Raw genomic sequence first — 144,179 nt, 5'->3', positions numbered from 1 at the left:
CTCAGAAAGTTAGAAGGCTATATAGGTCATAATAAAATGCAACTTGTCGAAACACATTGCAAGAAAAGGATAGCAATATAATGATGAGTTGTAATACGCCATCTATTGATCAAACCAATGAAGCTGTGGAGCTTTCATTTTTTTCCTATGGATATTCAATTTTCCAGTCGTTTAAGCTTAATCTGTGGCGCTTGGGTATTTTTTATGTTAATTCATTTTTTCAACGGGTAATTAATTTGCTCAACATGTTTCAGCTGTGTTAATATGTGATTTAATTATGCAAAGGAAGCATTTAAACGTGTGTGTTTAAGTTGGTTTGTTGTTAAACATCGTTGTGTAATATGTGTATTTGGGTGTTTGTTTACTTGCGAATGGACGCTGGTCAGCGCATAGTTAATAGACTGATAATATTGCTGAAGTTGAAGAGCAGTGATGTAAGTGAATGAATTCAATCAATCGAGGAGTTAAAATCCTGTTCATCATATTGACCTTAACCAATCCTTGACCAATCTTTTCCTCAACCGTAGAGTTGGCAACCACATTTACACACGTAAGTTGGCAACCGTCATACCCGGGTATTCCACATGTTTTGATTTAAAAAAAATTAACGATTTTCATAGGTAAACAATGCTTTCTATATTTTAATGCTGTAAGCAAGTAATGCCGACCACATATTCTCTTCTATTTCATTTATTCATTAAGTTTTTTTCATTTTATTATAAAAATAACAGTCAAATTGAAATTTGGAATCGCTTGAATTTGACTCGAAAATAAGCACAATACGAAAAGAGGAAGAAGAGAAACGTCATTCTCCATACAAAATGTATGGAATACCCGGGTATGCTGGTTGCCAACTTACGTGGTAAAGTTTAAAAAAAATCAAAATAAATACTTACAGGCTGTTTAAAATTACAACTTATGCACCAAAACATCATAAATTAAAAGTTGGGAGGCTACCGAAAATTTCAGGTCAATAAAAGCAATGAATCAAAAGTTATTGCAGTTCGAAGTTGAAAAAATACCCGGGTATCCGGTTGCCAACTTAAAGGTTAATTGAAGAAGGGAGTTTGAGTGAAGTGATTGTGATTGTACAGTAAGTTGTGATACCTTTCGTGTAATTTATGAATATTAAGGATTTTTTTAGCAGTACTTTTTTTTATTTATACATAAACTTAATTTCTTCACAATTCATTACATTGGTTCTGGTAGCTTGATTCCATTATTCGCACCTTAACTCAATATTAGCTATTTCCTTTCTTGTGCTATGCCATTTTGAAATTAACTAATATGGGATGATTATGGAGGATGATCCAACCTGTGAGAAAAATTGAAAAAAAACCCTGGTACCTGTTTATTTTTATATTATTTTTAAACTTCCTTCTTACGTAACTAACGAATTATTCTATGTTTCTTAGGTATTTAACTATTCTCTAATTAATCCTTCTACTAACTTATTTTATTTACGTCTGAAGTAGTTCATTGGGTTTCCCTTAGTCTTAGTTGTCTGTCATTATATTTAGCCATAGTATTTTTATGTATTCAAACAAACTTGGTAAATTTGCTAGTCTGTGTACATCTGTTGTTCTATGCCAAGGTGGTAAATTAAGGATCCGTTTTAGACATTTGTTCTGAAATATTTGCAGCTTCTTTATATGAGAATTAGCACAGTTTCCCCACATTGGGGATGCGTACACAATAATTGGTCTAATGATTGTTTTGTAGAGTAAAAACTGGTTCTTTCTGCTAAGTTTTGATTTTCTGTTTATAAAACAGTACAATACTTTCATTACCTTTTCACCACTTATTTGTTTTTGCTCAGTGTGGTACTTGAAAGTTAGCCTTTTATGTTTATGTTCATGTTTATGTTTATGTTTATTTGTCTATCGATGGACAATAATGCCCTCTCGAACCATTTTAGCAATGTTTTACAATTAGTTCTTTACAGTGGATTACAATGACATAGAACATAAAAGTGTGCACTATGGAACCAAATTTAACACAGAAACACGATCATTAAGCTCAGTTGGCGAAATCCTCGGCTCAAAAGCGTCGCTGATTGCGTTGAAAGCACGGCACATCAGTAGGAACGGGTCAGAGGAGCCAAATTGCGTTCTACGGTCGTCGAGGGCCAACATTGCCCGAGTCCGGAGCGGCCTGGCCGGAACGTACAGATTGATGGCTATCAAGATTTATACCTAGCTACTTTACATTGTTGCTCCATGCAATTTTTTAAGTTATTTATTTTTAGGTTTGTGTCGCTGACGACAATTTAGGCTTAAAAACAAAGCGTTGCTAGGTCAATAAATGCTGACTAGCTACGTTATGCAACGCGCCAGCGATGCGCGCTGGTTTAACGATTATATGGAAAAATAGGCTAAGAAGAATAGACTAAGAAGAATATGCTGATCGACGACGGTCAGCATTTTTAGAGTATAAAATCAATTGAATGAATTAATGAAGCCATTATTTGCCAAGAGCCAGTTGGTGCGTTTATTATTGTGCTTAAGTCGGCGTGTACTGTGCCTGTCTTAAGCTGCTGCTCCGAAAGACACTTTCGTGTGCGCGACAGTTTGTATTAGGTTTTTTCCTGGCACTTGTGAAACGGGTAAAGTAAATAGCCTCTGTCTTATTTTCATTTAGTTTTAGTTTCCATTTACAGCAATAACCAACGTATTTTTTAATGCCATGATTCAAGTTTTGTAATATAGTCCTAGGGTAACGGGCTGAGGATGATATAGCAAAATCGTCAGCAAAAGCAAAACGGTTTGCTGATTTCATTGAGGGAATAACCGATATGAAAATGTTGACCAAAAAAGGTTACAAAACGCTACCCTGTGGTAAACCGGCAGGTGGGGTGTATGGCTCTGAGTATGTTGATTTCACTTGAATTATACACTTTCGGTTTGACAGAAAGGATTCAATCAAGAGAATATCTTTGGGAGGAAATTTTAATTGAATAAGCTTATAAATTAGACCCTGGTGCCACACGGTGTCGTAGGCTTTTTCTAGATCGAGAAGTCTAATCCTGTTGATTTCTTTAGGCATCGTTGCACTTTTACTGTTTTTGTTAATCGGTTCAATTGATCTGTTGTTGAAAGACCTTTTTGGAATCCAAATTGATATGGTGGAATGATGTTATTGTTTTGAACATGTGTTAAGATGCGTTTACCTATAAGTTTTTCATAAATTTTTGATAAGCCGCTTAGTAAGCTAATTGGCATATAGTTTGCTGGATTACTAGGATCTTTGTTGGGTTTTTTAAATGGGACTATTTTTGCAGTTTTCCAGGAAAATAGTTTAATTTGTAGCAGCAATTAAATATAAATGATAGGTAGATAATTGCCTTCTTGTTTTAAACAGCGGTTGTTGAATTTGTCACAACCGGTAGATTTTTTGTTTTTAGTTTTGATTATGGTTTGAATTTGTTTGGGCTTGCAAAATAAAGTTGGGTCTGTATTTGGTACCAAGAGTTGCCGGGCTTTAAATCATGCACTGTTTGGTTCACTTGATTTTCTATTGAACTTTTTTGTGAAAGGGTGATGTTATGTGTCGTGATTTAAGGTTCTTTTTGACATCTTTTTATTTAAAATACGTTCTTTCTAATTAAAAGGGTTCTTTAAATTATATTTAGCTTGTTCTTGCTTTACGTCTGTCTTCGACTTCTCTAAACACAAGACTGACTCGTTTCCTTCTTTTGACGTTTCTTCATTTTCCTTGCCTGACGTTTCCTACGTTTGGGTTTTATTTCGCCCTGATATTGCTATCTCTCTCTGCTTCTCCATTTCCATCTCCTTCTGATTCGCCCGCTATTTGAAATCTCTGTTACGTCGCAAAGCCGGTTACGTTCTTCTATGTGAAATTAATTACTTTCTTGATGTTTTTAGTACAAGTTTTACGTTCTCTCTTCTTTTGCTCCTCCTATGCTATTTCCATTCTCTACATTATGTATATGTATAAGCAAATTGGAGCTATAAGCATTATAGCTCTATGCAATATTCCAGGAAAATTCATTATTTGTGGAGACTTTAACGCGCGACACCAGCTGTGGAATTGTGTAAAGTCAAATAGGATGGGAAAAACCCTTTTTGAAGAAGTACAAAAAGGCAATTCCGTGTCCATATTGCTGAAAATTTCTACACTGTATTGGGCCTGTTTTGTGTGAGTAGTATTCAAAATACACTCTATGATGATTTACGTAGCGCACCTGTTTTAGTTCGCCTAACGTAATTGAGCCCTTGGCAAAATGTAACAAATACATCGCCTGGTCATCGTATCGTTGTTTACGTATTGGTAGCTTTTTCACTGTGGTGGGGTTGATTTTGCATTCTCCTAGAGCTGGGAGTAAATCGTCTATCGGCATTTCAGGCAGGCCAAAAATGACCACTTTTGTTGTGAGTTCTTTTGGTAGTTGGTGCGTGAAGAAGTTGATTTTGTTGTTCTTGAACGATTCTACCACTAATTTGAAATCGTTCTTATCTAATACGCTAACGTTTATACCTTTTGTAGAGGTGTTTGGCTAGTAGTGCACTACACCTGTAGCGACGATCAGTCGATGGATGTTTCCTACTGTCGTACCTGTCACTATGATCGGAGGTACGCGATGTTTTTTGTGCTTGGTTGTAGTGGTTGTACATGCGATGACGGGGCCTCTTCGTCTTCACTTAGGATGTCGTATGAGTTGTTGAGCGACACCTGAGGTGCGTACTCTGGTTTTGCACGCTGACCCATACTATGAAAACGGGACAGCGAGTACGTGGAGCCTCCACGACGAGCAACGTTTCTCTTTCGCGGGGCCATCTCGGGTGGCCGAGCGCCTAGGCGTTTGCGTAATTTAACTGGAATGTTTCTCTTTTGGTGTTTTTCTCTCTCAGAAGATAAACTGTATCGCACTATTACCGAAAATGTCCGAACAGATCGGAGGCTGAGAGTGATCTGATATTAAGGAATTAAAAATATATAGATGCACACAAACAAAACAAACCCTGTTGTTTATTTCATCGATGACGCTTGGTTGAAAATAAATCGCAAAAGAAAAATAATCCTGGCATAAGGAAGCACAAATTCTTGATTTTGTTTGAAAGTTATCTTACGTTTTGATACAAGTTAGCATATTTTTATTAACTTCATGTTTTTCGAATGAGAATGTTTGAAATTTGCCATGAATAATTGTGTTTCATGTTATGAGAACGTACTCTGATAACCGTTTTTTTTCAATATCCTCCTCGAAACGCAATGTCACCTTTGTATTGAACTGTCATTTATCAACAGCACGGATAAACGGATATCCGGATTAAAGGTACCCGGATAAACGGCGCTCCACTGTATATCTATACAGCAATTATCCGCAGTACACGATACTCGATATACGCGAATTCGCAGTACGCGATTGCTCTAAATTTGACAGCTCGATGTGTTTTTTGCAAATATTTTAATACTTTGAAATATTTTATGCTCTTTTTGGATTTCTTTAATGTTATTTTTGCATTTTGCATTGAATTGGTGAAAAAGATACCTGTTTTACAACAAAAAACTTTAATGCAAAACTCTGTGGCGATATTTTTCAACCCTCGAACTGGTAGTGTAAACTATTTTTCCATACAAATCCGCTATACGCGAAAACTCGAGATACAGTCTTTCCCCGAGTTACGCGTCACTCGAGTTACGCGAATTCGAGTTACGCGAGTTTTGAAATTTTGACACTTCGCTGAGTTTATGATGCACACTTTAATTGTCAAATCAAACTTCACTTGTCATTTGCATAATTTCATATCGTCATTTCACTCCATTCAAAACAAATCAGAATCATTTTCAGCGAGTAAAGATGTCGTCTATTCGAAAAAATACCGTAAAAAGAAAGAAAAATGTGATAACTTTTGCTGAGAAGCTCGAGATAGTGAAGTTATTCGAGAGTGGGAAAGGTTTCACTGCCATCGCCAGTGCTACAAATCGTCCCGAGTCGACAATAAGGACCATTGTGAAAACAAAGGAGCGTTTCCTGGAATCCGTGAAAAACAATGGGCTGATGCAGGGTACAATCGTAACGCCGTATCGTGATGAAACGATATTGAAAATGGAGAGTTTATTGTTAATTTGGATAGAGGATCTAACAGCTAAAAAAATCCCTTATGTTTAAAAAGTATAAAAGAGAAGGCTGTATCGTTATATCACGATATTAAACGTAAATCCAATAAGGAGAATATTGAAGAACAATCATTCAAAGCAAGCAATGGGTGGTTTTCACGATTTAAAAAACGAACCAATTTACGAAACGTAAAAATTCATGGAGAAGCGTCTAGTGCTGATGATGACGCCGCTAGCTATTTCCCTGATGTTTTTGCCAAAATTGTTGAAGAAAATTCTTATATTCCAGAACAAATTTTTAACGTGGACGAGACCGCGCTTTTCTGGAAAAAAAATGCCGACCCGAAGCTATATTTCTAAAGAAATGGATACAATGCCAGGTTATAAGGTAGCTAAAGATAGAATAACTATAATGATTGGTGGTAATTTAGCAGGTGATTTAAAGTTAAAGCCACTAGCCGTTTATCGGTCGCAAAGGCCACGAGCTTTTAAAAGCATAAATATTAACAATCTGCCGGTCTATTGGAAATCTAATACAAAAGGATGGGTTACTCGCTGTATTTTCGTTGAATGGTTCAATGAATGTTTTGTGCCAGAAGTGAAACAGTACTGCGAAAAAAAGGAAATATCATTTAAAGTGCTATTGTTGCTTGACAATGCTCCTGGCCATCCGATTGAACTAAACAACATGCATCCAAATGTAGAAATTTTATTTTTGCCTCCGAGAACAACGTCATTGTTGCAGCCAATGGATCAAGGTGTTTTAGCTGCTTTAAAATCCCATTACCTTCGACATACGTTCGAACAAGCATTAAAAACCGTAGAAACTGGGTCTAAGACGCTTAGTCAGTTTTGGAAAGCTTTTAACATTTTGAATGCGATAAATAATGTTGCAGCATCTTGGAAAGAAGTGAAACAAGCGACAATGCAAGCGGCATGGAAAAAGATTTACCCTCATTTTTTTGTTAGCAATGAACCACCAGACAGTAGTCAGGAACCTATATCAACTGTGTTAAGTGAATGTGTTTCCTTGGCACACTTTCTTGAAATAGAAGTTAACTATGAGGAAATGGAGGAGCTCGTTAATTGTGCGGGAGAGCCTTTATCTAATGAAGAACTTATTAAAATGCAATCCCTAGAAATACTCGAAGAGTACTTAGAGGACGATAGTGAGGGCATGGAAGAGGAAAACAAATGTTTCTCAACAAAAGGTTTAGCTGAAGCATTCAGCAATTTGGAATTGGCATTATCAACCATCGAAGCGATGGACAGTGATGAGGAAAGATTTGCAAGAGTGAGCAACAGTGTACGCGAAAATATGAAAATTTATCTACAAATTTGGGAAGACAAAAAAAAATCTACAAAACAATTAACGATGGACAACTTTCTTATTACTTTGTAAATAAAAAATATGAATAATGAATTTGTGATCGAATAAAATTCGAATGTGATCGAATAAAATGGACTAAATAAATTGGAGGACTTAAATTTGTGTGTCATTTTTCATGTTTTTTTAACAGTGATATTAAATACACACAAGTGGGTTGGCAGGCCTTGACCGTCATCGGTTGTTGAGCCAAAGAAGAAGAGATATTAAATATTCGATCTCCTAATACTAGGTATAAACCATCCCAAATAGCCAGCTCGTACTTTATAGCTGATTTAGGGCTGTTTAACGAAAAATCGTTCCGATGTCGTACTTTGTGGCTGATTAACAGATAGACGGTACTTTGCGGAACTATGGAGCTTTTTAACAGGCACATGGTACTTTTTGGAACTTTGCGGCTGATTAGCACTATGTGTAGGGTTCATGGTGGAACTTGAAGGCTTGTTAAGAGTGTGTATCGAACTTGGTGGAACTTTATAGCTTTTTAATGCATGGCATCGGTACAATGTGGATCTTGTCAAAGTGTCAAAGAGAGACGCCGTCAATCATCTCATTGCTGCTGTACAAGTTAGATAAGTTAATTAAAGAATGAATATTGAGTGAAGTGATTGTGAATTATCAGTAAATTGTGTAAAATTTTGTGTAATTCATCAATACAAAAGTTTTAAAAATATACATATGTGTTCAAACGAAACAAATCTTGTTGTTTATTTCATCGATGACGCTTGCTTAAAAATAAAACACACAGAAAAATAATCCCTGCCATCGTGGCATAAGGAAGCTGCTTAGGCGCTGTTTGAAAGACCCACATAGAACTTTGATGCTGTTTATCTACTGCAAAAGGCGAATTAGAGCAGCGATCTTTAGCGAGCCAAAATGAGCTGCTTAAGTAATTCTGGCTATTTGGGGTGTCAAGCAGAACTCGACTTACGCGAAAATCCGAGTTACGCGAATGTCTCCGGAACGCATTCTTCGCGTAACTCGGGGAAAGACTGTACGCTATTGCGCTCGGTCCCGTACGATAGCGTATATCCTTTAAGTTGGCAACCGGATACCTGGGTATTTTTTTCAACTTCGAACTGCAATAACTTTTGATTCATTGCATTTATTGACCTGAAATTTTCCGTAGCCTCCCAACTTTTAATTTATGATGTTTTGGTGCATAAGATGTAATTTTAAACAGCCTGTAAGTATTTTATTTTGATTTTTTTTAAACTTTACCACGTAAGTTGGCAACCAGCATACCCGGGTATTCCATACATTTTGTATGGAGAATGACGTTTCTCTTCTTCCTCTTTTCGTATAGTGCTTATTTTTGAGTCAAATTCAAGCGATTCCAAATTTCAATTTGACCGTTATTTTTATAATAAAATTGCTTTAAATAAATTTTTATGATATTGCGGCTGCTGCCTGTAAACAAATATCGACGGCTGTTGTCAAACTGAATCTCAAAATTTCAATATGCCAAACGCTAAGAAGACTTCTTCTTCTTCTTCTTTGGCTCAACAACCGATGCCGGTCAAGGCCTGCCAACCCACTTGTGGGGTTGGCTTTCAGTGACTTATTGATTCCCCCCTATAGCAGGATAGTCAGTCCTACGTTTGGCGTCACGGTCTATTTGGGGCTTGAACCCATGACGGGCATGCTGTTAAGTCGTACGAGTTAACGACTGTACCATGATACGCTAAGAAGACACCTCCTCTATATTCCACCTAGGTATAAACGACAAAAGACGAAGAAGCACGGTTTATGTGGTCCTTAATTGAGATAGACGTAAACGCTCCCTGAATGTAGCCTGAGTTATGTCGAAGTCGAAAAAATCAGCGAATGAGTTAAAGCTTCTGGACATGGACGCTATAGGTTTATTTTTTCCGTAACGCGTGTTGCCTCGATCGAGTTAGAGAAATACACGATGCCGGGCTGCTACTCAGGGTACGTGGATATTGATTTGCTCTAGGATTCGCGGTGCGTTTATCGTTCGGTTCAGAACTCCTGCTACGAACAGAGCCTGAGCATTTATCCTGCGGTTGCTTAACGTCTCAAGACCTAGTAGTAGACAACGCGATTCGTAGGGTGGCAACCGAGAGCGGTCATTCCAGAGTAACATCCGAAGAGCGTAACGAGATAGCTTTCTTTGGACTGATTCTATCCAAATAGCCAGCTCGTACTTTATAGCTGATTTAGGGCTGTTTAACGAAAAATCGTTCCGATGTCGTACTTTGTGGCCGATTAAGAGATAGACGGTACTTTGCGGAACTATGGAGCTTTTTAACAGGCACATGGTACTCTTTGGAACTTTGCGGCTGATTAGCACTATGTGTAGGGTTCATGATGGAACTTGAAGGCTTGTTAAGAAAGGGTACTGAACTTGGTGGAGCTTTATAGCTTTTTAATGCATGACATCGGTTCAAGGTGGCTCTTGTCAAAGTGTCAAAAACGGACGCAGGCAATAATCTCATTGCTGCTGCACAAGTCAGATTCGTTAATTGAAGAATGAATATTGAGTGAAGTGATTGTGAATCATCAGTAAATTGTGTAAAATTTTTGGAATTCATCAATACAAAAGATTTAAAAATATACATTTGTGTTTAAACGAAACAAATCATGTTGATTATTTCATCGATGACGCTTGCTTGAAAATAAAACACAAAGAAAAATAATCCCTGGCATCGTGGCATAAGGAAGCTGCTTAGGCGCTGTTTGAAAAACCCACATAGAACTTTGATGCTGTTTATCTACTGCAAAAGGCGAATTAGAGCAGCGATCTTTAGCGTGCCAAAATGAGCTGCTTAAGCAATTTTGGCTATTTGGGTTGCTGCTGCACAAGTTAGATTCGTTAATTGAAGAATGAATATTGAGTGAAGTGATTGTGAATTATCATTAAATTGTGTAAAATTTGGGTGATTCATCAATATAAAGGATTTAAAAATATATATTTGTGTTTAAACGAAACAAATCTTGTTGTTTATTTCATCGATGACGCTTGCTTGAAAATAAAACACAAAGAAAAATAATCCCTGGCATCGTGGCATAAGGAAGCTGCTTAGGCGCTGTTTGAAAGACCCACATAGAACTTTGATGCTGTTTATCTACTGCAAAAGGCGAATTAGAGCAGCGATCTTTAGCGTGCCAAAATGAGCTGCTTAAGCAATTTTGGCTATTTGGGTTGCTGCTGCACAAGTTAGATTCGTTAATTGAAGAATGAATATTGAGTGAAGTGATTGTGAATTATCATTAAATTGTGTAAAATTTGGGTGATTCATCAATACAAAGGATTTAAAAATATATATTTGTGTTTAAACGAAACAAATCTTGTTGTTTATTTCATCGATGACGCTTGCTTGAAAATAAAACACAAAGAAAAATAATCCCTGGCATCGTGGCATAAGGAAGCTGCTTAGGCGCTGTTTGAAAAACCCACATAGAACTTTGATGCTGTTTATCTACTGCAAAAGGCGAATTAGAGCAGCGATCTTTAGCGTGCCAAAATGAGCTGCTTAAGCAATTCTGGCTACAGTAGAACGTCGATTATCCGGGCAGCTCGGGACCGGACGGTTGCCGGTTAATCGATTTGCACGGATAATGGTCCAAGAAATGTCAAATTTATATAAAAATTATAAAATCCACTAGTTTTATGATAAATTCACCTTGAATCAATCGATTAATCGTTAGTAGAATATTATTTTAATCAATAACTATAAGTTTAACAGCTGTTCATGAACAAAAATGAATTTCGAAAATTCCACTAGACACTACAAAGCTGCACAACAAACTGGTTGCCCACTTGACTATGGCTGCAAATGTTCGCCGTACGTTTGAACAGCTGTCACATTTATGCGCACGGTTAAGCCGCCCGCCGGTTAACCCGCCCCCGGATAATCTATCCCGGATTCTACTGTATTTGGGCGTGATTGTCGGGGGTTTGTGAGTTTTTCACGTTACATAGGAGAAACGTAACATGCCTTGAGACATCCCCACGCAACATTTTTATTATAGTTTTGTTATCCACGCGACCGACCAGAGTCAATTTTTAAATAAAAATATTTAAAACTGCGATGATAATAAATGTTTCATGTTTTAAGATTAACCAATATCAAGGAAATTAAATTCTGAAGTACTAGTCCCAAATAATCAAATCGTCCTTAACCCACTGTTAAACCACTTCAAACCCTCGTGGGTTTGTGGTGGTCGATTCAGTCGTTAACCCACCAAATTTTAGAACAATCGAAGCTGCCAGTTCCGATCCGATGTATTTATCTTGCCAGCCCTTAACCCACCTTTTCCAAAAATGCTTTGAAGAAAAGTTTGGTCAAGGGTTGGCTTAGGTCAATATGCTGGACAGGATTTTAACTCCTCGGTTGATTAAATTCATTCACTTACATCACTGCACTTCAACTTCAGCAATATTATTAGTCTATTAACTATGCACTGACCAGCGAAATGGAAGAGTTCATTCGCAAGTAAACAAACACACATGTACACATATTACACATGAATGTTTTACAATAAACCAACTTAAACACACATGTTTTATTGCTTCCTTTGCACAATCAAATAACATTTTAACACAGGTGAAACATGTTGAGCAAATAAATTGCCCGTGCATAAAAACATTGAAGTGGCTGCTTCTGTGGCCGTGTGGCTTAACCAAGGATAATGTATTTAGAAGGTTGATTTTTATCGCTTTTGCTGGGCGACATTGTGGGGGACATCTGTCACTCTCTGCATACAAATTTCATTACCCCGCACCAGCCCTCCCCGATTTTTATACCGGAGCCCCCGGAAGAGAAATGTCAAGTCGAGAAATGTCATTTTGCTCTGAACAACTTCACCTTGTCATTTATAACACCTTGGGCTTAACCCACTGTTACGAACAGAGTTGAGCGGCACTGACAGTGTGGGATGGCTAGAGCTATGCCATAGGTTTGAGAGATCGGAAGCGTGAAATATTAGCGAAGGATAATCGGCCAAAACGATAGAAAAAGGTTTGATGGAAACGGAATGGCGGTAAACCGAAAGATTGTAAATAGGAGCGAATGCTATACGAACGTTTTTTTCGGATCGAATCTCTGGGTAAATAGATTTCAATTTTGGCGCTCGCCTCAAGCTGCCTAAAATAAGTCTAAGGCTTGCAGAAGTTTGAACAACATCCGAAAGCAGTTATAACACCCACAAAACTGATAGTTTTTTAGCTTTGTTTTATGGAACTGGATTTTTAGTACAAGAAATTGGTGGCGTTTTCGGTATCTTGGTTATATGGGGTATCATACTTAGTTTATGAAAAAATAGCCAATAAAAGTTCTAAAAACTCTTGAAGCTTTCAATTGGAGTAACATCACCGACAAACCGACATGACACTGGCGTTACAAAAGTGTCCCACACGAAAGTACTGTCATTTACCAGTGAGGCGAACACTTCTGTCGAAGTAAGCTCTGTTCACTGCTGCCTCGATGTAAAACAACTTTTCTAAATACAAATGGCAAAGGAAGTGTGAGGCAAGATTTTGTGAGAATTATTGGACAAAACACCCAGGAAAATCATTTTATAAGTTTCCAAATCAATGCAAAAGATGTGAGAAGTACATAAAACAATACGAATTGGAATTTGCGAAGAAAAACAAAAAGGGGTTTTAGCAGTTTCCTCTCTGTGTCAGTGTAGTAAGCGAATCATTATAGAGATGGCGCTAGTGTTTAACGTATTTTCATTTGAAATAAGGAGACAACTTTGGAAGCTCATTTTGTTCGAAGTGTCACGTCGGTTTGTCGGTGGTAACATATCCAAAAGTAGAAAATTAAACAATATTTAAAATATATTTAATTAAGTTAAATATATTACATGTATTTATTGTCTATGAAATCTATGTTTCTGGACAATTTAAATCATAATTATATTTAGTTTAAAGGCTATTATAAGGGTGATGAATTAGGTTAATAGATAATTTTTTACAATAATTATAATTTCAATATAATAGTTTTACCAATATACCAAGACTAAGAAATGTATAAGTATTTTAATATTTAAATTGTTTTTAAAGTAATTATTGATATTGCTATAACATTAATGAATATCAAAAATAGTAAATTAACAGTCAAACAATTTGTTTTATTATAATGAATTATCAATTAATCTAAACCTTATGAACGATTGCTGAACATTCATAAGGTTTGGATTATTAAGCATTATTATCTATAAATTTGCTTATCTATGACGGTTAAAAAAGGCGTTCAAATAATGCTGCTTGGGTTTGAGATAAACAGGCGTTACGCGTAACGCTAGCGTAACGTAGAGGGCTGAGCCTAACTTTTACCTTCGACAATTTTTCGCGGGTCGTTCGAACTTTCAAGCTGCTCGGCTATGTTCATCGGGAGGTTTGTTTGACAGTTCGACCGACTCAGTTGGTTCCGCGGGTACTTTTTAATACAAGATGCTTGTGTCAAAAAGCCATGTTCCGCGCTGGGTTTTCTCACTTCACCATTAAATGATTTGAAGTTGGCAGCGTTTGCACCAATGAACTCTTACAGTGCCTGAAATCAGATCATTAATTCGTGTGGGATCATTTTTCATCTGTGAAACTGAGCACGAGTGGCAACTAGAATAGTTTTCTGAGATTTAATCAACTTATTTCCAGATTCTGAAAATTTGTTCCGCTGTTGTGAAACTTCCTTTGGCTGTGTCGAGTCGAAGAAAAATTATTAAATAGCAACGAGATAATCCAGTAAACCTCAAAATGTCAGTGATTGGAATTGATTTTGGAAATGATTCATCTTATGTGGCGGTCGCCAAAGCAGGAGGCATCGAGACCATCGCCAACGACTACAGTTTGCGGGCCACACCGTAAGTATCCAGATATGCCCTCCAAACAGCTTTACGTTTTCTTCGCTAATGGATCATGCAATATATGCGGCATGCTACACGCGGTACATGAAAGTGTGTTTGTGTGACATGTATCTTATTCACGCATCATATGCGAATGCAGCGGAAGATTATGTAAAGTTCAAATGTAATTTCATTTGTTTAATAGCAATGTACAAACCATCCGTTGTAAATTTTCGGGAAAACAAATTTGTTTAGCAAAAATAGTTTCTCGAACAGTTTGACAGCACTCTAGCGCTGTACACAACATAACCTCAATACTTTCGAGAATGTTCTCATGCTTGTATCGATTTCTAGTCCTTTCTGGAGAATCTGGATCTGGATCACCTAACATCTAACATCTGTTAACACAAAACTTACCGTTACCACCGACATTTTTCTCTGTCCCATGGACATGCAGTACCTAACATTAAATGGAATCAAATTATTTTACAAAATCGCTCAAGTTAATGGGCAATCAGAGGAGTATTCAAATGCTTGCACATTTGAACTCCACAGCTTTAAAACACTCTTTTCACTCTTATGTGTTCGTCATACCCAAAGAATTTGAAAACGTAAATCGTCGGTATTTTTGCAAGGATTGTTCAATCATCATGCAGGTTGCACTTTTTTTTTGTCGCATAAAGCTGAAAGGTAAACGAGCTCTAAAAATTGATAGAGTGAGTAGAAAATGTACATTTAAAAATAGCTACGAATAGCTTTACTAACATCTAGTTTAATTGTAAAAATATAATTCCTGCAATACTTGCGTGGCGTGGATTATGTAGAATGTATGATGATTATTTCTCATTCCCCAATGAAGAATGAAATGGGATAAAATATTTCTTAGTGCGTGTCCTTATGTCGTCAAAAAGACGTAAACCAAACTATGTGTGTAAAGAGTATTGTTTTGTGTGAAGCCTTGTTGTCAATGCTATAGCAAGTTCAGCCCTTACAAGGAGTGGAGTTTGCTCGGTGGAATCACTATGTCTTCATTGATATTTTTTATTCTAGAAACGAACACTTACATTCGTGTTCGAAAAATAACAAATAAAAATTTATGTATAATCGACGCAAAACCGACTATGGCAGATACAACCAAAACAATAAAAAATCCAATTAATTTATTATTTATTTAATAAAATATTAGTATTTACAAACATCACTTGTTTTCTTTTGTTTTGACCATGTTCTTTTATTTTTTTATTATATGTAATAACAAAATATGGATATATATATATATATATATATATATATATATATTATATATATATATATATATATATATATATATATATATATATATATATATATATATATATATATATATATATATATATATATATATATTATATATATATATATATATATATATATATATATATATATATATATATATATATATATATATCCCCAACAAAATGCCTTTAAATTATCAGTCCAATATGTGTATTGATACATGTCCTTATTATGCTCTCCGTTTTAGATCTGGTTTTGCACGAGGGTCCATAATTTGTTCGATATGTTAGTGTATTTGTTGGGTTCTAATTTCAGTTTTTTTTTTTGTGAAAACAACATTTCCTAACTGCTACGTCCTCGTTGTTTTAGTGATAGCAGTATCTAGGTTTTTTTAAAAATTTTTTAAGTACTAGACAGAAGATGAGAAAATATTGAAACATAAAAGAACAGCAGTAAAGACCAAACAAAATCTAGCAAAAAAAAGTAAAAAAAAATGTCTAAGAGAAATACAATTTGAAAAATAAGATAAAGAAAACATAAGCTAAAGCTGTGATAATGGTGTTAAAAAAATACTCTCACACACAATCTAAATTCATAGATCCCGTCTATTACAGTCATGGCTCTAATTGTGGAATAACCTGCCAAAGGAAGGAAGGAAGAAAAAGATTTAATATATTTAGACTAACAAAACATCTGCTTTGCCTGTTGAGTGGGCTATTGTAAAATACTAAACATAAACAATAACTTTTCTGATAGATTATTAGTTTGAATGTAGCATCCTCTTTTCGCATGGTGGTTCACCGAAACACGGTAGGGTAACTGTATCAGTTTTCGGCAGATTAGTGCAGCAGTTTCACAAAAACAGCTCATAAACCTACATTGTTTTTATTATTTTTCCTGAAAGTGATTTTTATTGGGTTGCTAAACTATCGCAATATGTTACATTATTTCTTATTTGCCTTTTCAAAGCCATTTTTTTAGAAATATTCGTAAAAATTCAATCATTGTTTTCTCCTATTTTGGCAGTTCCTATGTTCAGCAACGCGAATACAGGTCATAAAATGTTTTAATCAATGGAAATAGATAGAAAAAAATGTTAATAACACATTTGACATTCTTATTTTCATCAGATTGGTGTTATAAACCACTTGATATATTAATTTTATCTTATTTATTTTGGTCATATTTTGACAGTTTTATGGATGTCAGTTACACAGAATGCAGCCATTGAAGAAAAGTGTCAGCCTGATCGTTATATAGTACGGCACCGACTGGCTCACAAATATGTAATTATTTTTCTCAAATAGTGATTGCGAATGTTTTTTTCAGTTAGAGAAAGTCCCATGGCCCCGCGGCCCATGGGTACGACAGTTGCAAATCTGCGGGCAGATCATAGACTCCGTTCGCCGAAAACCGTTTGCTGCGACACTCTATCTCCACACATTTCACAGTCGCTTTGGGTCGAAATGCGGGTCAATCTCTTCAATGAGAATTCTGTTCGTTCCCTTTTATATATGACGAGCAATACTTTCATTAGTTTTTGTCAACGTGAATATCTCAAAGTTGACGGTCCCTTGAAGATTCAACTTAGGAAGAATGTATATAATAAAACCAACAACTTATGTGGCGTTGATTCACTGATTAGAGCTGTACACGCTTTATGAAGTGAGCGAAGTTGTATCGAAACGAAATCCATGCTGATATCGGTGCAGTTATAATTGGATACCAATTGAAAAGAAAAATATAAACTAAGTTATATATTGAGATATATGACTCTATGAACTACCGTGGGAAGATAGTTGGTAATATTCTCAGGATGGGTAGGGTAACAAATCATCCATAACGTAACCATACATGTCTGCTTGTTCCCGTTTTATAGATTACAGTATGTGACCGATAACTGAGATGTAAACAAACTCCAGTTAGCGAACAATATTCGCTAACTAGAGTGACGTTACTATGGATTGATTGATTTCATTGGCGTTAACTTCAACAAACATATCACTCTTTTTTCATTTATGTTGATATCTTCTTTTGGCACAACAACGGCTGCCGGTCAAGGCCTGCCTGTACCCGCTAGTGAAGGCTTTCAGTGACTTTTGGTTACCGTAGCAGGATAGTCAATCCTACGTATGGGGGCGCGGTCTATTTGGGGCTTAAACCCATGACGAGCATGTTGTTAAGTCGTTCGAGTTGACGACTGTACCACCAGACCGGCCTATTATGTTGATATAAACCAGGGGTCTCCAAACTACGGCCCGCGAGGACTGGGTGAAGGTTAAATTAAATAGCTTTCTGAACTGTTTTTTTCTGAAAGATTCAATAAAAGAAAGCTGAAAAAATTTGACATATTTCATTAGTATTTTCTTATTATAACGAGATTTTAACTTCCACTCATTCTAAATATAGCGTCAAAATGGCCCTCAACAAGGTTGATTGTGAAGCAATGCGGCCCGCGAACTGAAAAGTTTGGAGACCCCTGATATAAACTATAGTATTTCGTGTATTGGCGTAATAGGAAACGTATCCAAAAAACCCCGCATTTGTGGAAAATACACATTTGCGATAAAATATTCGTCATGTGAGATTCCGGTTTCATGTTTTGACATTTAAGTTTTTTTTTAACTGAGAACCATTTCAGTTAGCGTATCTCCTGTTAAAAAGCACTCCAGTTGAAACACAATCCAGTTAGTGGTCACCTACTGTATATATAATAAAGAATACATATATAATATTATTACGTCTATGTCATACTTATGACATAAAGTTTGATCCACTTCCAGGAATTAAGAAAATAAGGATTATACGGATTAATCCTTGATTGCATTTTATTTTCCCTTTATAGATCGTTCGTGGCATTCGCAGGACGCAATCGTGTACTTGGTGTTGCTGCCAAAAATCAACAAGTCACTAACATGAACAATACTATTGGCAACTTTAAGCAGTTGCTTGGACGTAAATTCGACGATCCTCGTGCGCAGGAAGAACTTCGTTCATTACCGTACCATACGGAGGCTTTACAAGATGGTGGTATCGGAATAAGAGTCAACTATTTGGATGAAGAACACGTATTTAGTCCGGAGCAAATCACGGCAATGTTATTTACCAAGTTAAAGGAAGACGCATTTAAAGAGCTTAAGACTCAAATCAACGACTGTGTAATCACCGTACCATCTTATTTCACAAATGCTCAACGTCAAGCCCTTCTTGATGCGGCCAACATATCCGGGCTTAATGTATTGCGACTTATGAATGAAACTACGGCCACTGCTTTAAGCTATGGTTTCTACAAACAAGATTTGCCAACTCCAGAGGAAAAGCCGCGCAATGTTATCTTCGTCGATTGTGGTCATGCCTCGTTACAAATTTCAGCGTGTGCTTTTCATAAGGGCAACCTCAAAATGTTGGCCAGCTGTTCTGATTCTGTCGGGGGACGTGATTTCGATTTAGTCCTCGCAACTCATTTTAATAAGGAGTTTCAGACTAAGTACAAGATTGATGCTTCATCAAAGAAAAGGTATGTTCATAGTTTATGATTATTTTAAAATTGTATGGCATGATAAACAACTATGTTTGCTCCGTTTTTTAGAGCTTTTCTACGTTTGATGGCGGAAGTTGAAAAACTAAAGAAAAATATGTCAGCTAACAGCACAAAGCTTCCGTTAAACATCGAATGTTTTATGAATGAGATAGATGTCCATTCTTCAATGCAGCGTTCTGAAATGGAAGAACTTTCGAGTCATTTGTTCCAGCGAATCGAGACAACAATGCGTAAGTTACTGCTTGATTCTAAGCTTGCATTAGAAGAAATCCATTCGGTGGAAATCGTTGGTGGAAGCAGTCGCATTCCCGCCATAAAGCATTTAATCGAACAAATTTTTGGCAAGCCTGCTAGCACTACTCTTAATCAAGACGAAGCTGTGTCGCGTGGTGCAGCCTTGCAGTGTGCTATCCTTTCACCTGCAGTTCGTGTTCGTGAATTTAGTTGCACGGATGTTCAGGCCTATCCAGTCTTGATATCCTGGACCGATACCGATGGCCCTCATGAAATGAAGGTGTTTGAGCAATATCATGCGGCTCCATTTTGTAGATTGTTGACCGTTCATCGCAAGGAACCAATGACGATTAAGGTGCATTATGAGCCGAATAGCGTTCCCTATCCAGATCCGTTTATTGGCACATACCATGTGAAGGGTATTAAGCCCGACGCAAATGGTGAAGCACAAGAAGTGAAAGTAAAGGTTCGCATTAATAATAATGGCATTATTACGGTGTCAAGTGCAACAATGTACGAACGCAAGGAAAGTGAAGAACCGACGTCACCTACACCAACCAGTAATGGAGATCAACAGAAGACAGGTGATGCTAATCAATCGTCACCGCAAGGGGATGAATCTGGCAAGGTTGGAGAACCAATGGACATACAAGAGGTGAGTCGGTATAACAAATAAAAAAGGCTATTTTTTAGGTATCCACTATCAATTCAATTAATGATAATATTCATTTGATATTCGGCCATATTTCTAGTTGATATACTGGCAATACATTTTTTTTTAATGAAGAAGTAGCTTAGTTCATCTTACTAACAAGAAAACAATATTGCAACGAAAAATTCTTCATTCGGTCTCGATATGAGCATAGTAAATATGCTTTACAAATCGTTATGGTTGTTGCTAATTTTTTTATATATTTTGTTTGTTTTGTTTTTTTTGTCGTAATTTTTGTGTTTATTTTGATTTTGTGTTTGTGTGTGTTTCTGTAATGAAATGAAGGACTATTAATGACTTTTTTGAACTTTAATACTCATTGTATTAAAGGAATAATCTCTTATCCACGCTTGTCTTTTCTGCTGGGAAGTACGATTTAATGCGATGTCAAAATAGAGCTCTGATTGTTTCTTTTCTTAAGATCCAAAGATGTTGCCTCATATTTTCCATTTCTTTATTTAATCCGTAGATTCTAAAGATTCTTCTGACCAAATCTGATTCTTCACTCATGCTGTCTGTTCTCTCGTTTCTCTCTTTTTCTCTTTGCCACTGTTTGGCTATTTTATGCTTTTATCCTGGCAATTTACCACGTTCTTGTAGGGTAGCGATGATGAGCATCCTAAAAAAGACTCGAAACCCAACGATAGTAGTGGAGAGGGTTGGACGCAACGTGTCACCAGATGGTTCACATCGGTATGTGCTACCCTGATATGTTTCTATTCTAGCTATCAAAAGAAAACGACAATGGCGTTTCATAGCAGAAACACACACTTAATGTATATGAGATTGTCATTTAAAATTTATCTACCAAGCATTTACCAAAAATAGTTTTTCTTTGTTCAGTCGAGTTTTGAGGCTTTAATACCTTCTTATTATTATCTGCTCTCAAAGCTTTAACAGCTTCAGCCGTTATTTGTTACGTCTACTTTGTATATGATATTATGAAATATGGCGGTCACATGATCTATACAACCTGAAAATTCCTCTGATGTGCTGCTTAAGGAATGCTCTGTATTTTTTCTTTTGTAATGTTGAAAATTTGGCCGGTTTCGCGGTATCGTTATCAACTCGTAAGACTTCACAACATGCCAAGCATTGAGCATTTGAACCCAAACCTCGAATGTACCATGTCCCTATACGTAGGACCGACTATCCTGCGATGGTAATAAATAAATCATTTAACGATTGTTGTCCCAAAGAATACGGGAAGGTGGGAAGTTAACGTTATGTTTGCTTTATCTTTTATCTTATGTAATAGTTATATCCATTCAGAATTTAATTTTTTAAGCTTTTTGAACTATAAATATAGTGCTTTTTGTTGTAATAATGCTTGACGCATAATAGTATAAATTTTATTTGTATGAATTGTGGAAATATGTATGTGCGTATTTCCGTATCTAGAGGAAATACTTAAAACAAATTAAAACGCTTTATGTATCGAATTTGCCTTTAAGACAGCGTTTTTTACGGAAATTATTTGTTTTGTTAGCAATTTTGTTTGTATGGTTTCAATAATGTTGCCTGTGTAATACATGGTTTAAGTCACATAATTATTCACCACCTCCAAGATGTTTTTCAACAGCTGTTAAATGGTGCATTTGCCTCAAAATAAAATTTCAGTTATTACACATGATTTTCATGTTTCAACCCTTTTTGGGATCGGTCCCGTGGTACAGTCGTCAACTCGAGCGACTCTATAACATGCCTGCCATGGGTTCAAACCTGAAATGGACCATCCCCCTGTTGCAAGGATTGATTATCCGGCTGCGTGGTAATGAATTAAGTCACGAAAGCTTGTATGTACTTCGGTCGGCATTTCCGCGTAGTTATGCCAAATAGAAGAAGGAAGAAACACATAAACTTTGGGATAAGCCAAGCCCCCTTTGATAGCTGCTCGAAAACTGCTGTACAATGCTGACAATGCATTCAGCTGACAGGCTGAAATTTCAACCTACGATCTAACAAACGTAAAAGGGGCTCACTCATAGATTTACTATACTTAAGTTTTACTATAGAAATTCCGGTCATACGAATGGAACCAGGGGAACCAGTCCGTATAATTCTTTTAGGCCATCCGCAAGGACAGAAGAGGCGTGGTAGGCCAAAAATGAGAAATCAAAATGTCGTAGAATTTTGGCTGGTAACACTTTAATTCATCTAGCGAGCAGCTATCTATGTGAGTATAATATACAGGTGGGCTTATCCCAAGGAGTATGAATTTAGAAGGCTGATTTTTATCGCTTCTGCTTCTGAATGAAGATTTTAAGAGTGTTTTGAGTATTCGTCAAGCCTCCAGAAAGCTCGTTTGAGCAAAAGTTTTCACTCGTTCTGTTAAAAAGTGATGTTCAAATTTGGTTATAAAAAAATGCTATGAGACACCTGGACTACATACACTTTGATTCCAGATTCCACCACGTGATCTCTTTAATGCACCTTGGGATAAATGTAAACAACACCGTGTTTTCGAGCAGGCACTCGAATCTAATTATAGCTTTGAGGCTAGAATAATCTAGACTGAAAATTGCAGGCTAGTTTTTTGTGTGGTTTTGTATGGAGTGTTTACATGATTTCAGCCTCCAACTGTCAAACTCCATACAAAAAACTAACTAGAATCGTGAAGGCCCCCAATGTTGGTGACAATGTTTGTCAAACAAACCTATTCCAAACGAATAGAAATTCTAAGGTCAAATATGCGACCTTAGCGGTAGAGAAAAATTAAAAAAATGATGATTTTCTATTATGATCCTAACAGAAATAGAGAAATTACTAACAAGTTTGTATAATACCAATTTGGTTTCGGTTAGTGTCGAGTGGTTTTGTTTGTGTTTGTGTTTAGAAGACTGATTTTTATCGCTTCTACTTCTGAATGAAGATTTTAACCGTAGTGCCTATGACCAAAAAAATACACGTTGTTCTACGACTGCCTACCCGGGTACAACCATACATTTTATGTGGGTGATTGCAGTTTCGCAGATTAAAACCCTAATTTATTTTGATCTGCTCGTCGATTTTGCATGAAAATTTTTTAAACTCTGTTGTTACTGATAAAGATGAAGGTTAGCGAAAATGATGTAGGCTCGATGTTGTTGCTTTGAACTCTGTAACTTGACTAAATTTATTCAGGAAAAGCCCGTTTTTTTATTCAGGAGTAACGGTTCAAAAAGGCCGTATTGCTTAAGGAAAAACCCGCTTTTAGAATGCGGAAATTTAGGAATTCGAGCTGTCGGACGCGGATTTGCCCGCCATGCAATTGACAGCGATTTGCGAGGGCGCGTGAGGGCTCGCACGCCATACACATTCACAGCCCCAGAGCCCTTGCATTAAAGAGCTTGCGAGCCTAGGCAGTTTTTTCGCCCCTCCCGGCATGCAATTGACAGCGATTTGCGAGGGTGCCCCGTCAAACATAGCGAGGATTGCGAATGGTATCATCTGCTCGAAATCTTATGTTATTTACATAATCTTTGATTTTTATTCATGGATTATTTTTTTGCGATAGTATTTGTTGAAAAGATCACTATTTCAATGTTTGTGGATTTTTCAAAAAAAAAATGTCGAAATTCAGGTGTTTAGTATGCTACAATTTACACAGTTATATCTATTCTCAGGGTGCTATAATAACTGCTGAAACTAGGAGTGAAGAAACTACCAAGGCTCGCAAGCTCTTTAATGCGAGGGTTCTGGGAATGTGTACTTGTATGGCGTGCGAGCTCTCGCGCGCCCTCGCAAACCGCTGTCAATTACATGGCGGGGCGCGAGGGCTCGCACGCCATACAAGTTCACAGCCCCAGAGCCCTCGCATTAAAGAGCTTGCGAGCCTAGGCAGTTTTTTCGCCCAGTTTCAGCTGTTATAAATATAGCAATACGAATCCAGTCCATCCGAACAGGACCATACTTTTTACTATGTGAGATTGTATTTGAGCGGATTGTTGAGCATGTAATTTTTATTCTACAATTTTATGTATGTATACAACATTGCAAAATGACACTTGTAATAAAGTTCCGTTATGTTGTTAGGTTACGACTGAGATATATTATTATTTTTTAAATCAACTCATTCTTTTTCGGTTTGCCGAATAACTTGTGGTCATGCCGGCCTATACAGGCTTTAGAGACTTCTTAGGTATCACGCATCTGGATAATCAATCAAGGCAGTCCATAAAAGGTTTGAAACCACGGCGAGTATGTTGTCAAGTCGTAGCGAGTTGATGGCTCAATAACATGCCTATCATGGGTTCATGTCTAGAATGGACCATCCTCTCGTAGCAAGAGATTACTATACGGGTACAAGGTACTGAATAAGTCTCTAGAGGCAGGCATGCCGCATAGGACGTAACACCAAATAGAAGAAGAATTACATAAAGCGATAATTTTAGTACTAAGTGTTCATAATATAATAACGTTGAAGAATGAGAATTCATTAGGCAAAAACCTCTTTGCTAAGCAGTTTTTTATAATATATTATGAACTTTTTTTAATAAAACCACATTGCAGAAATTTTGGCCGAAAAGTTAATTAAATATTCATTGAAAGTAATATTAAATTACTACAAACTCAATAATAGCAAAAATATTATTTATTAGACAGTGATTACAGTGATACCTACCTGACAGCATAACGCAACTTTATGTCAAGTTTATTTTTAAAATAATATTTAGGCCGAAAATTATAACCCCAAGGCCAGAAGATGTGAAATATACAGCGAAATGAACTATTTGACTGGTGAGGGTTGGGGGAGAGATACAATATCCGCTTTCGAAAATCACTTATAAAGAATATCTTATTAAGCGGAACATTCTTAAATATGAAGAAATGATGAACTGTTGACTGAAAATAAACATAATACTTGATAGTGGAGTTTTTAATGGATTTAGTTGCGATTTTTTACACGTTATTTGTTTACATTGCACCTCAGCTGGTTGCTGTGATGCGTTATCTGACATATTTCAGCTGTCAAATAGTTCATTTCGCTTTATATTTCACCTCGTCTGGCCTTGCGGTAAGGTTAACAATCCCCAATGTTTTATATTCCCATACAAAGTGTTTGACTTACTCGTGTAGGTTGTCATATACATAACATATTTTTAATGAGTAAAAATAAATAGAAAAACAAAAAATTAAATTCCAGAAAAAATATGTATAGTCAAACAACGAGAAGATGCAGCATCGATAAAAATGTCATGCAAATGCGACGATCAGATCAAAAGATATTAGCTTTTGAATCCGCTAAACTGCCATCTCCCATACAAAATGTATGGTCTTACCCGCGTAGGCGGATTTGGATGTAAAGGGTACAAATCGAAAAAATATTCAAAAACTTTTTGAAGTTTTTTTTTGTCGAAGTAGTGTGTAGTGTAAAACATATTTCTCAAGGCATTCTATGAATTTCAAGTCTTACGACTTTTCTATTAACAGATATTAGGAAAGCGCTAGTTTTGTGTGTGGTTTTGTATGGAGTGTTGATGTGATTTTAGACTCCTACTGTCAAACTCCATATAAAATAGCTGACTAGAATCGTGAAAATGCCTCAGTATTGGTAAAACCAGGACGACGTTACCGATATGTTTTGATTCTCTGAGGAAAAGTTAATGTATATTCAAGTGTTATGAATTAAATAACATCTGCATAAACTGTAACAAAACTTAATTAATTAATTTATTTATTTATAGAATGTAAACCAACACAGAAATAAATCAATTTTCTTCGTTAGTAATAAATTTAATGTAATTTTTTTTTCTAATTCACCTATTTACAGGATAAAAAGAAAAAAGTTACGACTAAACAAGTTGAATTAACAATTGATTCTAATACACACGGATTTGTGCATACAGAGCTGTGTAAACATTTTGAAGAAGAGGTTAGTATTGTTCCTTTTTTGACAGTTGTATTGAATTCAAATATTTTGTAACCTCTCGTTTCACAAAACAGAGCAGAACCAAAATATTTCAGATATTGTTCGAATCAATCTTGTTCTAATTTATAATCGAACATTAAATTAACGGTTTGTTAAATTTTAAAATTATATTTTCAGATGAAAATGATTGCAAATGACCGTCAGGAAAAAGAACGTATTGATGCCCGTAACGCCCTTGAGGAGCAGGTGTATGAAATTCGTGATAAAATTCAAGAAGATGGCGCATTGCACGATTACATCGATCCGCAAGACGCGTCGGCAATTTGTCGGGAATTAGAAGAAACTGAGAATTGGCTCTATGAGGAAGGCGAGTCTTGTGAAAAAGGTGTATATAAAGAACGTCTTGAAAAGATGCGTGCTAAGATCGACCCGGTTCGAAACCGTTGTGAAGAGTTCAATGGCCAAGAACAGGCATTTACAGACCTAGGACATGCTGTTCAACAAACTTTAAAAGCAGTCGAGCAATATCGTGCAAAAGAACCAAAGTATGAACATCTTACCGAAACTGAAATGATAAATATTACTGAGGCTGCACAAAAAGCACAGAAATGGTACGAAGAGGCGCGATCGAAATTGGTGGGTGCTCGCAAAACCGAGGATCCACCGGTGAAACTTGCTGACATTCGCCATGAAACGGTAACCCTAACTACGTGCACGAACTCCGTTTTGAACCGACCTAAACCGAAACCCCCGACCCCACCTGCAGATCAAAACCAGCAAAATGGTTCTTCTGCAACCGGTGCAGCCAGCCAAGATACACAAACGCCAGGGCATGATAATCAAGATTCTAATACACCGAAACAAACCACAGAAGATTCTATGGATGTGGAGTAAACTCACCACCTCATTTGATAGCGTTTAACCAACCCTTAGCACATTTAAAATGCTAGCATGAATTAACTTACGTTTTTATGTTAGTAGGCTATTGTTTCTTTTAACACCTGTGTGAATGATTTAGTGGTCACATTGTTTTTTTTCCGAAGGAATAGTGCGAGAACATACCGTATATTCTTCAAGCTCATTACCATCAGAACATTGCACTATTAGCTTTAGTTGAAATACTTCAGAATTATCAGGACTCATTCAGGAAATGTATTAAAAATACTAGCACCCAACATAGGATTACTTGCATATAAATGAGAATGAGTGCTAGAAACCGAAAATCCCATACAAACAGCTGTTTACTATTACTGTGCAAATATTACTACTTTGAACCGTTCCAGTTCGAATCAGAGCAAATCTATAATTTGTCATTGGATATTTTGAATTTAGCATTTACAACAAGCTTTGAGAGTTCAAGTGAAATGTACTTGATACTTAAATGTGGTAAGCAAAGCTAACATAAATAACTACCAGTGTACTTTCGAAGTTTGACAACAAGCCGACAATTTTTCCTCATTTGTGTTTGTAGGTGAATGGCTTCCTATAACATTTAGCTGATTGGAAAAATATGACCTTATTTACAACTTTTCTTTGTGTATTCGAACGAGCATAATAAAGTACTAAATTCAACTCAGAATGAAAATGAAAGAAATTTTAAATATCCTATTGCAGGGTGAAGGGTGTAATATATCCTGAGCTTGCGGAAGGATTACGGTACTAAGAGTTAAACTCATGACTGCAGCAGGATGCTTTATTATTGCTGCAAACTTTTTCAATGCGTCAAACCGCCTGTCCTACACCAGCGATCGGTTAAGTGTGGCTCTTTGATTTCGAAATGGTGGCTCCTAGCCGTTTATATATTTCATAGAAATTTCACTTTTTTTACTCTTCACTTGGAACTCTGCGAACATTTTTGAAAAATTTGTCTCGTTCTGTCTCAAAGTTTGCCGACCCCTGATCTAGACGAATATTTGTGTTCAGAAAGTATCCCGCAACGATAGATGGTTTCGTTTAATCAAGTACCGCCGTCGTGCCGCAGTCATGGGAGTGACTCACTCTGAATCGTAAAATTGTCTCACTTTTGGGATAAATTGCAAAACTTTGTACCACAATTGAAACCATGTATCGTGTAGATGGTGTTCTCGCTCGACCGAATATTACCAGTTCAAGTTAGGCTTGCAATTAATAGCGGTGTCCTAGAGTCGTCGATGGAAAGAAAAATGATCGTACAAGCAAACCATTGCATTGCTGCTATGCTAAAAAAAATAGTTAAATGTTATTTTTAATTCTCTTGGAATGGAATTGCGCGGAAATAAGAATAGAAGCAGTAGGGAAACTGAGTAATAACCTTTTTTATGTGTTAATGATGATTTTACCATTTTCAATCGCTGTTAAATTGGACATGGTTGTAAACTGGCTTTGTGGAACTCTAAAGTAATGGAAAAAGTATATGAAGGGAAATAAATTTTGAATTAAACACTAAATTGTCTAATAGTATTGCGTTTAAAATAGATCTTGCCGTCCCTTCGGTTTTTGCGAAAGGTAGAGGTTCAATAGGTGCATCTGTTTTGGTAGGCAAAAGCGTGTTTAAGGCTACCTGGGACCCTAAGCGGGAAGGCATCATCCATCAAATACGTAACTCAAAATTTGCATTTTTTACCCCTTCTCCCCTATTGTAACCAACTATAACGTTGGAAGAATCCCCCCTAAAAAATAACGTAACACACATTGACCCCTCCTAATAGATTGTTTTATTTAACAAAATAAAGATTTTTGTCAATTTTTCCCCCTTTTTTACTTCATTGAGGTACATTCTTCTTTCTTCTTTGGCACAACAACCGTTGTCGGTCAAGGCCTGCCTCCCTGTACCCACTGGTGAAGTGAGCTTGGCTTTCTTTGACTTATTGTTACCATAGCAGGATAGTCAGTCCTACGTATGGTGGGGGCACGGTCTCTTCGGAGGTTGAACTGATAACGGGCATGTTGTTACACCTGTTTCCATCTACGTTCGAATCTCGTGCCATTTGCATCGAATCGCAAACCGCTTTGCTTCAAACCGCATGCCACTACGATCGAATGCGTGCAACCATGGTTGAATCGCGTTCCACTACGGTCGAATCGTGTGGCACTACGATTGAATCGTGTGCCGCTACCATTAGATTTCTGAATGGTAGAGCATAGTAAACTGTTTGTTACCATCTGTTTGAATAATTACCATCAGTATTTTACAAACGAATTGCCATCGGCGAAGAAAGCGGCCTTCAAATGTAAACACTAGGCTTACTATACTTTACCTCTCAGGAATCCAATGTTAGCGGCTAACGTTTCGATCGTAGTGGCACATGATTCGACCGCAGCGGAACGCGATTCAACCGTGGTTGCACGCATTCGATCGTAGTGGCATGCGGTTTGAAGCAAAGCGGTTTGCGATTCGATGCAAATGGCACGAGATTTTTTTTTCCAACCATCGATGCACGCATTCGATCGTAGTGGCATGTGATTCTAAGCAGGCGGTTTGCAATTCGATTGTAGCTGGAAACAGGTGTAAAACAATAAAAATTATACTATATTTTACAAAAAGAAAAGTTGTGCCATACAGCAATCAAGTTTAAAAAAGTACTGTTTGTAATGTACTTGCATCAACCATCATCAGAAGCGTATTTTATCCCGCCATCTTCCTGGTCCTCCATAAATATGTCCATCTTCTAGAAAGAATTGCCTTTAGACATTGATGGTCAAATTGATCATTGTATTTAATATAACATGTGTTCAATAGCTCAACTAAATAAGTTCGAATGTTCACAAAACAAGTGTTTGTCCAAGAGTGCCATTAATTTAATTGCCAGAGTGCCAATTATATCCATTAATTCAGGCATGTCAAACTGGCGGCCCGCGAGAATATTTTGAGAATTGCTTAAAGCACTGCACATAAAGCACTCCAATTAGCAAACACATCCAGTTAGCGGTCACCTACTGTTTCCTTATTGCTATCCGATTGCCCATTTTTCCTTGCCACACGAGTTATCCTTAGAGTTGTTCCATTTCGCATATTTCGAAATCAACATCTAAGATACATATTTTCGCCACAGGTCTTTTCACATTATCAGATTGAGCTGAACGTTGACTACTCAAACTATGCTTTCTTTCCCTGGGTGCACTTCCTTCACTCTTGCTAACGGCCATTTCGATGGTGCACCAGTACAGGCGGTCCCCGAGATACACGGTACGTCTTATACGCGGATTCGTAGATAAGCGGTTTTCTAAATTTGACAGTTCTTTGAGCAAATTGTACTGATTTGACACATCAATTGTAAATTGCCAAATAATTTCCCTATTGATCGAATATGAAATACCATTTCAAAAGGTTTAAAACTGTTCAATTGAGTAGAATCATATCAAATAATTCATAAAGTGACTAAAACCGCCCCCTACTTGCAAAATTACACGAAAATTAGTGATATTTTAGCTGGAAATCACGAGAATCGACTTACGCGGAAATTCGAGGTACGCGGTATTTTGCGGCCGTTTTCGGTCCCCATTAACCGTGTATCTCGGGGACCGCCTGTACCAGTACCAGTACCAGTAGCTGGCATCGCAAAAGAATTGGTTTAAAATTAACAGTCGTTAAAAATTAACCAAAGTTGTTAAAAATTGCTAGAATTTAGCATCGCGAACGCATTGAGTTCATTTGTTAATTTTAACGACTGGTCCTATGCCGCCGTTAAACAAACGACTGTCAAGAGCGTACCCGCTGCGCAAATTCGAGCAGTTTCCAGCGCAGGAAATGTACCAAAATCTGCGCTGGCCAGCGCAGATTTGGCCTAGTCTCCCGCGCTGGACTTCAGCGATTCCTGCGCTGGGTCGAGCAAGTTTAGCACCATCTGTTGGCGAAACGGACGAACTATTTATGGCGGTGGAGCAAAAAAAAAACGGTCAAAAAAATTTAAAAATATTGGCGCCCATTTTCTCGTCCGCTTCTTCTCCCTCCCTCACCCTCCTCCTGGTTTGCCTTACTTGCGCTTCTACCTGTGCCTTCCGCCGCCAGCTGATTTGGTGTTTGTGGTGTATGCGTTGATTCATATATATGTGCATTGCGGTTGTGTATTGTAATTGGTGGGTGTTAGCATTTATTAATTTGTGTGTGACCTTGAGACGCTGTGGGAGAAGCTGGTTTGGGATTTAAAGTGTTATCGGTGTATTGATGGTTTATTTTATTTCGTGCCGCTGCTGATGAGACCATTCGATGCCCGTGCCGGTCGAGGGTGACGAAGCCTATTTAAAACAAGCGTAGGAGAACGTCTAACACTAATCTAATATTTTTTTTTATTTGAACATGTTTGATGCTTCAACGACCTTCTAAGCATCATGTAGTCATTCTAAGTCATCTGGCCAGCGCAGATTTTGGTACATTTCCTGCGCTGGAAACTGCTCGAATTTGCGCAGCGGGTACGCTCTTGACAGTCGTTTGTTTAACGGCGGCATAGGACCAGTCGTTAAAATTAACAAATGAACTCAATGCGTTCGCGATGCTAAATTCTAGCAATGTATATGTATATGTATAGTGGCTATAAATTTTTTTTTTAATGTGCCGAAATCTGTCTCGAGTTTTTGGGTCTCGTTACACACACACACACAGCGCGGGGAAAGTGACCGTTCACTCTATCATGTCGCGATCCCCCACCCCGCCCGGCGCTAGGGATGAGGATGCGCTACAAGAAACCTGAACCAGCCGTTCTACCGAGAAGGTAGCCGTAATCGATCATGCGTGGAGGGGGGGAGGGGTGGTCTAGTGGGGGGGGGGGGGGGGGGGAGTGCGTGCTTGCGCGACTTCGGGGGTGCGTGCTCGCGAGCGCGCTTTCGTGGGTGCGTGCTGGCGTGCGCGCTTTCATGCTCGCGGGCGCGCGTACGTGCGTGTGTGTGTGCGTGCGTGCGTGCTGGCGTGCGCGCGTTCATGCATGTGTGCGCGTGTGTGTGTGTGTGTGCGAGTTTGCGCGCGCGTATTTGTGTGTGAGTTTGCGCGCGCGTGTTTGTGTGTTTGTGTGAGTGCGTGCGTTTGGAAACCTCAAAACTATTTGATTCTGATGCGTACATTTTCATCCGCTGCGGTTACAAAGTCCATGCATTTTCGATCTCGCTACCTGAGAGACAACACTATTAAATTTAAATTATGTATTAAAAAGACACACGATCTAAGCAAACGTGCGTGTGATATATTGCACATTTATTTCTAATTCAGCTAGCGGACCCAAGTGGAAAGAACATTTTGAATTGAATTCATACAAAAGAGGATTCTGGATTTGTTTATTATGGTGCGCGTATGGTGCTGCACATGTCCGTCCAGAATCTGGTGGCTTGTTGGCTTAGAGTCGGTATCATGACGCCGATTGACCGGCATTGCCTTGGAATGGGTTCGGATCGGTAGGTTCATGTTTTAGTCAAGTGCATTCCGTGCATTTGTCGCGCCACAGCGGTAGACCCGGCAGCACCAAAGTCAAAACAAAAACCTTCCCCGAGAGTGGACTGCTATGCTAAGTTCTTCTTCTTATTATTATTATAATTATTATTATTATTGGCGTAATGGCCTACGCGATCATGTCGGCCTTTTCAGGACTTGAGTACCGCGTAGCCGGATAGTCACCCCTTGCTACGGCGGACGGTTCATACGCGGTTAGAACCCACGACGGGCATGCAGATGTGCGGAATGATGGCGGTGCCGCGGGACCGCTCCTATCCAGCGTGCAACTTGCATACTGCCACACTGTCTCCTGCTCGATGCATACGCTGCAGGCAGGGGGAAGGATGCACCTCCACGATAAAAAAACACGGCCATGAACCAGCGGCAGACCTAACGATAGGCGGACTAGGCGGTCGCCGAAGATCTCTAGTCTGTAGTATGCCGTATGTCTACAAGTGGACAGATTATTAGCGACAAGGACCCCCGGAAAGATGGTCTTTAGGGCTCCGTGGCTGGAGAAAACCATTTGCACCTCCCCTCCCCCCATGGCGACTACAATTTTAGGGCCTGTGACCGATGATCGTAGGGGTCCCATGGCCACCCCCCTTCCCGCCGGCAATTTAAGAATACTGTTCAATCTCCCAACAGCTGAGTGCCACTACCCCCTCCTCCCTGTCATCAGTTACCATTGACAGGGGCCTCAGTTCGTCTTTCCGCCTTTCATGAACACCTTCCTTTCTTTGACCGATGGATCATAACATTTCGGAAAAAACACATTTGGCGACAGTTTTGCTCACACACGCACGCTCATACCCTTGCGCAGACGGCTCAGCATATCTGTGTAATCTACAACATACGAAAGCAAAAGCTTAGTGTAACAAAGTTATGCTTAATGCTTAACTCGTTCAGATCGATGGCAGGCCCCACTGCCTGCCAGTGAACTTTCCAGCCTGCGTTCTAGGTGCTGGTGGAAAGGAAAGTTGATGAAAATCAGCGCCGGGATGAACGTGTTAATGCGAATTAGGATTCAGCGCGTTTCACAGCAAACCCTCCAGCGTTAGCTAGCGATTCCTTAGTCATTTTTACATTGCAGCAATTGAACTTATTGCGCTTTTTTTGGTTTGATTTGTGAAAATGCAACTTCATCGCTGCAATGTTTGTTAACGGCATTTTTAGGCGCCCCAACAGCTCGCGAGCATTGACCACACGCGAGAAAGAGATGGCGCTATGGAGGGAAAAAGCACGGACGACGGCTGACAGCGATTGGCCGTCTGACGCACCAACACATCTAAACCTTCGACAGCGCGTTCAGGCGAGGGGTACGAGGCGGAGCCAGGGACGGGTAGCTCGACGAGCTGCTTGACAAATTTGCCGTTGGAGGGACAAAGATGGCATTATAAAATTTTCCGAACGGCATGATTTCTTCCGTCGCTTTGCGCAGCGGGAGGGTGTTCGAATAAGAGTGCCCGATATTTTGAATTGACAGTTGACGTCAGCTCCGGACTGTGGTGAGGCTATAACGTGGTCGCCACAGAGTTCATGCAAGTTTAACATATCCAAAAAGCAGGAACTGGATGTATTCGAAGAAATATGTGGCACATAATGTCTTATAGCTGAAGATGAATCTGGCCTTACTGCGGTAGAAAGCGACCACTCTAACGCAGGTTGATTGAAGTCGCCCAGAAGGATAAGATGATCATTCGATTTCATTTGCATGTATGCATCACTGATGAAAGCAGAAAGGGATTCCAAATAGTTGCGGTCGCTGCTCAAATACGGTGGCACATAAACAATCCGCACATAAAGACGAAATTTAGAAAAAGAAACACGTATACATAAAGCTTCAAGCGTGGGTTGATTAATGTTAAGTGCCACAGAAGGATATCGAACGGAACATGCAAGTAGCACACCACCCCCACGCGAACGTTCATTGTTTAAACTGCTTCGATCGCAGCGGTATATGTTGTAGGCATCACTATCAAGGACCATGTTGGATGGAATCGATTTATTTAACCAGGTTTCAGTAAGGGCAAGCATTTCAAACCCTGATTCATTCGCAGAAAGGCGCAATTCATTGTATTTGGTGCGAAGGCCTCGAACATTTTGGTAATATATCACGAATGGGTCTATTAATTGTGAGCTATCCGTTTGGCAAACGGGCTGATCTGTGGTGAGCGGTTCTTGTTGCTGAGATTGGATTGTGATTGAAGCCCCACCCCCGGTGATAACTGAGGCGGTGTGGGAGGAAACTCCAGTTGAATAGCCTCTAGGATCTCGGTCATCTGGGATGGTGATAGAATCCCGCGCTGTGGGGGTGGCGATCGATGTTCCAAAAAATGATCCGGATGAGTGGTAGTTTTTGGCACAGCTGAAGAGCAATTTTCACTATTTGTACGATGCGAAATAAGCTCAGAAGGGTCAAATCGAGCCCTTTCATGTACACGTTGCTTTGGTAGGCCCCGAGCAACAAACTCCCGAACAGTAAGTGAAACTGGCCAAATAGTAGACTGCAGCGCAAGCTCCTTAAGAGATTTAGGAACACTCACTTTGAACGATATGAAGGACATCGAGTCCAGGTTCACACCCTTTTTCGTGAGACGGTAAACATTAATATCGTCCGTTGGTAGCACAGCTTTAAGCCACACACGCATATCATCAGCGGAGACATGCGATTTGATGTTCGTGAAGTATAACCATACTTTCTCGGCTATGCCCGTGTTGGTGGTGTTTTGGTTCAAAACAGGATCAGAAGATGCTTGTGTATTTGTTCAGTAGTTTCCAGCACTAACATCACTAGTCGGCTTAGTACGATGATTGTAGTGGTTACAGTTGTCAGAATCTTCCACAGTGTTGGTATCGTTCGCAGCTTGGATATCAGCAGTGAGCTCCGTTGAGTTAGTAAATGTACGGCGAGCGGAAGCTGTTTTAGTCGTTCTGGATGTATTTGTGGCATTGAGCGACGATACATTAGTGGATGTGTGCGTTCGCGATGCGTTGCTAACAGACGGCTTAGCTAATATGGGTGCTAGCGCTCGCTTATCAACGAGAGCGAGGATCTCAGGAAGCAAATCGCTCTTGATAGCCGATCTAAGATAAGAGAGAGAGATGAGTCAATTGTGGTGAGAATATCTGCTTTCACCAATTCGAGTAGGGCTGCTATCTCACTTGTGAGAAGTGAATTTGTGCCATTGCGAAACTCGTGACATGTTTTGCACTACCACAATAACTGATTATTACGCCCAAGCTCACGAGTAGAATCACGGGACAACCCCGTGCAATGGGTGTGATGCTTGGAACCACAAACATCGGCACAGGACACCGAATTAGCACTATCGGTGGGTGCATTGCAGGTTGAGCACTGCATAACGATGACTCAGCACAAACTGATGAGTGACAGGAGCAGAAACGAAGCCAAACACTTTCTCGGCAAAAATGTTGAATTAACAGAAGAACTCCAGTGCAACTTATATTAATCGAAGGCACGCACTAGCCAGTACGAACAACTCAGCAGCACCACTGTTGCAAATGTTGAAATTCCAGAAATAACACGGCAAAACAGCATAAAAAATCAGGAGCACCAGGAAGGCACATCCACTCAGTTTGACAGTCAATCTATCTCTGAGCCGTACCAAGCCGTTTACATCTACGTACGTTGCTAGTACTGATAATGATGATTTACCAGGTACTTGTCGACCTGGTAAATCATCATTATCAGTACTAGCAACTACTAGCAAGTAGCAAGTACTAGCAACGTACTGAAAACACAGGCAATATATGCTACGACTCGACATAGCGTAGTGTATGATTAAAAACGTCCAAGGAGTGCTTCACTAAACTTGTGCTCCGCTTTGGTTGATTCATCGCCTTCTTACATCGTTGCTAATGCGATTGCCAATGTTGCCCGTTATTCTTCAGTAGTGATTGATACTGTTTGCGGTGGCTGTGCCCAAGCGCCACAGATTAAGATTAAACGACTGAAAATCAAATATCCATAGAAAAAAAAAACAAAAGCTTCATAGCTTCATTGGTTTGCTCAATAGATGGCATATTACAACTCATCATTATATTGCTGTCCTTTTTATGCAATGTGTTTCGGTACAGTTTCATCTAACCCTATACTATACTATACTATACTATACTAACCCTATGACCTATACCGCCTTATAATTTTCTGAGCAAAAATCTATATCAACCAGACGACCGGTCAAATGCGTGGGTATCAACACCAACGACCATTACTCAAATCTCACTTGTTTCAGTGCTAGTGGTTCCCATTGGAGTTCAGTATTGTTATGTGTTGTGTCCGCACAAAACAAACATAGTACACGGTGGGTACCCAAGCGACATTATCGCGCGACATTTTACAATTTTGTATGAGAAAAAACGGGCTCAAAACATTCTCAAATCGTGCTCATTAGCAGCACTAAAGAGCACGTGTCTGCAACGGTGCGACAGCGTGTATCATACATGTAGTTTCTGTATGCTACATTATTGTTCAATTTCTTTCATTCTCTCCCCTATCCCAAAACAAACACAGACTCTCTTTCATTTTCCCATTCCACACATTCGCTCTTTATTTTACCTCTTTACCTCTACCCACACATACACTTTTCAATACTCACATTTCACACTGCCGAAAACCCGTTGCGGGATACACACGTACCCGTCTTGCCTGCCTTCTCTCCTCGTTCTTCCTTTCATCCAGCGTTGTCTTCGTCGAATGGTGTGCACGCGTTAAAAATTCATCCCGCTTGCCTCCTCCTCGCTGTTCCCAGATGCTGCGCTAGCGTGCTGGATAATCGTCCCTACCTTCCTGCCGCCTCTCCTCTACCAGGCGCTAGCACGTTGGAGGATCGTTCCTGCCTTCCTGTCGCTTCTCCTTCGTCCGGCGCTAACGCGTTGAATGATCATTCCTACCTCTCCTGTCCTTTTGTTTTTGGCACTGCTGGTGAAAGAGGGAAATATTATCTATTTTGAAAACCGCTGTTCCATTTAAAGCGAAGCATAATACTTACCAACCAATTAATTATTTCTATCGTGGTCCGTGCTCACTTCCGTTTGTGCGTGTGTTACGATTTGCTATAGAAAACGAAATTGAATTGATATCACCAATTATTAATACCATTCAGTTTGGTACAGATTGATATAATCCTTTATTAAAAGCTGTACTTACCAAATAGTTTTTTCCGTACTGGTTTCACGAGAGAAAAAACGAGCATGCATCGACGCGTCCTTCTGCTTACAAACTTGATTTTACAATACCACTTTTTCATATGAACGCGAAGCAGCACCTTCCTCTGGTGGCTATAAAGGTATTCCCCGATATACGCCATACTCGATATACGCGATTTAGCTGTACGCTTTTTGTCTAAATTTGAAAGTTCTTTGAGCAAATTGTACTAATTTGACACATCGAATATCAAATTCAAAATAAATTCCCTTTTGGTCGAATATTAAAAACCATTTCAAAAGGTGTACAATTGTAATATTCAGTTTAAATCATATCAAATAACTAATTTAGTGGCTAGAACCTACCACTTCATGCAAAATTATATGAAAATTAGCTATAATTTGACTGAAAACTCGACATTTGTTAATATTCGACATACGCTATTGCCTCCGGTCCGCATTAAGGCCCGTGTCTGTGCTCCATCGGATGCGATTTTATCGGAAGGCCTGTCAAAATTTTATATGGGATTTGACAGATAACGTCGGACGTGCGATTTCGTCGTACGACGGAATCAAAAAATTTTGATTTCGTCGGACGCCGCATCCGATTTTATCGGTCAAACTAAATGTGTGGTGTTTTGTAGGAACAATCTCAACTTAATTTTTCATAATCGTTATATTATTAAAATCATCCAAATCATCGCAATATTATACGAAAAAGCGTTTGACAGCACGTGCGATAAAATCGCATGCGATGGAGCACAGACACGGGCCTAATAGCGTATATCGGGGAGTACCTGTACAATGATACAAAGAGCGGACGAGAGAAGAACGCTTGCGTGAACGCTTGGTGTAGCAAGCGAAATTGGACAGTCCCAGAAAAGCGAGACACAAGAGTTTCTCTCGAACGATGGAAAGAAGAACCATATGAAACATGAGGATGGTTGGTGTGACACAGCCAAGTTGCGAGCAAAAAGTGACCATCACCCAGAAGAGCAAGACAGAGTGAAAAATTTTCTGAATGTTAGAATGAGAAAAATGATAGATACACATAAAAATCGCGCGATAATGCCGGTTGGGTACGTTGTACGGCACAAACAGAATATATATTTAACAACTAATCTTTGGTATGGGTAATACAATAAACGCACGCAATGCGGGGAGAGGACGACTGGTCCTTCTCGCGCCGCGATCCTCACTGAGGACGTCACCGTATGACAGCCCTGCTGTCAACAGCAAGGTGTATGGATATTAGGAGGTGAAGTGCCAAGGTGTATGGATATTAGGAGGTGAAGTGCTTCAGAGTAAATTGGCATTTCACGACTTGACATAACAATACTGAGTGCTCCGGTATTAAAATCGGGAAGGGCTGGAGGGAGGTATAGAAAATTGTATGCGATTTGACATAACAATACTCAACGATGGCGCCCGGCAAACGCGCTAATAATTCACCTTCTAAATAAACACACCTTGGTCAACAGTGAGCCCTCAGGATGAGGCAGCGGTCTGTCCACAACATTATGGGATCTGCATATTTAGGTTAGTGTAGTGTAACGCATGCTTTAGTTTACCACGCAAACAATGAGACCCCAAATTTTGAGTGATTCAGGCCGAGGGGTATGAGGAAGCTTGAGGAAGCATGGAGAAACGCGCTGCGATGAGAGCTCCACGCAAACAATGAGACCCCAAATTTTGAGTGATTCAGGCCGAGGGGTATGAGGAAGCTTGAGGAAGCAAGGAGAAACGCGCTGCGATGAGAGTTAGCATTCCATGCAAACAATGAGACCCCAAATTTTGAGCGACTCAGGCCGAGGGGTATGAGGAAGCTTGAGAAAGCAAGGAGAAACGCGCTGCGATGAGAGTTCGCATTCTGTTTTACACGCGCGCTTCACTAACACCAATACAAATACCGTGCTTTGACGAGCCGTCTGTGAATGTGTGTATCTTCTTTCAGCGAGCTCAACATCTTGGAGCTGCTCGTCACATCGTGTTGTCTCGCTTACACTACAGCATCGAACCATCGCTCTGTATGTCCCCCTCCTTCGCGTACAAAACCACCAGTACAGCGCCACGCTTTGCCGGAGATGGTTGTGTGCGTTTTGTTTTAAGTCCCGCGCGCAGTGTTTGTGCGCTGATGCGCATTTCACTCAATTCTTGGTAAGTGTTTTATTTATTTATTTATTTATTTATTAATTTATTTCATATTTATAACCTATATTTATAAATCTCTTACCTGAGACATGGCCCTCCGCTCTAACGTACCGTGAGTTCCGTGACTACCGGACCAATAATATTAACACTAATGCTCTCGCAGCCGCCGATACAAATTCGATGCTTCAACCTACACTCGATCACCCTGTCACTCTCACTACAGACACTTATCATAATCCTCTCCCACGGTGTGGATTGAGCACTCCGATACCAACTGCCAATACAGATCCGCCCGCACAGCCTGTTGCGACTTCATATGATATGACCACCACAGATTCTGCTTTGTTTACAAACGAACCACATCAAGACCTTAATGAGCGAATGCTTGTTACCACCACACCTAACAGGTCACCTCCCGAATGCTTGGCCACTCCTTAAAAAGACCGCGTCGCGTAGACGATAAACGGACTGATGAATCTGCTGACGCTGGCCCGTCGGACGAATAGCAATCAAGCATTGCATCCGGCATCTACTACCATATCTACTACCAAAATGTACGTGGTCTACGAACGAAAACTACAAATCTTCGCCTGGCGCTATCAGAATCAGATTATGATTTTATCATTCTCACCGAGACTTGGCTTACTCAGTTCATACCTTCTTCGCTCCTCACTGAGAATCATTATCATATCTGCAGTTGCGATAGGAATCTTTCCAAGAGTGCCCTCTTACGCGGTGGGGGTGTTTTAATTGCATGTTCCTCTTCAATACCGACATGTGAAATCGCATCGCCTAATACCATACTGAAACAACTTTGGATCAAAACATTGCTGCCAGGTGTCTCTGTTTACATCGGCGTTGTTTACATTCCGCCTAGTCATGCGAATGGCCCCGCAGTGATGAACGCTTTACATGATAGTGTACGTGAAATTTCAAGCCGCATTAAACAGAGCGATTTATTATACGTCTTCAATAAACCTGATATCAGATGGGAGCTGACTAATACATCAGAAGCCACCGATTGCTCTCCATGTTATTCTGTCATGCATTATGCACCTTTATGCAATTCCGTGGCTAATACCGATTTCGTTGATGGGTTGTATAGTACCGGATTATTTCAGTTGAGTGGTATTGCAAATCAATCTGGGCGTCAATTGGATCTGGTCTTCGCAAACCTTGCCGCTACCAATATTTTGTGATTGTTGTATAAGCAAACATTAAATGTGACGTAGACGCAATTTCTCCTTGAACGTGGAAGTAGACATACTAAAATCGAACAAATCTAACACTTCATTGAACTCGAGGGACATACGTATAATAGGGTGTCCCTGGCTATGGTTGTTTTGGGTACGCGGTACACGGAGATGGATATTAGCTCTAAGAATCCGACAGGGAGCGAACAAATTGATGCTGACTAGTAATGCCGGGGGATCGATCTCTACGTTAAGGAGCCAGAATATAAAAAGATATTGGGCGTTTTTGCGTCGAGAGCAGAGTGGTTCAAGTCCAAGAAGCAGACACCGCTGATGGTAGGAGGGCCGAGCATGGTGGGATTGCCATGGAAGGAGTCGAACCGCGTACCTGGTGATTCTCCGTTGTATGGCTTCGAGGCGATTGATGTCACCAACGCCAAGCGGGCACCAGATCGGGCAGCAGTACTCCAGGCACAACCTTAGGCCGTAAATACACGGACCGGAATTTCGCGGCCGCGGACCGGAATTTCAGCCAGAACGGAACCACTGCGTTTGTTGGATTTATTCCTTTTATTAAGCTTAACTCAACAGGTTATGAGCCCAGTTAGAGGCTAATTGCGTAATTTCTGCTGAATAATCTCTTGACCAGTCAGAGTCGAGTACGTGTGTGAAAATTACGAGTGAATTCGGTCGCGCTTCCGAATAGAAATCCACAGTGCTAAGCAGCTACGAGAAGTACCGATTACATAATGGTGGACAGCAAGATGTCGTTCCCGAAACTAAACGCAACAAATTGGAGCACTTGGAAAGTGCGTATAGAAAACTTGCTACAGCGTGATGATCTATGGGAGATTGTGGTGAAGCAACCGGAGGCTAAGAACATAGCTGATGATGGTTGGATGTCCGACAATAGGCACGCCAAGGCAACTATCATCTTATCGCTGGAAGACAATCAGCTCCCATTAGTGAAAAACAAGGAAACGACACATGACGTTTTCAATGCTCTCAAGAAACATCACGAGAAAAATACGCGATCGGTAAAAGTTTGACTACTGAAGAAACTTTGCGCGTTGAACCTGGCAGAGCATGATGATGTTGAACATCATTTGTTCAAAATCGACGAATTATTCGATCGCCTGAGTGCAGCTGGAACGGCTCTAGGAGCGACAAAGCACATAGCTCAGTAGAAAATAATCGACACGGGGAGGACGGTGTCATTTTTGTAAGAAGCCCGGCCATCTCATGGCAAATTGCAAAAAGAGACAAAACCAAAGTAAGAACAATGGCAACGCGAAGACCGTATTGAGCGATGTTCCTGGAACAGCGTTTGTTGTTAACGGTGGGTGCAGCAACGCTTGGATTATCGACAGCGGTGCCAGTGCTCATATGTGCAACGACAAAGCCATTTTCACCGAATTGAATGAATTTGCTGGAGGTTTTATAACGCTCGCAAATGGTGAAAAAACAAGGGTTCTAGGAGAAGGAAAAGCGGTTATTTCTGTGATTGATGGTAATCAAGAGAAGCGGCACATTACGTTCAGTGACCTGAAATATGTGCCCGAATTAGAGGCAAATCTAATCTCAGTAGATCGCCTGGCGAAGAAAAATATGAGTGCGATATTCGACTGCGAAGGGTGTAAAATTATCGACATGCATGGAACCATCATGGCAAGTGGCGTATGGTACAATGGTCAGTACTATCTACAATTAGCGGAGTCGTCCATGAGAGCAGCCAGTGACCAACATCAGCATTGTCAGCATCAGTTGCACCGGCGTCTGGGACACCGCGATTGGGCAGCCATCGAGAGAATCAACAAGGAGCAACTAGGCACCGGGATGAAGATCATCGATTGCGGAGTGAAACTGGTGTGCGAGTGCTGCCTTCAGGGGAAATCTACCCGAGCTCCCTTCCCAGCTGTAACCGACCGGAAGTCGACGAAGGTGTTGGACATCGTGCACACAGACGTATGTGGTCCGATGGAAACACTAACACCGAGTGGCAACAGGTATGTAATGCATATAGTCGATGATTTTAGCAGATTTACCGTAACTTGTTTACTGCAGAAGAAATCAGATGCCACGGAGAAAATAATCGAATACGTAGAGTGGGTAGGAAATATTTTCGGCAGAAAACCTCGTTTTATTCGTTCTGATGGTGGAGGGGAATTCGACAACACAAGGTTGCGAAAATTTTACGTTGATAATGGAATCAAGCCTCAGTTCACAACACCCTATTCCCCTCAATCCAACGGCATGGCAGAACGAAAGAATCGATCGATCACCGAGATGGCTACTTGTATGCTGATCGATTCGGGTATGGATAAACGTTTTTGGGGTGAGGCGATGCTAACGGCAACATACATGCAGAACATAATTAGAAGTAGCAAAATGTTTCATGAACCCTCTCTGTTTAAAATCACTTTACTGTTGTCTTGTTCGTCCTTTGATTGAGTACGCTTCAGTTGCTTGGTTTCCGGAGCAAGTTACTAGAATTGAGAGGCTTGAGAGGATCCAGCGAAAATTTACCCGGGTAGCTATTAAGCGGCTTCCGTGGAGACATAACGACGTGCTACCAGCTTATCATACGAGGTGTCAGTTGTTAGGGCTTGAAACTTTGGAAAAGAGAAGAATATCTCAAAGGAATTTTTATGTTTAAACTATTAACAGGAAGAATCGATGCACCTCTATTGCTAAGTCATGTAAATTTCTATGTCCGTACTAGACCTTTAAGAACTCGACAATTTTTAATAACTGACTTTCGTTATCGTCTTTTCTGTGCTAGGGATCCGTTGTTATTAATGTCCAAGAACTTTAATTTATTTTAAAATTTTGTAGACCTGTCCTTTAGTGTACCGAAATGTACTAGCGTCATTCGAGATTGTATTACGTCTAATTTTAGAAACACATAGTTTTTAAGACATAAGTTTTAATTGTGTATGTAGGCCATGGAGGCTCGATACTTAAAATAAATAAACTCATAGAACTGCTTACCATCTAGATCCGTTAACAAAACACCGTATGAGCTATGGTGGAATCGTAAGCCGGACTTAAGACACATACGCATTTTTGGTAGTGACGCTTATGTTCATTTGCCGAAAGTGAAACAAAATAAATTAGACGATAGAGCTATAAAGCTAAAACTAGTTGGATACTCCTCAGAGCATAAAGCTTGTAGATTTGTGAATCCTGAAACTGACGACATAACAATAAGTCGAGACGCCCGGTTCATCGAACATGAAAATAGAAACAGCTTTGTAGAAGTTTCATTAGTTCCACGTTCTCAAAAGATGCAAGCGATGACAATGACGAAACGGTAATCGCACAGATAAGCGAAGGGGCATCAGGAGAGGAGGAGATCCAAAACACAGAAACTACAGAAACAGATGAAAATGCCCGCCCAGAAAGAGTAACAAGACCGCCTCCGTACCTAGAAGATTATGTTTTAGAGTACGCAGCTGGCGTAGCTTCGTGTGCTCGTGAAGAACTTTTAAATGTAGAAGAGACCATGAAAAAAGCAGAGTGGCGTGAAGCCATGGCGTCCGAAATGCAATCACATCATAAGATTGGCACATGGGAATTGGTACCCCTCCCTAAGAGACGTAAAGCCATTGGTTCAAGATGGGTATTTAAAATCAAAAGAAATGAGCAAGATGAAATAGTTAAGTACAAAGCTCGTGTTGTAGCACAAGGTTATACGCAACGATTTGGCATTGATTATAGTGACGTGTATGCTCCAGTGACAAATCACTCGACATTTCGAACTTTTCTCACTGTTGCTTGTAAACGAAAAATGACAGTACGCCATCTGGACGTGAAAACGGCATACTTGAATGGAACACTAGGCGAAGAAATTTACATGCGTCAACCACCTGGTTTCACAGTAAACGGGCAGGAGGAGCTAGTTTGTCGGCTTAAACGGAGCATTTATGGATTACACCAATCAGCTCGTTGTTGGTATCGAAAATTAAACGACGTGTTAGCCAAACTAGCATTCAGAGCTTCTTCGGCAGATCAATGCATGTATGTAAAGTCTACAAATAATAATTCGATCTTCTTGCTTGTGTACGTAGACGATATGCTCATAGCCACATCAACAGAAGAAGAATCCTTACTGATTCATAAAGATCTCAGTCGAGAATTTGAGATAGCCTGTTTAGGTGAAATAAAGCATTTTCTAGGCATGGAAGTGCAGCGAGATGGAGGATGCTATAAGCTGAGATTGAAGCTATTTATCGAAAAATTATTGGAAGCCCATGGAATGAAAGATGCGAAATGTTCGAAATCGCCTATGGATCAGGGCTATTTGAAACAACAGTGTGATAAATCGGAACTGCTTGAAAATGTAACAGCATACCGTAGTCTGGTAGGAGGTTTACTGTATCTTGCTTTGACAGCTAGATCAGACATCGCCGCCGTTACAGCCATCCTCGGGAGAAAGTTTGCCGCACCTACCCAAACTGATTGGAATGCAGCTAAACGAGTACTGCGTTTCTTGAAAGGAACTAAAGATAATTATCTGCGACTTGGTGGTGCTGAAAATGAAGGGCTGTGTGGATATTCTGATTCTGATTGGGCTGGAGACACCGAGAGCCGGCGCTCAACGTCGGGATTCGTGTTCATGTACTGCGGAGGAGCTATATCTTGGGCCAGCCGTAGACAAACGTGTGTCACCCTATCATCTGTGGAGGCCGAGTACGTGGCATTGTCACAAGCATGCCAGGAGACGATTTGGTTGCGAAAACTGCTTCGAGATTTTGGAGAAAGCACATCAAATCCTACAGTCATCAAAGAAGACAACCAAGGGTGTTTGGCTTTCGTGAAGACAGAAAGAACTTATCGCAGATCCAAACACATCGACACGAAAGAACGTTTCGTGCAGGAGTTGTGCGAAAGGAACGAGATCACCCTGGAATATTGTCCAACCGAGGTAATGATAGCCGACATCATGACCAAACCGTTAGGACCGCAAAAGCACGAGTTCTTTAGCTAACTGCTCAATATCGAGTAGTTGTACGATGGAGTCGTCGATGAGGAGGAGTGTTGGAGTTTGCACCGACGCCTAATCTGACAGTAGTGTGAACACCTTACAGTTCATATTAACCTTTGCGTTCACACCTTTCTTTATTTTGTTACCTTGTTTTGTACCACGTAAATATCTTGATCAGACAATAAATGAACTTTGTAGTTGAGCTTGGACCGTCAGCCAGAACGGAACCACTGCGTTTGTTGGGTTTATTCCTTTTATTAAGCTTAACTTAATAGTTACTCCCTTGAGGCACTCCGGAGGAGCTGGTGAAGGAGTGAGAACGATGAGATCCTATGCTTATATAGTACGAATGACCAGTTAAGTATGAACGCAGCCAGATGATGTGCCAGTCGAGGAAACCGAGTTTTTTTAGCTTCGAGAGTAGAATATCATGAGAGATACTATCGAACACAGCCCTGAAGTCGATATATACTGCATCAACTTGAGTACCACGATCCATGTTGTCGAAGCAGAAACCAACAAATTCAGCAAGATTGCAAGATGCTGACCAGGGCTCATATAGTTTGGAACTGCTGTGAGTAGCGGATTGTATAGAATTAGCTCAAACACCTTTGCACAAGCGCTTAGGGAAAAAATGCCACGATAATTGCAAGCATGAAGTCGACTGCCCTTCTTATGGATAGGAACCATTCGCGCGTGTTTCCAGGACGCAGGATACATGCCACGCATAAGGGAATCATTAAATATTTTGGCAAGAATGGGTGCGAGTGATTGACGGCAGTGCTTCAAAATGTATGCGGGAATATTGTCAGGTCCAGATGATGTAGATGGTTTTATATCGCTGAGTGTGCGCGCAACTAATGCTTCATCAATTGTGGGTATAATAAAGTCGATAGCATCCGATGGAGTGTTGCGAGTGGCCTCTGCTAGTGTGTTAGGATTGTGAACAGGAAGGGTGAATGCATCAGCGAAACGATTGGCGAAAGTGTTGCAAATATCGGATGTATCGATTCTAGTTTGGCCATTGTAGCTCATTGACGGAGGGATACTAATTATATTGCGACGTTTGTTCCAGAATCTCCAGAACCGTGTCGGCTTTGAAAACAGCTGCCTTACAGTACGGCGAATGAAGGAGCGGTAGAGCACACGATTTTGTCGACGATAATTGTTCAGTGCATCGAAAAAAATTTTCCTATGCAGCGATGATCTCGTTCTACTGTAATCCGCGTAGGCTTTACATTTTTTTTCAACCGTCTTAAAGATGCATTAGACCAATCGGGGCCAGACTTTCGTTGAGCAACAGGAACGCAGGAATTAATCGCTGAGCGCATAAAAACGCTAAATAAATCAGTGGCTTCGACGATATTGGCAAAGTTGGAGCAGTCAAAATTGCGGTCAAACGACACAATAAGAGAATTCATACGTTCCATATTCGTCTTGAAGAAATTTATATTGACTGTACGGCGAGTGTGACTGTTGGTGGTGTGGGATAATTGTGCGGGATAATAAATCATCATACCCAATGAAGGACGATGAAAGTCCTCACTGAGAAGTGGAATACAGGCGGTCCCCGAGATACACGGTACCTCTTATACGCGGATTCGGAGATACGCGGTTTCCAAATTTGACAGTTCTTTGAGCAAATTGTACTGATTTGACACATCCATTGTGAAATACCAAATAATTTCCGTATTGATCGAATGTGAAATACCATTTCAAAAGGTTTAAAACTGTTGAATTGAGTAGAAACATATCAAATAATTAATTTGGTGGCTTAAACCACCCCCTATTTGCAAAATTGCACGAAAATTAGTGATATTTTGGCTGTAAATCACGAGATTCGACATACGCGGAAATTCGAGATACGCGGTATTTTGCGGCCGTTTTCGGTCCCCATTAACCGTGTATCTCGGGGACCGCCTGTACTACAGTGTGTTACGTATGGGAGGGAGTTCTTTAGAGCCGAAGTACCATTCACAGAGTACAGAGGTGTGATTGAGTCGCACAAAATATTGGTTGCGGCTAGGTTTGCGAAGACCAGATCCAATTGACGCCCAGATTGATTTGCAATACCACTCAACTGAAATAATCCGGTACTATGCAACCCATCAACGAAATCGGTATTAGCCACGGAATTGCATAAAGGTACATAATGCATGACAGAATAACATGGAGAGCAATCGGTGGCTTCTGATGTATTAGTCAGCTCCCATCTGATATCAGGTTTATTGAAGACGTATAATAAATCGCTCTGTTTAATGCGGCTTGAAATTTCACGTACACTATCATGTAAAGCGTTCATCACTGCGGGGCCATTCGCATGACTAGGCGGAATGTAAACAACGCCGATGTAAACAGAGACACCTGGCAGCAATGTTTTGATCCAAAGTTGTTTCAGTATGGTATTAGGCGATGCGATTTCACATGTCGGTATTGAAGAGGAACATGCAATTAAAACACCCCCACCGCGTGAGAGGGCACTCTTGGAAAGATTCCTATCGCAACTGCAGATATGATAATGATTGTCAGTGAGGAGCGAAGAAGGTATGGACTGAATAAGCCAAGTCTCGGTGAGAATGATAAAATCATAATCTGATTCTGATAGCGCCAGGCGAAGAATTGTAGTTTTCGTTCGTAGACCACGTACATTTTGGTAGTAGATAGAGAGACTAGGATGAGCTGAGCGAGGTGCATTGCCGGAAGCAATGCTTGATTGCTATTCGTCCGATGGGCCAGCGTCAGCAGATTCATCAGTCCGTTTATCGTCTACGCGACGCGGTCTTTTTAAGGAGTGGCCAAGCATTCGGGAGGTGACCTGGTAGGTGTGGTGGTAACAAGCATTCGCTCATTAAGGTCTTGATGTGGTTCGTTTGTAAACAAAGCTGAATCTGTAGTGGTCATGGCAGGAGAGGAAATCGTAACAGGCTGTGCGAGCGTATCTGTTGTAGTGGTTGGTATCGGGGCACTCCATCCAGAATGTGAGAGAGGATTATGATAAGTGTCGGTAGCGAGAGTAACGTTTTGATCAAGCATCGAATTTGTATCAGTTGATGCACAGCTATATAACACTAATAATTATTGGTCCGATAGTCACGGAACTCTCGGTAGGTAAGAGCAGAGTGCCATGTCTCAGGTGAGAGAGCCTTGTGGCGTAGAGTGGCTGGTATGCCCACCTTAAATGAGAATGTACAAGTGTCGGCACCAAGTTTCGTCAGACGGTGTACAAACACATCCCGCTTATCGAGTGCTAGACGTTCTTGCACCATGAGAGAAATCTGCTCAGTGGTAACCGATGGGGAAAAACGCGCAAAGAATAGCCACATTCGCGTATCAGTGTGTGGGATGGTGTCTAGTGTATCAGAATCGAGCGGCGATCCCGATCCTCTGAGTAGCGGTGTTTGCGGGTTGTTAAGTGGTGGCATATTGGTGAAGGATGACGGTTCGTTCGCACTAACACTAAGTGAAGCGGCTAATGATGGATACTGTTGTAGTGTGGGTGTAATAGTACCAGGGATATTTTTGACCACTGAATTAAACAATTCAGGGTGAGACGACGCTGGATTGTGATGAATGGGCCATTGATACGGTAAATCGGTTGCGGTATGCGTCGAACGCAAGCAGGAACGGATCTCCTCCTTTAAAACTTCCAGAAGCTCTAACTTAATAGCCGTGGTATGCTGTGACAGCTCGCTACAGAAAGAAAGTCCACTGCATGAGAAATGAAACTCAGAGTTGCACCAACCCTGACACTTCACAACGTGATCAGCAGCTACGATGTCATTGGCGCAGGCGGAACAGATACCGGCCATTGTTTGTGGTACAGTGAATGTTGAAGCGATGTTTTGATTGTAGGCCAGGAATCGTTCCCAGGTGATTGTAGGTGGGTGATCTGATTGTAACCAGGTTCTTGGATCCACTGCGCAAGCAAACAGGTTGTGCAGGAAATGTGTTTTCACTGAATAATATTGAAAACTTTCCGGAGCGCAAAGAATCTTCGACCAGACACAAGGCGTTTGACGTTTCGATTCGTCTATCTCTTAATCACCCACAAAGTACGACATCAGAACGATTTTTCGTTAAAAAGCCTCAAAATCAGCTATACAGTACGAGCTGGCTATTTGGATAGCATCAGTCCAAAGAAAGCTATCTCGTTACGCTCTTCGGATGTTACTCTGGAATGACCGCTCTCGGTTGCCACCCTACGAATCGTGTTGTCTACTACTAGGACTTGAGACGTTAAGCAACCGCAGGATAAATGCTCAGGCTCTGTTCGTAGCAGGAGTTCTGAACCGAACGATAAACGCACCGCGAATCCTAGAGCAAATCAATATCCACGTACCCTGAGTAGCAGCCCGGCATCGTGTATTTCTCTCACTCGATCGAGGCAACACGCGTTACGGAAAAAATAACCCTATAGCGTCCATGTCTAGAAGCTTTAACTCATCCGCTGATTTCTTCGACTTCGACATAACTCAGGCTACATTCAGGGAGCGTTTACGTCTATCTCAATTAAGGACCACATAAACCGTGCTTCTTCGTCTTTTGTCGTTTTTACCTAGGTGGAATATAGAGGAGGTGTCTTCTTAGCGTTTGGCATATTGAAGTTTTGAGATTCAGTTTGACAACAGCCGTCGATATTTGTTTACAGGCAGCAGCCGCAATATCACGTTGAAAATGCCGATTTATTAAGTGTGGATGCAAAATACATGTTTTTAGTTTGACAACTGCCGTTAATCTTGGTTTTGTGTTTTTTTCTTAAGCCTTGATGGTCAAATGTTCCGTATGACGACACCTCCTTTCTACCCACTTTGGTTTTTACATATATAGATGTACAGTGGAGCGCTGTTTATCCGGGTACCTTTAATCCGGATATCCGTTTATCCGTGCTGTTGATAAATGACAGTTCAATACAAAGGTGACATTGCGTTCCGAGGAGGATATTGGAAAAAACGGTTATCAGAGTACGTTCTCATAACATGAAACACAATTATTCATGGCAAATTTCAAACATTCTCATTCGAAAAACATGAAGTTAATAAAAATTTGCTAACTTGTATCAAAACGTAAGATAACTTTCAAACAAAATCAAGAATTTGTGCTTCCTTATGCCAGGGATATTTTTCTTTTGCGATTTATTTTCAAGCAAGCGTCATCGATGAAATAAACAACAGGGTTTGTTTTGTTTGTGTGCATCTATATATTTTTAATTCCTTAATATCAGATCACTCTCAGCCTCCGACCTGTTCGGACATTTTCGGTAATAGTGCGATACAGTTTATCTTCTGAGAGAGAAAAAAACCAAAAGAGAAACATTCCAGTTAAATTACGCAAACGCCTAGGCGCTCGGCCACCCGAGATGGCCCCGCGAAAGAGAAACGTCGCTCGTCGTGGAGGCTCCACGTACTCGCTGTCCCGTTTTCATAGTATGAGTCAGCGTGCAAAACCAGAGTACGCACCTCAGGTGTCGCTCAACAACTCATACGACATCCTAAGTGAAGACGAAGAGGCCCCGTCATCGCATGTACAACCACTACAACCAAGCACGAAAAAACATCGCGTACCTCCGATCATAGTGACAGGTACGACAGTAGGAAACGTCCATCGACTGATCGTCGCTACAGGTGTAGTGCACTACTACCCAAACACCTCTACAAAAGGTATAAACGTTAGCGTATTAGATAATAACGATTTCAAATTAGTGGTAGAATCGTTCAAGAACAACAAAATCAACTTCTTCACGCACCAACTACCAGAAGAACTCACAACAAAAGTGGTCATTTTTGGCCTGCCTGAAATGCCGATAGACGATTTACTCCCAGCTCTAGGAGAATGCAAAATCAACCTCACCTCAGTGAAGAAGCTACCAATACGTAAACAACGATACGATGACCAGGCGATGTATTTGTTACATTTTGCCAAGGGCTCAATTACGTTAGGCGAACTAAAACAGGTGCGCTACGTAAATCATCATAGAGTGTATTTTGAATACTACTCACACAAAACAGGCCCAATACAGTGTAGAAATTTTCAGCAATATGGACACGGAATTGCCTTTTTGTACTTCTTCAAAAAGGGTTTTTCCCATCCTATTTGACTTTATACAATTCCACAGCTGGTGTCGCGCGTTAAAGTCTCCACAAATAATGAATTTTCCTGGAATATTGCATAGAGCTATAATGCTTATAGCTCCAATTTGCTTATACATATACATAACATCACCCATTCACAAAAAAGTTCAATAGAAAATCAAGTGAACCAAACAGTGCATGCTTTTCAAGCCCGGTAACTCTTGGTACCAAATACAGACCCAACTTTATTTTGCAAGCCCAAACAAATTCAAACCATAATCAAAACTAAAAACAAAAAAATCTACCGGTTGTGACAAAATCAACAACCGCTGTTTAAAACAAGAAGGCAATTATCTACCTATCATTTATATTTAATTGCTGCTACAAATTAAACTATTTTCCTGGAAAACTGCAAAAATAGTCCCATTTAAAAAACCCAACAAAGATCCTAGTAATCCAGCAAACTATATGCCAATTAGCTTACTAAGCGGCTTATCAAAAATTTATGAAAAACTTATAGGTAAACGCATCTTAACACATGTTCAAAACAATAACATCATTCCACCATATCAATTTGGATTCCAAAAAGGTCTTTCAACAACAGATCAATTGAACCGATTAACAAAAACAGTAAAAGTGCAACGATGCCTAAAGAAATCAACAGGATTAGACTTCTCGATCTAGAAAAAGCCTACGACACCGTGTGGCACCAGGGTCTAATTTATAAGCTTATTCAATTAAAATTTCCTCCCAAAGATATTCTCTTGATTGAATCCTTTCTGTCAAACCGAAAGTGTATAATTCAAGTGAAATCAACATACTCAGAGCCATACACCCCATCTGCCGGTTTACCACAGGGCAGCGTTTTGTAACCTTTTTTGGTCAACATTTTCATATCGGTTATTCCCTCAATGAAATCAGCAAAACGTTTTGCTTTTGCTGACGATTTTGCTATATCATCCTCAGCCCGTTACCCTAGGACTATATTACAAAACTTGAATCATGGCATTAAAAAATACGTTGGTTATTGCTGTAAATGGAAACTAAAACTAAATGAAAATAAGACAGAGGCTATTTACTTTACCCGTTTCACAAGTGCCAGGAAAAAACCTAATACAAACTGTCGCGCACACGAAAGTGTCTTTCGGAGCAGCAGCTTAAGACAGGCACAGTACACGCCGACATAAGCACAATAATAAACGCACCAACTGGCTCTTGGCAAATAATGACTTCATTAATTTATTCAATTTATTTTATACTCTAAAAATGCTGACCGTCGTCGATCAGCATATTCTTCTTAGTCTATTCTTCTTAGCCTATTTTTACATATAATCGTTAAACCAGCGCGCATCGCTGGCGCGTTGCACAACGTAGCTAGTCAGCATTTATTGACCTAGCAACACTTTGTTTTTTAAGCCTAAATTGTCGTCAGCGACATCCCTCCCCCCGTAAATCCTCGTAGGGGAGTTACAATTCTAGGTTTAAAGTGGGTGGCCTGCATGGAGGAGGACCAATATTTTGTTTTAGATGTTTCTTGATTAACATCGCGGAAACCAAGATGACCGTAATAGAAACACTTAGTATGGTTATCGAGAAAAATACATAGTTACTGGTTACCGATTCTACTTCGTTAGACTTATCTTCTTTTGATATGCTTAAATTTAACATGGGTTTAAAATATGCTCTAACTTGCTCAGATTTCATTAGCATCGTCGGTTGTATTTCGAACTTGCTCGTCAAAATGCTACAGTCTAGTGACAAGGTTATGATTCCGATTGAGCAGCTTGGTGTAGTGAGTGTTTTATTACATTTTAGTATTATCTTATCAGGGTTGGTAGAGAAGAATAGAATACTGTTTGGATTTGTAAGTTGTATAAATTCAGTGACTTCTGACCCTATTTCCTTTGAACTACATCTGGTACCACTTTCTGTGTGTAGTAATGCTGATGCTATGCAGTCTGGTTCTCGTTGTATTATTTTCTCAGAAGATATGTAGTGCGTTTCGTTCAGTTTAACAATTTCCTTCGGGTATAAGTAACTAGTTTCGTTGATGACTATTGTATTTTCGTGTATGTCTAAAATCGTATGATTGGCAAAGTTTGGAATGGCTATGACTTTAAACATCTCGTAATTTTCTATTGATACAATTATGTTTTTGATAGAAAAGGCTATTTCACCCTTTTCTATCCTCCTATTAGTTATTTCCGAGTATTCTAAAACGTTATAATGACTTGCCATCTTTCTTCGTATAGTTTGTTTTAACATCTCTTCGTCCTCTAAATATAATTGGTTTGAATCTATTTCGTGATACTTATTTATTATGTCTTGTACTAGAGCGGTTGTAAGCATGATCGTTTTTTGTATGTACTTTGTTAGAACTTCATTTTTGTTATGCTTAAATTTTTTGCTGAGAACATCTATACCATCATAGAGTTTGTCTATTCGGTGACGTAAATTTTCTGTTAACTCATTGTGTTTTTTATTTGTTTGGGTCAAACGTTCGGACACATGTGTTATTTTTGTATCCTCTGCTGCTCTGAAGGCTTCTAATTGCTCGTCTATGTCGTCTCCCTCGAACATGAAATCTTTTAATATACCAAATATTCCCCGGGAGCGTTTTGTCCTTTTGTGACTTATTCCTTGAATTAGTTGAATTGCATGGTTGCATTCGCGCTGAAGTGTAACTTTTAGATCTGAGAGTACGGAGTCCGTACTATTAACGGACTTCAATACTGTGGTTAAGTGTTTTTTCAACGTTTGTAACGTACCCGTATCATTTGCCAGACGTGTCCCCATATGGAATGTCGTTTTCCATGCTCCTTTTTTCAATAGGAGTGTCCCAATATGATCAAAGTATATTCCTGGTTCAGGGATAGGTACGATCGATAAGCATTCGACTCTAAACAGAGCGGCTATGTATATTGTCATTTTAAGGATGAGCTCCATGTTACGGGCCTAATTTTGAGCTTTTTGGCATTTGACATGCTAGTTCTTCTGCTTTAGCTTTTATAACGTTAAGATTTGTTTCCTTTCTTTTTCCTCAATTTGGAAATGTTTGATCTCGTTTTACCTCAAGTACTGCTAGTTTTACAGTTGGCCTATTAACTACATTATTACCTACTTTGATTCGTGCTGAACGAGTTTGTCCGTCTACGCCAGTTACCAGCTCGCAGATTCGGCATTTAAACCACTTTCCTTTCCTTTGTTCATCGGGAAACGTGACAATATCGCCTATTTGTAATGGTTTAGCCGGTTGAGTCCACTTTTCTCGTATAGAGAGCTTTGGGAGACACTCAGCTATCCACCGTCGCCAATATTGTTGTGTGATTGCCTGGGCCCTTTTCCAATCGGACCGTACCAATTCTGTTTTGGTGATATCTGAGATATTCGGCTCCGCCTCCCCGGAACAACCTAGCAAGAAATGAGCTGGAGTTAGGGGCTCGTCATCTTATTGTTCTAGTGTTAAGTGAGTCAATAGTCGATAATTTGTTAGGAACTCTATCTCAGTTAGTATTGATCTGAGAACGTGTTCTTTATAACTCTCAGCCATGGGAAGCAGACTCTCGATTTCTCCAACCAGCCGCTCCCACGCACCTCCAAAATTAGGGGCGCCTGGTGGGTTAAAGATCCATTCTATGCCTTCTGAGGCACATCGATATCTCATTTGTTTCATCTCATTGTCGGCTCCGACAAAGTTGGTCCCATTATCGCTGTATAGGAAAGATACCTTTCCTCTTCTGTATTGCATATTTTTTAAGCAAACAATAAAGGTGCTTGCCGTTAGATCAATGGCTATTTCTATATGGACTGCTATTGTGGTTAAACACGTAAATATTACGCCTCACCTTATTTCTGACCGTCTGCCTATCGAACGAATAGGGGGCCGAAATAATCTACTCCACAATGCGTAAATGGTTTTTTAAACACTGCTGTTCTACATGTTGGCAGTGGTGCTATTATTGGTGGGATTGGTTTAGCTCGTGCGTTTTTGCAGTATTGACATTTGTTTATTACGTGCTTAAGACTGCTTCTGAGATCTATCACCCAGAATTTTTGACGAACTGCAGCCATCACTGATTTGCTCTTCTGGTGATAGTACCTCTCATGGTAATGCTGTAGGATAAGGTTTGTAATGTGATGCCCTTTTGGTAGGACAATAGGGCTACGTGCGTTAAATTGAAGAAATTTAACGTGTTCAAGTCTTTCTCTAGAACGCGTGATCCCTTCTTGGTCCAACATAGGGCACAGGCACCTAACTTTACTGCTGCCATTAACCGGGTTCTTCAATGAGAGTTGTACCATCTCCGTTTAAAAGCTTTCCCTTTGAGCCTTTTTTATTAAGTAGCGCTCAGCTAGGTCAAGGGTAGCTTTACCGATTGCTGTCAAAAATGACAGGGATTTAGCCTTACTTTTTAAGCAATCCAAATACTTTAGTGCGTACGCTACCGATCGTTTTAGACGGTGCCAGTTGGAACACCATTCGACGGAAATGGTGTCATAATCTATTCTTTCCACTGTTCTCGAAGTGTTTACCCTTTTCCGGTCTTCAAATGTGTCCGGAATGTTTGGTGTTAGTGTTTTTATTTCTAAATTTTTGAGAAAGTCAGGACCATTTAACCATATTGACTTTTTCTTACAAGTTTTTGTAGCTTCGTCAGCAGGGTTTTTTGCAGATGCTACCCAGTTCCACTGCTTCGGAGAGTTAAACTCCAAAATTTATCCGATTCTCAGAGCTACGAACTGATTATATGCTTGAGGCTCTGAGTGAGGCCAAGCTAGAACTGTTTTTGAATCGGTCCAAAAGAATTCCGTTTGAACCTTTAACCGCAATTCCCTCTTGATTGCTTCGTTTAGGCGAGTGCCTAGCACTGCCCCTTGCAATTCAAGCCTAGGGATCGACAGTGGTTTGGTAAGAGCGACTCTTGATTTTGCGGCCACGATACTTATGTCGATGCCTAAGTCGTGGACTGTCCTAAGATACGTAACTGCGGCAAATGCCTTTTCTGACGCGTCTACGAAAGTATGGAGCTCCCTGATCTTTACATTGTTTCCAATTGAAAATCATCTAGGTATGGATATTATTATTATTATTATTATTATTATTATTATTATTATTATTATTATTATTATTATTATTATTATTATTATTATATTATTATTATTATTATTATTATTATTATTATATTATTATTATTATTATTATTATTATTATTATTATTATATTATTATTATTATTATTATTATTATTATTATTATTATTATTATTATTATTATTATTATTATTATTATTATTATTATTATTATTATTATTATTATTATTATTATTATTATTATTATATTATTATTATTATTATTATATTATTATTATTATTATTATTATTATTATTATTATTATTATTATTATTATTATTATTATTATTATTATTATTATTATTATTATTATTATTATTATTATTATTATTATTATTATGATTATTATTATTATTATTACTATTATTATCTGCCTTTTTAAACTTGTAGACGAAGACGTCAGACTCTTTGTCCCAAATCAATCCTAACACTTTGTCGAAGTTTTTATTTTTCTCCTCTATGCCAAGTATCCTTTTCTCGGATAGCCTGTTGGTTGGGATGCTTTTCTCCACTTCTTTTGAGTTGGAAAAAAAAATCTCATAAAGAATTTAGCATCATCATGTATCTTACACACCTTCGAGATAGTATTCACGGCTGTATCAATATCTGGATAACTATCTAGGTAGTCATCTGCGTAGTGGTTTTCAACAATCGCTTTTACTGCCTGGGGATAAATATTTTTGTAACGCAGAGCGTTCTCGTTCTTCACAAACTGGGCACAAGTTGGTGAGCAAGTTGCCCCAAACGTCATCACTTGCATAACGTAAACTTGAGGAACGTCAGAAAGCGATTCTCGAAATAGAAATCTTTGAGCGTCTTGATCTTCCCGTCTCACCTTTACCTGGTGATACATTTCCTTGATATCTCCTGAACAGCCTATTTTGTGTTCCCTGAAGCGGACTAGCACTCCGAACAGGGACGCAGTAAGATCTGGGCCGGAAAGAAGTTGAGAATTAAGGGATATATTTTGATTTTTTGCAGCCGCGTCGAATACTAAACGTGGTTTGGGAATGGGTTTATTATAGTTTATCACGGAAAAGTGGGGAATATAGTTTATTTTCCCGTTCAATTGCAGCAGTTCCATTGGTGTTGCCTTACGTGCATATCCCTTTTCAACGTATGCGTTTATTTCTTTATGATACCATGATTTTAATTTTGGATCCCTTTCCATTGCCTTCTCTTGACTTTTTAAGCGCGTAAGCGCTTGTCCGTAACTATCTGGCAATTTAGGATTGTCGGTTTTCCATACTAAACCAATTTCGTATCCGTCACCAGTGTTTTTAAGCGTGTCTTTCATAATCTTTAACGCTCTTTTGTCTTCTTCAGAGGCACGGGTTGGAGTAGGTTTAACTCCAAATTCCTCGGTAGAAAAGAAACCACGCAAGATTTGCATCATGTTCTTGTTTTCTTCTTCGTACGTCTCTGTCATCACAAATGAGTTCTCTGTGACATTTGGCGTATTCGTACCCCCAAAAATGACCCTCGTCGAAGCCTCGTTTCATGGGCAATTGGTTCGTTTGGTCTACCTTCTCGATTTTTTGCACCATGGCAAAGATACGAATGAGGAAGGCCTAGTAGCACGGTAGGCCTTGCATCTGCATAGCTAGAGATACTAATGCCTTTCAAATGTTTAAAATTTCTTTGCAAACACGGAGCATCTATGGTTTGAACGGGAAGGTTAAGTTCCCTTACACTTCTGAGACCTTTTACTTGGAATTTTCTTTTATTAGCTCCCTCTACTGTTATGGGAACTATCCTACTTTCTGTCTCTTTTTGAATGCTTCCGTCCGTCCAGGAGAGAGTTAGCGGTCTTTTTGGTCCGTGAACGTTTAGTTCTTTTCGGACACTTTCCAAAATGAGGCTAGTTGAAGAGCCAGGATCCATGAATGCATAAGTTTCGAGTTTTCTATCATTATGGTGCAAAGTGATGGGCACGATCTGATAGAACAGATTATTCTTTTCCTGATGACAATTTATTTTGTTTGTAGGTTGCCCTTGTACCTGATTTCTTTTATGCAACATACTATGATGCCTTTTGCCGCAACCGTACACACTACATTGTGGCGACAGTTTTGGGCGTTATGGTTGCTGTACTTGTAGCAATTGGTGCAAACTCTATGCCGAATAAAAAGAGATAATTTTTCATCGGGCGTCTTACCGTTCAATTGTCGGCAACGAGTGGTTTCATGAGGAAATCCACAAATTAGACATATCGTTTCCTTTTCTGGCCCTTCATGACGATGCTGTATGTTTTGACGATTCGACCTTTCTTGTTTGGCTACTCCTTCGTTCACGGCCAGTATAATAGCCAGTTCTTCAGAGGGTTTCAGCCATTCTGCTAGGTCTTCTAGCGTAAAATTCTTATTATCTTGTTTCCTACTTATTGTATGTTTCAACCAGTCGTTCCGAAGTTCGGTTGAAAACCTTGATGTCAAATCGTTTAGCAGCCTCTGGTCATTCAAAAAACTTTCTTGCTTCAACAACACCATGTTGTCAATGAGATTGCGCAAAGCGTTGGAAAATTCTAAAAATGCTGAGGGATTATCTGCCGTTATGTGCTTTACTACTAGTAATTCTACCACTAAAGACTTGTAAATGCTTTCAGCATTTCAGATGCTTTCTCAGCTGTCAAATCGGCATAGTCAGACGTGTTTACGTATAGCTCCGTGATTAATTTTCCGTATTTCGGTTATTTTAACAAACAATCAGTTTTCTCTAAGTAAAAAATTGTGTAGTGGGCTTGCCCACAACGTATTATACATACTTTTAGCATTTGTGCTGGTTCTACTTCAGTTGCTCGTCGGTCGCATCACCCGCGTAGTGCGTCTATTAACCGGTCAAGGCATCGACCTGTGGATTCCTTTTCAAAATGGAGCATACTTGCAACTCTTGCGCAGCCGAGATCACCGAAGACCTGATTAGCTGTTATATTTGCAACTCACCGTTCCACATCCGCTGTTCGCGCATTCCTGAGAATGCACTGAAGCTAACCAACAAATACCAACAACTCCACTGGTGCTGCCTGGCGTGCAACAATGTGATTATTAATCCTCGCACTAAATACATCAAACAAGCTTTGGCCCAGTCGAGCATACAAACAACAATGGATGCCGTCGCCTATAGTCTCAAATCTGCACTTGAACCTCTAGCAAAAGAAATTCGTACTGGTCTATCGCAGCTTAATGAATCGCAGAAGAGAACACCACTGAGCAGTCACCCTCCTGCCAAATTGCGCAGAGTTTTACCAGCGAGAAATATTCTCCGAGTTGGTCAGTGCTACAAACACTTCACCTGCTATCTCGCTTGTCGCCAAAAGAACAACAAACATCAATAATAACAATATCAACAATAACATAGCCGTACCGTCACTTGCTGAGCACAACAATATTAACATCACAAATAACATCACTTCTCGCCAGCCAATTGCTATTTATGGCACGGATAACGATTCTCCAAACCTTCCAACCGTTCAAAACCGCTTTGTACCCAAAATGTGGCTTCATTTAGCTAACATTGCTCCTGGCACTTCCTGTGAACAAGTCGTGGAATCTGTGAAACGACGGCTGGCCACAACCGACGTCATTGCATTTAGCTTGATGGGCAAAAATTTCGACACTACTTTGGCTAGACCGATGTCGTTTAAGGTTCGCATCCCGGCTCACCTTCGTGAAACTGCGTTATCGTCCTCGGTATGGCCTTCTAATCTACGTGTACGTGAATTTATACTACGTGATAACCGTCCAGCCTCATCCCATACTTTGGCTTGTCTCACACCGATGAATGCACATGAAACCCCACTTCAAAGCAACAATGCAGTGCCTATCGATAATATTCCGAAACCGGCAGAGCAAACCATCAATGAAAAGCCAAATAGTTCATCACCTAGTAATTTACAACCAATAGTGCGCGATATGGAGCATTCACCTATCCCAGCTGATCGTACGGCTCAAAACAATGACGTTCATCACGAACACAGCTCATGAAGCTCACGCACACAAGAAGCATCAGCCAGTTGCTATTCGCACACTAACACTTCATGTAATGACCACGCACGCACTAACACAGCAACTCACTTGAAAATGTTTTCAGTTCGCGATATTAAAAACATTTCACATGCCAAACCGACTGACACTGCTTTGAAACCATGTGATATACATTTTCACTACCAAAATGTTAGAGGACTACGTACCAAACTCACAGAATTCGGATTGAACACATTGGACGCTAAATATCAGATAATAATACTCACCGAAACCTGGCTTGACAATTCAATTCCATCATCGCTACTGTTTGACCCGGGCTATTCGGTGTATAGATGAGATCGTAGCTTGTCTAATAGTATGCATATTTGTAGTGGTGGCGCACTGATCGCATGCTCATCCTTATTGAACACCCGTGAACTCACTCTACCTCGTAACTCACTTGAGCAAGTGTGGGTTACTGTTCGCCTATCTTCTTGCACGATATTCATCGGGACTGTTTACATTCCTCCTAATCGAGCTAACGACACAGATACTCTTACATCTGTGATTGAAAGTGTAAGTGCAATAGTAAACCATGCAAAAACTAATGATCTAATATTTTTGTTTGGAGATTTTAATTTTTCGGCAGTATCGTGGTCACTATCACAACAAACATTTGGTCACTCATCATCGTTCGCGCACTATGTGGCAAATTCATCATCTTCGGTCAGATCCCGGTTTTTGGATGAAATTAACGCTAGCGATCTTTATCAAATAAGCTGTATCAAAAACTCGCTTAACCGGCAGCTCGACTTAGTATTCGCAAATTTTATTGCCGCAACTTACTGCATCGATTTGCACCCCTGCCCAACACCACTAGTCTCTCCTGACCTGTACCATCCAGCCATCGATTTAACGGTTCGAATTCCAAGCACAATGCCTAACCCTACACTGACTCAAGCAAGTAGACCTAGGATGAATTTTTATAAAACCAATTTTACTCGGCTTGATGAGCTCATAACTAATTTTAATAGCCAGTTCAGAATTAGCCAGTTTAATTCTGTTGATGAAGCTTTATCGATATTTATACGCTTTCTTTTATCCTCGTTTGATTCGTGTGTACCAATTATCACACCAAAGAGCGGCCCTGCTCGGTCTGACCGCCGCCTAAAAAAACTTAAAAGAGCTAAGGAAGCTGCATTAAAAAAATATACGAAGTACCGATCACCTGTTAACAAAAGCATATTAAATGAAACAACTCGCTTGTACCGTTGTTACAATAAAATACGCTACGGTGGCTACTTGTCTCGGTTGGAGAAGAATTTCATCAAAAGGCCCAAAGCTCTCTGGAGTTTTCGTAAGAAACACAATAGTACAAATGTGACACCTAAATTGATTTTCCACAATGACCGAGCTGGTTCAACTGCTTCAGACATTTGTGATATATTTGCGTGTAGATTCGAGGTAGCATACACAATCTCAACTACGGACGACAATATTATCACCAACGCTTTAATTAATACTCCTAATGATGTCATCGACCTTAATTTAACTAATATATCGCAAGAATCTGTTCTAAATGTGCTCAAAGCAGTCAAGCCTAAAGCTAGTCCTGGCCCAGATGGTATTCCTGCCATCATTCTCAGCCGATGCTGTGAGTCCATTGCGCCGATCTTCACCAAAAATTTTAATTTTTCACTGCAACAAGGAGAATTCCCCTCTATTTGGAAGAGTTCATGGATTGTCCCCATATTTAAAAAAGGTGACAAGGAAGATGCAGCCAACTATAGAGGCATAACATCACTCAGTGCTGGAGCCAAAGTTTTTGAGAAAGTGATCCAAACAAGTTTACTCACGGCTTCATATTACTATATTAGCCCTCAACAACACGGTTTCGTTCCAAAGCGGTCGACGATTACTAACCTTGTTGACTTTACATCACAATGTCTCCGTAACATGGATAGCAGGATGCAAACAGTTTATATGGATTTAAAGGCTGCTTTTGATAGCATCGATCACAACATCCTTTTAGCCAAGATGAATAAGTTGGGACTTGGGCGAAATTTAATATGCTGGTTAGAATCGTACCTTGTCAATCGTATGCTGTATCTTTCTCACGGTGCCATTCAAGATCTTTCATTGCATCATCTGGTGTGCCACAAGGTAGCAACCTGGGTCCACTACTGTTCGTACTGTTCATCAACGACCTTTCGTATGTAGTACCAGCAGCGAATCATTTAATGTATGCAGATGACATTAAAATCTACATGACGATAAAAAATGACACAGACCAATCCGAGCTACAACAATACCTTCTCGATTTTCACCGATTTCAATAGTGCAATAGAAACCGCCTGAGCCTCTGCATTGAAAAATGCCGAGTCATTTCATTCACACGAGCACGAGAAATTAAGAACACCAGCTACACAGTTAACGGTTTACCAATAGAACGCACTAATGCTATGAAGGATCTCGGAGTCATACTTGATTCAAAGCTGTCATTTGACCAGCAAACAGACGAGGTGATTACCCGAGGTAATCAATTGCTTGGCATGTTGTTTCGGATAACAAGAGATTTCAAAGACCCAGTCTGCATCAAAGCGTTATACTGTGGTATTATCCGCCCGGTACTCGAATACGCCTGTGTCGTCTGGAAGCCCTCAACCCAAAGACTTTGTGAGAGAATGGAATCGATACAGCGTCGCTTATCCCGATACGCAACACGCTTGTTACCTTGGCCACCTGGCAGTCAGTTACCACCTTATGAAACGCGACTTCTGCTCCTTGGACTGCAACCACTCCACATCCGACGCCGTACCGCACAACAACTATTTGTGGCTGGTTTACTGCAAAGTAACATCGACTGTCCTTCCCTACTCCAGCAGTTAAACTTTTACGCGCCTGCTGTTCAGCTTCGCTCTCGTCCGTTACTTGCCCTGAACCGTAGTCGAACTGGATATGGATCTAGAGACCCCCTTAACTCCATGATTAGGGTGTTTAACGAAGTTCGTCATTTGTTTGATTTTGGAACCTCAGTGCAATCCTTTAAAAACTGCCTTAGAAGCGAATTATTAAGATGATCTTACTACTTATTTTAATCTAATATTAGACTTAAGAACATTCACACGGATCCATTGTTATCCATTGAACGAGTAATAAACAAATTAAATTAAATTAAAATTAAATTTCCAAACATTTTGTCGAGCCTGTTTAATACAAGCAGAACGTTTTCTGGGTTAAGCATTAACCCGCTAACCGCACGAAGTGCTTCGCCTTTCAGATGCTTTTGCAGCCTATTCATGTTTTCTAAATTTGAAAACTTACAAGCTCGGGAAGTTTCTTCGTAGGCTTGTTTAAATTGAGGCCAGCATTTATAGCTTCCATCGAAATCTGGAAGCTTTGAAAGTGTTACTTTCGAGTCCTTAGAATACAACGATTGAACCATTTTGTCTAAACTCTGAGTTAACAGTTTTACGTCTAAACTTGTCATTGGTTTTTCATTGACATCTTCTGATTTTTTGTTTTGTATCTCTTCTTGTAGCCGTTTTAGCTCTGCTTCTATTCGTACTTTTTCTTTTTCTTTTTCTTCTTCATTTGTCATTTTTTCTTTCAGCAGTTTTTGCGTTTGCATTAGTGCTGACCTATATTCCTGCCGTTCAACTTCCCTATCTTTACATTTTTTGTATAGGAAATCTTTAACAGGTGATTTTATATCTAAGCATGACAAGTGAAACCACCTGTCGCAATCAATTCGGATTCTTTTTAAAATCATATTCCATCTTGAACTCACCGTGGTTCAGATCCGCTTCAGCAGGGTCAACTCCTATTCGGCTGGTCAGGGACGGCTGGATCGGGAGTGATGTCTTCACTGCTGCTTGTCGGTCTTCTCAGGATCAAATACGACGTCTTCTGTATTACGTGCCGGTTGCCCTCAAACCGAGGACGATGGTTGCCTCAACCGGAACGATGTTTTCTTAGCGGTGGGTCGGCGGTCATACACACGACGGTCATACACACGATGGATACACTCGTCACAACTAATTTCATCAATTTGCTCTTCCTACGTTGCACTGCGTCGGATGCCTTATGCAATATTTAGCTCGCGGCACACGTGTTTCGCTATGCAGACTTTTATAATCACGTTTCGTCGGAGTTAACGTCCAATACTTGCGACGCACGCGTTTTACGATTACTGTGTTTCCAACTGGCGCTAAACTGACGGTTTCATGTTGCGTTGCGAGAACGGATGCACTTTTCGAAGCTCGCGGCGTACACGTATTGGTCACCTTTTCACTAGCTCAGCATTTGCCTTATACGTTGGCAGTATCGAGTTCACTTTCGATTGCGTCACTTCACTAGCGGTAATGACCGCGTTCTATTCACTATTGTGTCGTTGCACTTACAGTTCTTTTGCACTCACTTACCGCCGAGGCGCTTCTCGGGTTTTGCTTCGTCGAGCTCTCGGCGTACACGTATTGGTCACCTTTTCACTAGCTCAGCATTTGCCTTATACGTTGGCAGTATCGAGTTCACTTTCGATTGCGTCACTTCACTAGCGGTAATGACCGCGTTCTATTCACAGTTGTGTCGTTGCACTTACAGTTCTTTTGCCCTCACTCACCACCGAGGTACTTCTCGGCAACTGGTGCGTGGCCCTTCTTCCTGGGCTGGCTGTCGTAGATCGGCTACGCCGGATCGTCGTCCGTCGCCGTTGTTTCACTATCACAACCCTGCTTGGGTTGCTGTGGGGTCTATTTACGCCTCTACGGGCTTGTTACTACTTCGGGTTTTTATTTCCCGATTTCTTTGACTACTTGCCGAACCGTTGGTTGATGCGTCCTCTCTGGAGCCACCATTTGTCGCGCACACGAAAGTGTCTTTCGGAGCAGCTTAAGACAGGCACAGTACACGCCGACTTAAGCACAATAATAAACGCACCAACTGGCTCTTGGCAAATAATGGCTTCATTAATTTATTCAATTGATTTTATACTCTAAAAATGCTGACCGTCGTCGATCAGCATATTCTTCTTAGTCTATTCTTCTTAGCCTATTTTTACATATAATCGTTAAACCAGCGCGCATCGCTGGCGCGTTGCATAACGTAGCTAGTCAGCATTTATTGACCTAGCAACGCTTTGTTTTTTAAGCCTAAATTGTCGTCAGCGACACAAACCTAAAAATAAATAACTTAAAAAATTGCATGGAGCAACAATGTAAAGTAGCTAGGTATAAATCTTGATAAAAGGCCAACTTTCAAGTACCACGCTGAGCAAAAATAAATAAGTGGTGAAAAAGCAATGAAAGTATTGTACTGTTTTATAAACAGAAACTTAAAACTTAAAACAGAAAGAAACAGTTTTTACTCTACAAAACAATCATTAGACCAATTATTGTGTACGCATCCCCAATGTGGGGAAACTGTGCTAATTCTCGTAGAAAAAAGCTGCAAATATTTCAGAACAAATGTCTAAAACGGATCCCTAATTTACCACCTTGGCATAGAACAACAGATGTACACAGACTAGCAAATTCACCAAGTTTGTTTGAATACATAAAAAATACAATGGCTAAATATAATGACAGACAACTAAGACTAAGGGAAACCCAATGAACTACTTCAGACGTAAATAAAATAAGTTAGTATAAGGATTAATTAGAGAATAGTTAAATACCTAAGAAACATAGAATAATTCGTTAGTTACGTAAGAAGGAAGTTTAAAAATAATATAAAAATAAACAGGTACCAGGGTTTTTTCAATTTTCTCAATGGTTGGATCATTCTCCATAATCATCCCATATTAGTTAATTTCAAAATGGCATAGCACAAGAAAGGAAATAGCTAATATTGAGTTAAGGTGCGAATAATGGAATCAAGCTACCAGAACCAATGTAATGAATTGTGAAGAAAATTAAGTTTATGTATAAATAAAAAAACTACTGCTAAAAAAAATCCTTAATATTCATAAATTACACGAAAGGTATCACAACTTACTGTACAATCACAATCACTTCACTCAAACTCCCTTCTTCAATTAACCTTTAAGTTGGCAACCGGATACCCGGGTATTTTGTCAACTTCGAACTACAATAACTTTTGATTCATTGCTTTTATTGACCTGAAATTTTCGGTAGCCTCCCAACTTTTAATTTATGATGTTTTGGTGCATAAGTTGTAATTTTAAACAGGCTGTAAGTATTGTATTTTGATTTTTTTTAAACTTTACCACGTAAGTTGGCAACCAGCATACCCGGGTATTCCATACATTTTGTATGGAGATTGACGTTTCTCTTCTTTCTTTTTTCGTATTTTGCTTATTTTCGAGTCAAATTCAAGCGATTCCAAGTTTAAATTTGACCGTTGTTTTTATAATAAAATGAAAAAAACTTAATGAATAAATGAAATAGAAAGAATATATGATCGGCATTACTTGCTTACAGCATTGAAATATAGAAAGCATTGTTTACCTATAAAAATCGTTAATTTTTTCAAATCAAAACATGTGGAATACCCGGGTATGCCGGTTGCCAACTTACGTGTGTAAATCTGGTTGCCAACTCTACCCGCACAACAAAATCGAGCAGTTTTTGAGCTCGCTTTCTAGCTCGCTTTCCGCCGAAACCGATCGAGAAAGCGAGCAGAAATGTCCGAACAACCGATCGAAGCTCTTTTGATCGGTTGAAGCGTTTACGGTATTTCGAGAGAGCGCGCTGTATGTGTATGTCTCTTTTTGACAAAAAAGCTCCGGTACGCGACCATGTTGGTTCAAAAATGATTATGGTCGCAAAATAGTTCACACCCACGTTTTCTTTCTCCCCTCCTTCCCCTCTTCACCATCCTTTTACCTTTTATTGGTTCTTGCTCTCTAGCTACATTGAGCGAGACACTGAGTTTTCGATCGCTTTGCGCAGCGGGCGCACAACAAAATCGAGCAGTTTTTGAGCTCGCTTTCTAGCTCGCTTTCCGCCGAAACCGATCGAGAAAGCGAGCAGAAACGTCCGAAGAATCGATCGAAGCTCTTGATCTATCGAAGCGTTTACGGTCGTTCGAGAGAGCGCGCAGTATGTGTTTATCTCTTTTTGACAAAAAAGCTCCGGTACGCGACCGTGTTGGCGCAAAAATGATAATGGCCGAAAAATTGTTCACACCCACGTTCTCTTTCTCCCCTCCTTCCCCTCTTCACCATCCTTTTACCTTTTATTGGTTCTTGCTCTCTAGCTACATTGAGCGAGACACTGAGTTTTCGATCGCTTTGCGCAGCGGGTACGGTTAACTTCGGTTATGCTTTCGTTCTTTTTTCAAGTTCCATCATGAACCATACACATCAGGCTAAACAGCCGCATAATTCCAAATAGTACCAAGTGCTAGTTAAAAAGCGCCATAGTTCTGCAAAGTACTTCTTATCTCTGAATCAGCCACAAAGTACGACATCGGAACAATTTTTTTTGTTAAACAGCCTCAAAACAGCTATAGAGTTCAAGCTGGTTATTTGGGACTATCCGTGTTATTCGCATATCCGGGCGAGGTCAAGTCCCAGATAACCGGAGCGCCGTTTCTATATTAGATCACCCGTTTAAACCACATGAGTTTGATGGGTTAACTTTTAAACAAATAAACAAATAAAATAAATAAACAAATAATTAAGGGTTTGAATTTTGGCTACCCTGTTGGCTACAAACGTTTCCCAATTTTGATGAGAACCGCTTATCCAGGACCATACCGTCATCGAATCGGTCCAGATAAAACATGGTGCTTTCTGCCACTTTTCTCTGCTTATAAACTGGTATAAACGACTCGCCAAAAACGCACCGCATTGCTCTAATCGTAATATGGTAAGTTTATTCTCCTATGGTATCACCTTCGAATTCGATATTCGACTTGTGCACGGCACTCCCGGATAATAGTTGCCTACTCTACGCAGATGATGCTAAAATCTATCGTGAAATCCGTGAGGCCGAGGACCATCTTCAACTTCAAGCCACTTTGACTGAATTTGTCTCCTGGTGCAAGCGTAACGCACAAAGCGTCTGTATCGATAAATGCGCCATAATCTCATTCAGCCGTTCAAGAGCTCCAGCGCTGTTTATTTATACGCTTGATGGTCAGAACCTCGAAAGAGTGAACTGTGTAAAGGATCTAGGAGTCCTCCTAGATGCTAAACTCTCCTTCGAAGAACAGATAGACCAAGTAGTCGCTAGTGGCAATCGACTACTTGGCTTGGTCATAAACATGACGCGCGAGCTTCGTGATCCTATGTGTTTCAAGACACTGTACTGCGCACTTAACAGACCACTGCTGGAATATGCTAGCATTGTTTGGTGGCCAGCATCTACTCGGGCACTTGCGCGGCTAGAGTCCATCCAACGGAAGGCAACGCGCTTCGCCCTTCGTGATTATCCGCGTCGTCTCGACTATAGGACTAGGTGTTTGCTGCTTGGGATCCCGTCTCTTGCCGAACGTGTTGAGCACGCCAGACTGGCATTTATCACGGGAATCTTAAACGGAACCATCGACTGTCCCGAGCTGTTTTCAAGGATTCACCTCTATGTTCCTGCCAGAATACTCCGTCGCCGACCAATGCTGGCAGTCGCTGAAATCCGAACAACATTTGGCTCTCGCAACCCCCTTCTTTGTACAGTATCGGACAGAAAGATAGGACCCTTGTTTTTTCAACGCAGCATGCACCCGTTGGGCCAGGTTTATGTGTGGTTTGTATGTGTTTGTGTGTGCATGTGTGTGTGTGTGCATGTGTGTGTGTATGTATGTTTGAATGTGTATTGGTGTGTGTGTTTGTTTCACAAGTATGTCGTTTCGGATAGATTTGTTAGTAGTTTTTTTGTGTTTTGGGTTAGGTTTTTGATGTAATAAGCAGGACCACCGCCCTCGCGATCAGTGTTTTTTTCGATATATTAACAATTTTACGGTCTTCTTTCGCCGTGGTCTTTTGAGGACGTCTGGTTGACTTGCGCGTTTCGGTTGTCCAAGCGCGTTTTGGTTGTCTAAGCACGTTTCGGTTGTCCGAAGCGCGTTTGCCACAAAAGTGCGCGATCGTTCCATTATGAACTCGATCGTTTTGCGCTTAATGCCAGCAGCAGCCTGTCGCTTTATCTTATGGTGCTGATAATCGGTACAATGTTTACCTCGACCCATTGTAATAAAAATTGCTTGCTTGGACCGTCAAGAACGCGCTGGTTAAAAAGTTGGACACGGCTGATCCCGTGCTCAGCCTGCGTTCTGCTTCTACACGTGATGCATCACATCGTTGTCGAGCAGCAAAAAAGCGTATGGATAAAAACTATCTATGAGTAAGCGAATGAGCGTCAACCCATTTAAATCGAGAACAGAATACTGCCGCGCTCATGAAACAAAACGCCCATTGAAAAGAACAACTGCGCGCAAGCTCAATGCACGCACAAAGTTTCCTATGCACACACCAGCTTCAACGCAGAGATGCACGCTGGCCTTTCAATGTCGTGCACTGGAGAAACACCTGTGAGGGAATGCCGAGGTCATTGCTATTGTTCGCGTTTCCATTTCGCACCGCTGTCGCAATCACATTCATGAAACAGCACACCTGCGTTCTCGTCCGAAGAACATTCGCTGCTATCGATGCAAACTTTAGGTTTTATCCAAGTGTGAACGCACGCTGTTTCACATGATAACACACATAATCAGAATGTTTTCAACGCAATATGAAACCATGTCCAGCTACGTTTCTTCAGACAAAAACCCGCGCACTCGCACACACACACACACACACACACACACACACACACACACACACACACACACACACACACACACACCACACACACACACACACACACACACACACACACACACACACACACACACACACACACACACACACACACACACACACACACACACACACACACACACACACACAAACACACACACACACACACACACACACACACACACACACACACAAACACACACACACAAACACACACACACACAAACACACAAGTAACGTGGTCAAACAAGTGCACGGTGCGATGAAAAACCAGGGTCCTATCTTTCTGTCCGATACTGTATGTGCCGTCTATTAAATTAAGCTGACGATATTTATGAGCCTGGAATGACGATAACGGAACTAACTTCACTTTTATGTGTTCGGAATACGTTCAACAATAACAATATATAAATGTTCTGTTCGTTATCTAATGTGTATTGTAAACAAATTTTTACTCGAGAGGGCTTCATAGTCCATCGATTAATAAACTAAACTAAACTAAACTAATGGGGGTCTTCACGATTCTAGTTAGTTTTTTGTATGGAGTTTGACAGTTGGAGGCTGAAATCATGTAAACACTCCATACAAAACCACCCGCACAACAAAATCGAGCAGTTTTTGAGCTCGCTTTCTAGCTCGCTTTCCGCCGAAACCGATCGAGGAAGCGAGCAGAAACATCCGAAGAACCGATCGAAGCTCTTGATCTATTGAAGCGTTTACGGTCGTTCGAGAGAGCACGCTGTATGTGTTTGTCTCTTTCTGACAAAAAAAGCTCCGGTACGCGACCATGTTGGTTCAAAAATGATTATGGTCGCAAAATAGTTCACACCCACGTTTTCTTTCTCCCCTCCTTCCCCTCTTCACCATCCTTTTACCTTTTATTGGTTCTTGCTCTCTAGCTACATTGAGCGAGACGCTGAGTTTTCGATCGCTTTGCGCAGCGGGCACACAAAAAACTAGCTTCCCGCTGCGCAAAGCGACGGAAGGCGTTATGGCGTTCTGAGAATTTTATCATGCCTTCCTTTTCTCTCCAACGGCAAATTTGTCAAGCAGCTCGTCGAGCTACCCGTCCCTGGCTCCGCTTCGTACCCCTCGACTGAGCGCGCTGTGACAGCTATCGATGTGTTGGTGCGTCAGACGGCCAATCGCTGTCAGCCATCGTCCGTGCTCTTTCCCTCCCTAGCGCTATCTCATTCTCGCATGTGGTCAATGCTCGCGAGCTGTTGTGGCGCCTAAAAATGCCGTTAACAAACATCCCGCACAACAAAATCGAGCAGTTTTTGAGCTCGCTTTCTAGCTCGCTTTCTGCCGAAACCGATCGAGAAAGCGAGCAGAAATGTCCGAAGAACCGATCGAAGCTCTTGATCGGTTCAAGCGTTTACGGTATTTCGAGAGAGCGTGCTGTATGTGTATGTCTCTTTTTGACAAAAAAGTTCCGGTACGCGACCGTGATGGCGCAAAAATGATAATGGCCGAAAAATAGGTCACACCCTCGTTCTCTTTCTTCTCTCTTTTCCCTTTCACCTCGCTTTATCGTTATTGGTTTTTGCTCTCTAGCTACATTGAGCGAGTGGCTGTCAAGTTTTCGATCGCTTTGCGCAGCGGGGTCTCTTTTTGACAAAAAAGTTCCGGTACGCGACCGTGATGGCGCAAAAATGATAATGGCCGAAAAATAGGTCACACCCTCGTTCTCTTTCTTCTCTCTTTTCCCTTTCACCTCGCTTTATCGTTATTGGTTTTTGCTCTCTAGCTACATTGAGCGAGTGGCTGTCAAGTTTTCGATCGCTTTGCGCAGCGGGGTCTCTTTTTGACAAAAAAGTTCCGGTACGCGACCGTGATGGCGCAAAAATGATAATGGCCGAAAAATAGGTCACACCCTCGTTCTCTTTCTTCTCTCTTTTCCCTTTCACCTCGCTTTATCGTTATTGGTTTTTGCTCTCTAGCTACATTGAGCGAGTGGCTGTCAAGTTTTCGATCGCTTTGCGCAGCGGGGTCTCTTTTTGACAAAAAAGTTCCGGTACGCGACCGTGATGGCGCAAAAATGATAATGGGCGAAAAATAGGTCACACCCTCGTTCTCTTTCTTCTCTCTTTTCCCTTTCACCTCGCTTTATCGTTATTGGTTTTTGCTCTCTAGCTACATTGAGCGAGTGGCTGTCAAGTTTTCGATCGCTTTGCGCAGCGGGGTGTTTGTCTCTTTTTGACAAAAAAGCTCCGGTACGCGACCGTGTTGGCGAAAAATGATAATGGGCGAAAAATAGTTCACACCCACGTTCTCTTTCTTCTCTCTTTTCCCTTTCACCTCGCTTTATCATTATTGGTTTTTGCTCTTTGGCTATATTGAGCGAGTGGCTGACAAGTTTTCGATCGCTTTGCGCAGCGGGATTGCGGCGATGAAGTTACATTTTCACAAATCAAACCAAAAAATCGCAATGAGTTCAAACACTGCAATATAAAAATGACTACGGAATCGCTAGTTTACGCAGGAGGGTTTGCTGTGCAACGCGCAGAATCCTAATCCGCATTAACACGTTCAGTCCGGCGCTGATTTTCATGAGCTTACCGTTCCGCCGGCATCTAGAACGCAAGCTGATTGTGGAACCGGTATACTGGAAAGTTCACTGGCAGTCCCTGGGGCCTGCCATCGTGCTGAACGTGTTAAGCAGTAAGCATAGCACTAAGATTTTACTTTCGCCTGTTGTGGATTACATAGATATGCTAAGCATCCTGCGCATGGTTGTGAGTGTGCGTGTGTATGCAAAACTGTCGCCGAATGTATGCTCTTCCGGAATGTTATGATCCATAGGTCAAAGAAAGGAAGGTGTTCATGAAAGGCGGAAAGACGAATTAAGGCCCCTGTAAATGGTAACTGATGACCGGGAGGAGGGGGTACTGGCACACAGCTGTTGGGAGATAGATTGAACATTATACTTAAATTGCAGGCGGATGGAAGGGGGGTGGCCATGGAACCCCAACGATCATCGGTCACAGGCCCTAAAATTGTTGCCGGCATGAGGGGTGGGGTGGGGTGGGGGGGTGGGTGAGTGCAGATGGTTCTCCAGCCACGGGGCACCAACGACCATCTTTCCGGGGGCCCTTGTCGCTAATACTCTGTCCACTTGTAGACATACGACATACTACAGACTAGAAATCTTCGTCGACCGCCTAGTCCGCCTACCGTTAGGTCCACCGCTGGTTCATGACGGTGTTTTTTTTATCGTGGAGGTGCATCCTTCCCTCTGCCTGCAGCGTATGCATCGAGCAGGAGACAGTGTGGCAGTATGCAAGTTACCCGCTGTTAAGGAGCGGTCGCGCGGCAACGCCATCATTCCGCACATCTGCATGCCCGTCTTGGGTTCTAACCGCGTATGAACCGTCAGCCGTAGCAAGAGGTGACTATCCGGCTACGTGGTACTCAAGTCCTGAAAAGGCCGGCATGATCGCGTTGGCTACTACGCCAATAATAATAATAATAATAATAAGAAGAAGAACTTAGCATAGCAGTCCACACTCGGGTAAGAGTTTGTCTTGACTTTGTTGCTGCCGGGCTCAGTGGCGGGTCAAGCCTCTCCGAGGCCCTAGGCGTTTTGGTAGACGGGGCCCCTTCACCAAATCCATTGCGGTAGGGGGGGGGGGATGGTGTACGAATCATACACTACAAATTTATAAGTTTGCTACAGTTACAGTTTTTACTGAAAGCTATTGAGTAATACATCGTACTGAATATCAGTAAAACAAATTACTGAAAATTTAGCTATTTATTCTGCCAAAACGACATGTCTGAGTTTCAAAGGAAAATATACTGCGATGCCCACTTGCTCGTGATGAACAAAAATTTGATTTGGTAACCGCTTACAGACACCCCGATAAATTTTAGGTGCGTATTCGGCTTGCGGGATTAACGTTTTGGTTGAGAAAAATCTTCACACCACTTTGCTGTTCTTGCTGAAATTTCATGATTACCGTGAGTGCATACCAAATCAACAAACTTGTTTCGACAAAATACAGTTCACATCTGTATAAAACTTTATGAAACAGAGATGAACATGAGCAGAAATGACTGCCACCCTGCGCATCAATAAAAACCTCAATATCAATACTTTTTTTGCCAATTTTGAATTGATATCAATGACTAAACAATCAGTAATATCAGAAAGGCTTTGTGGTATGTTAAAATTTTGAGTACTGTGGATACTGTTTCGAAGCGGACTTTCGACACTTGATTGTCTAGGCGATCATAAAAACCTGTAGGACGTTAGAGTTTAGAAGGCTTACCTTGGGTAGGAGGACATAAGTAAACTCCTCAAATGAGAAGTCGATAGATGATGGATGGGCTTAGTCCTATCCTGACAATCCGAACAAATCTGACCTGCCATGATCGTTGTTGTTGGTTTTATCTATACTCAAAAGAAGTTAAAGGTCGGAAAGTTATCGTTTTCGCTAAGCTAGTTACGTTTGTCTTTTATGAACAAGAACGATGGTTCTAAACGATATTTTCTTTCCTACTTTACAGTTTCCATCTCGTGTTTCATAATACGGACGATTTGATTTAAAATCGTCATCGTGAGCATAACATGAAGTTACAATGAATACTGAAGTACCGTCTTTCTTCGAATTACGGCCACTTCATTTTCAATCGGTCAGAGCGATAACTTCTTGCACGCGGGAAAAACAATATTTTCATTCGAAAGTAACTGGAAATACCTTGTATTGCAGTATGTTTGTCTCAAGTAATCCACGGACCACAGGTTGGAGACCACTGCTTTAGATCAGCGGCTTTCTGAATGATCGAGCGGTGAGGGCCAGGAGAATCCATTTGTTTTACACATACATTATTATATTATTACAGTTAATACACAAAATGATATGATATTTATGTTATTAAACAATGCGATTGGTTATTGGTTTTCTTACATTATTATATCATCCAAGCAAGTTTCAAATTCATTTTATTAAATTACAATAACCAAAATTGATTGTAAAGATTCTTCAATTAAGAGTCTGCAGCATAGTGTGCAAAAGTCATAAAAAGTTCAAAACAATTAAGCAAAATCGCAATATCGCTTCTTAATGTACCCTTCCTTCCATGTTTCAAATTGTTTTCTAGGATATATCTGAAGATGGTACAAAATAGTTAACAGCTGAAAAATTATCGAGACAAACGTACAATCGTTCAGTAATATTATGAGGCCACGGACAAGTAAGACCAGGTCAGACAAATTGATAGCGCATTTCTTTAAAATAAAGCTCCTAGAAAATCGTTGCATCCTTAAAAAGCAAAAGCGTGCAACCATTGTTCTCGTAAAATCAACAGTCAGGTTTTTATGGAATCATTCGTTTCTATTTTCTAATTTCTCGTCAAATTTGACCATATTGATTGGTCCGACAATCCATGTTATGGTGATCAAATTTGGAATAGTTCAACGATATGAATTGTCATATTAAAATATGTTCAGTTAATTTTTAATAAATAGGATCTTCCTATCATTCCGCTTTCCGTCGAAATCGCTTTCCGTCGACCCTTCCAAATTTGACCCAAACCCTTCAACAGCTTGCCTTTCCACCATCACTTCGTCCAGTCCACAATTTTGACTGGGCCCCAAAGGTTAGCCGGGGCACGAGTTCTTAGTTTTTGCGCGATAACATAGACACAGGCCAAATTAAAAAACTCACACATCGACATCGGAATCGATTCTTGAATGAAAACTCAACAGATAAAAAGAGCGTGCTTGGTGTCAGCCAATTTTTCTTGCTTATTTCTACGGCTACGAACCGTTGTGTTGAGATCGGTTTCGGAGCCTTTTAATGTCGTATGTGCATGTAGTTTGCGTGAGGCATCTCTTGTGACGGATTTCGCTTTACCCAACTCGCGCGTAACGTTCATGGAATGCATCCAACGCTTTGGGCCAACGATGATGAAATGATATTGTTTTGAGCTGTGGGCATGTATCGCAGCGTTCTACGCTTCCAACTAAGGTGCACATGTTAAACAAAAATATTGCATATGTTAAAAAGGCAAATGTTTTCTGCTTCTGATAAGTAAAATAAATATGCTTCTGATAGGCCTGGTAGTAATAGTAAATCTGATAGTAAACATAACCCTCGGGGGGAAAATGGGGGTATATTGGGTTGACTACATCAAATGGAAGGGGCCCCTCAATCGACGGAATCATCAACGGGGCCCCCAAATGGCCGAGGCAATGGAGATTGTTCTTCGTATTATGGCTGTATGTAGATGCATCTGTAACGGTTTTTGGTCTTATTGTATTCGCAAAAATTGAAATACAGGCAGTCCCCGAGATACACGGTACCTCTTATACGCGGATTCGGAGATACGCGGTTTTCCAAATTTGACAGTTCTTTGAGCAAATTGTACTGATTTGACACATCCATTGTGAAATACCAAATAATTTCCGTATTAAATGAATGTAAAATACTATTTTAAAAGGTTTACAATTGTTCAATTCAGTAGAAACATATCAAATAATTAATTTGGTGGCGAAAACCACCCCGTACTTGCAAAATTGCACGAAAATTAGTGATATTTTGGCTGGAAATCCCGAGATTCGACTTACGCGGAAATTCGAGATACGCGGTATTTTGCGGTCGTTTTCGGTCCCCATTAACCGTGTATCTCGGGGACCGCCTGTAGTCGATAAAAACCATATATAAATGAACATGGTCCATAGGTTCCTTGAGTATTTTTATACCTTTTCCCCCTTCCTTCTAACTGAAACCTTTCCCATTTCCCCTTCTCTTCGGTCCACAAACTTGATGTGTTCGATTAGGGCCAAGAATGAAAATTTTAGTTTTTGCATTAAAAGACACACACAATCCACTATCCCAGGCCAGGAATGTGAATACCATTTTTCGTGTGAAACAGCCGTCTGCTTTTGACACAAAATCGCCAAGCGGTAACAGGGGCCCCGTATACAAGAACAGGACGGTTCATCCCAGCCAAGAGTGCACACAATGACATCGATTTAACCATTTCTCGAATGAAACCTCAACCCACTGAAGCACCGTTGACCAAACGACCTTCCTAGACTTTTTAAAGCAACGCGAGCTTGGTGTCAATTTTTCCTGCTAATTTCTCCGGCTACGAGCCGGTGTATTGAAATTTTGTTTAGGGGCCTTTAAATTTTTGTCTGTGTATGATTTGTGATTGTGGCTGTTTCAAGGGGTTTTCTATGTGGTTTAACGCAACGCTGTTCTGCGTTCCGTGCATTGGATTTTAGCAGCAAGTGTCTCCGCGTTTTTTTGGTGAGCTCGTGCACGGACCATCCACACTAAGACACCAAATGGACGGGGCCCCTTATTGATGGGGCCCCTTATAGACGGGGCCCCTTATTGATGGGGCCTCCTTACCGACGGGGCCCTTACCGACGGGGCCCCTTCATCGAAGAGTTCACATAATCGTTGATGCCCCGTAAACCACCTTTGAGTTTTGGCTTCAGTATAGCTGTAACGGTTTTTTTATTTTGTCTTCTCACAAAAAGTTGTATGTAAATAGTGATAAAACATCATTTTAATATTAACATGGCCCAGTTCCTTTTTGGACATATAAATACCACCCCTTCCCGATTTCCCCTATTTGTCAGTTGACCACAAAAGTTGAGTAGGGGAAGTCGGGGTTGGTTCGACACCTTGCCGTTTTTGTATTTATAGAACTTTTTGAAGACAAAAAACTTATAAATATTATTTATGTCAACTGTTTCGAATATTTGAGTCACATTTCACTGATCAGAAACCTGTCAATTGTCAAAAAACAACAAAATAAACACATGGTGGTTCTGATTGACAGCCGATGTAAGTTTTTACTTCTGGGACTTAAGGCATTGTGGCGTTATTTCAACAAAATTATAGTTTCCGTATTAATAGTATTGTTTTATAACAATTTTTATATTAAACTATATAATATAAAATGTCACTAAAACTTGTGCGGCCAATGGGGGTAAATTCGACACCCCACTTGGTAGTAGTGTAATGCTTATTTATAGCATGTTAACTTTTTTATATCGTAATTTGAAAGTGCATGTATTTTATACAGATGTCCCTTAACGATGTACGACAAACGTAACAATCAAGCTGAACAAACACGCAATTATAAATACCGTAGAAGCTTTAAAATTCAAGATGTCAACAAACCTAGGAAGTTATAATTATGGAATTTAGCTTTTATTCTCTCACAGAACGTTTGCCAAACTCGGACTCAAAACATGTACTTTGTATATGGTTTAGGCTTATGAAAATTAATATTGTTATGGCTTTGACCGTATTTTAGACTGAATTTAGGCCGGGTAGGCTTAACTGAAGAAAAACATAGTCGCTGGTTTGGAATCACATTGACCGATGTTCGCCTTTTGGCTTTCGAGTTGGCAGAGAAAAATAAAATTGAACAATTTTCGATTTTATAAATAAAGAAAAAGATTACTGGAAGATAGCTGCCAGGTTAATTTTTAAAGGAATCTTAACCAATCATTCCGTAAACCAGATGCTATCGCCGCAGCTTCTACTATATCGAGTATGGTCCGATGCTATTTGTAATGAAAATTTTGTTCTTGCTTGTAACTTCATTTTTTTCGTGTATTTCAATAATGTTTTGTGTCAATTTTTCATAAAATTGGTACGAAATACTTTGTTGAACTTCAATGAAAACTAAAAGCCATCAGAGTTTGTTATTTTAAAAGCTAAAACCAATGTGTCGAAATCACCCCCAAGGTGTCGATTTTACCCCATCATGGTGTCGAACTTACCCGCACTGCAGTCGTGACGTAACAAAAAACACACTTTTTTATTTTTATCAAAATGTTATCAAAATCAATCCAGGAACCTTAGTTTCTCTTGAGATGGTGCATAATACATCAAAAAAGCTTTTTCGATGTCTACTAGTAAGTTTACATTGGCAAAAGCATTGTAATCAGGGGAAAACCTTAAGGTGTCGAAACTACCCCCAGTTCCCCTAGGACCCCGCGTGAAAATTTAAGGTTTTTCGTTAAAAGCAGGCACGCTCCACGATCTCAGGCTTGAGATGTGAATACCATTTTTCGCGTGAAAACAGCTGTCTGTTTTCGGCACACATCTGCAAAACAAGTATAGGGGCCTCAGACAAGCGCAGGCACGTTTCATCCCAGCCAAATTGAAAAGCGCACACATCGATATCGATGAAATCGTTTCTCGAATGAAACCTCTACCCATTGGAGCACCGTTGCTTGCTTGATGTTTGTCAATTTTTCCTGCTAATTTTACCGCCTACGAGCCGGTGTATTGATATTGTGTTTCGGGGCCTTTAAATTTTTGTTTGGGTGTGTTGTATGCTTGTGTTGTGTAACGGGTTTTCGGTGGTAGTTAAACGCAGCGTTCTGTGCATTCCATTTTAGCAGCAAGTTGCTCTGCGTGGTTTTGGGTTTGGGTGCTCGTGCACAGGCCACCCACACCAGCAAAAATTGATGGTTTCTCGCTCTGTCCAATACTTTGCGACAACGATGATGAGGTATTGATTTGAGCTGTGCGCGCGTGTCGCAGCGTTCTTCGCTTGCGACTTTGATGCAAGTATTGGTAGATTTCTTAGATCATTTAATGTGCTGCTTTGAGTAGTATGGGGCCCCGGTATTCCGGTTCGGGGCCCTCGACAAAATACAGTGAGTGAAGCGATGGGAAAAATGCATTAATTAAAAATGAGTCTTTTTGAAATAGATGGTAAAAGTCCCTTCAAGGGGGGGGGGGGGGAGAATCGATACGAAGCCGAACATCCACAATGACGGGGCCCCCTAGATCGCCGGGGCCCCTGGCGGCCGCCCAGTCCGCCCACCGTTTAACGCGCCACTGGCCGGGCTATCGCTGTGACGAGACAAATACACGGAATGCACTCGACCAAAACATGAACCTACCGATCCGAACCCATTCCAAGGCATTGCCGGTCAATCGGCGTCATGATAACTACTCCAAACCAACAAGCCACCAGATTCTGGACGGACAGGTGCAGCACCATATGCGCGAAAGAAATTTGCTACATATCACATGCACGTTTGCTTCGATCGTGTGCCTTTTTAACACCCCAACAGCAAAACCGATGGCAAAGATCGTGGTGCCAATCCGATAGTTGTGTTGTCTCTCAGGTAGCGAAATCGAAAATGCATGGACTTTGTAGCCGCAGCGGATGAAAATGTACGCATCAGAATCAAATAGTTTTGGGGTTTCCACACGCACGCACACACACACAAAAACACACACACACGCACGCGAGCACGCACGCACAAACACACACACGCACACATGCACGTACGCGTGTACGCGGGCAGGCACCCGCGAAAGCGCAAACGCAAGCACGCACCCACGAAAGCGCGAACGCAAGCACGCACTCCCCCACCCCACCAGACCATCCCCCCCCCCTCCCCGCATGATCGATTACGGCTACCGTATCGGTAGAACGGCTGGTTCAGCTTTCTTGTATCGCATCCTCATCCAAAGCGCCGGGCGGGGTGGGGGATCGCGGCATGATAGAGTGAACGGTCACTTTCCCCACGCTGTGTGCGTGTGTCGAGACCCAAAAACAGGAGACAGATTTCGGCACATTAAAAAAAAAATTATAACCACTATACACTGTGCTACATGATGCATAGAAGGTAGTTGAAGCATCAAACATGTTCAAATTAAAAATATTAGATTAGTGTTAGACGTTCTCCTACGCTTGTTTTAAATAGGCTTCTTCACCCTCGACCGGCACGGGCATCGAATGGTCTCATCAGCAGCGGTACGAAATAAAATAAACCATCAATACACCGATAACACTTTAAATCCCAAACCAGCTTCTCCCACAGCGTCTCAAGGTCACACACAAATTAATAAATGCTAACACCCACCAATTACAATACACAACCGCAATGCACATATATGAATCAACGCATACACCACAACACCCAATCAGCTGGCGGCGGAAGGCACGGGCAGAAGCGCAAGTAAGGCAAGGCAGGGTGAGGGAGGGAGAAGAAGCGGACGAGAAAATCGGCGCCAATAATCTTAAATTTTTGACCGTTTTTTTGCTCCACCGCCATAAATAGTTCGTCCATTTCGCCAACAGATGGCGCTAACCCGGCGCAGGCCTGCGCAGGAATCGCTGAAATCCAGCGCGGGAGACCAGCCAAAATCTGCGCTGGCCAGCGCAGATTTGGCCTGGTCTCCCGCGCTGGATTTCAGCGATTCCTGCGCTGGGTCGAGCAAGTTTAGCGCCATCTGTTGGCGAAATGGACGAACTATTTATGGCGGCGGAGCAAAAAAAAAAACGGTCAAAAAAATTTAAAAATATTGGCGCCCATTTTCTCGTCCGCTTCTTCTCCCTCCCTCACCCTGCCTTGCCTTACTTATACTTTCGGCGCTTCTACCCTTGCTTTCCGCTGCCAGCTGATGGGGTGTTGTGGTGTATGCGTTGATTCATATATGTGCATTGCGGTTGTGTATTGTTATTGGTGGGTGTTAGCATTTATTAATTTGTGTGTGACCTTGAGACGCTGTGGGAGAAGCTGGTTTGGGATTTAAAGTGTTATCGGTGTATTGATGGTTTATTTTATTTCGTGCCGCTGCTGATGAGACCATTCGATGCCCGTGCCGGTCGAGGGTGAAGAAGCCTATTTAAAACAAGCGTAGGAGAACGTCTAACACTAATCTAATATTTTTTTTAATTTGATCATGTTTGATGCTTCAACGACCTTCTAAGCATCATGTAGCACAGTGTATAGTGGCAATATATATATTTTTTTAATGTGCCGAAATCTGTCTCGAGTTTTTGGGTCTCACACACACACGCACACACACAGCGCGGGGAAAGCAACCGTCCGCTCTACCATGCCGCGATCCCCCACCCCACCCGGTGCTTTGGATGATGATGCGCTACAAGATAGCTGAACCAGCCTTTCTTCCGATAAGGTAGCCGTACTCGCTCGTGCGGGAGAGGGGGGGGGGGGGCGGATTGGTGGTGGGTGCGCGCTCGCCTGCGCGCTTTCGTGGGTGCGTGCTTGCGTTCGCGCTTTCGTGGGTGTGCGCTCGCATGCGCGCGTACGTGCAAGTGTGCGTGCATGCGTGTGTGTGTTTGCGTGTGTGTGTGTGTGTGCGTGCGTGTGGAAACCCCAAAACGGTTTGATTCTGATGCGTACATTGTCATCCACTGCGGCAACAAAGTCCGTGCATTTTTTATCTCGCTACCTGAGAGACAACACAATTCTGCTAGCGGATGCAAGTTGAAACAAAACTTGAATTGAATTCATACAAAAGAGGATTCTGGATTTGTTTATTACGGTGCGCGTATGGTGCTGCACCTGTCCGTCCAGAATCTGGCGGCTTGTTGGCTGGGCAAGCCGGTATCATGACGCCGAGCGACCGGCACTGCCTTGGAATGGGTTCGGCTCGGGAGGTTAATGTCCTTTGGTCGAGTGCATTCCGTGCATTTGTCGCGTCACATCGGTAGCCCGGCAGCATCAAAGACAAGCCAAACTCTTCCCCGGGCGTGGAATGTTATGCTAATTTCTTCTTATTATTATTATTATTGTTGGCGTAATAGCCAGCGCGATCATGCCGGCCATTTTAGGACTTGAGTACCACGTAGCCGGTTTATCAGCCCTTGCTACGGCGGACGGTTCATACGTGGTTAGAACCCGCGACGGGCATGCTGTTACGATGTGCGGAATGGTGGCGGTGCCGCGGGACAGCTCCTATCTTGCGGGCAACTTGCATACTGTCACACTGTCTCCTACCCGATGCATACGCTGCAGGCATAGGGAAGGATGCACCTCCACAATAAAAAAAACACCGTCATGAACGAGCGGCGGATCTAACGGTAGGCGGACTAGGCGGTCGCCGAAGATCTCTAGTCTGTAGTATGCCGTATGTCTACAAGTGGACAGAGGCCTCGTAAAAAAATAAAACAACAACAACAAGTGGACAGAATATTAGCGATAAAGGCCCCTGGAAAGATGGTCCTGAGGCTGGAGAAACATTTCCCCCCCCCCCCTCCCCCATGCCGACAACAATTTTAGGGCCTGTGATGATCGTAGGGGTCCCATTCCCTCCCCCCCCCGCGCCAGCGATTTAAGTATACTGTTATATCTCCCAACAGCTGTACCCCCTCCAGTACCCCCTCCTCCCGGTCATCAGTTACCATTTACAGCGACCGTCTTTCCGCCTAGGGCACCCGATTCCCCTACTCCGTCACTGTCATGAACACCTTCCTTTCTTTGACCGGTCGATCATAACATTCCGGAAGAGCATACATTCGGCGACAGTTTTGCATACACACACACACTCACACCCATGCGCAGGCGGCTTGGTATATCTGTGTAATCTACACCATACGAAAGCAAATGCTTAGTGTAATAAAATTATGCTTTATGTTTAGCACGTTCAGTTCGATGGCAGGCCCCAGGGACTGCCAGTGAACTTTCCAGTATGCCGATTTTACAATCAGCTTGCGTTCTAGATGCCGGCGGAACGGAATGTTGATGAAAAACAGCGCCAGGCTGAACGTGCTAATGCGAATTAGGGTTCTGCCCGTTGCACAGCAAACCCTCCAGTGTGAGCTAGCGATTCCTTGGTCATTTTTACATTGCAGCGATTGAACTCATTGCGCTTTTTTGGTTTGATTTGTGAAAATGCAACTTCTTCGCTGCAATGTTTAGTAACGGCTTTTTAAGCGCCACAGCAACTCATGAGCATTGGCCACAAGCGAGAAAGAGATAGCGCTATGGAGGGAAAAAGCACGGACGACGGCTGACAGCGATTGGCTGTCTGACGCACCAACACATCTAAACCTTCGACAGCGCGTTCAGGCGAGGGGTATGAGGCGGAGCCAGGGACGGGTAGCTCGACTGGCTGCTTGACAAATTTGCCGTTGGAGGGAAAAAGAAGGCATGATAAAATTCTCCGAACGCCATCATTTCTTGCGTCGCTTTGCGCAGCGGGTAAGTGAGTATAATATACAGGTGGGCTTATCCCAAGGAGTATGAATTTAGAAGGCTGATTTTTATCGCTTTATCGCTGATAAAGGTCAGAAGGCTTGCCGAAACCGATCGAGAAAGCGAGCAGAAATGTCCGAAAAACCGATCGAAGCTCTTGATCGATTGAAGCGTTTACGGTATTTCGAGAGAGCGCGCTGTATGTGTATGTCTCTTTTTGACAAAAAAGCTCCGTTACGCGACCGTGTTGGCGCAAAAATGATAATGGCTGAAAAATAGTTCACACCCACGTTCTCTTTCTTCTCTCTTTTCCCTTTCACCTCGCTTTATCGTTATTGGTTTTTGCTCTCTAGCTACATTGAGCGAGTGGCTGACAAGTTTTCGATCGCTTTTCGCAGCGGGTAATCTAGACTGAAAATTGCATGCTAGTTTTTTTGTGTGGTTTTGTATGGAGTGTTTACATGATTTCAGCTTCCTGTCAAAACTGTCAAACTCCATACAAAAAACTAACTAGAATCGTGAAGGCCCCCATTGTTTGATTCTGACGCATGCGGTTGCAACTGTCACCCGCTGCGGGTGTCAAATTCCATACATGTACAGAAAACGCACGCACGCCCGCATCAGCGATTACCGCTGCTTAACTGGAGTGATTCTCAGCTAACACGTTGAGCGCTATGGCGGTCCCTAGGGACCGCCAGTGAACTTTCCCCTGTGTCGGCGGAGGTCCGCTCGGACCGCCAGAGCCATTTTGATACGAGAGTATTTTCTCAGGGACCGACAGTGCATATTCTTCATAAGAACATCGTCGGCCTGTATTTTAATGACATTTTTTATTTTCCTGTATGATCTAAAATGAAACATAAATGCAGTTTAAATTGATTTTCTAATGAATTTATTAAAACAATTCAAACACAATTGTGGTTTTTTGACCGATAGATTAAATTTGGAACTCTACATAAACACAAAATCACTATGATGTGATCAAAATTGCTCTGGCCACATCAGTAAGTTGTGATTTTAGCCAAAGGTATCAAGACATCGCTTTGGAGATTTGATTGTTTCATTTCTGTTTACGTTATTTTTCCGCGAGTTATAGCATTTGCTGCTAATTTTGTGCCTGAGCGGGATAAATTCAGGCTTGGCTTGTTCATCTCCGACACCGAACGTGTTGCAGTAGAGTTCGATACAGTGCAGCAGTTGATCGAGGATGGAGCAGCACCCGAAGCGCGCGAAATGGAGAGCCATTTTCGCGCTACGACTGAGGACGCCTTAATGGCCGCGAGGGCCAGCCTACAAGCGTTGTTGCGGCCATCGCATAATGCTATTTCCGCCTCATCGACCATTGCTACATCTGGAGTGAGGCTGCCAACCATTTCTCTTCCAGAATTTGACGGCAATGAGATGCAATGGGCGACATTTCGAGATACTTTTGAAGTACTAATCCACAGCAACGAAGAGGTGCTAACTATCCAAAAGTTCCATTATCTTCGAGCTGCGCTCAAGGGTGAAGATGCAAAGTTGCTGGAATCGATTCCGTTGTGTGCATCTAATTACAACATTGCCTGGAAATCGTTTGTGGACAGATACGCCAATGAGTATCTACAAAAGAAGCGTCATCTACAGGCAATGTTCAACATCGGCAAAGTGACCAAGGAATCGAACGCATCATTGCACAGGTTGGTTGACGATTTTGATCGTCACGTTAAGATGCTGCATCAGCTTGGCGAACCAACAGCACAATGGAGCATCGTGCTAGAATATGTGTTGATAGATCGCACACACACTTCGATCTACGCCAGATGAGTGTCGTCGGTGGCGATCTACGGGACCATCAGGTTGGCCCATAACACACAGTGTTACGACGGCGAACGGATCTGTGGGCCACGCGAAGGATGCGGCCTTGTTAGTCAAACCCGCTCGGGTAACAGCGATCTTCTCAACCGTTCGACACCAGTAATCAACCTTCCCGCTAGTTGCTCTCTCAAGTAATTTGAGGAGCCTATGCCGCAGAAGGGGGTGAAGAGGGATGAGAGATTTCTTTCTGATCCGAATATGCAAAATTAAAAAAGCCGAAGTTTCTTAGAGTTGCAAAATCCGAATGGTTCTTTATTCGAAGTGTAGTCCCTTTTATACCCCCGGAAGCCCATACATTTTTTAGGGTGTTAGTGTATCCTTTCCGAGGATAATTATTACATAAGTGTACGTACGCGTGAGTGCCGTGTGTTAGTGTTTGTGACGCATGTTTATTCCGCTTTTACACGTAGCGTATTCCTTTTCTAGTTTAAGGTGATCGCGCACCATGCGAAATTACAGTTTGAAACTTTTTGAATAATCGCACGCGTAACATCCTCCTCCTCGTAATTTACCGCGGTCAATTACCCAAAAGAAAAAAAAAGACGGGTGACGATTCTTCATTCGCGATCTGAATTGTCCGCAAGCAATCTGGTTATCCAGTCGCCAGCTGTGATGATCCGCTTGGTTGACGGGGCCTCCCTCAAAGTCACGTCATCTTCCAGCACCCGCTTGGTCGTCTTGGATGGCGGTTGCTTCACGACGAGTAGATGCTCCTTGGGCTTCACGTCCACTACTGCTACCTTGACGGCCGGTCGCTTCAGGATTCCGGTAGCCGTCTTCACGGACACGACGCGAACTTGCCCATCCGCAGCTGGGTGCACTTCCAGCACCTTGCCCTTCAGCCATTGTCCCGCGGGTGCGTTGTCGTTCGTGAGCACCACTACATCGCCCACCTTCACTGGTTCTGCCTTGTTGGTCCACTTGTTCCGCTTGATGAGTGTAGGCAGATACTCCTTCTTCCAGCGATCCCAGAAAACCTTGGCGTTATGCTGGGCCACTTTAAACTGCTGCCTGGATACATAGGATGTGTCCAGACTGTCCGGCGGCAGGCTCTCAACGCCTCGTCCAATAAGGAAGTGGAACGGCGTTAGAAACTCGTCTTCCTCGTTAGACAATGGTATGTGCGTCAATGGCCGCGAATTGATCATAGCCTCTATCTCTATTAACGCCGCTCGCAACGTTTCCGGGTAGGGGTGTCGCGTCTTCCACTCAGTCGCCATGTGGTGTAGCGCTTTCTTCACTATTTGAATAAGCCGCTCCCACGATCCTCCGAAGTGGGGAGCGGACGGCGGATTGAATTTCCATTCAATCTGGTGTCTCAGGGCGGCTTCTCTTCCCATTCTCTCTCCGATCTCTTCCACCAACTTCTTCATCAGCCTATCCGCGCCTATGAAGTTGGTCCCGTTGTCGCTGTATAAGTGGGTGATCTTGCCTCGTCGGTTCGTGAAATTCTTCAGGCATATTAAGAAGCTATCGACGTCCAACTTCTCGGCCAGTTCGATGTGTACGGCCCGCGTGCTCATGCAAGTGAATATTGCCCCCCATCGTTTCTCGATGGACCGCTTCACGGTAACGTCGAGGGGCCCAAAATAATCCACTCCCGAGTGTAGGAATGGCGGATTGTGAGGGTGTGTCCTGAAAGATGGCAGGGGTGCCATCAAAGGGGTTTGCGGGGTAGCGGTGTTGAGGATACATCTCTGGCAGCAACCTTTAACAGCTTTCAAAACGTTCCGCAGCTGCACGATCCAGTAGGTTTGTCGCAAGGTACCGATTACGACATTGTCGGCCTGATGATGATACTTCTCGTGGTAGTTCCGCACGAGAAGCTTCACGATGCGCGGTTTTTGCGGCAGAAGTATTGGTGAGCGCGCGCTTTTTGGTAGCGCCGTTGCGTTCTCTAAACGGCTTCGCGACCTCAGGAGATTGTGGTGATCTAAATAAGGCAACAATGTTTTGATACTGCTCTTGCTGGATATTTCCTGCCCCCTCGTTAGGGCCTCCATTTCATCCGGGAACCCTTCCCATTGCGCCTTGCGTAACAAGGCGTATTTGGCGTGTTCTACGTCCTCGCGTCCAATCATCTTGTTGAACGCCTTCCGGTCTTTCAAAAAATCCACAAATTTCTTTAAAAATGTGTGATGGCGAAGCAGGCGGTCCCATGTTGAATAATTTAGCTCGGGAACCACTGTCTCGTGATGGTGAAGCACTAGATTTGCGGCGACACGCTTCTCCTCCTCTGTGTCTGAGACAGGCTGCTGCTCGGGCCAATCACACTCTTTTGATAATAGAAATGCTGGACCATTAAACCACATGCTTGCGTTGGTTACCTTGGTGGCGGCATCGGCTGGATTTTCCTTTGAAGGGACCCACCTCCATTGGCTGGCGCTGCTCGTGTCCAAAATTTCGCTTACTCGGTGCGCCACAAATTGTTTGAATTTCCGATGCTCGCTATTGATCCACGACAATACTGTTCGTGAATCAGTCCAGAACGTGGTGCGGTGGATTGGCAGTCTGAGCTCTTTTGCAACGGTTTCGGTGAGCCTCGCTCCCAAAATGGCGGCTTGCAACTCGAGCTTTGGAATCGTTAGTGCATGGATTGGAGCCACTCGAGCCTTGGCAGCGACAAGCCTCACGACATAGCACCCTTTAAAGCAGCTTCTTGCGTACACGCATGCTGCAAATGCATCTAGGGATGCGTCCACAAAGGTGTGGATATCGATCGGCGCATTTCCTGCCGCGGTGATTGGTCTAGGAATGGCTAGATCCTTTGCTTCACTGATGGTTGTCGTCCATTCATGCCACTTTGCTGCGAGATTGTCGGGAATCTTTGCGTCCCAGTCCTCAACGGCTATGTGGACAGCTTGCATGATAATCCTCCCTTGAATTGTAAGGTGGCTGATGAGACCGAGGGGATCATATATACACATGACGAAACTCAACACCTCTCGTTTGGTGGGTAGTTCTCCGCCGACATCGGTGCGAGCTCTTGCTATATTCACTCTATAACCAAACGTGTCCAGCTGCGTATTCCACTGCACACCCAATGTTTTTTCGACGCATTGGTTTTTTTCCTTGATGTCCACTAGACTTTGGTGGAGTTGATGTTCTTCCGGTATTGTTTGTCTCAACTTTGAATTATTCGACACAAAATTCCTTATGAGGAATCCACCCATCGCGTGAACCTTTCTCACCTGTTCCACCGTTTCGATAGCTTCTTCCAGCGAGAAAAAGCTGTCCAAGTAGTCGTCCACATAATGCTGACGAGTGATGGGTCTAAGGGCCAGCGGGTGAGTAAGTTGATGCTCTTCGGCGTTTCGATTTTTTACCGCTTGAGCACATGATGGCGAGCACGTTGCACCAAACGTCATGACCTGCATGACATACGTATCCGGCCGCCGAGCTGCGTTTCCTTCACGCCACAGTATGCGCTGTGCGTCCTGGTCCTCCTTCCTTATTTTCACTTGGTGGAACATCTCCTTGATGTCTCCACTAACGCAGATATTCCCTTCACGGAATCTCAACAGTATGCCGAACAGTGACGGCACTTCGTCAGGTCCAGTGAGGAGCTGGGAGTTTAAGGAAACGTCCTTAACCCTTGCGGCAGCGTCGAACACTAGCCTCGGTTTAAGCACCGGCTTGTTTTTATTCACGACCACGAAGTGCGGCAAATAAAAGGTACGCGGCCCGTGCAGTGCTGCTTCTTCCCGTGAGAGCTTTCTTACATATCCCTTCTTCTCGTACTCCTTGAAGGTTTCACACAACCAAGTCTGCATTTCAGGGTTCCTTTTCAGCTGCTTTTCCTGACTCTCTAGACGTCGTAAAGCAGCTTGGTAGCTGTCCGGAAACTTCACTTCGTCGGTCTTCCATAATAGACCTATCTCGTAACGTCCCTGTGATTTCACCAGGGTGTTGGCAATGATTTTCTCGGCACGTTCCATCTCGCTCGACTTTATTGTTGCTACTGGTTTCACTCCAAAGTCTTCGGTACTGAAGTAGCTTCGCATCATGCTATTCATGGCATTTTCCTCGTAGTGGATCATCAGAAAATGTTCGGAGGCTTCGCGAAGTTTGGTGTCCATCCCGAAGATAACCCATCCCAACTTCGTCTTAATCGCCATTGGCTCATCACTTCGGCCCATTTTTCGTCCTAATGGTATTAGTAGATGACTATGGTTAAGGCCAATTAGAACGGTTGGCTTCGCTCTCTTATATTCGCCTACTTCGATTCCTCTCAGATGAGGATATTTCTCTGCGAGATCACCGCAGTCGATGGATTGGCTCGGGAGCTGGAGCGTTTTTACGGTTCTCATCTTCTCTAGGAGATGCTCTCTCTTCTCCTTTTCTCCTCTTACGAGGCAGCTTACTCTCTTGCTCTCGTCCTCTCGGATGGACAAATTATGTGTCCATGTCATCGTGAGGGGATCGATCGGTCCTTCTAATTGAAGCTCATTTGCAATCTTCTCCTCGATCAATGTTACCGACGATCCTGCGTCTAGAAATGCAAATGTGGCCTGCGTTTTGTCTCCGTTTCGCAGAACAATTGGCACAATTTGATAGAATATGTTTTGCTGTGCCTGGTGATAGTTTGTATTGGATGCGACAGGTAAGTGTAGCAATTGATGGTGCATTTCCTTGCACCCTTGTATGCCGCATTCTCTTGCTGCTCTACAGTTTCGTGCGCGGTGATCATTACCGGATAGGCAGGCGAAGCATTGTTCTCCTCTATGTGCGATTTCTACGCGTTCTTGTGCCGGTCTCCGTTTAAATATATCACATCGGTATAGTGCGTGGCTTCCGTGACAACACGGGCAAGAAAAAGTTTGGTTCCATTGTCGTGATGCAGTGTGTGTAAATGGTCGAGCAGTATTTGTGTTAGTGGCTGAGCCGTGTGCGTTGCGTGCGTTAGTGAAGCGATGGTTTCTACGCGGCCCTTCGGTGGTTCTTGCTGGAGGCTGGTGTACATTCAATAATTGTTTTGCGCGTTCCGCCCGCTTTGGCAATTCCTTCAAGACTTTTGCTTGAGGGAGCAACCATTTTCCAAAGTCTTCTAGCGATGGAAGCTCGCCCGGCTTTATGCTGGATGCTTTGTACTCGATCCATTTTATATGTCGATCAGTGGGTAATTTGCAAGCCAATTCGTTTACCAACCGATGGTCTTGCAAGTATGCAGCTTTGTTTATTGCTTTGAGGTTGGTAATCATATCCTGAATCGCGTCGGATAGTTCAGGAATCTTGTGCTGATTATCAATTTTGATTTTTAGCACGTCTTTTAGGTGTTCATCGTACACAAGGTCCGCTCTACCGAATTGTTCCTCCAATTTGGAGATTATTTCGGGAACGTTTGCCGGTTCTAAGAATAGTCGGCGAACATGTTTCTCGGCTTCCCCTTTGAGCGCATGCTGGAGACGGTTCATATTTTCGACGTTGGAAAATTTTGCTTCTTCTGTGCTTTCATCGAACGCGCGCTTAAACTTGGGCCATTCTCCTGCCTTGCCATCGAACGGAGGAAGCTGGTTTAGTGTCGTTCGTTTTAAATAGGTATTAGTGTCAATGCTACTACCCTTCAACGCTTCGATAAGGGCTGCGATGGCCGTGTCTTGGCCAGAGCCCGTCGGCGTTGGAGCCTTAATTTTTGCATAATCCTTCGTGCATTTAATGCACAAGAATGGTTCGTCCGCTTTAGGCAACCGGCTCAGTTTGGCACATGCCATATGGAACCAGCGATCGCATTCGTCGCATTGGACCATATTGGGATCATCATCCCGGCTGCATAAGCGACAGCTACCATTGTCGTTATCCACGAACGGGGTAAGATTTCTCTTGGTAGTCATGACGTAGCTAATCGGGTGCGTGTATGGTGCACGGATTCTTAATTAGTGGTATGGGTGTGCGATGTCGCACTGGTTCAACGGTGCGCAAGGGCTCTCCCTTAGAGCTCTCTCTTAGTGCTCTCTCACGCTATCGCATACGCAGCTCGCTGGAGCTGTACACGTGTAAGTGGAGCCGTATACGTGAGTGCACAAGCGTAGATGGAGAGCGGAAGCAATCCTATCGGAAGCGATGCTGTCTTCCTCCTAGTGTGAGTGCTTCCTCTGGAGCGAGGATAGGTTCGTCTAGGAGCGAAGCAAATTCTCTACGGTGAGAACGTGGAGGGCTAGAGAATTTGCGGAAGCTTGCATCCAACGGGCAAATCTCTCTACTAAGCAAATGTGAGGAAGATTCCTCTCTGGAGCCACCAAATGTTACGACGGCGAACGGATCTGTGGGCCACGCGAAGGATGCGGCCTTGTTAGTCAAACCCGCTCGGGTAACAGCGATCTTCTCAACCGTTCGACACCAGTAATCAACCTTCCCGCTAGTTGCTCTCTCAAGTAATTTGAGGAGCCTATGCCGCAGAAGGGGGTGAAGAGGGATGAAAGATTTCTTTCTGATCCGAATATGCAAAATTAAAAAAGCCGAAGTTTCTTAGAGTTGCAAAATCCGAATGGTTCTTTATTCGAAGTGTAGTCCCTTTTATACCCCCGGAAGCCCATACATTTTTTAGGGTGTTAGTGTATCCTTTCCGAGGATAATTATTACATAAGTGTACGTACGCGTGAGTGCCGTGTGTTAGTGTTTGTGACGCATGTTTATTCCGCTTTTACACGTAGCGTATTCCTTTTCTAGTTTAAGGTGATCGCGCACCATGCGAAATTACAGTTTGAAACTTTTTGAATAATCGCACGCGTAACACACAGGTAACAAATTCAAACGCTATCTGTATGATGTCGCAGGAAGAGAGAATCGAACGATTCTGGAAGACAGACTCATTAGTGATGAAGGATGGCTACTCACCTGACGAACGAAGATGCGAGCAGATATTCTGTGATACAACGGCGAGAAATGAGACTGGGTGCTTCCAAGGTAAGCGCAGTACGAAGATATGATCTGTTGGAGAAGAGATTCGCTAAAAATGCCAAGTTGAAGGATGAGTACCATGCGTTTATGAAGGAGTATCTTGAGCTCGGACATATGAGTTTAGTTCGGGATGGAGATGCAGTACCTGTTGAGTCGTATTATTTGCCACATCATCCTGTGTTCAAGGAGTCTAGCACCACAACGAAAATAAGGGTCGTGTTCGACGGTTCTTCTAAAACCACCAGCGGGTACTCGTTGAATGATGCTTTGTGCGTGGGATCAGTGGTGCAGGACGACTTGCTAGATCAGCTTTCGCGGTTCCGCACGTATAAGGGGCATTAGTTGGCGATATAGCAAAAATGTACCGCCAAATACTTCTTCATCCTGACGATCGACCGTTGGTGCGAATCTTGTTTCGCTTCGAGCCGCAGCAGGCAGTGCAGACCTACCAGCTGAATATGGTAACGTATGGTCTCGCACCTTCATCCTTTCTCGCTACGCGCGCTCTTATTCAGGTGGCCGATGATGAGGGTAATGCATACCCACGAGCGGGCCCAGCTCTACGAAAGAATTTTTACGTCGACAATTTCATCGGTGGAGCCCAATCAGTTGAGGAAGCCACCCGCTTACGAACTGAATAGGCTGAGCTACTACAAAAAGGCGGATTTGAGCTGCGGAAATGGACGTCGAACTGTGTGGATGTGCTGCAAGGGCTGGATGAGGCACAGGTTGGAACCACAACCAAGATGAGCTTCGATTCTCACGAAGCCGTGAAGACACTTGGCATCAGTTGGATTCCACAAGGGGATTGGCTGGTGTTTGAAGGTGTGTGCCAGCCAGACGACGATGTGATCACCAAGCGATCTGTGTTATCTGCCATCGCAAAAATGTACGATCCTTTGGGAATGATAGCGCCGATAATCATCCGTGCTAAGATGATTATGCAGGAGATATGGGTGTCGTCACGCGATTGGGATGAGTCATTGCCAGAAGACATCGTATGCATGTGGAAGCATTTTCAGAAGGAGATACGATCGCTAGCACAATATCGAATGGAATGATTCATACTGCTTCCTGAGGCGCGAAGCATCGAGCTGCACACTTTTGCTGATGCATCTTCTGCGGCCTATGGTGCTTGCACATATGTGCGGTGTGAAGACGCTGGGCGAGTTCGAGTCATGCTTTTAGCGTCGAAGAGTAAAGTTGCTCCGTTGAAAAATCTGACTATTGCTCGATTGGAGCTGTGCGCCTGCGTTCTAGCCGCGCACTTGCATCACCGCATAAAAGGTGCCATTGATGTGGCCGTAAAGGCATCATATTTTTGGACCGACTCAGCTATCTGCATGCATTGGATCAAGGCGCCACCGAGCACATGGAAAACGTTTGTGGCCAACCGTGTAGCGGAAATCCAGCATTTCACTCGTGGTGCCAAGTGAAGGCACGTAGCTGGAGTCGAAAATCCTGCTGATTTGGTATCGCGTGGGATGGAGGTGTCCGAGTTCAACAACAGTCGAGCGTCGAGGCATGGACCAGTTTGGCTTGAGCATTCGTAAGATGCTTGGCCCATGCCCAATCCACAAAGCATTCCTGAAGTGGCAGAGCAAGAGAGGAAGGAATTATTTTCGGCAGTTACCGTATGCCACAACGAATTGTTTCTGAGTTGGTCATCTTATACTCGCCTGGTGAACGTTGTCAGCTATTGCATGCGATTCATTGCCATGCTCCCTCGTCTAAGGCAATTAAGAGGAAAAAGAGTTTTACGATCTAGCGAGGGGAATGCGCAACTGAAGGACGTTTAATCTCGTAAAGTTCTCAGCGCTCGGGAGCGAGCAGCAGCAGTTAATGCCTTAATACGCCTTGCCCAACGTGAGTTTTTTGCTGAGGAGCTACGCGATCTGCAAGGAAGAATCCTGGTCAAAAAACAATCAGAGCTCAAAAGACTCACCCCGTTTGAGGACGAAAAGGGTATTATCCGGGTTGGTGGACGACTGAATTTGTCACAGCTGCCGTATCAGTCGAAACATCCCGCACTGCTGCCGAATGGCCATCCATTGGCTCGATTGATTGCTGAGCATGATCACTAGATGTGATCATTTTAGCAATGTTTTACAATGAGTGTTTTACAATGGATTGCAATAACATATAAAATAAAAATGTGCACTATGGAACCAAATTTAACACAGAAACACGATCATTAAACTCAGTTGGCGAAATCCTCGGCTCAAAAGCGATGCTGACGGCGTTGAAAGCACGGCACATGAGTAGGAACGGGTCAGAGGAGCGCGTTCTACGGTCGTCGAGGGCCAACATTGCCCGAGTCTGGAGCGGCCTGGCAGGAACGTACAGGTTGATGGCAGCCAGTAGTGACGGAGAGTCAATACGGCCGTCGAGAAGTCCCGTGATGAACGACAACCTGGCTTTTCGTATTCGCTCACTTAGGGTGGGTAACCCGAGTAGTAAACACCTAGTCCGGTAATCGAGCCTTTGGTTCCATGAACGAAATGCAAATCGTGTAATTTTGCGCTGGATTGATTCCAATCGAGCTAACGGACGCGCTGCAGTTGGCCACCATACGATATTTGCATATTCCATCAACGACCGGATATGTGAGCAATAGAGCGCCTTGGTGCAAGGTATATCATTAAGCTCGCGAGTCATATTGATAACTAGTCCTAGCATTCTATTACTGCTGGCTACTACGTGATCCAGCTGATCCTTAAATGATAGTTTTGTATCGAGCAAAACACCTAGATCCTTAACACATTGTTTTCGCGCCAAGGACTGTCCATCAAGCGCATATTCATACAATGATGGGCAGCGAGAACGACTGAAAGTGATGGCTTCACGTTTATCTGTGCATAGGGATAAAGAATTACGGTTGCACCAACACTGGAACTCATGCAAGGAAGTTTGCAGTCGGGCGTGGTCTTCTGGTTCACGAATAACACGAAAAATTTTCGCGTCATCTGCGTACAATAGATGATTATCAGCCGGAAGGATCAACGTCACGGATCGGAAGGAAGGAACGTCACGTCGTTGATGAAAAGAAGGAACAGCAAAGGACCCAGGTTGCTGCCCTGCGGGACTCTAGAAGATGTATGCACTGGATTTGACATGTACGGGCCTAACTTCACAGAATATTGACGATCTGTAAGGTACGATCTAAGTCACATTATCATAGGGTTTGGGAGACCAAGTAAGTCGAGTTTTGCTAGCAAGATGGATATATGTTGTAAACCAGTATCGATAGATTTATGGCATTTGCTAACAAATTCTAATAGATTAGTCGTTGTAGATCGCCTGGGTTCAACAAAACCATGTTGATTCACACTAATATAGTTGCAGGCCGAGGCCAACAATGGCTCGTAGATTAGCATTTCAAACACCTTTGCACACACGCTGAGTGAGGTTATGCCACGATAGTTTACAGCATCATTCTTACAGCTCTTCTTGTAGATGGGTGTCATCCAGGAAGATTTCCAAGTGGCAGGAAAGGTTCCACATCTCAGGGACTTCTTAAAAATCTTCATCAGCGAGGGAGCAAGCGCAGAAGCACACCACTTTAGGATAACGGGCGGTATACCATCTGGGCCATGGGTATATGAGGATTTAACACGTTTGATGGCAGAGGTGATCGTATCGACAGTGATGACTGGTAGCATAGGGAGCAGTGCACCAACAGGTGTGTTAGAGAGAGCATCGGTCACATCTTCTGTACCAGTATTTGGCGAAGCGAAGTTGTCCTTGAAGCGCAAGGCAAACAATTTACATATTTCTGGCAGGGAACAGGCACTGTCACCGTCATAACGTATAACTATAATGATAACGTATAACGTAATGCTTGGTAGCCCAGTAGATTTTCGTTTTTTGTCCATATAACTCCAAAAGCGCCTAGGGTACTTGCAGAGGGAACGTGCAGTTTGTTTCTAATAACTTCGGTGACAGGATCTATTATATCGGCGATAGAGAGAATGAACTCTGTTGTAGTAAAGACGTGACGTGCTGTTTCGTTCTGCTCGTTGATCAGAATAGGCTTTTCTTTTTTCTTTTTTTAATGCATTCAGTGTGCGATCAGCCCATGGTGGCCCACGACGAGGAATTTTAACAGGCGTGCATTCACATATAGCAGATCTCATGAACTCACAAAAAGCTTCTGTGGCATCGTCAATGGTTGAATAGTCCGAACAATTAAAAGAATTGTCATAAGATAAAATCAGTCGCTCCAATTTTGGAAGGTCAACACGAGCATAATTCAGCCTTTTATCAGCATCAATGGCTGCAGCGATCGTAAATGGGGCTACGTTGTCCAAATCAAAGTCAAGCGGAGGGTGGTGTTCGTCGATAGTAGTAAGGGGATATTCACAGACACGGATTCAAGAACATGCAGATGCAGCTGGTCAATTTGCGTAAATTAGGTCAAGTATTCGCCCCGATGAGTTAGTATTGAAGTTAATCTGGTATAGTCCATTCTGATGCAAACCATCAACGAACTGGACACTGCGAGCAGAGCGTGCATGAGGCTCATAGAAATCAAAGGCAGCTCCATTTTCCTCTGAAGCCGATGCTCAGGATAGCGTAGACTGGTTGAAATCACCAATAAGCATGAATCTGTCTCTCGGACCAAGAGTAGTGCAGATATTTATTTATTTATTTATTTATTTATTTATTTATTTATTCCCGGTCGCAACGGTAAACACGATACTCATCTCCAAACAAGAGAGCGGTGGGAATAGAGGGATCAAGCCAGGTTTCAGTGAGTACCAATACATCGTATTCAGTCTCCATTACCGATAAACGGAACTCATCGGCTTTAGAGCGCAGACCACGCACATTTTGATAAAACACGGTTATACGCGTCGCTTGATCGCTGGGTGCTTGATGTAATGAAGTGTAAGTAGCCGGTATGTTGGAAATGACGGAGCTTATCGTAGATGGTGAGTGTATGATGCGTGTCTGTGTTGTCGAAGGGTTAGCTCGGACCGTGTGAGTAACATATGACTGCGCTGCTGTGGTGCGGTTACTTCGGAAAAAATTGAGCCATTGTAATTTGACACGTTTTTGCTCGTGATGTGGACGGAAGAGTAGGTGAAGTGAGAGTGCGATTCATATCGGTAGGTGAGTGTTCAGCTTGTGTCTGCGAAGGTTCACGGATAAGTGCAGGTGAGTAAGGATTGTTGTGTTGGATGCGAGACTGTAGTGGTAAGGTGAGAGCTGAGTGCAGGGCTGTGGCGCTACCGGAGAATGTTGAGTGTGGGATTGTTGCGGTAGTATGTATGTAAGTGTTCGTGTGATGTGTGCGTGATTGAAGAGATCGCGGCGGGAGCGAGATGAACTCACGCACACCGAGCCCGGCCGGCCAAGAGGCTGCGTTAAGCGCCTTGCTACGAAGGACAGCGGGAATCCTGACCTTGAATGTTATCGCACTCAGGGAGTTAGGAACCGTTCCAGCTTTTAATAGGCAGGTCCCCTGTACCTAAAACCTGCGCACAGGCGCGCAGCATCGTTGAAAGCATACCTGTGTGTCTTCGTGTGCTTTGCAACAAAGGCGGTGCACTTGGAGCTAGTGGGAGACCTGTCAACTGACGGTTTTCTCGCGGCTCTACGGTGGTTTACGGCGAGGAGAGGTGTTCCGGATCATCTCCATTCGGACATTGGAAAAATCTTCGAGGGAGTGAGAAATGAGCTGTGAGAGCTTTTTGCGACTTTGACTTTGGGAAGAATGTGTTTGCGAGTGAAGCTGCACAGAGTACCATCGATTCATCGTGCGCGGACCAGGGAATCTCTTGGCACATGATTCCACCGAGAGCTCCTCACTTTGGCGGCCTTTGGAAAGCCGCGGTGAAAACGGCCAAGCGTCATCTGTTCCGTCACCTCGGAAGTACTCGGCTCTCCTTCGAGGGTTACTACACCGTGCTGCACTAGATCGAGGCAGCTATGAACTCTCATCCTCTCTTACCGCTTACGGATGATCCCAATGATTTAGCCGCACTAACACCTTCTCATTTGTTGATAGGCTCCTCATTAACGGCACTTCCGGACCCTGACATGACGATGGCACACACTAATGCACATGATCACTTGGCGAAGCTGCAGCTATTGGTGCAGAAGTTTTGGAAACACTGGCAAAAGGAGTATGTGAGAAAACCTCACGAATGTTCGTATACGGTGTACAACTCGTTTTCTTTCCCGATATTAGAATAATTTGTGTCGGTTATGGAAATAAATGCGACTCGTTCAAATGTCCGTTTGCTACTGTATATTCAATTGTCAAGAGTTCATTACATAATTCATTTTGAGTTCATTCTGTTATTCTTATCTATGCCTATGAGTTCATTTCCTATCCTATTTCTAAATTGAGTTCGAATTTCGAATTCGAACTAATAAATTCAAATGATCAATCTCCAACATTCCGGCCACCAAAGAAAGTATTTCTTTAAACATTCAGAAAATACAATTGAAAAAAAATAAGAAAATGAAGAAGTATCACGATCTAACTTCGCCTCAGAGATAGCAAATGTTGTGCAAGTGTGGTGTTGTGTTGTACAAGTTGCAAGTGTCGATCTGTCACTTCGTGTATCGTGTCGTGTGTATGTGCGGTGTGGTTGTTTACATTACGCATGTGCTTCGCGCTGATCGCCTCCTAACTTTGGTGTTCGAGGTTAATTGTCTTCACCTATGTTTGGATTTGGAAGGATTGCCAATCTAGCTGCTGTGGTCTATCTCCTTTCCTGCAGCTGTACGAAGTGTTACTACTCTAACAACGCCGTCCTTTCCTGGGTGCAATCGTGTTATTCTACCCATTGGCCATAAGGTAGGTGGTATATTGTCTTACTTTATGATTACCAATTGCCCTTCTTCTAGCGACACTGGTGGAACTATTAAACGTTTGGCCCAGGCCTGAAGCTGCTGCAAGTATTCCGGATACCAACGCGACCATATATGCTGCATATGCTTTTGCGCCAAATCAAACTCCTTCAATCTATTGGCTGACACCTGACTCCTATCAACTTGTGGCAACGCCAGCATGTTCGACCCTACCAAAAAATGACCCGGAGTGAGTTGTTGCGTGTCCGAAGGCTCACTAGAAAGCGGAATCAGGGGTCTTGAATTTAAGCATTGTTCGACCTGTGCTAGCAATGTTACCATTCCCTCCTGAGTGAGGCTCGTACTTCCTATCGTGCGAATTAGGTGCTGTTTAGCGGATCGTACAGCAGTCTCCCACAGTCCTCCGAAGTGTGGCGCCCGAGGTGGAATAAACTTCCACTGAATTTCTTCATTGGCACACCAGTTGAAGATTTCGATGCGTTCGCTATTGCTGCACTTAAACATCTCGTAGAGGCGAAGAAAGTTCGTGTGCAGCCCCCTTAAACGTAGTGGCATTATCTGAATGCAGTTCCGCGATTTTGCCTCTGCGAGCCACGAAGCGCCTTAGTGCTGCCAAAAATGCCGCCGTAGTGAGATCATTCACCAACTCAATGTGGACCGCTCGTGTTGCAAAGCACACGAAGATGGCGATGTATGCCTTGGTGGGACTTCTATTGCGAACAGGCGACTTCAGCAATACCGGACCACAATAGTCCACACCACTGACAGCAAACGGTCTCGTGGGTGTAACCCTTGATGTCGGAAGATCTGCAACGGATTGTTGCACCAGTGTAGGTTTGGCCTTGAAACCCTTTTGACACCGATGGAAAACCAAATTGGTCAAATTACGGCCACCGATTATCCAGAAGCGTTCACGAAGGATGGATAATAAGTGTTCAGGACCGGTGTGCATATACTTCTGGTGATACGCGACTGCTAACAATGCTGCGAGCGGGTGTTTTGCAGAAAGAAGTATGGGATGCTTCGCGTATTCTGCTATTTGTGCGTTGCGAAGCCGGCCACCAACACGCAGGATTCCCGCCTCATCAATAAAGGGGGACAACCATTTCAGCTTTGAATTGCGTGGTAGATTCTTGCCGTTTTTAACCGCGGGTAAATCATCCGCAAATGAATCTTGCTGAGCTAACCGACACAACTGAAGCTCAGCTTGGATGAGTTCGTCTCGAGATGGAGGTGCAATCAATGTAATCATGTCCTGAATCGAAGCATGACCTTTGGCTGTCGGTGACATAATTGCGGGTTTCGGTGTCCTCATGCATTGCACAAAACGTAAACAATACGCCATGGTTCGACGAAGTTTGAGGTAGGTTGAAAACCGTGCAAATAGCTTATTGTTGAAATTGTCCTCCATCGACATTGCAGCTATTCGTGATTGTGTAATACGTTCTTCTTCTATTGATGCGGTTTCTTCAATTGCAGGTTCTCTTATAGGCCATTCTTCCTGTTTGCTGCTCAACCAATGTGGCCCATGCCACCATCGTTCACAGGATTGCAATTTGTCTGGTAGTAGACCTCGCGATGCATCGTCTGCTGGGTTGTCTACACCAGGAACATGCCTCCAGCACTTGATCCGAGTTTCTCCTTGAATTTGTGCCACCCTATTGGCAACGAAAGGCTTCCACCTCCGTGGTGCTGAATTGAGCCAATGTAGCACGGTCATGGAATCAGTCCAAGCGAAAGCATCGTATTCACTGTTGAGGGACTGACTGACCTTCCGGAACAGTTGCGTTGCCAACCGCGCTGCACAGAGCTCGAGTCTCGCTATAGAGTGTGTGTTCGACAACGATACTACTTTAGACTTAGCTGCCAACAGCTGTACCGATGTTGTCGAATCGTTTTCTGCCCTGACGTAACAGCAAGCACCATATGCCACCTGAGAAGCATCTGCGAAAATGTGTAGCTGCATGTTTGCTGCTTGCCGAATTGAAGTGTAACGCGGAATGCGCACTTCCCGAAGTGAATGCAGCTTGGAATGAAATGCCGTCCATTCCTTTTGGAGATGTGATGGTAGCTCACGATCCCAATCCCATGGCTTCCCGTTTTCCTGCAACTTCCACAGCTGTTGCATAAAGAGCTTAGCGATGATAATTGTTGGACTAAGCAAGCCAAGCGGGTCAAAGATTTTGGCGATGTAGGACAAAGCTAGCCTCATCGTCGCAGCAGTTGGTAGATCGATCCGATATCGCAGCATATCAACTGCTGGCTCCCAAACCAGACCAAGCGTCGATACAAACTGGGGATCTTGCCATTCGTGAGTAGGAAGGATGGCCAGGTCTTCAGAAGGAATGCCGATTAGTGCTTCGGGTACGTTCGACACCCACTTCTTCAACACGAATCCAGCCTGCTTGAGCATCTCAGAAATCTGCCTTTGCATTTCAATTGCGTCTGCCAACTCGTCTGTTCCCGTTAGCAGGTCATCCACATAAAAATCGTGCAATACAGGATCCACTGCTCGGGGGTATTGCATCTTGTGATCGAGAGCGATCTGCTTTAGCGTTCTTGTTACTAGGAAGGGTGCGCAAGACGTGCCATATGTAACCGTTTGCAGTTGAAACGTCTGAATCGACTCTGCGGTGTTTCCTCTATACCGAATGCGCAGGTATTCAGTGTCGCGAGAATCGTGGAGAATTTGGCGATACATTTTCTCAACGTCTGCTGAGAGTGCGACTGCGTGAGACCGGAAACGAACGATGATGGTGAACAGATCGTCTTGGATCACCGGCCCAACCAGGAGTTTGTCGTTCAAGGAGTAGCCAGAAAATGTCTTGCACGACGCGTCAAAGACTACCCTGACCTTGGTGGTTGTGCTCGATTCCTTAAGCACCGCGTGATGAGGGAGATAGTAGTGTTCACACGAATCGTCCACCGGCTCGGTGAGTTGTTTCATGTGCCCTAAGCGCTCATACTCCGACATGAAATTACTATACTCCTCCTTCATTGCAGGGTTAGACTTGAGCCGCCGTTCCACCGCTAGGAGACGACGATCAGCGATTGCTTTCGATTCTCCTAAAACGATATTCGAATTAGGATTTTGTGGTAAACGTACGACATACCTGCCAGATGGGTCTCTGGTTGTAGTAGAGATGAAATGACGTTCACACATGTCTTCCTCCAGAGATAGAGCGGGTTCGTCGAAGATGGTCTCGCTCTCCCAGAACCGCGTCAATATGGCTTCCAACGGACTGTCGCTCGTTGCCATATTACACACCCGATGTTGTTGAGACGAATACGTTGTATTTCCTGCTACCGCCCATCCAAACTGCGTTTCTACCAACCATGGCAGACCCGAACCGAGAGATTGATTACGTCCGGTATGCAGCTCCCAGAACGTATCGCCACCGATGACCACATCGACCTTGCCTGGGATGTGATACGTGGGGTCTGCTAGCGTTACATCCGGGATGTTCCACTAAGACACGTTGATTGGTGAGGTGGGAATGTCCGCCGAGGGTGTATCCAGGATCAGAAACTCCAATGGGGTGGTGAATTGAAGGTTCCTTGAACGAACGATCGCCGTGGTCGAACCCTTTATCTGCTGCCTTGAAGTTCCGATGCCAGACACTGATACATTAACTCTCGTTCGAGGTGTCATGAGCTTCCGAGCTAACGTATCCGAAATGAAGTTGGACATGGAGCCCGAATCCAGAAGCGCCCGTGCCTCATGCTTCTCTCCATAATCGTCTACGATAAACACAATAGCCGTCTCGAGAAACACCATATCATGAGTATTTTTGGCTAAAAATACCGGGCAATTTCGAACCAGGTGATGATCTGCACACTGCAATGGACAGCTCACTTGTTGAATGGTCGATGAAACGGGAGTATTCCTTTGCACAGAAGCAGCGTTGGTTACCGACCGCCGTGGTGCGGTGGGCCGATATGCCCCGGCCACCTTGATCGGAACCACAATCCGATCGCACGAGATACTCTGGCTCGATTTTAGGATTTGGATTCGGTCTTGCAGGAATTCGATCAACTCGCTGTACTTATCCTTATGCACAGAATGCCTTTCCCACGCCAGAATGGTCTCATTGTCCAGCTTCATCAGCAACATGTTGGACAAAGGCGTGTCCCATGAGTCGACAGGCTCATGCAGCTTCTGCAACCCATTCACATATCGCACGAATTCATCTACCAACGACGTCAAGCCATCGACACTTTCTGTTGCAATCGCAGGTAGGAAATGTAGCCGTCGCCAGTACTCGCGAATGAGCATCCGTGAGTTGTCGTATCGCTTAAGCAGCGCAGCCCAGGTAACAGAATATTTTTCCGTGGTCAGAGTAACATGTTCGAAGGGAACCGCAGCGTCACCTTTCAGGGACGAAAGTAAGTACTGCAGTTTTGCAATTGGCGGCAGCTCGGCACTTGCGTCAATCATCGCGACAAAGCGATTGCGGAATGACAACCACTTTGTCGAATCACCGTCGAACGTTGGTAATTCGATTTTGGGAAAACGTATGTTTGATGTGGTTGGCCGTCCAAACGCTAGGGTTGAGTTTGCCAATAAGGAGTCGTTGAGCGAATTGGCTTCCTTCCGCTGGTTTTCTCTAAGGAACGATTTTAGCCGCCGGCAGCGCTCTTCCATATCGATCCTGTCAGTAATACAGGCTTGAATCGCATCACTGGTGTCGTCATACTCTTCCTGCTTTGCCACCGCGGCAAAAAAGTCCTGTCTGTGTTGCTCCAAACCCTCCATAACCTCCGGGATTTCACCTACATTTTCGGGTTTGAAGTTCTGCTTAAAGCGCTCCAGCGCCTTAATGTTTTCCACTGCGACGAGTTTTTTGTGCTGAGCAGATTTTATCTTCTTGTCCATCTTAGCTTCCGTCAGATTGTCACGATAATGTCTATAACGCGATATGAACGTTCATGAAACTGTAGCAATTCGAATTTACGCGGGAAAAATAAACCACGATTCACGATCACGAAAATTCGACCGATGCCCTTGCTGCAGGGCTAATGAACTTGAACGAGCGCGAGAATTCGAAATGGCGCGAATGATGACTTGCACCGTGCTCGTGATGCGGAGCGTTCCGAATTTGCCGTTGCTCTTGATGCAGAGCGAAAGAAAACACTTAGCACGCACGTATCCGGTTCGAAGGACCGAAATGTGAGAAAACCTCACGAATGTTCGTATACGGTGTACAACTCGTTTTCTTTCCAGATATTAGAATAATTTGTGTCGGTTATGGAAATAAATGCGACTCGTTCAAATGTCCGTTTGCTACTGTATATTCAATTGTCAAGAGTTCATTACATAATTCATTTTGAGTTCATTCTGTTATCCTTATCTATGCCTATGAGTTCATTTCCTATCCTATTTCTAAACTGAGTTCGAATTTCGAATTCGAACTAATAAATTCAAATGATCAATCTCCAACAGAGTACTTGCAAGAGTTGCAAAAGGACCCGCGCGTTGCCAGGCAGGCAGATCAAATCCAACACGGTCGAATGGTTATCCTGATCGACGAGTTGCTGCCTAGTACCCGTTGGCCGTTAGCGCGTGTGATAGAGGTGCACCCCGGTCCGGACGGGCTGGTGCGAGTAGCTACCTTGCGCACGATAAACGGTTTAATTAAGCGTCCGATAACCAAAATATGTCCTTTGCCAGTAGAAGAGAGAGTTAATAACAGTTTGCCAGCAGCTTCGTAACCGAAATGTCCGTATTTGTCGATTTAATGTTTGTGCACCGCGCTTCGTCGTTGTATCAAGAAAACCACGCGGTTTGTGTCAGGTCTGAGTTAGTGTTAGTGCTGATGGTACACCAAGGCGAGGAGTATGTTTACGTTTTTTGTTATTGTTGCATGTTGACAGCTAGCCCGCTGCGCAAAGCGATCGAACACTTCTCAACCTCTCGCTCAATGTAGCTAGAGAGCAGGAAACAATAATGATAAAGCGAGGTGAAAAAATGGGGACGAGAGGAAAGAGAGAAGGAGGCGAGAAAGAGAACGTGGGTGGGAACTATTTTTCGGTCACTATCATTTTTGTGCCATCACGGTCGTGTAACGGAGTTTTTTTGTCAGAAAGAGATAAACACATACAGCGCGCTCTTTCGAACGACCGTAAACGCTTCAACCGATCAAGAGCTTCGATCGGTTCTTCGGACCCGCTGCGCAAAGCGACGCAAGAAATCATGGCGTTCGGAGAATTTTATCATGCCTTCTTTTTCCCTCCAACGGCAAATTTGTCAAGCAGCCAGTCGAGCTACCCGTCCCTGGCTCCGCCTCATACCCCTCGCCTGAACGCGCTGTCGAAGGTTTAGATGTGTTGGTGCGTCAGACGGCCAATCGCTGTCAGCCGTCGTCCGTGCTTTTTCCCTCCATAGCGCTATCTCTTTCTCGCTTGTGGCCAATGCTCATGAGTTGCTGTGGCGCTTAAAAAGCCGTTACTAAACATTGCAGCGAGGAAGTTGCATTTTCACAAATCAAACCAAAAAAGCGCAATGAGTTCAATTGCTGCAATGTAAAAATGACCAAGGAATCGCTAGCTCACGCTGGAGGGTTTGCTGTGCAACGGGCAGAACCCTAATTCGCATTAGCACGTTCAGCCTGGCGCTGTTTTTCATCAACATTCCGTTCCGCCGGCATCTAGAACGCAAGCTGATTGTAAAATCGGCATACTGGAAAGTTCACTGGCAGTCCCTGGGGCCTGCCATCGAACTGAACGTGCTAAACATAAAGCATAATTTTATTACACTAAGCTTTTGCTTTCGTATGGTGTAGATTACACAGATATACCAAGCCGCCTGCGCATGGGTGTGAGTGTGCGTGTGTATGCAAAACTGTCGCCGAATGTATGCTCTTTCGGAATGTTATGATCGACCGGTCAAAGAAAGGAAGGTGTTCATGACAGTGACGGAGTAGGGGAATCGGGTGCCCTAGGCGGAAAGACGGTCGCTGTAAATGGTAACTGATGACCGGGAGGAGGGGGTACTGGAGGGGGTACAGCTGTTGGGAGATTCGGACACTTTCAGAACGCGTGACCGCAGCCGACCCGGCGGATGTTTTCGTTGTTTCCAGACAGGGCACGTCTACCGTAACTGCTCTGAACGCCGAGCCAACGCCACTGTCGAGGGCAACACTAGTTTGGACGAAGCTCTCGCCACAAATCAAGAGGTGAGTTTGACATTTTTCCACCCTTCTGCTAAATCCTGCGTTCGTTCCCTTCTCGACACAGGAAGTCCTGTGAGCTTCATTAGCGACACGATAGTACCAGTTAGGATGCTAGGACCCCTTTCCGTTACCGAATACTGCACTATGATTAAGGGACCACTTTACTCTCGAGGTAAAATCGATTGTACTCCGATTAAAGAATCATTCTGTTCGACACTCTTTTATTATATTACCTGGAATTGCGTGGCCAGTCAATTTCGGTCGCGATTTACTGAACGCACTTAATATTTTTCTTACGTATTCATTTCTTACAACTTCATGTATTACTAAACCTCTATCAATGGAACATAAAGAAGTAGACACGATTCTTCCAGAAAAATTGGACGATGCTATTAGGAGTATTTGTGCGCTCGATGTGGCTGAAGCCGATAATGAACTGGATTTAGGAAAAACACTATCTTTGCAACAGCGTTCAATAGTCAATTCGATTGTTGAAAATTCATACATAAACTATACTTTAGATGTTATACCGCTCAAACACCCTATGAAAATTGTCATTTTCCATCTTGTCTCTATTGTCATCTCTTGTCACAAGGGTTATGACAGATATGCACAACAGTGTATATTGGGCGTATGGCACGCCAATGCGGGGCGCGAATTCATGTGACCTTTGGTCACTGAAGATTGATTCTGTCAAAAAGCTTGAGACGAAATAGAACTAAATTAGAACTACCAAATTCCCGGCTTGTGTCGAATTTATAAGTGGCGACGAGGATTAAACTAAAGGAAAGAAGATGGCACAAGAAAGTATCCAGCAAGGGATTCTTCAAATGACGCAAATTTTGCAGCAGCTAGCGCAACCAACCAGGTCCAGGTGGTCTCATCTTCTTCTTCTTCTTTGGCTCAACAACCGTTGTCGGTCAAGGCCTGCCTGCACCACTTGTGGGTTTGGCTTTCAGTGACTAATTGATTTCCCCCCATAGCAGGATAGTCAGTCCTACGTATGGCGGCACGGTCCATTTGGGGATTGAACCCATGACGGGCATGTTGTTAAGTCGCACGAGTTGACGACTGTACTACGAGACCGGCCGTAACAGGTGGTCTCATAGTATGTTTTAAAACCAAATTTAAATATAACTTTTTAACAGAATGGGTGAAAACTTTTGTTCAAACAAGTTTTCTGGAGGCTTGACGAATACTCTAAACACTCTTAAATATTCAGTCAGAAACTAAAGCGATAAAAATCAGCCTTCTAAATTCATACACCTTGGGATAAGCCCACCTGTATATTATACCCACTTAGATAGCTGCTCGAAAACTGCTATATAATGCAAACAGCTGACAGACTGAAATTTCAGCCTACGAGCTTAAAACGGAAAGGACCCCAATGTTGGAAAACGTTTGCTTCCCGTGTAAAAATGTTAGAGAATTAAACTCTTTAGGCTACTTTAACGCAGTGCCAAAAAATTAGTGTTTTTTATTCTCTCTCTTATAATCGTTTGTACATTTGCTCGCTTTTGTCGTTAAGGGCCGATTCCGCGGTTTTTCTCCCTTTTTATGTGTTTTGAACCGGATCAAAACATCGCCTGGTCTGACAGATGTTGGAACCTTACAAATGTTCCAACAACTAACCTAATTAACCTATACCTATATTAGTCCTATATCGATTCCGATCACTACTTGGTTGGCTTAGTGATACGTTGTAGAATCGCTCGCCCGCGCGCCAATGCGGGCGGAGAAAACACGCAGCCTCGGCTCAACACGTATTCTCTAAGGGACATTATTGTCTAACAGGGATTCAAAGCCGCTGTAGACGAGTCTCTACTACCAGAAAACAGATATGAAACTACGAGCGAGAGGTGGAACGCTCTAAAAACAAAAATAATAAACTGTGCAAGAAATATACTCCCACCACGTCGTGGCATCACCAAATCTGGCTGGTTCGACGATGAATGCAGACAAATGACTGAACGTAAGAATACTGCATACCGAGCAATGCAGCAACGGCATAGAACGCGGGCATGCGCAGAGAAATATTCACGGCTCAGGCGCGAAAAGAAACGAGTTCACCGCTCCAAGAAGCATGCTTTGGAATAGCAAAACATGCGGGAACTCGAGCAAACCAGACCGGCGTACGGACCGACACGAAAGTTTTCCCAAACGATAGCAGGTCACCGAAACAACGTTGTACCTAAGGTAACCTGCTGTCGCAACAAGGATGGAGATCTGGTCAGTAACCAGCCAGAGGTCCTCTCGTGGTGGGCTCAGTACTTTGATGAATTACTCAACCAGCTTAACGAACAGCTAGAAGCGCCACTAGCAGATAGTGTTATGCTACTGCCACCTAGCATAGAAGAAAAACGAAAGTCTATCCGTCGGCTGAAAAATAACAAGGCACCCGGAACCGACTGAATTGCAGCCGAACTGGTCAAGAATGGAGGTGCACGACTAGAAAACGAGATTCATCAAATTGTTACTGAGGTGTGGGATAACGAATCGATGCCTTGTGATTGGAATCTCGGCATCATCTACCCCATAGACAAGAAAGGAGACAGGTTGGACTGCAACAACTACAGGGGTATTACGGTGTTGAATACCGCCTATAAAATATTCTCCCTGATCCTCCAGGATCGCCTTGTCCCGCACGTCGAAGAGATAGTCGGAAACTATCAAAGAGGATTCCGAAACGGAAAATCAATCACTGATCAGATCTTCACCATGCGGCAGATCTTGGAGAAGATGGCTGAATACAGACACGACACATACCATCTCTTCATTGACTTCAAAGCCGCATATGATAGCATAGCCAGGATAAACCTGTATGACGCTATGAGCTCTTTTGGAATCCCGGTCAAACTGATAAGGCTAGTTAGAATGACTATGACCAACGTCACATGCCAGGTGAGGGTGGATGGAAAACTCTCAGGACCTTTTGCTACCACCAAAGGTCTGCGCCAGGGGTACGGGCTTGCTTGTCTCTTATTCAACCTGGCGCTAGAGAGGGCCATCCGTGACTCGAGGGTGGAGACTACAGGAACCATCTTCTATAAGTCAACCCAGATCCTGGCATATGCTGATGATATAGACATCATTGGTCTGCGGCTCTCCTATGTAGCAGAAGCCTACCAAGGGATCGAGCAGGCGGCAGAGAGCCTCGGATTGCAGATAAACGAGGCAATGACAAAACTGATGGTGGCAACATCAGCGGGCCTACCAACAATTAATCAGAATCTATGTAGGCGTGACGTGCAGATAGGTGAACGCACTTTTGAAGTCGTCCCACAATTCACCTATCTTGGGTCAAAGGTCTTCTTCTTCTTTGGCTCAACAACCGATGCCGGTCAAGGCCTGCCAACACACTTTTGGGGTTGGCTTTCAGTGACTTATTGATTTCCCCCCATAGCAGGATAGTCAGTCCTACGTATGGCGGCACGGTCTATTTGGGGCTTGAACCCATGACGGGCATGTTGTTAAGTCGTACGAGTTGACGACTGTACCATGAGACCGGCTCAAAGGTCAGCAACGACAATAGCATGGAAGGGGGTACCAACCGGTTCCATGATAGCATGGAAGTCGTACTGGGTACCAACCGGTCATTCTACAGCCTGAAAAAGCAGTTCACCTCAAAGAACCTGTCGCGACGGACGAAGCTGGGACTATATAGTACCTATATAGTACCAGTACTCACATACGCCTCTGAGACATGGACACTGTCCAAATCTGACGAAACACTCTTCGCCGCGTTCGAGAGGCAGATGCTCAGAAGGATACTTGGCCCCGTATGTATGGAAGGAAAATGGAGGAGCCGCTATAATGACGAGCTATACGAGATGTACGGCGACCTCACTGTCGTACAGCGTATCAAGCTCGCCAGGCTCCGGTGGGCTGGCCATGTTATACGCATGGAAACGGACGACCCAGCCCGTAAAGTCTTTTTAGGCCGTCCACAAGGACAGAGGAGGCGTGGTAGGCCCAAACTGAGGTGGCAAGATGGCGTGGAGGCGTCCGCCATTAAGGCCGGACGGACTGGCAGACGAAGGCACGAGACTGTGAGCGGTTTCGGACACTCCTGAGGCAGGCCAAGACAGCAAAGCGGTTGTAGCGTCGGATAAGAAGAAGAATATTAGTCCTAATTTTTATTCAAATAGAGTTCTAATTAAAGTATGATCTGACAAACGCCTGTTAGTTTGTATACGAATACTATTTTGAAAGGCTATTTCTTCAAGGGTAATTGTGTTGGCTTTGTTATGAAGATGTGTTGCGTCAGAACGTATCATTAAGGATCATTCGTAGTATTTTTTTAAGGCTTGCTTGTAGTTTGTTAAGGTAGGATTTAGCACAGTCTTTCCAGACCGGCATTTCATATGTAATAGCTGGTAAGATGATACATTTGTAAATTGCAATTTTGTTATCCTAGGTGAGTTTGGATCTTCGGTTGATTTGTTATTTGTTATTTATTAATTAAAATTCAACGGACCGCGAGTGGCTCACTTGAAGCAAATTCGTTTACAATCATTATATCATGGTCACGTTTCGGTCATCCATTTGTCACGCTTAGTCTTAAGTAATCAACGGATAAACGGATAGAGTTTTCTAACAAAGGGGCCCTTCACGATTCTAGTCAGTTTTTTGGATGGAGTTTGACAGTTGGAGGCTGAAATCATGTAAACACTCCATACAAAACTACACAAAAAACTAGCCTGTAATTTTCAGTCTACCCGCTGCGCAAAGCGACGCAAGAAATCATGGCGTTCGGAGAATTTTATCATGCCTTCTTTTTCCCTCCAACGGCAAATTTGTCAAGCAGCCAGTCGAGCTACCCGTCCCTGGCTCCGCCTCATACCCCTCGCCTGAACGCGCTGTCGAAGGTTTAGATGTGTTGGTGCGTCAGACGGCCAATCGCTGTCAGCCGTCGTCCGTGCTTTTTCCCTCCATAGCGCTATCTCTTTCTCGCTTGTGGCCAATGCTCATGAGTTGCTGTGGCGCTTAAAAAGCCGTTACTAAACATTGCAGCGAGGAAGTTGCATTTTCACAAATCAAACCAAAAAAGCGCAATGAGTTCAATCGCTGCAATGTAAAAATGACCAAGGAATCGCTAGCTCACGCTGGAGGGTTTGCTGTGCAACGGGCAGAACCCTAATTCGCATTAGCACGTTCAGCCTGGCGCTGTTTTTCATCAACATTCCGTTCCGCCGGCATCTAGAACGCAAGCTGATTGTAAAATCGGCATACTGGAAAGTTCACTGGCAGTCCCTGGGGCCTGCCATCGAACTGAACGTGCTAAACATAAAGCATGGGTGTGAGTGTGCGTGTGTATGCAAAACTGTCACCGAATGTATGCTCTTCCGGAATGTTATGATCGACCGGTCAAAGAAAGGAAGGTGTTCATGACAGTGACGGAGTAGGGGAATCGGGTGCCCTAGGCGGAAAGACGGTCGCTGTAAATGGTAACTGATGACCGGGAGGAGGGGGTACTGGAGGGGGTACAGCTGTTGGGAGATATAACAGTATACTTAAATCGTTGGCGCGGGGGGGGGAGGGAGTGGGACCCCTACGATCATCACAGGCCCTAAAATTGTTGTCGGCATGGGGGAGGGGGGGGGGGGGGTAAATGTTTCTCCAGCCACAGGACCATCTTTCCAGGGGCCTTTATCGCTAATACTCTGTCCACTTGTTGTTGTTTTATTTTTTTACGAGGCCTCTGTCCACTTGTAGACATACGGCATACTACAGACTAGAGATCTTCGGCGACCGCCTAGTCCGCCTACCGTTAGATCCGCCGCTGGTTCATGACGGTGTTTTTTTTATTGTGGAGGTGCATCCTTCCCTATGCCTGCAGCGTATGCATCGGGTAGGAGATAGTGTGGCAGTATGCAAGTTGCCCGCAAGATAGGAGCTGTCCCGCGGCACCGCCACCATTCCGCACATCGTAACAGCATGCCCGTCGCGGGTTCTAACCACGTATGAACCGTCCGCCGTAGCAAGGGCTGACAAACCGGCTACGTGGTACTCAAGTCCTAAAATGGCCGGCATGATCGCGCTGGCTATTACGCCAACAATAATAATAATAATAAGAAGAAATTAGCATAACATTCCACGCCCGGGGAAGAGTTTGGCTTGTCTTTGATGCTGCCGGGCTACCGATGTGACGCGACAAATGCACGGAATGCACTCGACCAAAGGACATTAACCTCCCGAGCCGAACCCATTCCAAGGCAGTGCCGGTCGCTCGGCGTCATGATACCGGCTTGCCCAGCCAACAAGCCGCCAGATTCTGGACGGACAGGTGCAGCACCATACGCGCACCGTAATAAACAAATCCAGAATCCTCTTTTGTATGAATTCAATTCAAGTTTTGTTTCAACTTGCATCCGCTAGCAGAATTGTGTTGTCTCTCAGGTAGCGAGATAAAAAATGCACGGACTTTGTTGCCGCAGTGGATGACAATGTACGCATCAGAATCAAACCGTTTTGGGGTTTCCACACGCACGCACACACACACACACACACGCAAACACACACACGCATGCACGCACACTTGCACCCCCTCTCCCGCACGAGCGAGTACGGCTACCTTATCGGAAGAAAGGCTGGTTCAGCTATCTTGTAGCGCATCATCATCCAAAGCGCCGGGTGGGGTGGGGGATCGCGGCATGGTAGAGCGGACGGTTGCTTTCCCCGCGCTGTGTGTGTGCGTGTGTGTGTGAGACCCAAAACTCGAGACAGATTTCGGCACATTAAAAAAATATATATATTGCCACTATACACTGTGCTACATGATGCTTAGAAGGTCGTTGAAGCATCAAACATGATCAAATTAAAAAATATTAGATTAGTGTTAGACGTTCTCCTACGCTTGTTTTAAATAGGCTTCTTCACCCTCGACCGGCACGGGCATCGAATGGTCTCATCAGCAGCGGCACGAAATAAAATAAACCATCAATACACCGATAACACTTTAAATCCCAAACCAGCTTCTCCCACAGCGTCTCAAGGTCACACACAAATTAATAAATGCTAACACCCACCAATAACAATACACAACCGCAATGCACATATATGAATCAACGCATACACCACAACACCCAATCAGCTGGCGGCGGAAAGCAAGGGTAGAAGCGCCGCAAGTATAAGTAAGGCAAGGCAGGGTGAGGGAGGGAGAAGAAGCGGACGAAAAAATGGGCGCCAAATATTTTAAATTTTTTGACCGTTTTTTTTGCTCCGCCGCCATAAATAGTTCATCCATTTCGCCAACAGATGGCGCTAACCCTGCGCAGGCCTGCGCAGGAATCGCTGAAGTCCAGCGCGGGAGACCACCCGCTGCGCAAAGCGACGCAAGAAAAAAAAAGTGGGACCCCTACGATCATCACAGGCCCTAAAATTGTTGTCGGCATGGGGGAGGGGGGGGGGTAAATGTTTCTCCAGCCTCAGGACCATCTTTCCAGGGGCCTTTATCGCTAATATTCTGTCCACTTGTTGTTGTTGTTTTATTTTTTTACGAGGCCTCTGTCCACTTGTAGACATACGGCATACTACAGACTAGAGATCTTCGGCGACCGCCTAGTCCGCCTACCGTTAGATCCGCCGCTCGTTCATGACGGTGTTTTTTTTATTGTGGAGGTGCATCCTTCCCTATGCCTGCAGCGTATGCATCGGGTAGGAGACAGTGTGACAGTATGCAAGTTGCCCGCAAGATAGGAGCTGTCCCGCGGCACCGCCACCATTCCGCACATCGTAACAGCATGCCCGTCGCGGGTTCTAACCACGTATGAACCGTCCGCCGTAGCAAGGGCTGATAAACCGGCTACGTGGTACTCAAGTCCTAAAATGGCCGGCATGATCGCGCTGGCTATTACGCCAACAATAATAATAATAATAAGAAGAAATTAGCATAACATTCCACGCCCGGGGAAGAGTTTGGCTTGTCTTTGATGCTGCCGGGCTACCGATGTGACGCGACAAATGCACGGAATGCACTCGACCAAAGGACATTAACCTCCCGAGCCGAACCCATTCCAAGGCAGTGCCGGTCGCTCGGCGTCATGATACCGGCTTGCCCAGCCAACAAGCCGCCAGATTCTGGACGGACAGGTGCAGCACCATACGCGTACCGTAATAAACAAATCCAGAATCCTCTTTTGTATGAATTCAATTCAAGTTTTGTTTCAACTTGCATCCGCTAGCAGAATTGTGTTGTCTCTCAGGTAGCGAGATAAAAAATGCACGGACTTTGTTGCCGCAGTGGATGACAATGTACGCATCAGAATCAAACCGTTTTGGGGTTTCCACACGCACGCACACACACACACACGCAAACACACACACGCATGCACGCACACTTGCACGTACGCGCGCATGCGAGCGCACACCCACGAAAGCGCGAACGCAAGCACGCACCCACGAAAGCGCGCAGGCGAGCGCGCACCCACCACCAATCCGCCCCCCCCCCTCTCCCGCACGAGCGAGTAAGGCTACCTTATCGGAAGAAAGGCTGGTTCAGCTATCTTGTAGCGCATCATCATCCAAAGCGCCGGGTGGGGTGGGGGATCGCGGCATGGTAGAGCGGACGGTTGCTTTCCCCGCGCTGTGTGTGTGCGTGTGTGTGTGTGACCCAAAACTCGAGACAGATTTCGGCACATTAAAAAAATATATATATTGCCACTATACACTGTGCTACATGATGCTTAGAAGGTCGTTGAAGCATCAAACATGATCAAATTAAAAAATATTAGATTAGTGTTAGACGTTCTCCTACGCTTGTTTTAAATAGGCTTCGTCACCCTCGACCGGCACGGGCATCGAATGGTCTCATCAGCAGCGGCACGAAATAAAATAAACCATCAATACACCGATAACACTTTAAATCCCAAACCAGCTTCTCCCACAGCGTCTCAAGGTCACACACAAATTAATAAATGCTAACACCCACCAATAACAATACACAACCGCAATGCACATATATGAATCAACGCATACACCACAACACCCAATCAGCTGGCGGCGGAAAGCAAGGGTAGAAGCGCCGCAAGTATAAGTAAGGCAAGGCAGGGTGAAGGAGGGAGAAGAAGCGGACGAAAAAATGGGCGCCAAATATTTTAAAATTTTTGACCGTTTTTTTTTGCTCCGCCGCCATAAATAGTTCATCCATTTCGCCAACAGATGGCGCTAACTCTGCGCAGGCCTGCGCAGGAATCGCTGAAGTCCAGCGCGGGAGACCAGCCAAAATCTGCGCTGGCCAGCGCAGATTTTGATACATTTCCTGCGCTGGAAACTGCTCGAATTTGCGCAGCGGGTATACTTAAGGGATTGAATTATGTTGACGTGAATTGTAAAATTTTCAATTTTGGTGGTCGGGAAATGTTAGCGCCTAGATGTATGCTGAAAGGTAATAGCATACAAGTAGCCATAATTTAGTCCATAACGATAAGAGTTAGTTAGTGTTAGTGAGAACGCGTACGTCTATTGAAATGATGAAATAAATGTTAGAGTCTAAGTTGAACCACCGTACAAAACACATCGGTTTTTTTGATTGAGCTATTGAACAGTATCAAAGGACACACTAACTCTACTTGGCAACCCGGAAACACATGCAACGGCATTGCAAGTCAAAACAGCCTCAGGTAAACCTCTCCCCTTAGTGTCCGAATTTTCCTGCGATATCTCTTTTCGAGACATCAGTAACCGGTACATGTTACGTAACGCCAGTGCTTGGATTCAATGTATTAGGTAGCGAACTAATGGAAGCGTTCGGGCTATTTGATATTCCAATCAATGAATATTGCAAGCAAGTTACCGAACCATCAGAAGCCACCACCATTAATGGGACGATGCATCAAAACAAAGGTGAAACTGTTTTTGGTAGACGTAGCAACTGCAGTTTTCAAACCCAAGCGGCCAGTTCCATATCACTCACAAAGACTGTTAGTGTTATGTGTTAGAGACTGGCGCTTTAACCAAAAAAGAGAACAAAGTGAATTTGTTAGGTAAGCATTGAGGGTGCACCAAAAAATTAGTTTTTTTCTTTATTCTCTGTTATCTTCGCTCTGGGGTGTTTTTATCGCAATTGATCGTTTCCGCGCGTTCCTTTTTAACTGCTTGCGCACACACAAACATCGCCTCAGCTGACAGTCCGTTGGAAACCTTACAACAGTTTCTAACAGTTATGTTTAGTACTTTTGCATTTTTTGATTACACTGATAAACATACAATAATAAATAAATCACACAATACACAATAAACTTTATATTAACAAGTACGGTGGCCGCCCACCAGCCGCACCGAGCGCCCCTGCCGAGAGCTCCTTCTCGATCGGCTCGCAAACACAATCTCTAATCGTGCGCTCGGCACACACTAAGCCTTGCGCTGCTTAGTGTGTGCGACAGTGTGTGTGTACACACTGTCGTCCTCCTGGACGTTGACCGGCGGCAGCGCAACTGCAACGGCAAGTTCAGGGGTCGGCACGGCTGCCCACAACAGTTAGAGAAGGAGTTGCTAAGACTTCAACGTTTGAACGTAATCGAGCCAATCGAATATTCAGACTGGACTGCACCAATCGTGGTTGTGCGAAAGGCGCAAACAGATGCTGACGGCGATCCTGTAGTACGCATATGTACAGACTATTCGACAGGGTTGAATGAAAGGCTAGAAGCAAACAAATATCCGCTACCCACACCAGACGAGATCATTGCTAAACTAGCAGGAAGTCAATATTTCAGAACAATTGACTTATCCGACGCCTATTTGCAGATCGATGTGGAAGAAAAATAACAAAAAGTCACTCACGATAAACACACACAAAGGACTGTTCAAGTACAAGCGTCTCCCACCAGGCATAAAATCAGCTCCAGGGGCCTTCCAAAAGGTAGTTGACAACATGCTCAGCGACTTAGATAGTGCCCAATCTTTCCTTGATGATATTTTGATATTTGGAGGAACACGTATAGAGCATGACAGAAACTTGGAACAAACACTAACAAAAATCCAAGAGTACGGGATAAAATTGAAGGCAGAGGAATGCAAATTTCGAATGACACAAGTCAAATACCTAGGCCATATTATCAGCGGGAAAGGTGTGTCAACAGACCTGGAGAAAGTAGCAGCCATAGCAAAGATGCCAGTTCCGAAAACATATCAGATTTTTTGGAGCAGTGAATTACTATGCAAGATTCATCCGAGAAATTGAAATTGCGCAAACCACTAGATGAGCTACTGAAACAAAATGTAGCATGGAACTGGAAGGACAACTGCCAAAAATCGTTTGGTCGATTCAAAAAGCTTCTAGAGTCAGACTTTATGCTTACACACTTCAATCCAGAGCTAGAAATAATTGTAATTGTAGACTCATCCAACAGTGGTATCGGTGCTACAATTAGACACACGTTCCCTGACAACAATGAAAAGATCATTCAGCAGGCATCACGATCATTAACACTAGCGGAACAAAAATATGGTCAAATTGACAAAGAATCATTGGCGCTGGTTTATGCAGTGACTAAATTTCACCGCATGATTCTTGGCAGACGGTTTGTGTTGGAAACAGATCATAAACCGCTACTTCGGATATTCGGCTCGCATAAAGGCATCCCAACGCACACATCGAACAGATTGCAGCGGTTTGGATTAATACTAATGTGTTATGATTTCGAACTGCGATACATTTCAACAACAAAATTTGGCTATGCTGATTTCCTCTCCAGACTCATCAATACAGCAAACAAGGTAGAAGAGGAGTACAGGCGTCCACCGAGTTACGACGATTCGCAGATACGACGATTTTGATTTTGACAGTTAAAAGTTGTCATTGACAAGAAATTGATGTATTTTTTTTGAATTTCTGGGCTTATCGTTATACTCACATTTCCAAAGATTCCACAATTACCCTATCTTGAATATCTATATTGTGTACGGCTTTTAAAATATAATTATTACATTATCGAACATTATTTTAAATAAAATACACGATATCATAAAGTGCAACTCTTCAAATTCGGTTATAAACTTAGTATTCATAGATATTCGACATACGACTTTTTCGACTTACGCCTTGCTTTGGGACATTTTTTCGGTCCCAAATACAGTCGTATCTCAGGGGACACCTGTACATAATTGCGTCAGTGCAATTCGAAGAGATGACAGCTGTTCTGCAAGATTCGGCCGGCAAAATGACAATCACATCAAATATGATCGCTAAAGCCACACAACACGATGAAATGTTAAACCGTATCATCGAATACATACTTAATGGTTGGCCAACTAGCGCAAAAGAATGCGAACATCCAGAAGATTCAGCTTTTTTATCAACGCAAAGAAGGGCTGACTCTAACTCAAGGATGCATTCTGTTTGGAGAACGCGTGGTTATACCATCAGTCTTCGAAAAGCGTGTTCTGAAAATGCTACATCAAGGGCATCCAGGCATTGTCAGAATGAAAAGTCTCGCAAGATGTATTGTTTACTGGCCCAACATTGACAAGCAGATTGAGGATGAAGTAAAAGAGTGTAAGAGTTGTGCATCAGCTTCAAAATCTCCACCGCACGCTCCATCAGAGTCTTGGCCAACACCCACTGGTCCGTGGCAAAGGGTCCATATGGACTATGCTGGACCATTTCAAGCTCAATACTTTTTCCTCCTTTTTGAGCCGGCCTCATGATACAGTCGTCAACTCGTACGACTTAACAACATGCCCGTCATGGGTTCAAGCCCCAAATAGACCGTGCCGCCATACGTAGGACTGAATATCCTGCTATGGGGGGAAATCAATAAGTCACTGAAAGCCAACCCCACAAGTGGGTTGGCAGGCCTTGACCGGCATCGGTTGTTGAGCCAAAGAAGAAGAAGAATGTTGAGGTCTGTCGTCATGTATTTAAAATAAGAGGTGGACGAATGCACGCGAATAAGTTAACACATATAAAAACGTTTATTCACTATCCTATGTGGAGGCGCGCCGGAGAGAGAGTGATCCTTCGGGGATCACGTCATAAGCCCGAACCTAACGGCATCTCACGAGATGCGTGCACTCATCAGTGAGAGCCGTGATGCATACAGGTTGGCTCACTAAGGCAAAATATTCACCATAACATCTCCCTCCTTAAAACGTTCGGTACACATCGAACCGACTGGGCGGTCTTCTGTTGCGAGAAGAGCGACGTGGTTCATGTACCGAATCGATTGTTTGATCCGTTCTGCGGGATGTAGCTCTTCTTCGTGGACATTTGATGAGTGTTGGACGGCTGCTCTCAATATTAAAATTACTAGATGGTACAACACAGGACGACACAGGCGCTGGCGGTGAGGACGGTTTATCAGCTTCTAGCTGGCCCGATGATGCAGGTACTGGTGACGGATTAAAATGCCAAGCATCGAATAACAGATCCAAAGGTAGTGGTGAATGGGCCCGTGTTGTGTCCTTAAACGAACCGTCGCTGATACGCCGACGTAGCTGATTAATGTGTCGACGGAACGTCTTCCCCTCAGCAGTCCGAACCAGGTACATGTATCTGCCTTGCCGATCGACCACCGTAGCAGTGACCCATTTCCAATCGTTCAGGCGGTACTCCTTAGCGTAGATCGACTCACCGGGATTCAGCTCACGAACTCGTAGACCAGCACTCGGTTGTGAAGCTTGACGTGGCGGCAATAACAGCTCTAGCAAAGTCCTGGGACGCCTGCCTAGCATAATCTCGGCAGGAGTTTTCGAATTATTCAGCTGAGCGTTCGGGGTGGCCCGATAGGTCTGCAAGAAGGTGTCCAGAGCTTCTCGTAACGTGAGACCATCGGTTGACATCCAGTGGCGGATTTAGGGTATTGGGGGCCCTAAGCGTTAAAAGGAGTGGAGGCCCCACGGTTGGTGTCGAGTGGGGGGGGGGGGGTGCATATTGTTGCATTAGGTTTTGAATCAAACACACTTTAATGGTTTGCTGATGGGGGGGGGGGGTGCTCAGAATTCTCTGTGCTGGGGCCCTATAGTTTATGAGTCCCTTCATCCATTCATCCCTATCTAGCACAGAAGCTCTCGCTGATACTACTGTACACATTGTTCTATATGCTGGAATTACCATACACGGGGCCCCTACATTGACGGGCCCCCCGCGGCCGCTCAGTCCGCGCACCGTTAAATCCGCCACTGTTGACATCTTCCTCAAAGCGCGCTTAAAGGTGTCGACAAACCTTTCAGCCTGCCCGTTGGATTGCGGGTGATACGGCGCTGTCCTGATGTGCTCAACCCCATTTTGCCTACAAAAAGATTCAAAATCTGTGCTAGTGAATTGTGGACCATTATCCGACACAAGTGTTACTGGGTTGCCAAAACGAGCAAATATGTTACGCAGTATACTTATCGTTGCCGTTGTTGTTGTACTGCTCGTTGGAATCACTTCTGGCCACTTCGAGAACGAATCGACAATCACCAGGTACCATTCCCCGCTGAGAGGTCCCGCGTAGTCGACATGAATGCGGTACCACGGACCTCGTGCTTCTGGCCAGCTGGTCGACTTGATGTGAGTTGGAGACTTAGCTGCTATCTGGCATGAATGACACGAGTTCACCCAATCGACAATGTCATGGTCCATTGATGGCCAATAAAAATAACTTCTGGCCATGGCTTTCATCTTATTTATTCCTGGGTGCCCGAGATGAACCTGTTTCAAGCAGGTGCGTTGCAATACTTTGGGGATTACCACCATCTCTCTAAATAGGAGACACCCGTCGATTGCTGTAAGCGAATCTTTTCTGTCATGGAAGCGCGACAGTTCTCCTTCATAAGCTGCATTATTTGGCCATCCATGTTGAACGTATTGAAGGACTTTGGATAATAATCTGTCGGCTATGGTTTCTCTACTTATGTCGATAAAATTATCTGGAACATACTGAATAGCGCTAGTTACCAATGATTTAACTTCCGCCTCTAATGTAACACATGCTATCACTAAATCTTCATCTGGCTTGGCGTGTGTGTGTATCAGGCGGGAAAAAAGGTCAGCGTTGCCAAACTGATCGGTGCGAACGTATTCTATTTCAAAATCATATGCCAGTAGGGTAAGAGCGAAACGTTGCAACCGATTGGCTGTAAAATTGGGGATCCCTTTTTTCGACCCAAATATTCGCAAAAGCGACCGATGATCCGTTTGTAATAAAAACTTTCTGCCTAATATCATCTTATGAAATTTTTTTATCGTAAAAATTATGGCCAAGCCCTCGCGATCAATCTGGCTGTATGCTTTTTCTGCCGCTGTGAGGGCGCGCGAGGCATGCTGGACCACCCGAATAGATCCGTCAGGATACTTATGGCTTATTGTCGCCCCGAGGCCAACTGATGATGCGTCGGCAGATACGATGATTGCTTGTCTAGGATCGTAATGTGTTAGTAGCAAATCGGAAGCCAATATCGTCTTGAAGCTCTCAAAAGCTTTTCTGCATTCCGACGTCCAGCGAAATTCGACTCCGGCCTTTAACAAATCGTCCAATGGATAGCGCAAATTTCTCATGTTGGGTACAAACCGACCGTTATAGTTTATGGCCCCTAAAAACGATCTTACTTCGGTTAAATTGGTTGGCTCCGGTAACTTGCGAATAGCTTCAACCTTCTGCGCATCAGGCCGTAATCCATGGCTGTCGATAATGTGGCCCAAATATTTAATTTAGTTAACCCTGAAGTGGCATTTTTCCGCTCGCAGTGTGAACCCGTAGTTCTGAATCCGATTCAAAACTTCTACTACGGTTGCGTCGTGCTCCGCTTCGGATGGACCTCCGATGATGATGTCATCCAAGTACACTGAAACGCCTTGGAAACCGGATAGCATTATGTCCATCAATTGCTGAAAGGCTGTAGGAGCTATCTTAATGCCAGGTGGAAGTCGGTTGTACGTATAGAGCCCTCGATGCGTATCTATGGTCAAAAAATGACGGTATTTTGGATCAATTTCCACTTGCAAAAATGCATCTGACAGGTCTATTTTGCTAAAGACCTTGCAATTTGCCAGCCTTGCAAAAATGTCCTCTGGTACAGGTAACGAGTAGTCGTGGGGGAATAACGCAGCATTAAGTCCCGTCGAATAATCGCCGCAAATACGAACAAGTCCGTTGGTTTTGCGCACGACGACCACTGGAGCGGCCCATTCTGCAGTAGTTACAGGAGTGATGACATTCAACTCCTCAAGACGGTCGAGCTCACGACTCACGGTTTCCTCCATCGCGTAAGCTACTGGGCGGCTAGGTCTAAAAACAGGACGAACATTATCTCGCAAGGTAAATTTTATACTCGCCTTTGTACAGAGTCCTGTTCCCGTAAACACCTTGGAAAATAGCTGCTGGAACGATTGCTGTCCTGCTACTGCAACGTGATTGCAGAACGCATCCATCGGCACCGACCAGAGGGAGAAAACATCAATCAAATCGGCTCCCAGTAGTAGTAGGTTTGCTGCTCCGCATACGCTGAGTGTCGCCTGCCTCGTCTGGCTACCAACACTAACAGCACAGCTGAATTCACCATCCAATACTAGTGTAGCTGCCGATGCAGTTTTAGCTGTGACGGATGACGGTGTTAACGGCGGGCTGCCAATTTTTCTCCACGTACGGCGGTCGATGACACTGATTCCGAAGCTGTGTCTAGCTGCAATCGAACAGCTGTTCCGTTGAGAGCGATGGACACGAATCTGCGGCGCTCTCGTATGCTTCGGACGTTGACCGTTACTACACGAGTGTTGATATTCCGTTGCCGAACATTGAACCGCTTCTTCCTGCTCGCTGTGTTGCAGTGCCCCTCACGATGACCATATCTCCCACAGTCGAGACACTTGTGCGAACGGTAAGTGCACTCACGCACCCACTGCATGTCACCACACAACCAACAGGGCTTCGCTGGCTTGCTTGTTGATGAACACACAGCATCGTTTGCACGGAATGGTCGTTTGGTACGGTACGGCGTGAACCGCTTGTAATTAGTTTGCTGCGCTGCTTTCTCGTGCGATCTCTTCTCTCCGCTGTGTACTGCGAAAACACGTTCACTCGTCTCTCCGGCAATCATAGCGCTGTCTCCTTTCACACTTGTAATACGCTGACACTCTGCGGATAATTGTTCAAGCGTAACGTCGTTCCGCTCCTCTATGCGCGCAAGGAGTCTAGTTCGCAGGTCATTGTCAGCCTCATCTTTGAGCCCACACACCAGCATTAGGCACTTGAAGGTCTCTTCGTTCATGCTCGCAAACTGGAACTCGACGCATGCTCGGTTTACCCGACAGGAGAACGCGATCAAATCTTCCGTGCGCTTTTTACAAATCTGGAGGCATCTGTAGCGCTTACTAAGGAGAGATTCTCTACACCCAAAAAGCGCTGTCAGCTTATCGACGGTTTCCTCAAACGATAAATCACGTGGTGAGCGGGGTAAAATATAGCTTATATAACGGGCGTGTTCTGGTGTTCCCAACTTACGCACTAAAAGCCTTACCTTAGCCTCATCGCCTAGCCGCGAAGCGTTTGTGGCAAACAGGTCCTCGTAGCGTGTGAACCAAGCTTCGAACGTTACACCAGATTCAGCTTCATACCGGAACTCTGCAATGCTATTGGCCAAAGCATCGAGTATAAGTTCTGGGTTACTAGGGACGGCGGGCTGGTACTGCTGTGCGGGTTGTTGCTGGGCTTGCGGCGCGAATTGCTGCTGTTGCAACATTTGCGAAATTAACTGTTGCTGTTCCTGCAATTGCTGTTGCAGCAAGTGCAAGGTTTGGTGCAGGACGGCGTTATCCAGAGGTTGTTGACCCATCTGGCCATTTTGTACGGATGGCAATGGTGCTGACTGCGATGGCGCTGGTTGCGATGGCGATGGTCCTAGCTGCACTGGCCTCGGTGTTAACTGCCCTTGCTGACTCACGTAGCCGCGCGATCCTGGTTGAACATGGGCCGGCAGATCGTACACGGAAGGAACCTCACCGGTTTGTTGGGCCGTCATTGCACGGTAATCGATACGGCCTAACGATGATCGTCGCTGGTCTTCATCCATCGGGACTTCCATCCATCGCTCCATCTCCGCTATTCATCCTGCGCCGCTTCGACGTGATGTTGGAGTTTTTTTATTTTTATTTTTATTTTTTTTATTTTTTTTTTTATTTTTTTTTTAACACTCTTACACGTTAAAACACAGACTTTTACTTTACAGACACTAAACTTTTTAAACAAATTCTCGTCGCCACTGTTAAGGTCGGTCGTCATGTATTTAAAATAAGAGGTGGACGAATGCACGCGAATAAGTGAACACATATAAAAACGTTTATTTACTATCCTATGTGGAGGCGCGCCGGAGAGAGAGTGATCCTTCGGGGATCACGTCGTAAGCCCGAACCTAACGGCATCTCACGAGATGCGTGCACTCATCAGTGAGAGCCGTGATACATACAGGTTGGCTCACCAAGGCAAAATATTCACCATAACAAAGAAGACTTTTTCCTCGTAGTTGACGTTTATTCTCATTGGCCAGAAATCTTCGCAACATCAACCACAACAGCGACGGTCACAATACAATTCCCTAGAGGTTGCTTTACGCGGTTTGTATTACCGAATGTGATTGTCTCCGACAATGCGAGAACATTCACGGGAGATGAATTCAATAATTTCTGCAAGTCCAACGGCATCATTCACATACGAACCGCATACGAAACAGACAAACCGCAGCACCGAGTCAGATTCCAGTACGACAACGGTCATCACATGGTCACACAATTCCCCTACCAGGGCGTTTCCAGCCCTTCGTGCTGTCTTACCGTTCAAATAGACATACAGCGAAAACGTCGCGCGCGACAAAAAGTAGCTCAATTTTGCAAACAGAGCTACTCGTCTCGCGCGACATTTTTGCTTCATCCGAAATAATCGAATTATCTAGTTTGTTTATAAGCAAGATTAATGCCGAACGCAAAAAAATAATTTGAACATATTTTAAACCATTTTTGTGTGTTTTCAAATATAAAACAAGTTCGTTGACTGAGTCAAATGAGCTACTTTGATCTACACAGAGTGAAATTTTGGGCTATTTTTCGTCGCGCGCGACGTTGTCGCTCTATGTCTGTTTGAATGGTTAAAACAGGAAGATGTCACATTCCATCATCTTGTCACAAGGGTTATGACAGATATGCACAATAGTGTACAGGGGGCTTATGGCACGCCAATGCGGGGCGCGAATTCATGTGACATTTGGCCGCTGAAGATTGATTCTGTGTACAACGCTTGAGACGAAATAGAACTAAATTAGAACTTCCAAATTCCCGGCTTGTGTCGAATTTATCAATAATCAATCTTACTCGTGATACACCAATATTTACTAAGCCGCGAAGACTCGCTTATGGTGAGATACAGCTGATAAAGCAAATTGTTGATAAATTGTTAGCAGAAAACATCATTCGGCCCAGTAATTCTCCTTATGCTTCTGCGCTTGTCCTCATTAGAAAAAAAGAGTGGTTCGTATGAGTGTGGATTACCGGCCTTTCAACAACATTACATTTCGAGACAATTACCCCCTATCCCGTATCAAAACTTGTTGGGAGCCTCTTTGTGGAAAAAAATTCTTCAGTTTGCTGAGTTTGAAAAGCGGATTCTATCAAGTCCCAATGAGTGCGAAATGTATCCCTTACAATTCTTTTGTGACCCCGATGGTCAATTTGAATATCTGAAAATGCCCTTCGGTCTTCGTAACGCCCCTTCCGAATTCCAACGTTTTATTAATTCTATCTTAAGGGAATTCATTGATGATGGTAGAATAGTAGTGTACCTCGATGACATCATCATCGCTTCTACCGATCTTAGCTCTCACTTCAGTACGCTTCAGTCCATATAAGGCTGGAAATAGACGAACCGAGATCGTCGCGGTACCGCAAAATTCGCGCCTTGTTTAAAACAGTTGTAGAACAGTTGGGCTGTCAAATCTTCTGCACCTCCAATCGCGCCTGCTGTTTCGCAGAGATACCCAACTTCGGTATTACTGAGATTTTCGCGGTAGCGCGAACGAATTATTTTTACTTTTTCTGGCAGATTTGTGTGAAAACACGTAACGAGAAATGGGTTTTGTATTTTATTTTGCATAAACTATTTGAAATAAATAATGTAATTCGCAAATTGATTGAAAAATATTTCTTCTTGGCACATTCAATCGTCATCAGAACTCGGATGGTTCCATACACGAACCGCGATTATCTCGCCTATCTGTCAGATTTTATAACATGCCGTGCCAGTTGCGCTGCCACCGGTCAACGTCCACGGGGACGACAGTGTGTACACGCACACTGTCGCACACACTAAGCGCGAGTTAAGTGTATGGGTTTCGGATACACTAATAAGAACGTCTGTTCTGGTTGGATTCTACTTACAGATTGATCTTTATTAGAAACGCTCGCTTAGATTTAACCTATCAATCCTATGTACTTTGCATGCATATAAGCAAAATAGTATTGCTAAATAGTATTGGTGTTAACTCCTCCCAGCTTAAAAAAACGATGCCCACATCGTAAGGAATCATATGATGAAACTATAACATTACAGGCATATAACCAAACAAAAACAGAGATGGGAGAAACATTTTATGCATAGAGCCGATGTATGAAATGCCAGGGTGTTCGTCCATAATCTCGATGAAAAACTCCTGTTTGGAGTTGGGTTCTCATGGTTTACCATCCCTTTTTTGCAATCTTTCTTAGATGTTCTACCTGCATCTGATATCAAGCACCAAATAATGCTTTTTGTACATACGTTGCAAAATTGTCAGGTGATTGGCATTATAACCATATTGTATTATCCACCATAGAAACATTACAGTTTCACGGATATTTTGTGTTTGAACGATAATGGCCATTTTCATAATTTTTAATTCTCACTCAAATCTGAATTCACAAGTGTTATATGTCAGTAATGCTCACTCAAAATATAAAGCCTTATATGGGACGAGAGCATGGGAGTTTAACGTGAAGCTGTAAGATAGTTTTAAATTTCTGTTTCACATATTCAGCTGGTTTGAGTTATTTAATTTCTCTTTTTTTTATAACAAATTCTTCCACATTACTAATTATTAGTTAGATATTCTATCTAACTACTAGTAGCCTGTGCAATACATGAAAATGTATATGAACAATGGTGCATAATTATTTAAATTTCAAAATTGCTAATTTCAGAACTCTTTTCTTCAAAAGAGACAAAAATAAGGTTTCACATGCATCATTTCATTGATCAACTCAACTCTAAATTATCGCACAATTTTCAAATCATTTTTGTGAATTTTTCTATTTTCTTCAAGGTTTACTGTACTATTATTTACCTTAACAACTGTTTTCTTTTTAAATCTGGGTTTGTGCTTTAATCTAGCTTTAGTTTTTTCATAAATAGGTTTGTTTTCTGCTATTTGTATCACCTTTCGTGATTTATTGTGATACTTTAAGTCCTGTGATTGTTTTTGAATAAGATTTTGATAAACTGTTTTTATTATTTTAGATGAGTCTATGGAAGTTAAGATAATCTCTTGAGGTGTGTATTTTGTGGAGGAATGAATGGTATTATTGTATTTTTGAACTGATATCTGTATGATATCAGGTGGTGATAACGTCGGGTTTTCCATCTTTGAGATTCGATAAATCTCTAAAATGGTTGAATGAAACCGTTCTATAATACCGTTGATTTCACTGTGACCAACAGGTGTGACATAGGTAGAAATTTCAAGAGATAGGAAAAAAGTTTTCAATTCACGACTGCTGAAGGTCTTTTCACCGTCTAAGACTAGTATTTTTGGAGGATGGTATTTTGTAATCAATTCTTTTAATGCTGCTGGCGGATGTGTTGCTCCGTCGCAGCGCCCAACGCCGGTGCTTTACACCGAGTCGGGTATATTTTTCCTTCGTCGACCGGAGAGTGCCTCCGACTATTAAGAAACGAGCGATTCTGAGGTTTGTGTTCGAATGCGCTTACTTTATTTAGGTTTTCATCTCTTATATGCTATTTAGTTGCTGACCCCATATAGGTCAGCTAACTGTAACTATAACTATTTTGATAACAAGTTTTATTTATATTTAATGCGACATGTACCTATGGTTTATGAATTGCGTAAGTCACTTCCTCGTTTGAACCGTGAGAACGGTTGACTACCTGTTTATGTTTGTTGCGTTTCTGAAGCGCGCGCTATTGCTTGAGGCGTGTTTTGCTTGAACTTTGTTTTAACTTGAGATGTTTTAACTTGAAGTGTTTTACTTCGCTACATCCGCATAAATGCTTTTACTTCATAATGAGGTCGTACGCAACATCCCGGCCCCCGTAACTTCTCGTGAGAGGTTACGCTTCTGTTGGTGCCTTAAACGGCGGAGGACGTTGACGTCTTCTATTACATCTTTTAATCGTAAAAATTGCAAATATAGTTAATGGTATGAGCGCGAGCGTTGTTATTATTAACATGTAGTAAATGACGTTTTTAGAAACGGCGGTTTTAAACGGTAGTTCCTTCATTGGCTTAAAATATGTTTTGAATATTTCGTTTTTCTTCACCACTACCGGACGTATTTCCATCGATCTGGTTTCTAATTTACATGCCGGTGAAAGCGTGATAATGCCCGTGTTGTAGGCGGGATTCGTAAGTGTGCCGTTACAATTCAAAAAAATCTCCTGTGGTTGCGCGGAGTAATACAGTATTTGGTTTGGGTGGTTCAACATATAGAATTTAGTAAGAGGTAATTTTATATGCGATATCGAGCAAATTGTTGGAATTGATATGTGCAGGAGTGCGGCAACTATACAATCTGTTTCTTTTCTGATTATGGTTTTAGATGAAAGATAGTGAGTTGTATTAATAGGCTTCATCTCATGTGGATATACATAGCTTTGGTCATTATTTACTGCTACACGTGTTTCTTCTATGTTTAGTATTGTACCGTTTGTAAAGTCTGGAATCGGAATTATATCAAAAATCTCAAATTTATCCTTGCTTATGACTATATGTTCTATATGAAGTATTACTTCTCCTGCTATCAATTCCTTCTTCCTTAATATAGGAGCCTCAATCGTTACGTCATTGTTTGACCTTAATCTGATGTCCAAAATGGTTTCTAGCTCGTTGAAATGACTCAAGGGATCTACCCTTAAAGTTTGATACTTATTTATTATTTGTTGAACTAGTGTATTCCCTAGCATAATTGTTTCTTGAATGTGTTTGTTAAAAATGTTTCGTTTACTTTCGTTCCAGTCTTTCCGGAGCTTGGCTGCTCCTTCGTCTATCATTGCTACCTTAGCACTTATTTGCTCCATTATCTTTTTATGATTATTATTCGCATCATCTAACTTATCTGAAATCTTGGATATTTTTAAATCTTCTGTTGATTTGAGCAGCGAGAGTTGCTCATCTATCTCATTTCCTCCGAAAATAAAATCCTTCAAGACTCCGAATACTCCGCCACTGCGTTTAACTCTGAATTTTGTTGCCTCTTTGACGAGATTGATAGCATAATTGCATTCGTCGATAAGGCTTTCCCTAAGCTTCTGAACCTTAGTATCAGTCTCGTTGATTGGATTCAACGCTTCGTTTAAATCGTACTTTATCTGTGTTAATATGTTGGTGTCGTTTTTTGGGAATATTTTTGTATGGAACGTAGTTTCCCAAGCTCCTCTTTCAATAAGGAGCGTCCCTAAGTGATCAAAGAAAAGTCCAGGTTCCGTAATCGGTGTTATTGTTAGACCAAATGCGGAACTGACGAACATCATTACTACTGTTGTCCACCTATTCATCTTGACGATCGTGTTATTCTTCGCCGTTCGGTAGGTTTACTATCCTTATTTTTTGATGATTCTTTATCCTTGTGTCTAGACTCTTTATCTTGCAATGAATTTGTGTTTTCGAGATTTTCGCCTCTTCTAACGTCTAAGACAGCTAGTTTCACAACAGGTTTTCGGAGTTCTGTGGAACCTACCTGTAATGAAACTGATCTCACCTGTCCGTCTTTCCCGGGGTATATCTTTGTTACTCTCCCTTTCAACCACTTCCCAGTTTTGTTTTCGTCAGGGAAGGTTACTATATCTCCTACTTCTAGCGGTTTCGCAGGGTCGTGCCACTTTCCCCGTTTTGCAATTGTTGGTAGATATTCAGATATCCAGCGATTCCAATAATTGCGAGCAACCCCTTGGGCGATCTTCCAGTTGATTCTGGTCACTTCCGTTTCCAACGTGCTTGGTTCGGCTTCGCCGGAACAGCCTATCAAAAAGTGGAAAGGGGTAAGTGCTTCATCATCACTGTTCTCTATTGGTATGTGGGTCAGTGGTCTATTGTTTATGATGAATTCAATTTCCGTGAAGATTGCTCTCAATGTAGCCTCCGGAAAATTTTTGTTAGTGGGGAGCAGACTCTTTACTTCCCTTACGAGTCGTTCCCAAGAACCTCCAAAGTGTGGCCCTCCCGGTGGGTTAAAGTGCCACCTAGTACCCTCAATTGCACAACGTTCTATTAGTTTTTTCAGCTGATTATGGGCTCCAACAAAATTGGTCCCATTATCGCTATAGATATCAGTTATCTTTCCCCTTCTGTGCTGCATTGCTCTAAGACACATTATGAACGTATTTGCGCTTAGATCGTTTGCAATATCCAGATGAGTTGCTCGTGTCGTTAAACAAGTAAACAACACCCCCCATCTTTTTTCAACTCTTCTTCCTATAGTTACGTTTAACGGGCCGAAGTAGTCGACTCCCGTGTGTGTGAACGGTTTTTGGAACGCTGCTGTTCTACACGCAGGTAGTGATGCCATCATCGGGTAACTTGGTTTTGCCCTCTCATTCTTGCATGTTTGGCAATTTTTATCATGTGTTTAACGACGGCGCGTATGTCTATTATCCAATACTTTTGTCGAATAGCTGCAATAGTCGTTTCCATTTTTTTGTGCATATAGCGTAAGTGGTAGTGTCTTGCTACAAGTTCGGTTACATGATGCCTTTTTGGTAGAATTATTGGGCATTTTGTATCAAGGTGTAAGTAGTTTATGTTATTTAGGCGGCTTTTAGCTCTCAACAAGCCGTCTTCCACATAAGGGTTTAATGTTTTTATAGAGCTATTCTGGGGAATGGGTCTTCCCAGGCTTAAATTAGTCATTTCCTCTGGAAAGGATTCCCATTGACATTTCTGCAGAAGAACATGTTCTGCTCGGTCTAGAATTGTTTTATCTATTGTTGAGGAATACTTTTGATGCTTTACTACCTTTTCTAGTTTCTCTATGAACTTTAAGCCTAGTGCGACTGCTCTTTTGATGCGTATCCAACTAGAGCACCAGTCGATTGAAAGCGTTTTCCAATCCTTGAATTGCACCGTTTTTTCTCTAATCATGTGCACCGGTCGGATTTCTATGTTTGTAGCAAATTGTTCCGATTTGAGGGTTGCTAATGTTTTTTGTTTCAAGAAATCTGGACCCTCTAGCCATATCGAGTGCCCTTGTTTAGGTTTCGTAGCTTCGTCTGCTGGATTGTCTTTTGAAGCTATCCAGTGCCACTGAATTCTTGATGTTCGATGGATAATTTCCCCTATTCGACATGCCACAAATTGTTTGTAATTGCGAGCTTCTGAATTGATCCATCCTAGTACTGTCTTTGAATCTGTCCAATAGAATTCCTCATCTATATTCAGTCTCAATTCCTTTTTAATGGTATCGGCAAGTCTTACACCAAGTATTGCCCCTTGAAGTTCTAACTTTGGTATAGTAAGTGGTTTTGTGGGAGCTACTCTTGACTTAGCTGCCAAAATATTGACATTTACTGTGTTACCCTGTATTGTTTTTAGATATACAACGGCTGCGAAAGCCCTTTCTGAGGCGTCTACAAATGTATGCAGCTCTCTGCGACAGTCTCCCTTAATGTTTGAATAGGATCTGACGATCTTAACATCTTCAACAGTTTTTATAGCGTCGAGCCATTCCTGCCATTTTCTTTGGAGGTTAATTGGCAATACATCATCCCAGTCAACTTTCTCCTTCCATAGTTCTTGCATGAGGACCTTTGATTCCGTAGTGAGATTGATGACCAAGCCCAATGGGTCGTAGATTCTCATTATATTTGAAAGTATATTCCTTTTGGTCAATTTTTTATCCTCTAGTGGTGGAATTTTCAGTTTATATCTGAAAGTATCGTTTCTCGTGTCCCAGTGCATGCCAAGAATTTTCTCGTAAGTATCATCCTTGTTTTCGATAAAATGCATCTCTTTATTCGCTCTCCTGTTCTCAGGAATAGAGCTTATCAATTCATGAGAATTTGACACAAAGTTTCGTATAAAAAATTAGCCTTATCATGAATTGTCATGATTTCGTTTACTGTTTTGGCAGCGTCTTCAATACTGGCGAAACTATCCAGATAATCATCTACGTAATGATTATCGGTAACTGCCTTCACCGCCTTTGGGTTTTGTTGTTCGAATTTTAGAGCGTTTTGATTCTTTACAAATTGTGCGCATGCTGGGGAGCATGTCGCTCCAAATGTCATTACCTGCATAACATAGACCTTAGGGTCTTTGTTAGGAGATTCTCTGTACAAAAAACGTTGGGCACACTGATCTTCTTGCTTAACCTTTACCTGGTGGAACATTTCCTTTATATCACCAGAGCAAGCAATTTCGTGTTCGCGGAATCTGATGAGTACACCAAATAAAGAGGTGGTAGCATCAGGACCGGATAGGAGGAATGAGTTCAGTGACCTTCCTTCATTTTTTGCGGCTGCATCAAATACTAGACGAGGCTTAGGTGGAAACTTGTTCTTGTTTACTATAGCAAAGTGAGGAATATAGTTTATCTTCCGGTTATGTTCGAGCAGCTCTCCAGGGGTAGCCTTTCGAGCATATCCCTTGCTTAGGTATTCCGCAATAGTTCGGTGATACCATTCTTTTAATTCAACATCCTTTTCTAATTTTCTTTCTTGTGATTTTAATCTTGTCAGGGCTTGGGGATAGCTATTTGGTAACTGTGGTTTGTCTTCTTTCCAAAGTAATCCTATCTCGTATCGGTTTTCCTTATATGCCAAGGTATCCTTCATAATTTCCAGTGCCTGCTGTTCTAATTTTGGCATTGGCGCTTCGTTCGATTTAACTCCAAACTCTTCAGTTGAGAAAAATTTCTGCATGAGTGACGACATTAATTTTTCATCTTCTTCTTTTTGATCTTTGATTGTAAATAGAGGACTACACTTGTTTATATCATTTTGCCAATAATGTTTTCCTCCTCCGAATATTGTCCATCCCAAACGAGTCTCTTGAGCTACTGGCTGGTTAGGTTTTCCGGAGCGATATCCAATGCTTTGAGTATAATAAGCATGTGGGAGACCTAATAAAACTGTGGGAATGGCATCATAGTAACTTTCTAAATCGATATTTTTGAAGTGTTTGTACATCTTGCTTAATTTCTTAGCATCTACCGTTTGTCTGGGAAGGTCGAGTTCCTTCACCGAGCGTAGATTCTTGATGTTGAGCATTTTATTATTTGGCCCACGTACCCTCAAAGAAACAATTTGACTATGTGGTTCGTCTTGTATGTTTCCATTCGTCCACGATAATTTAAGAGGCATATTGGGCCCTGTTAGTTGCAGCTGTTTTCTTACATCATCAACAATAAGACTTGTTGCTGACGCTGGATCCAACAAGGCAAATGTTTTTATTTCCGCACATTCGTGATATAATGTGATCGGTATGATTTGATAGTAAAGCTTTCTGTCCTCTTTGTGGAAGTTTAATCTTTGTGGAGGAATGTATGATGGGGATTGTTCCTCTTTCCTATGGAGCAACGTATGGTGTTTTTGTGAGCAACGTTCCACTCTGCATTGAGCAGGAAGGCGGCAGCTAACTGCCTTATGGTTTTTGTATTTGCAGCAATTAGTACAAATGCCCCTTTGGGTTAACAGTTTCCATCTCTGCCATACTGGCTTATCTATGAGCTCTTGGCATTGAGTTGTTTCATGAGCCCTTCCACATACCAGACAATGATTGTCTTTAGAATACATCTTGGGCTGTAAGTGAGCATTTAATCGGTGCCCTCGAAATTTCTGACCATTTTCATTTGCTACCAACACTGCCGCTAGGTCTTCGGTTGGTTTTATCCATAATGCAAGATCACTTAATGTGTGAATCTCTTGATCATTTAATGTTTTTGCAATCCATTTATTTCTAAGATCTGTTGATAGCCGTGCTATGAGGTCGCTTATGAGCCTCTGATCATTTAAATATTGTGTTCTCCCCAGTAGATTCATATTATCTACCATATTATTCAACGCGTTGGAAAACTCTATTATTGATGTTGGATTTTCTATTGATATGTGTCTGCAAGCTGTGAGATCGTTAAGCAAAGACTTGTAGACGCTTTCGGGGTTACCATAAAGTTTTTCTAATCGGTCGATAATTTTCTCGAGATTATCAGGACTTAACATGAGACCACTGACTGATTTTAATGCATTCCCTTTTAAGTATCGCTGTAGTCTATTCAGATTCTCCAGCTTTGAAAAATTTCCTTTCTTAGTTGTTTCATCAAAGGCCGTTTTAAATCGAGGCCATAGTTTATAACTACCATCAAATTCAGGAAGTTCCATAAGTGTACTCTTGCCAGCAGAAGAACTAGCAGTTAGTGCGCTTACAAGTCTATTAATATTTTCGGTAAGCGAAATATTTTCCACGCCTGTTTCGGGATTCAGAGCCTTATCGCTTAGCAATTGTTTTGTTTCCTGCTTTTTTGGTTCTATTATGATTTGATCTTCAAGAGTCTTCTGCAATCTTTCTATTTCTTCTTCTTGCTGCTTCTGTGATTCTTTGTTTCGTTTTTCATTATCTATCTTTTCCTGCAATAATTTCTCGGTTTGAATTAATGCTTCACGCATTTCTTTCCCATCGTTAGCGGCTTCGTTTAATTCCTCTTGTAACCGCTCCAAATCCTTTTTATTGTTACTACTTTGTTCTAATTCTTTCTCTCTTTTTTCCTTTAATAATTCGCAAAGTCTTTGTGATTCTTCTAGAGCCTTCTTTATCTCCTTCCTTTCTTCTTCAGATTTCTTACATTTTGAACATACGAAATTCTTTGGGGTACTCTTTACCCCCAAACAACTCAGGTGAAACCACCTGTCGCATTCCGTGCAACTAACCTGTTTCCCCCACTCATCTTTGTTAGTACAAAGTTTACAATGACCGTTTGGATTAGTAGTGAATTCCATTGTTACTCACTCAGCGTTTGAGATGCTTGTGTTTGCCGTATCACGGATGTCCGCTTGCTGATGATGCTAGTCGATCTGGTGGGTTCTTCTCTGGTCCGACTACTGCTGTATAGTCGTCTCTAGTAGGTTGGATGCTTTCTTCAGTCACGTTATTGCCGGCCCCGCTCTGCTACTTGGAACGTCTGCGATCGCTGTCTGCTGCCTGAAGTCGCTGGTGCACTGACCGTTATCCGCACGCTGTTTGTTTTGTTTGCCGGCCCTGGCGATGAGTCGCTGCTTGCTGCTTGCTGCTTGGAGACGCCGGTGGACTTGCCGCTAGTCGCTCGCTGTTCGTTTTGTTTGTCGGACCTGACGATGAGTCACTGCTTGCTGTCCGTTCCAAACCGAGTAAGCCTACTCGTTGTTGTTTAATTCGATGTCTTTAATCAGCTATTTCCATTGAAACTTAAGCTGATTGTTGTTACTCGTTGTTTTTATTTCGTTGTCGCCGACCTTGCTGTGTAACCACCGAATGGTCACTACGTTGGCGTAGCCTTTTGCTGATTTGGCTTTTTGACGTTTTGCCGTTGGTTTGTTTATATCGTTGTCGGTACCCTCCGTGCTCTTGTGTTCGCTAACGGTTCTCGGGTTTTGTTTATGATGTCACCTTATTCTTACGGTGTTTCGGCGGTCGTGCTTAGTTACGCACTTATTAGCCCTTCTATTCCACTCCTGGTGTTGATTTTAATGCTTTGTGCACTTTCATTCGCGGTGTTTCGGCGGTCGTGCTGGTCTACGCACCTTGTAGCCGATCTATTTCACTCACGGTTGTGATCCTTACTATTTCACTCACTTTAACTCGCGGTGTTTTGGCGGTCGTGCTGGTTTACGCACCTTGTTGCCTATCTATTTCACTCACGGTTGTGATCCTTACTATTTTACTCACTTTAACTCGCGGTGTTTTGGCGGTCGTGCTGGTTTACGCACCTTGTTGCCTATCTATTTCACTCACGGTTGTGATCTTCACTATTTTACGCACTTTCACTCGCGGTTTTTTGGCGGTCGTGCTGTTTTACGCACTTAGTTGCCGTTCTATTTCACTCACGGTGCTTCGGCGCTTATGCTGGACTGAATCACGTGTTATTCACTACGAGGAGGTCGTTAGTTCCTCTCTGGAGCCACCATTAATGCTGCTGGCGGATGTGTTGCTCCGTCGCAGCGCCCAACGCCGGTGCTTTACACCGAGTCGGGTATATTTTTCCTTCGTCGACCGGAGAGTGCCTCCGACTATTAAGAAACGAGCGATTCTGAGGTTTGTGTTCGAATGCGCTTACTTTATTTAGGTTTTCATCTCTTATATGCTATTTAGTTGCTGACCCCATATAGGTCAGCTAACTGTAACTATAACTATTTTGATAACAAGTTTTATTTATATTTAATGCGACATGTACCTATGGTTTATGAATTGCGTAAGTCACTTCCTCGTTTGAACCGTGAGAACGGTTGACTACCTGTTTATGTTTGTTGCGTTTCTGAAGCGCGCGCTATTGCTTGAGGCGTGTTTTGCTTGAACTTTGTTTTAACTTGAGATGTTTTAACTTGAAGTGTTTTACTTCGCTACATCCGCATAAATGCTTTTACTTCATAATGAGGTCGTACGCAACACTTTAATAATAGGAACTACATCTATAGCAGCCCGTGTTGGAGTCAATTTAATTTGAGCAAACTTAGAAAACTTATCTATGTAAGTTATGAAATGATGATTTTCTATAAAGAAAATATCTATATGTGTAATTTCAAATGGTTTATGAGGAATAGGTTTTTTTTGTAAAGGGTAAGATACAGGCTTTCTATCGTATTTATTTATGTGACAAATTTCACATTTTTTTATAAATTCAATAATTTTTTTTCTAATTTGAGGAAAATATAATCTTCGAAGAATCTGGCTTTTATGTTCTTCGGCACATCTATGAGCTCTAAAATGCTCTTTTTTATTAAATTGTACTGCTCCTCCTCATCTTCTATATCTTCTAATATTTTTTGAGAAAAACGAATTTTTAAAAGTCTTTGATTCCCAAAATGGGTCCTATAGACTTCTTGAATTTGACCCATAATAGCTTCAGTAGTAAATAGGCCATTTATTTTGGAGTGATCGAAGTTTTCTTGCAAAATTTTAAGAATAGAAGCTTCGTTAATATTACTGATGGAAATAGTAATTCTTTTATAAGTATTAAACAAAATTTTAGTTTCAATATTATCAGGGCCCGTTTTTAAAATAATTTGTTGTTTAAATACGTTAATTGGAGCTTCTGTAGCAATAATAAAAAAATCGTCAGAAGTATCTGCTGAGTGTTGCGTACCTGTCATCGAAAATGCAATTCTACTTAGAGCATCCGCAATTACATTATTTTTACCGGGCCTATACATTAGTTCATAGTCGTGCTCTTCCAAATAGCTTTTCCATCGTTTTAACTTTGCATTAGAATTTTTCGATGACAGTGCAATAGTTAAAGGTTGGTGATCGGTAATGATTTTAAAGGTGGCTCCATACAAATAGTTTCTGAAAGTTTTAAGTGCCCAGAAAATCGCCAACATTTCTTTTTCTGGTACAGAGTATTTTTCTTCCGCCTTTGATAAGGTACGTGAGGCAAAATGAATTGGTAGATCTTTTCCATCTTCATCCTGTGATAACACAGCGCCAATAGCAAAGTCGGATGCGTCTGTGGCCAAAACAAAAGGTTTTTTATAATCAGGATAAATAAGTATATCCTCTGATGAAAGTATTTTTTCATCTTATGGAAACATTCTATTTCATTTTTTTCCAATTCTATTTTTTTGTTGGATGATGGACTCTCCTCTCCCCTTAAGAGGTTTGTAAGAGGTTTTGCAATTTTTGCAAAATCTTTTACAAATCGCCTCTAATAACCCATCATCCCCAAAAATCCCCTTAGTTCTTTTAAGGTTTTTGGAATAGGGTAATTGCTGATTACTTCTATTTTTTTAATGTTTGGTTTTATACCATTAGATCCAATTACGTAGCCTAAAAATTCAATTTCAGAGTGCAAAAACTCTGATTTGTCGAGATGAACTTTTAAGTTTGCTTCATTTAATAGTTTCAAAATTTTATCTAAATTAATTAAATGATCAGTTAAGTTTTTTTCCAAAAATAATAACGTCATCCATATAAACATTACAAGTTTTACCAATTTCTTCTCGAAGGACGTCATCAATTACCTTTTGAAATATGGAAGGACCGTTTTTAAGCCCAAATGGCATTCTAACAAATTCATATTTGCCGTTGTTGATAGCAAATGCCGTTTTTTCTATGTCACTCGGTCTCATTTTTATTTGATAAAAGCCAGAGGCTAGATCTAGTGTCGTAAAAAGAGTGTGTCCTTTCAGTTGATCAATTACATAATTGATTTCAGGCATGGGATATCGATCAGCTATTGTTTTTTGATTTAGCTTGCGATAGTCGATCACCATGCGAAAATTTTTTTCTCCAGAAGCGTCTGATTTTTTTGGAACGACCCATACAGGTGCCGTCCAGGCAGAGTGCGAAGGTCTGATAATACCATTATCCAGCAATTCTGTTATCTGTTTATTGACCTCTTCGGTATAAGCTGCTGGATAAGGATATACCTTTTGGTGTATTGGTATATCGTCAGTGGTGTTTATACAACACTCAACTCTAGTAGTGCATGTAAGTTTTAATTTGGGCTCATAGAAAACAGACATATTTGAATCTAACACTTTTTTAAGTTTAGTTTGTTCAAAGTTATTTAAGTGATTTAATCTAAATGAAGAATTGGATGACTGTGATGAAGAGGTATAAAAATTTAATGGTATTTGTAATGTTTGAGAAAAATTATGTAATTTAAGTACCCGTTTTTCTAAATCGATACTTGCATTTAAGTTGTACAAAATATCTGTTCCAATTATCCCTACAAAAAATGATGAAAAGAATGTAACATAAATCTACAAATGTAATTAATTTTAGGATAGAAAAAATTTAAATCGATAGCTGATTTCAATTGAAATTTACCACTAGCACTGGCTATATTTTTTAAAGGTATTCCAAATGGTTTAGCTGTTTCGCAAGATTCTGCAATTTCAGGATTAATAAAACTAACGTTTGCACCTGTATCGATAAGGAATGGAAATTCTCCTTTTCTATTTTTAATAACAATGTATGGGAGAACAGGTTCTACCATACATTGTTCATTCCTAAAAAATGGTTCGGTTGCTCTTGTGTATTAATATCTTTACCAGGTGCTTGGTAATTAGGCAAATATGTCATCTCGTGGGTATGAGTAAGAGGAGTTTCTCTTTCTAACGGATGAATTTGCTGATTAAAATGTGATGGTGATGGTGATAATGAGCTATTAGTGTATTGATTATATAATGTATTCGGATATGTGTTAGTAACCTGGTTATAATGAGCATTAGTGTGCTGTGTAGGATTAGAGACGTACTGGTGTGGGATCGTGTTAGTTGGTTGGTAGAATTCGTTAGTAGAATTCGAATCGCTGTATTGGACAAAATTATTGCTTGAATTTGGGTTATGTATTGCATTTGAATAAGTATGTGTGGAATGATTATTGTATGCAATAGGGTTAGCTGAAGTATATCGGCTTCTAATACTTTCATCTACCTCCATGGGTACGGGTAGATCTCGTCGCATTTGATGGCTTCTGTTAGTATTTGTGTTACCGATCTGGTTTGGATTATAGTGATTGTTAAATGGTTGCCGGCGAGGTAACGGTACCGGGGGTTTTTGAACTTGAAAATTACCAAGTGGAGTGGTAACCGGCAAAAATGGTACTGATAGTTCTTTTGGTTTGGGAATCGGAATAGAAGTATTGTTCATTCTATTGCCACTAATGTATGATCTACAATCCATATTTTCATACTCTAAGCAAAACTGATAAGCTTTTGCTAATGACGTAGGGCTAGCAGTTTTAAGCAAAATTGACAAAGGCTTGTCCAAGCCTCGAATGAAAGCATCCAATGCTTTTTCTCTAAAAAAATCGATATGAACACTTGCGTTATTTTTATACCTATCCTGTGTCTGCACTTGTGTTACCAAAGATGCTAATAGTTCGTTAACCCTGCCATAGTATGAATTTAATGGTTCACTTTTTCCTCTTTTAACGGTAGTCAGCTCAAAATCTAATGTTTTTAAGTCTCGTTTATCGCAATAATATAATAACAACGTTTCTTTAATCTCTGACCATTTTGAGGTAATATTGTTAGAATTTAAGACGTCGGCAGCCTGGCCGCAAATTTTCGTCGGATTGTTTTTTGGATCAACTCATACATTAAAGAAGTTTCTCCTACTCGACACCGTTCGCAAAGATTCATGATGCTTTCTACATCATCTATCCAGTTATTCAATTCGTTTGGTTGCCCATCGAAATTGCGAAGATCTCTCACAAAATCGGGCACCTTACCGAGCTCCAGAATATTTGGAGCCGGTTGAACAAAACTCTGGCTGCCGTTGAACATTTTTTCACTTCGACACTGTCACTTTGCACCACACACTTTGAATACTTACAAAATAATACTCACACAGACACTATTGTTGCTTACCAACGCTGATTTTCGTCGTGCTCCGTCGGTGATGCTCCGTTGTAACTCGTTGGTGATACTCCGTTCGGGGGAAGGTTAGGCAGCTGGTGGAGGGGAATCCTTTTTACCGGTCCGGTTACTAGGGGTCTCGTACAGCGATCGGGTGATAACCACAGTGTCCCAAGCTTCGCTTCGCTCTTTTGCAGTAGTGGCTCTTTGGACCACTGTTTCAGAGAGTATTGCTCTCTGAGATTTGTGAAGATTTTTTTCCCTGCTCTGAGCTTATCTCTTCCCGTCTAGGGCTCTCCTGATTCGGGCGCCAGTTAAGTGTATGGGTTTCGGATACACTAATAAGAACGTCTGTTCTGGTTGGATTCTACTTACAGATTGATCTTTATCAGAAACGCTCGCTTAGATTTAACCTATCAATCCTATGTACTTTGCATGCATATAAGCAAAATAGTATTGCTAAATAGTATTGGTGTTAACTCGCGCAAGGCTTAGTGTGTGCCGATCGCCAAGCAGAGTGTGTACGAAGGCCGATCGAGCAGGAGCTTTCGGCAGGGGCGCTCGGTGCGGCTGGTGCGCGACCACTCTACGTATGATTTTAAAGTGTGTTCGAGTAGAATCACAGAAAAAAAAGTTTTTCACACAAGCACGTTTTTGCAGCTGCTTTATTGGTAATTCACTTATTTTATTGTCCAAGACCAAGTATATCGCACCAAAACGAAGCGCTCAAAAAAGGCGTGCTTCCTATCCCCCTTTTTTGATTCAACTCCCCGATGACGCGTTAGTTTTTTGGCGCTTTCTCCTCTTCTTTCGGGTTACCTGATGGTAATCATCGCTTTCAGCCGCCGCGCACGTTTCTTCTTCTCAATGCCTCGGCAGTGATGCCATCATGCCCCAGTCCCTGCCATCCTATATGAGAGCAGTGATGCCATCACTCCCGAGCCCGTCAAACATTTTTGGAACAATGGCAGTGGTGCCAACATACCCCAGCCCGTGCAACCTGCTGTTCCAATCCTATGCGGTCAGCAGGCTTCACTACACCTCCATCACTGCCAACTTATGCACTGGTCTTTTGAGTGTGCTGCCCTTTGCTGTCTGCACAGTAGCACTACGAATCCTCCCGTCTTTTCCTTTGAAGACCTCCTGGATTCGTCCTCTTATCCAAGTTCTGCGTTCACCATCAGCAACATACACTAAGTCTCCCTCGGCCACAGGTTTACTTTCGTTGAACCATTTTGTTCTTCTATTAAGGGTAGGAAAATATTCCTGTTGCCAACGCTTCCAAAACTCGTCCGTCAGAAACTGTGTTCGGTGATAGCTGTTTCTTAAGGCGTCTCCTAACTCTGTAGGTGTCTTCGCTTGGTCTTGGACAATAAAATAAGTGAATTACCAATAAAGCAGCTGCAAAAACGTGCTTGTGTGAAAAACTTTTTTTTTCTGTGATTCTACTCGAACAAAGTGTTTATTGTGATTTTTAAATGTGTTGTATTATTAATTTTGTATGTAATAAAGTATTAAAATACAAAAGTGCAGAACATAACAGTCTTGACAAGTGCAAATTTGTCCATGAAGAAATAGAGTACTTGGGCTACAAAGCTAACTTTTCTGGAATTCAGCCTAGTGATAGGCACATTAAAGCACTTACTAATTACCCTATGCCCACTAATTTATAGCAACTCAGACGTTGCCTAGGTCTGTTATCATACTTCCGACGGTTTGTTCCATCTTTCTCTTGTATTGCTAAACCTTCAATGACAAAACTTCTTCCGAAGCACGAAGTATTTGAGTTCGATTCAAATTGTGTGCATGCTTTTGAAACCTTACGTGACAAATTTGTGTATTTTCCTGTCCTGTCCATCTCCGATCCAAAACGGGAAACCGAATTACACTATGACGCGAATTTATTTGGTTTTGGCGCTATTCTCCTTCAAAAACAGCATGACAATAAGTGGCACCCTGTCGCTTACTTTTCCAAAACCACTTGAAAAGACGAGTTTAAATTACACGGTTATGAACTTGAAACTCTTTCCATAATTTACGCCTTGAAGCGCTTT

At 42.5% G+C, this 144,179-nt stretch overlaps 6 protein-coding genes and 1 long non-coding RNA gene across 9 annotated transcripts; 2 read left to right on the top strand and 5 right to left on the bottom strand.

Annotated features, from left to right (window-relative positions):
* The first annotated feature begins 13,889 nt into the window (after positions 1-13,889).
* On the top strand, positions 13,890-27,120 carry LOC121600954 (heat shock 70 kDa protein 4). Of its 2 annotated transcripts, XM_041929733.1 has the most exons (7): positions 13,890-14,015; positions 14,097-14,302; positions 18,405-19,076; positions 19,149-19,989; positions 20,647-20,739; positions 25,799-25,900; positions 26,075-27,120. In XM_041929733.1, exons 2-7 carry the CDS (start codon positions 14,196-14,198, stop codon positions 26,789-26,791), a joined length of 2,532 nt encoding a protein of 843 aa, XP_041785667.1. In that variant the 5' UTR covers positions 13,890-14,015; positions 14,097-14,195; the 3' UTR covers positions 26,792-27,120. The 2 variants fall into 2 exon arrangements, with proteins under 2 accessions (XP_041785667.1, XP_041785668.1); XM_041929734.1 differs by lacking the exon at positions 20,647-20,739 and having other exon boundaries at positions 13,891-14,302.
* A 7,190-nt stretch (positions 27,121-34,310) lies between these two features.
* LOC121600959 lies at positions 34,311-35,503 on the bottom strand. The gene is made up of 2 exons (XM_041929755.1): positions 35,460-35,503; positions 34,311-35,381 (listed from the first exon to the last, which is right to left on the bottom strand). Exons 1-2 carry the CDS (start codon positions 35,498-35,500, stop codon positions 35,063-35,065), a joined length of 360 nt encoding a protein of 119 aa, XP_041785689.1. The 5' UTR covers positions 35,501-35,503; the 3' UTR covers positions 34,311-35,062.
* A 1,356-nt stretch (positions 35,504-36,859) lies between these two features.
* LOC121600960 lies at positions 36,860-37,788 on the bottom strand. 2 transcript variants are annotated; one of them, XR_006005927.1, is made up of 3 exons: positions 37,468-37,788; positions 37,310-37,373; positions 36,860-37,239 (listed from the first exon to the last, which is right to left on the bottom strand). It is a non-coding gene; the product is annotated as an uncharacterized LOC121600960 (long non-coding RNA). The 2 variants fall into 2 exon arrangements; XR_006005928.1 differs by having other exon boundaries at positions 36,860-37,236.
* Positions 37,789-87,067: 49,279 nt separating this feature from the next.
* On the bottom strand, positions 87,068-90,649 carry LOC121600971. The gene has a single exon (XM_041929766.1). The coding sequence runs from the start codon at positions 90,647-90,649 to the stop codon at positions 87,068-87,070; it is 3,582 nt and encodes a 1,193-aa protein (XP_041785700.1).
* Positions 90,650-103,050: 12,401 nt separating this feature from the next.
* Positions 103,051-103,637, top strand: LOC121600970. Its single transcript, XM_041929765.1, has 3 exons — positions 103,051-103,165; positions 103,236-103,334; positions 103,408-103,637. Exons 1-3 carry the CDS (start codon positions 103,123-103,125, stop codon positions 103,635-103,637), a joined length of 372 nt encoding a protein of 123 aa, XP_041785699.1. The 5' UTR covers positions 103,051-103,122.
* Positions 103,638-103,701: 64 nt separating this feature from the next.
* On the bottom strand, positions 103,702-105,108 carry LOC121600969. Its single transcript, XM_041929763.1, has one exon. The coding sequence runs from the start codon at positions 105,106-105,108 to the stop codon at positions 103,702-103,704; it is 1,407 nt and encodes a 468-aa protein (XP_041785697.1).
* An 18,107-nt stretch (positions 105,109-123,215) lies between these two features.
* On the bottom strand, positions 123,216-125,536 carry LOC121600958. Its single transcript, XM_041929754.1, has 2 exons — positions 123,366-125,536; positions 123,216-123,286 (listed from the first exon to the last, which is right to left on the bottom strand). Exon 1 carries the CDS (start codon positions 125,417-125,419, stop codon positions 123,941-123,943), a length of 1,479 nt encoding a protein of 492 aa, XP_041785688.1. The 5' UTR covers positions 125,420-125,536; the 3' UTR covers positions 123,216-123,286; positions 123,366-123,940.
* Between the last annotated feature and the right edge of the window lie 18,643 nt (positions 125,537-144,179).

Source organism: Anopheles merus, unplaced genomic scaffold (genome assembly GCF_017562075.2).
Source record: "Anopheles merus strain MAF unplaced genomic scaffold, AmerM5.1 LNR4000014, whole genome shotgun sequence".
In the NCBI taxonomy this organism is placed as follows: Eukaryota; Metazoa; Arthropoda; class Insecta; order Diptera; family Culicidae; genus Anopheles; species Anopheles merus.
This window is presented reverse-complemented; position numbering and strand designations above follow the sequence as displayed.

Excerpts from the sequence above, each read along its gene's own strand:
- LOC121600958 (XM_041929754.1), bottom strand. The coding sequence starts at position 125,419 with ATGGAGCGATGGATGGAAGTCCCGATGGATGAAGACCAGCGACGATCA.
- LOC121600971 (XM_041929766.1), bottom strand. The coding sequence starts at position 90,649 with ATGGGCCGAAGTGATGAGCCAATGGCGATTAAGACGAAGTTGGGATGG.
- LOC121600969 (XM_041929763.1), bottom strand. The coding sequence starts at position 105,108 with ATGGACAAGAAGATAAAATCTGCTCAGCACAAAAAACTCGTCGCAGTG.
- LOC121600954 (XM_041929733.1), top strand. The coding sequence starts at position 14,196 with ATGTCAGTGATTGGAATTGATTTTGGAAATGATTCATCTTATGTGGCG. Across the intron at positions 19,077-19,148 it reads GATGCTTCATCAAAGAAAAG|AGCTTTTCTACGTTTGATGG; the intron begins GTATGTTCATAG and ends TCCGTTTTTTAG. Across the intron at positions 20,740-25,798 it reads TCACCAGATGGTTCACATCG|GATAAAAAGAAAAAAGTTAC; the intron begins GTATGTGCTACC and ends ACCTATTTACAG.
- LOC121600970 (XM_041929765.1), top strand. The coding sequence starts at position 103,123 with ATGAGGGAGATAGTAGTGTTCACACGAATCGTCCACCGGCTCG. Across the intron at positions 103,166-103,235 it reads ACGAATCGTCCACCGGCTCG|GGTTAGACTTGAGCCGCCGT; the intron begins GTGAGTTGTTTC and ends CCTTCATTGCAG. Across the intron at positions 103,335-103,407 it reads ATTAGGATTTTGTGGTAAAC|AGATAGAGCGGGTTCGTCGA; the intron begins GTACGACATACC and ends GTCTTCCTCCAG.
- LOC121600959 (XM_041929755.1), bottom strand. The coding sequence starts at position 35,500 with ATGTCACGAGTTTCGCAATGGCACAAATTCACTTCTCACAA. Across the intron at positions 35,382-35,459 it reads CACAAATTCACTTCTCACAA|ATCGGCTATCAAGAGCGATT; the intron begins GTGAGATAGCAG and ends CTCTTATCTTAG.